At 42.7% G+C, this 144,179-nt stretch overlaps 4 protein-coding genes, 1 long non-coding RNA gene and 1 pseudogene across 9 annotated transcripts; 3 read left to right on the top strand and 3 right to left on the bottom strand.

The window, feature by feature from the left end:
- The first annotated feature begins 36,855 nt into the window (after positions 1 to 36,855).
- On the top strand, positions 36,856 to 38,397 carry LOC149985527 (uncharacterized; annotated as a pseudogene).
- Positions 38,398 to 68,308: 29,911 nt separating this feature from the next.
- Positions 68,309 to 69,474, bottom strand: LOC110524042 (uncharacterized). Its single transcript, XR_005051905.2, has 3 exons — positions 69,390 to 69,474; positions 69,249 to 69,320; positions 68,309 to 68,718 (listed from the first exon to the last, which is right to left on the bottom strand). It is a non-coding gene; the product is annotated as an uncharacterized LOC110524042 (long non-coding RNA).
- Positions 69,475 to 76,563: 7,089 nt separating this feature from the next.
- Positions 76,564 to 82,208, bottom strand: LOC149985526 (uncharacterized). Its single transcript, XM_090233066.1, has one exon. It carries the CDS (start codon positions 78,773 to 78,775, stop codon positions 77,252 to 77,254), a length of 1,524 nt encoding a protein of 507 aa, XP_090089192.1. The 5' UTR covers positions 78,776 to 82,208; the 3' UTR covers positions 76,564 to 77,251.
- Positions 82,209 to 87,960: 5,752 nt separating this feature from the next.
- On the top strand, positions 87,961 to 92,167 carry LOC149985525 (uncharacterized). The gene has a single exon (XM_090233050.1). The coding sequence runs from the start codon at positions 89,985 to 89,987 to the stop codon at positions 91,500 to 91,502; it is 1,518 nt and encodes a 505-aa protein (XP_090089176.1). The 5' UTR covers positions 87,961 to 89,984; the 3' UTR covers positions 91,503 to 92,167.
- Positions 92,168 to 93,589: 1,422 nt separating this feature from the next.
- Positions 93,590 to 116,372, top strand: LOC110524028 (AMP deaminase 3). 4 transcript variants are annotated; one of them, XM_036978815.2, is made up of 15 exons: positions 93,590 to 93,944; positions 102,425 to 102,650; positions 102,866 to 103,058; positions 103,255 to 103,420; positions 103,646 to 103,865; positions 103,955 to 104,084; positions 104,235 to 104,429; positions 104,753 to 104,884; positions 104,975 to 105,138; positions 107,243 to 107,369; positions 109,170 to 109,333; positions 111,500 to 111,620; positions 114,365 to 114,538; positions 114,791 to 114,901; positions 115,181 to 116,372. In XM_036978815.2, exons 2-15 carry the CDS (start codon positions 102,430 to 102,432, stop codon positions 115,355 to 115,357), a joined length of 2,295 nt encoding a protein of 764 aa, XP_036834710.1. In that variant the 5' UTR covers positions 93,590 to 93,944; positions 102,425 to 102,429; the 3' UTR covers positions 115,358 to 116,372. The 4 variants fall into 4 exon arrangements, with proteins under 4 accessions (XP_036834710.1, XP_036834699.1, XP_021458998.1 ...); XM_036978804.2 differs by having other exon boundaries at positions 93,591 to 93,944; positions 102,428 to 102,650; XM_021603323.3 differs by having other exon boundaries at positions 93,775 to 95,686.
- Positions 116,373 to 119,833: 3,461 nt separating this feature from the next.
- LOC110524021 (RING finger protein 141) lies at positions 119,834 to 136,180 on the bottom strand. Of its 2 annotated transcripts, none has more exons than XM_021603310.3 (6): positions 135,709 to 136,180; positions 129,315 to 129,489; positions 128,757 to 128,865; positions 128,392 to 128,570; positions 128,153 to 128,260; positions 119,834 to 123,579 (listed from the first exon to the last, which is right to left on the bottom strand). In XM_021603310.3, the coding sequence occupies exons 2-6, from the start codon at positions 129,449 to 129,451 to the stop codon at positions 123,429 to 123,431; spliced, it is 684 nt and encodes a 227-aa protein (XP_021458985.1). In that variant the 5' UTR covers positions 129,452 to 129,489; positions 135,709 to 136,180; the 3' UTR covers positions 119,834 to 123,428. The 2 variants fall into 2 exon arrangements, with proteins under 2 accessions (XP_021458985.1, XP_090089188.1); XM_090233062.1 differs by having other exon boundaries at positions 133,501 to 135,831.
- Between the last annotated feature and the right edge of the window lie 7,999 nt (positions 136,181 to 144,179).

Below are 144,179 nucleotides of genomic sequence, written 5' to 3'. Positions count from 1 at the left end.
ACTATCTGGTCTTCGTGGAGTTTATCGACCAGTACATCAATTTTGCTGAGGTGTTCAGAAAGTGTCTCTTGGATTTTTGTTATACCCTCGTCCATCTCTATTCTGAACCATGCTGGTGCTTCTTCCGAGCTAGCATCTGCCGAATCCGAAGAAGGGCTGTCAGAGAGGGGCATTTTTCCATGCCTCGTCTGAGGCTTTGACATATTGGGCATATTTTAATTTGACGATACAATAGATGTTTTAACTTCCAACTCACTATTGACGAAAAGGTAAACCATGTCAAATGCCTTAAAAAGGTTTGAAAGTTTGAGGACGCTACGCAGACACGTCTTGTTAGAGCTTAGCCATTTCCGGAAGTCTCAATTGTCATACTTGAGTAAAAGTAAAGTTACCTTTAGTAGAAAATTATTCAAATAAAAGTGAAAGTCAGCCAATAAGATACTACCTGAATAAAAGTCTAAAAGTATTTGGTTTTAAATATAGTGGAAGTGATTAGCGAGTACACCAGATTAGAGGCAGTAGGGATGACCAGGGATGTTCTCTTGAAGTGTGGGAATTGGACCATTTTCTGTCCTGCTAAGCATTCAACATGTAATGAGTACTTTTGGGTGTCAGGGAAATGTATGGAGTAAAAAGTACATTATATTCTTTAGGAATGTTGTTAAGTAAGTGTAAAATATGTCAAAAACATAAATAATAAAGTACAGATACAGTACTTTAAAGTATTTTTACTTAAATACTTTATATCAAAATAAAGAAAGTCGCACACTCCATATAAAACCTCCCATATGTGTGTTATTTACAGTGGTGTAAAGTACTTAAGCAGATTAAAAAACATGAGCTGGCGCACACCCAGAAAAATGTGTTTTTGTGGGGAAATAAACGATAAACTATCAAAATAAAGAAAGTCGCTCACTCCGTATATAAACTCCCAGTAATTTATTGGGTATTTGCCCACGTTTCTGCATCACTGTGCCTTCTGCAGGGAAAGTTTCTAAAACCATCCTATGGAAGAGATACATAGATGATGTATTTGTGCTCTGGGAAGGAAGTCAGCAGGAACTAAATTAATTCCAAACTCTACTAAACGAGAGCTCTGAATACCTTAAAATCACCATGCAGACTGATGAGAGAAAAATACACTACCTGGACTTATGGATCATCAAATAGAATGATGCAGTACACACAGACTTATATACAAAGCCCACAGACCGCAATGCCTTGCTATGTGTGAATAGTATGCACCCCCTTCCCCTCAAGAATGGTCAACCAGTTATGCAGGATTAAACAAATCTGTGGCCACCAGACAGATTTTGACAACAATGCTAAAAAAAAAAGACAGATCAATTCAAAATGAGAAGCTACAAGGACAAAACTCTTGATGCTGCAATGATGAAAATATCTCATAAACCAAGAGAGGAATTACTTAACTCAACCTAAGAAGAAAAACAACGCAACCATCTTTTGCACTAAATACACCAAGGGTTCAGAGAAAATGAAAGCAATCCTGAAAAAGGACTGGCATATTCTGCAATCAGACAAAAATAATAATTGCACACCTCTTCAAGGAATCCCCGCTGGTGGTCTATAAGCGTGGTCACAATATTGGAGATAGCTTGGTGAGATCTGACATGCCCCCTGAGCTCACTCAGACACTCTTGACACCTATCCCAAATGGGAACTACAAATGTGGATCATGCGCACAGTGCAATAGCATTATAAAAACATCCTTCTTCAGACACCCACATACAGGTCGAAACATCCCTGTTAGGGGTAATCATCTCATGCAAGACCCCGGGAGTAATCTATCTCATCATCTGTTCATGTGGAAAAGCCGACAAAGGGAGCCTTACAGGATATCCTCTCTAAAAACATTGACCCCTAGTGGTCTGAATATTGACTTTGATCTCAGGCCCTTCTTATGAACAATTCCTTCTTTTATGAACAAGTCTTATAAATGTATATAATCTTTCTACAGCTTATTAGTGTACACCTAATATGTTCCCCCTGTTGATGATGCTCATTATGGATTAAGGTTGAACCAAAAGATTACATGTAACAAATATGAAATGAAATACGAAACAATTAAATATGTGAAATTGAATTAAACAATAATGTATGTGGATGCTAATATGATGTACTATATTCAATGATGTTTCTATACGATAACAATAGCCTAATATATTTAATATGCCATAAACAATTGTTTTTTTAAAATCATTAATTAAATCTAATTAACTTAATCATTATGGCACTAATTGCACTATTTGTCTACATAACCTGGTTCAAGTTTTCATGACCCATTACCCTGAAGAAGGCACAGTGATGCTAAAACATTGGTAAATACCCAATACATTACTGGGAGTTTATATATGGAGTGTGCAACTTTCTTTATTTTGATAAAAAAAAGTATTTAAGTAAAAATACTTTAAAGTACTGTATCTGTACTTTATTATTTATGTTTTTGACATATTTTACTTTTACTTAACATTTCTAAAGAATATGATGTACTTTTTACTCCATATATTTTCCCTGACACCCAAAAGTACTCATTACATTTTGAATGCTTAGCAGGACCGAAAATGGTCCAATTCCCACACTTATCAAGAGAACATCCCTGGTCATCCCTACTGCCTCTGATCTGGCGGACTCACTAATCACTAAACACAAATTCTTTGTTTTTAAATGATGTCTGGGTGTGACTCTGGCTATCTGATTTGCTTAATTTAAGGAATTTTAAATTCATACTTTAACTTTTGATACTTAAGTATATTTTAGCAACTACATTTACTTTTGATACTGAAGTATGTTTAAAACCAAATACTTTTAGACTTTTACTCAGGTAGTATTTTATTGGCTGACTTACACTTTTATTTGAGTCATTTTCTACAAAGGTAACTACTTTTACTCAAGTATGACAATTGAGTACTTTTTCCATCACTGGTTATTTACATTTTAGTCATTTAGCATACGGTCACACTGGTCACCCGTGGGAATCGCACCCACAACCCTGGCGACTAAACCACACTGCTTCATCAAATAGCAAAACCAAATTACTTGGTTTGAAGTTGAGAATACATTAAAAGTACATGGTCCAAGTAATCAATGTCGTTCGAGAATCTACTTAGACAACATCAATTGTGAATATCTAAACAGATCCGCCACAACCTACAGTAGGCATGCTGTCTTGAACATGCACGCTTTATATGATGAACATTACATACGAATAAATGTATAGTTACAGTAGCCTCAAAATGTGGCCATGGATCTGTTACTTATTTTAAGGTTGAATAAATACTGTTACATTAGTGGTTAAGATGGCTATTTACTGTATTACAAAATTAATATTGAATTGTGTTTAGTTGACAACGCTTCCAAATTTCAACATTTAAAGGATATATTTACTGCTTGGATAGTTCAATCTAAGACACTGGCTTAATTCCATTCTTTCACTTTCATTTTTGGTTGAGTTGGAGACGTGAAGCCAACATATAATTTATGAACTTGTTTTGTCGACAAATTAACAGGCTATTTATTGTATTTCAAAAGTGAAATTGAAATGTGTTTGGTCGACAACATCAATTTAGGCATCAGGCATGTCACTTCCCCCATTGGCTGACAGTGCTAATACCGAATGGGACCAACATATTGCGGGATTAGCGTTGACTCAAAACGAATGCACAACAAGAAAACACACACAACTACTACTATTATAGTATAGAAGTTAAAATACCTGTAGCTATGTTCCTACTTGGACATAATCAAACACATTGACACCACAGTGATTCTCATTCTAAGAGGATGCTATAATAAATAGATAATTGCGATTTTCAGATTTATTTGAGTACTGGGAATTTATTTGTTGTGCATATATGCTGATGAATTGAATATGAAACTAAAATCGTGAATTTTGGTGTCTGTGTGGCGTCAGCTGCGAACGTTCCACACAGGTGTTCAATGAGCGATCAAGTTCTACTAAACTCACTAGGCCTACTCTCATTTTAATTAATTCAAAACCACTACTGTAAAGAAAATAAAAGCCAATAAACTGAATAATTACTGTCAAAGTATTGTTTTTATTCAATTGTTGAATTAGGCCTATTGTATTTAATTGGACATTTCATGCCTATTCAAGTGGTTTTAACAAACTTTTATGGACGGCTGCTATGTCATAATGTACATGATGTCATAATGAAGCTTTCTTTTGTTAAAATACGACATTTCATAGACAGGTCACTGATGCTCTTCCATATCTGAGGTAGGACCTATAATTTAATGAAATAATCTCAAATACACTACTTTTATCTTATGACAACATCATTTGATCAATAACTGTAAGAAAAACGGTTATGTTTTGTGATTTGTGACAAAAAAATAATAATTTTAAACTAGGTATTGTGGTCTTGTGTTTCTGTTTTCAAGAATATATTGTTGAAACTGTATAGTCAAATCCTATGTGTGCAAATTATCTGGAAATCCAAATTGAAGGTAGGTCTTAGTCTGTGAATCTTTCATTTTTATGAATTTGTGAACATTTTGGCAGGAATTGGAATGTCCTTTGAAAGTGGAAAAACACTAGTTTATAATTACAACTTTGATCAAATTCTATTGTAATATATGTAATTTATTCTATATTCGTATTCTCAAACATGTTGTTTGCTCTTCCACTGTGACTCTCACAGCAATGAAAGACAGAGGGAAGTCCAGGACTAGGACACAAGAGACCAGTCAGAACAGTTCTGAGAACAGCCTGACAGACATCCTCAGTGTCCAGTGTGCCAGTGATATTGTCCTACAGCCAATGCCGCCAGGGAGAAAGAATAGCCGATCCCACTTCCACAACATGGATGTGATTAAAGAGAGGGCTGACATGGGAAGGCTTCCAATGGCCACTTCACCCATCAGGCTCCCAATGCTCACTGTGACCTCTCTCAATGCCCAAAGTAACAAAAACACCCTCAAGGTGCCTCGCACGCCTCGTCTGCAGCTGGAGAGACAGATGGGTAGCAAGCGTCTGGGTCCGGTTAAAAATAAAACCAGAGGGAGCACATTTACCTCCAGCCACAAGAAGGAGCCAGATGTTAAATCCAGCAGACCACAGACATCAGGAAGCATCCCTAGGAGCCCCAAAATATGCTCCACTGCAGCCAAGGCAGTAGCTCCTTTATCTGAGACTCCATGCAGCCAGTCTGAGGTCAGGATCCAGGCCAATCCTCTCCAGAGGTCTAACATCCACGACCAAAGGCCCCGCTCTCCTCCTGCTCAGGCCAGACGGTCTCTGTCCGACGGCAGCCTCTTGCAGCCGCTATGTTTTCCTGTGGATGTCCTCCAGCCGGAGGTCCAGGCCAGCAGAAGCCTGGCTCGACCCAAGACCGGGATAGCTAAGATAACAAGACATACTGATGGCAGCACTCTGAGGTTCCCTAACCAGACCTTAGATCTTATAAACTCCACGGATGGGAGGGAGAGCACCAATTCCTTCCATGTGCTGCCAACCATTGCAGTGTCAGCCTCCCCTGCCCAGATGGCCATCCCATTGCCTACCCCAATGGTCAGCTATGTACCTGACCTTCTGGTGCCTACTCCATCTGCTTCACCTTTTCCTTCCAGCCGAGTGCCTGCCCCACCTGCCTCCCCAGTGCCAGCCCGGCCTGCCAACGCCAGATCACGGCGTGTGTCGAAGAGGATCCAGCTCTTACAGATCCGGTCTGCTATGCTGGACCAGCAGCTACCAGAACAACTGGGTGACAAACAAATCATATTACCCTCTGAGCCCCTGTCCTTCAGTAGCACTGAGAGGTTGTTCCTCTGTGGTCCACCTTTAGTCTACCACCCAGCCAACGTAGGCAGAGATGATGGCTGTCACGCCCTTTCCAGACCTACGCACAGCCACACAGGTCGCACCGACCACTCCCCATTATTGACCAGTAGGAGAGCCGTGCAGGCGGGTGAGAAGTGCCCCGTTGAAATCCTCTTGACCCCCTTGGTCCCACTGGCAGAACAGCCTCCTATCAAGCAGGGGCACATGCCCGCCTCCTGTGCCAAGACCGAGCGGGAATGGGAGAATAGCAAACGAGGGCGCAGGAAGAGAGTGAAGCCCATTCACTGGGACGTTAACTTTAAGTCTGGGCCTTTCTTCCCAGTGTGTGTCTCTCCATCACTGCCCTCGATCTTGGAGGTGGATGAAGAGTCTCTTTCTGAAGAGATGGAGTAAAGACAGTTTTAAGGGGTCGCACACACACACACACTCACTCACACACGTACACATATCCTCATTTTATTTTTTTGACCTTTATTTAAATTGTGAAGTTAGTTAAGAACAAATTCTTATTTACAATGACAACCTACCCCGGCCAAACCCTGACGACACTGGGCCAATTGTGAACCGCCCTATGGGACCAGTGCCTTATACCGCTGCGCCAATCAGGAGCCCTATTGAGACCTCATGGTCTTCCATGGACCAGAGAGGATCAACCAGCATCATCCCAGCATCTGCCCTGCCTGTCATCCTAGTACCTCCACTTCCCTTTCAACCCCAAACCACAAAGGGCAGGTGACAGAAATGATCCAGCGCCCACCGATCCAGGCTGTTCTGCATGAGCAGCAGCAGCTACTGTCGGAAGTACTGTTGGAACAGACTTTTCCTATGAGACCCAACAGGAGCCACAAGCTGTCAAAGTACTTTCATCTCTGGGGTGTGGAGCTTCTCGAACAGTGTTCTCTTCCTGAAGATGGACTGCTTCAACCCCTTAGGAGTATCCAGAGTATCTAGTACGCTGGTGTGATGATAGAATATGTCCCTCAGCATCAACTAGAGATTAATATTAATCAACTTGTTATTCTAGTTGGGCAAATGTTAATTTATTCCAAAGAATTCTGTTTCTATAAAGTTTTATTGCAGTTGAAAATGATCTGTGGTGTGTGTTGTTGGTTTCTTGTGAGCTATGAAGTATACCCTTTTAGTAGAATGTTTATTTCTTCATTGGATTTGTTGATTTGTTGACCATAGAGAAGAGGTAAGTGCTGAGCGGACTAATATAAATGAAGTTCCGATTCAAATTTTTATTAATCCGAAGGTGGCACATCTGACTCACAATTTAATGTCATAATTCTTCACGTTTTCAATGTATAGCAACACTGACAAATTCTAAGGTGGAACTATTTGTACTACAGCATTTGAAATGAGGATATATCCAAACACAGTGGTTATGAATTGCGAGAATGCTGAACAACATTTTCTGACCAATAGGCTTGTTTGTCGTAATATTTGGCCAAAGGTTTCTTTGCTTGAGTCAAGAGGCCCTGTCTCAACTTGCACATGTAAGGGAAGCAGACAGCTGCAGATTTAATATAACTGCTGGGTTACACGATAACCAGGTCTCTCTTGACAAAATAACCCACTTTTGCAAGAAAGACCTGATAGTGCCACATAACACAATGCTTATATAATTCTTCCTTTTAAAATTAGCCCTTTAACTGGAATAGATGTAGTGTTGCCTTACATTTTCTGAAATGTGAATGACATTTGCTTAGCCTTCAAACTGTGCTTTGTTTAAAATACCGTTGGTTGGACTGCGATGCAGTGACTATATCGTTTTTCTTTTGATCTGAAGCCTGACACTGTACGACACGTCGTGTCTCATCCTCCGTCATTTGAATAAAACTTCCTCGGCATGATTTTATTCTCACATTACCCATGGTTTTTTCCAACCCTCACAAACAAATGTTGATCCCCATGAAATGACACGTGATATTCTACAGGGGGGCACTAAAGGTCTGTAAGAAAGGAGGTTGAACACTTTGTACCTTGACACCATCTGAATTTACACACAGCCTCAACTATTTAAATGACAGAAAATGTCATATCTGCTCTCACACCGTACATTAATAGATGATGATCCCTGGGGTTTTTCACAGTCCATCATAATAAGTACTTTTTGGCAACTTATGTGTTGTTGTCTAAGGATCATTCCGAAAAGCATTCTCTCCACCAAAGCCCAAAGTTTACTAGCATTATAAAGATATCCATCAAGTTTAAGAGGTGTTACCACATTTTTGTAGATATGTATCTGCGGGCCAGTGCAAAGACTCACATTGCATTGTAAGATTAGTCATGCATCGTACCCAGTTCCTCTCTAGAAACATGCATGAGAAGCTATGACTAAGCAGAGCAGTATGGCTGTATCAATTGTTCTAGAACTGGTTCAAGAAAGAAGGTTAGGTTAGTTAGGCTACATGTGATCGTGCGTCACCATAACTGAAACATGGCCTTTCTTTCACTGTTTCACGTCATGGTGCAAGTATTTCCATGAACTGGGAAACATTTGCATACATTTCAATTTCTCTGGCCGGCAGTGAAGGGGTTAGTCAGCTGTGTGCTCTCAGTATACGCTCACTAGCAGAATCTGTCTGCCACAGCTGCTGCGACCAGCTTCAAACCAAACCATGTACGCACACATACACACACAGATCTAGGAGGAGTTGACCTCCACAGAATGTGAACATTAGCCACTAATATCTGACATCAGTATAGTTTATAAAAGTGTTTCTGTTTGTCTGTCTTTCAGTTTCTGTTTAGACTACATCAAAGATAGAGAAGCTGTGCAGCCACACCATGTTCAATCATGTTACCTAATTAGCTAGCTAGCTAGCTGACAATCTGGTTGACCTGTAGCATATAGACATTTGTTGGCACAGAAAGAAAGGGGATTTAAAAATGATTGATTGAAATTCCCCCCGCCACATTCTGACTGGGTTAATAACTTAATATTAAGTTAATATGGACCCATTGTCTTAGACTTGAAATCTTGGACCGGGATTCAAACACAGGGACTTGTGACGACTCGACTCAAACATTGACGACTTTGACTCAATTCAGAGTTAGCTATGGCTAACTGTGTTGTGAATTGACTCGGACTTATGCTTTAGTGACTCGACTACAACACTGCTGCCATAACATGGCTACTACTACTGCTACAACTAACAATTCTAGCAAGGGGTACCCCAGCTTGGATACACTTTTCTTCAGCTCCCTCTAAAGCATTAAGCAGACATTTTTATTATATCTCCCAACTCATAACTCCCTGTTGGGGTGAGTCTATATACAAATACGCAGCAAGAAGATAACAGCTAACACAGGAAGCTGAAATCCTGGGGTCCGTCTTATGTTCCCTCAGTTCTACCCCATTTTGAACAGATGCTTTCATCCATGACCAGGCCATGTTTTGGCAGTTTTGCTGCACGACATTCTCCAATCCGACAAAAAAATAGGCCTATAGTGTACAGTGTCGGCCTATAATGTCATTTTATAACTAGGCCTACCATAAGATAGCCTACCATTTCTAAAACATGCAGTTGCGTTGGATTTATTAACCTAGTCCTGATTCCTGACAAAAGCTTATAGGGACTTGTCCTTTAAGGTATGAACATCAGTTATCCATCAGCTACCCAAGTTTATTACAAGTTTTCTTGAGGCTTTTTGCAAAGAGATCAATAGTGATCGAACGGCCTACGTCTTCACAGCAGTACAAAGCTGAAATCACTTATTATCAGTACATTTTATTCCACCTTGTGAAACCAGGGGTCTAGTGGAGGGTAAATGTGAATAGGATTTAAAAAAGGCCTGTTATGAGAGAGAAAGAGAGATGGTGAGAGTAGCTGAGTGCCTATAGTAAGAGATGGCTGTTAATATCACTAGGCTGTTTGGTCTGTGTGCAGGTAGTGAACTTGATTGCTGAGAGGTTAGGTTGCAAGTAAGAATCTTAACCTGCCATAAACTGCTTTTGTGTCAGCAAGTCTACAGACCATTCAAGTAACTACACTGAACACCTCACTGATACTGACGGTGTGAGCTACAAACCCAAATTGTCTACGGAAATGTAGGTGACTGTCACGGTTTTCGTCCTCTTCTTCTTCTGAGGAGTAGGAAGGATCGGACCAATACGCAGCGTGGTAAGTGTTCGTCATATTTTTTATAAAAACTGAACCCTACACAGATTGAAACCGAAATAGTTCTGTGTGGAAAAAACTGAAAACAATCACCCACAACCAAAATGGGGAAAACAGGCTACCTAAGTATGATTCTCAATCAGAGACAACGATCGATCAACAGCTGCCTCTGATTGAGAACCATACCAGGCCAAACACAGAAATACAACATAGAAAAAAGAACATAGACTACCCACCCCAACTCACGCCCTGACCAAACTAACACAAAGACATAATAAAGGAACTAAGGTCTGAATTTGACAGTGACAGTAATAATATTGCACACATATTCAGAAATCTTCAAGTTTTTATACTACTGCTATATTGCACCGTTACCAACATTATATTTTTTTTTAAATCCATTAATTTCCCTGTAATCTGCTGAGATTGTGATAGTTTTCAGGTTTTGAAGGGAGTTTTGACTGGATTTACTAGAAATGTGAAATTGACCTGGCAAGCATGTCTCTGCCTGAGCATGATCACAACAAAAGTAGCTGTGCAGCACGTTTTTGAAGGAAGAGGAGGATGGTTGCAGACGTTCGCATTTATGCAAGAAGGTAAGTTATTAACTGAACTGTTAACCAATATGTTAACTAAAATTGTATGTGGTGTATTGGCAAGCAATGCATGTTCCCATTGTCTTTATTTGTAATTAATGTTAGCTCATGTATGTCTTTCGGTGGAATACAACATGCATTGACATTGTCCGAAAGCCGCATTGTATCAGATATACTTCATCATGAGATTGAAATTGGTAGGCTCATCCAAACAATTCATTAATATGCAATTGTTACTTTGCATGTTTTTACCTTATATTTATTTACTGCTTGCTAATGATTAGCGTGCTAGCTAGCGGTTAGCGTGCTAGCTAACGGTTAGCGTGCTAGTTTAGCATAATTGGTCAAAATGTCTTTGATTCAGAATACATGTTTGTGGTTAACCCAATGTTACATGATTTGGAAAATAATATTGCCAATGTAACTTGAATTGGTTTACAAGCTAGCCAGAAAAGCCAGTTCCTTTTCATCTGTTTTGTCAAGTCATAAGCATGCATGTGTGCTGAAATATTTAAATAAATCCCCTCATTTAATTATTTTATTTAAGTTTGGGCAGTTTTTTTTATCACACTTTCTTACCCAAAGAGAAATAGGTTGCTAGTTATTTTGGCTTTGCAGTAAAAGAGTAAAACACCACAACAGGAATTATGATTGTGTAAAGTGTCAAATTTGGTAGGACTGCCAATTCACATGCCTTCCTTTAGCCATATCACTCTTACTGTTACTGGTTTAGACCATCCATAAAAGCAGATGTGCTTTAGTTGCATCCAGGAACTTGCATAATGTGCTTATACTTGCTTTTTTTACCTTGAAAGTCGTCTTAAAAAAGGAAATTGTAATAGATGTTTGTAGGACCTCATTCAGTCAATGATAACAGTCATTGGTGTCCCCCAGCCCATCCCCTTTGTTGTGTGCCAAGCAATCTTGTCATTCTTTTAGAAACTTGTCTTTCTTTACGAAGGCACTGCAGAGTCTAAGAAGACATATGGAAACTCTAAAAGAAACATAATTCAACGTGTAGGCCAGATTTGAAAAGCAAATAATAAATCCCGAAGCTCAGGTTTGTCAGTTGTTTAGAATGAGGATACTGGGGATTGTGTAATCATATTCAATTGCCTAAGTGGCACATGACTAATTTAATATTATTGTATCCTTAGATGTCAGACACCGAGGCTGCCAGTACCGTATACATAAGTTAGTGTCATTCAACACCAGCACATACTGTAAGTTCTTGTGAATCTGCTTTGTAAATCAAAGACAGGCAAGTCTGCACTTTCATCCCATATTCATTGTATTATAACAAAATGTAAAGTAGAGGAGCACAGAGCCATAACTAATCAAAATGTCAAAATACTTTGTGTTATCTCTCCAGTTATCTAAGATGCTTTTTTCTGCAATACAGTTGACCAAAGCTATGCTTGGATACAAGACTGATGACTCAATAACTATTATTGACAAATGTGAAGATGTTATGTCCCAGGGTCATCAGAGGAAGGCAATTTCTATGAAGAAAATCTGACCGGTATGCCTATACCTTACATACACATGGACCTATTCTTATCTGATACAGTGCCTTGGGAAAGTATTCGGCCCCCTTGAACTTTGCGACCTTTTGCCACATTTCAGGCTTCAAACATAAAAATATAAAACTGTATTTTTTTGTGAAGAATCAACAACAAGTGGGACACAATCATTAAGTGGAATGACATTTATTGGATATTTCAAACTTTTTAACAAATCAAAAACTGAAAAATTGGGCGTGCAAAATTATTCAGCCCCTTTAAGTTAATACTTTGTAGCGCCACCTTTTGCTGCGATTACAGCTGTAAGTCGCTTGGGGTATGTCTCTATCAGTTTTGCACATCGAGAGACTGAATTTTTTTCCCATTCCTCCTTGCAAAACAGCTCGAGCTCAGTGAGGTTGGATGGAGAGCATTTGTGAACAGCAGTTTTCAGTTCTTTCAACAGATTCTCGATTGGATTCAGGTCTGGACTTTGACTTGGCCATTCTAACACCTGGATATGTTTATTTTTGAACCATTCCATTGTAGATTTTGCTTTATGTTTTGGATCATTGTCTTGTTGGAAGACAAATCTCCGTCCCAGTCTCAGGTCTTTTGCAGACTCCATCAGGTTCTTCCAGAATGGTCCTGTATTTGGCTCCATCCATCTTCCCATCAATTTTAACCATCTTCCCTGTCCCTGCTGAAGAAAAGCAGGCCCAAACCATGATGCTGCCACCACCATGTTTGACAGTGGGGATGGTGTGTTCAGGGTGAATAGCTGTGTTGCTTTTACGCCAAACATAACGTCTTGCATTGTTGCCAAAAAGTTCAATTTTGGTTTCATCTGACCAGAGCACCTTCTTCCACATGTTTGGTGTGTCTCCCAGGTGGCTTGTGGCAAACTTTAAACAATACTTTTTATGGATATCTTTAAGAAATGGCTTTCTTCTTGCCACTCATAGATCACTGCACCTGTACATAGCCCTCCTGTAATCAGTCCATCCAACTACCTCATCCCCATACTGTTATCTATTTTATTTATTTTGCTCCTTTGCACCCCAGTATCTCTACTTGTACACTCATCTTCTGCACATCTATCACTCCACTGTTTAATTGCTATATTGTAACTATTTCGCCACTATGGCCTATTTATTGCCTTACCTCCGTTATCCTTCCTCATTTGCACACATTATATAGACGTTTTCTATTGTATTATTGACTGTATGTTTGTTTATTCCATGTGTAACTCTGTGTTGTTGTTGTTTGTGTTGCACTGCTTGGCTTTATCTTGGCCAGGTCGCAGTTGTAATTGAGAACTTGTTCTCAGCTAGCCCACCTTGTTAAATAAAGGTGAAATAAAAAATAAAAAAATACACACAAGTGTAAAGGAATGAATATGTACATGTAAGTATATGGATGAGGGAGATACAGAACATGGTATAGAGTACAGTATATACATATGAGATGAGTAATGTAGGGTATGTAAACAGTTTAGAAAGTAGCATTGTTAAAAGTGACATTTATTAAAACATTTAATTATTAAAGTGCCTAGAGATTTTGAGTCAGTATGTAAGCAGCAGCCACTCAATGTTAGTGATTGCTGTTTAACAGTCTGATGGCCTTGAGATAGAAGCTGTTTTTTCAGTCTCTCGGTCCCAGCTTTGATGCACCTGTACTGACCTCACCTTCTGGATGATAGCCTGGGTGAACAGGCAGTGGCTCGCTCGGGTGGTTGTTGTCCTTGAGGATATTTTTGGCCTTCCTGTGACATCGGATGGTGTAGTTGTCCTGGAGGGCAGGTAGTTTGCCCCCGGTGATGCGTTGTGCAGACCTCACTACCCTCTGAAGAGCCTTATGGTTGTGGGCGGAGAAGTTGCCGTACCAGGCGATACCAGGCGGTGATACAGCCCGACAGGATGCTCTCGATTGTGCATCTGTAAAGGTTTGTGAGTGTTTTTGGTGACGAGACAAATTTCTTCAGCCTCCTGAGGTTGAAGAGGCGCTGTTGCGCCTTCTTCACCATACTGTGTGTGGGTGGACCATTTCAGTTTGTGTACGCCGAGGAACTTAAAACTTTCCACCTTCTCCACTACTGTCCCATTGAAGTGGATAGGGGGGTGCTCCCTCTGTTGGTTCCTGAATTCCACGATCATCTCCTTTGTTTAGTTGACGTTGAGTGTGAGGTTATTTTCCTGACACCACACTCCGAGGGCCCTCACCTCCTCCCTGTAGGCTGTGTTGTCATTGTTGGTAATCAAGCCTACCACTGTAGTGTCGTCTGCAAACTTGATGATTGAGTTGGAGGCGTGCATGGCCACGCAGTCATGGGTGAACAGGGAGCACAGGAGAGGGCTGAGAATGCACCCTTGTGGGACCGCAGTGTTGAGGATCAGCGGGATGGAGATGTTGTTTTCTACCCTCACCACCTGGAGGTGGCCCGTCAGAAAGTCCAGGATCCAGTTGCACAGGGCGGGGTCAAGACCCAGGGTCTCGAGCTAAATGACAAGTTTGGAGGGTACTATGGTGTTAAATGCTGAGCTGTAATCGATGAACATGATTCTTACATAGGTATTCCTCTTGCCCAGATGGGTTAGGGCAGTGTGATTGCGATTGCGTCGTCTGTGGACCTATTGGGGCGGTAAGCAAATTGGAGTGGGTCTAGGGTGGAGGTGATATGATCCTTGACTCGTCTCTCAAAGCATTTCATGATGACGGAAGTGAGTACTACGGGGCGATAGTCGTTTAGCTCAGTTACATTAGCTTTCTTGGGAACAGGAACAATGTTGGCACTCTTGAAGCATGTGGGTACAGCAGACTGGGATAGGGATTGATTGAATATGTCCGTAAACACACCAGCCAGCTGGTCTGCGCATGCTCTGAGGACACGGCTAGGGATGGCGTCTGGGCCGTCAGCCTTGCGAGTTTTAAGACATTTAAATGCTTTACTCACGTTGGCTGCGGTGAAAAAGAGCCCGCAGGTTTTGGTAGTGGGCCGTGTCAGTGGCACTGTATTGTCCTCAAAGCGAGCAAAGAAGTTGTTTAGTTTGTCTGGGACTTCAGTGTCCACGACGGGGCTGGTTTTCGTTTTATAATCCGTGATTAGCTACACTGTTTGTATTCGGTCATGTTTCCGGTTGCCTTGCCATGATTAAAATCAGTGGTTCGCGTTTTCAGTTTTGTGCGAATGCTGCCATCAATCCATGGTTTCTGGTTGGGGAAGGTTTTAATAGTCACCGTGGGTGACTATTAGTCACCGTGGGCAACTTGCACTTGCTAACTCGCTCACCGAATCAGCGTATACATCAATGTGGTTGTCTAAGGCTATCTGGAACATATCCCAGTCCACGTGATCGTAGCAAACTTGAAGTGTGGAATCAGATTGGTCGGACCAGCATTGAACAGACCTGAGCACGGACGTTTCCTGTTTTAGTTTCTGTCTATAGGCTGGGAGCAAGAAAATCGAGTCGTGGTCAGATTTGTGACTCTTTAATCATAAGACATACACCCCCGCCCTTCTTCTTACCAGAGAGATGTTTGTTTCTGTCGGCGCGATGTGTGAAGAAACCGGGTGGCTGTACCGAGTCTGATAACGTATCCCGAGTGAGCCATGTTTCCGTGAAACAGAGAATGTTACAATCTCTGATGTCTCTCTGGAAGGCAACCCTTGCTCGAATTTCGTCTACCTTGTGGTCAAGAGACATTGGCGAGTAGTATATTCGGAAGCGGTGAGCGATGTGCCCGTCTACGGAGCCTGACCAGAAGACCGCTCCGTCTTCCCCTTCTGGGACGCCATTGTTTTTGGTCGCCTTCTGGAATCCGATCCATTGTCCTGGGTGGTGGTCCAAACAGAGGATCCACTTTGGGAAAGCCATATTCCTGGTCGTAATGTTGGTAAGTTGACGTTGCTCTTATATCCAATAGTTCTTCCCGGCTGTATGTAATTAGACTTCAGATTTCCTGGGGAACAGTGTAAGAAATAGACATTAAAAAACAAAATACTGCCTCCCGGGTGGCGCAGTGGTTAAGGGCCCTGTACTGCAGCGCCAGCTGTGCCACCAGAGACTCTGGGTTCGCGCCCAGGCTCTGTCGTAACCGGCCGCAACGGGGAGGTCCGTGGGGAGACGCACAGTTGGCCTAGCGTCGTTCGGGTTAGGGAGGGTTTGGCCGGTAGGGAAATCCTTGTCTCAACGCGCAAAAGCGACTCCTGTGGCGGTCCGGGCGCAGTGCACGCTAACCAAGGTTGCCAGGTGCACCGTGTTTCCTCCGACACATTGGTGCAGCTGGCTTCCGGGTTGGATGAGCGCTGTGTTAAGAAGCAGTGTGGCTTGGTTGGGTTGTGTATCGGAGGACGCATGACTTTCAACCTTCGTCTCTCCCGAGCCCGTAGGGAGTTGTAACGATGAGAAGAGATACTACGAAATTGGGGAGGAAAAGGGGTAAAATTCCCCCCCACCCCCCCCCCAAAAAAAACCAAAATACTGCATAGTTTCCTAAGAACGCGAAGCGAGGCGACCATCTCTGTCAGTTAGTGTATTTCCAACCATGCCAGCACAGAACGGTTCCGTTTGGATTGTGCAGTGGTGTGAAAAAGGTTAGGATCCACCCTGATGGAGTCTGCCTTCATTTCAGCATGGTATTGCGCGTTCCCCTCTCACTACATGGCTGTATCTGTAGGGTTTGTGTGGCTGTAGCCGTCCCTCTCATACCATATTCAATAGGCTTGAATGGCACAGCTGTTATAAACCTGCATTTTGAGTTGCTCCAACAGTTATCGCTTATGGATTGGTTCATAGGTTGGATTGGGTGAAACTGAAATGATTCCCACTGATGTTTTCCAGGAGAGATGGTGGCGATTCGGGCCAATGACCAAGGGAAAGCTGGGACAAAAGAGAGGTTCACACGGTAAACATTTTTACTACTGTCTTCAGTCAGTGCATTTTCAAAAATGCTGACTAATTTGTTGTGCATTTATTTAACTTGCTGCAATTTGATTTTGTTTTTATTGTCTTTTACAAACTATTTTGTCTGAAGAAATGGATGCTGCGGCCACTGATTGCGAATCAGAGAATGACTGAGAAAGAGGAGTCCTCTGAAGAATCCTATGAAGAAAATCTGATCGGTATGCCTATACCTTACATACACATGGACCTATTCTTAATTACAATGTCCTTTTCAACATGTTTTCCAGGAGAGATGTCAGCGATTCGGGCCAAACAACCAATGACCAAGGGAAGACTGGGACAAAAGAGAGGCTCACACGGTAAGCATGTTTCCTACTGCCTTCAGGCAGTGCATTTTCACTCTGTAGTGTCAACTTATGGCCGTACTGTGCTGGTCCAGATCAATCCTGTCTTTATCAGTTAGTGTATTTCCAATCATGCCAGCACAGAACGGTTCGGTTTGGATTGGACACAAGTCAAGACGTTAGATCTGGAACTAGTGTGTCAGGATAGATGATAACACAGAAGGATTACCACGCTTTACATTGTTTTTCTTGAGGGAGGGAACTTGATTTAATAGGTATTGCTTTTATTAGAAGGTTTACGTTGCAAACAGATTGTTGGGCTTAGATTCCATACAGATTGAGTCTGCTTTTTTCAGCATTGCACATTCTCCTCTCACATCCTTATCTATGTAGTTATTTAGTTGGGATTATTAGTTTAATTTCAACACAGTCTCTGCAGATACAGCTGTAACCTTGTAGAGTTAATACAGAGAGATGTTCAAGTACTGTATTGTAGTCAACCTTTATTTAATGTAGTCATTCATAATGCCATCTCTTTACAAAGGTGACAAAGGAACAAAAAGGTATTGGTCGACAATAGAGGTGGATGCAGTTGAAGATTCCTTGATGAACTTTATCCGAATGGGGGAAAATGCCTGGATAACAAGACTGTGAGAAATGCATTGCTGCTTCTCCCCAAGCGCTTTTAAACAGGGACTGGAGAGCAGTACAGTTCTATAGACACAACAGAATAGTTGCAGATCAGATAAAATAAGTGTATGAGATGCTTCTGGCTATCTCATAGGCAGATGACAAATGTCCTCTATCTCACTGTTCAGGGAAGTTTTTCCTGGTGGATGGTTCACTTTTGGAGTGACTAAGGTCTCAAGAATACAAAGCCTGCTGACTTGAAATGTTACAGAAAAATTAAGAAAAGTCTAAACTATTAATCTGTTACTTGGATATATTGAATCCATTACTAAAATGGTTGTTCCAGTTTAAATACTTTAATGAAGAACTACACTACAGCCGTTGAGTTGCCATCCGTGTTGCTTCCTTTAGGTACAACTTAGGCAGTTGGATAGCTTATATAGACTTCATAGGAGGCATTCTCTCAATGGCTGATGGCAATGCATTGCAATGCATTGAGTGGCTGCTGCCAACATACAGACTCAATCTCTAGCCACTTTAATAATGAATAATTCGATGTAATAAATGTATCACTAGTCACTTAAACAATGCCACTTTATATAATGTTTACATACCCTACATTACTCATCTCATATGTATATACTGTACTCTATACCGTCTACTGCATCTTGCCTATGCCGTTCGGCCATCGCTCATCCTTATATTTATATGTACGTATTCTTAAATATTCCTTTACACATTTGTGTATAAGGTAGTTGTCGTGAAATTGTTAGATTACTTGTTAGATATTTCTGCACAGTTGGAACTAGAATCGTACAAGCATTTCGCTACACTCGCATAAACATCTGCTAACCATGTGTATGAGACTGATTTGATTTGCAATGTATGGTCTCAAGTAGTTGTTAAAATTTCAAGTTAACTTTTTTCAAGGAGTCAGCAACTTTACGTGATTTCCTCATAATTGATTTTTTTTCTAACTCATGAGTGTAATTTCTGTGCTTCTATGATGTCTGGAAAGCATGGTCCTCAAAAGGTATGTATTTGTGAGGAATCCTAAATTGGTTACAAATACAAGACTGTGTGTGTGTGTGTGTGGGGGGGGGGGGGTTAGGTTTGAAGCTTCTGTAACCTGCTCTGTTGTTGGCCTCTGGAAACACCTCTGGTTGTCAGTCCTCTCTGTGATAGAATAGTCACCTTAACGCAGCATCTGTGGCAGACGTATTCTGCTAGTGAGCGTAAACTAAGAGCACACAGCTGATCAACCCCTTTAGTGCCGGCCAGGGAAATTGAAATGTATGCAAATGTTTCCTAGTTTATGGAAAATACTGAAAGAAAGAAGGCTGTGTTTCAGTTATGGTGACGCACAATCACATGTAGCCTAACTTACCTAACCTTCCTGAGAGTATGATGGAAAGTGTTCATATGTTACCCAACATCCTTCTATGCTTTGTCTCTATCTCTCGCTCTTCTTTCTTGAACAATTGATTAAGACATACTTCTCTGCTGAGTCATAGCTTTCTCATGCATGTTTCTGGAGAGAGACTGGGTACGATGCATGACTGATCTTACAGTGCAATGTGAGTCTTTGCGCTGGCCCCCATATAAATCTCTACAAAAATGTGGTAACACCTCTTAAACTTGAGTGATATCTTTATAATGCTAGTAGGCTTTGGTGGAGAGAATGCGTTTCGGAATGAACCTTAGACAACAATACATACGTTGCCAAAAAGTATTTATTATGATGGACTGTGAAAAACCAAAGGGATCATCATCTATTAATGTACTGTGTGAGAGCAGATATTACATTTTCTGTCATTTAAATAGTTGAGGCTGTGTGTAAGTTTAGATGGTGTTCAAGGTCCAAAGTCTTCAACCTCCTTTCGTTACAGACCTTTAGTGCCCCCCTGTGGAATATCACGTGTATCACATGGGGATCAACATTTGTTTTTGAGGGTTGAAAAAAAAAAACATGGATAATGTTAGAATAAAATCATGCTGAGGAAGCTTTATTCAAATGACCGAGGATGAGACACAAAGTGTCGTACAGTGTCAGGCTTCAGATCAAAAGAAAAACGATACAGTCACTGCCTTGCAGTCCAATCAACAGTATTTTAAACGAAGCACAGTTTGAAGGCTAAGTAAATGTTATCTATTCCAGATAAAGGGGTAATTTTTATTCGTATTAAAGGAATAATTTATATAAGCGTCGTCTTATGTGGCACTATCCAGGTATTTTTCTTTTGGCAAAAGAGACCTGGTTATCGCAGCAGTTATATTTCATCTGCAGCTGTCTGCTTCCCTTACATGTGCAAGTTGAGACAGGGCCTCTTGACTCAAGCGAAGAGAACTTTGGCCAAATATTACGACAAACAAGCCTACTGGTCAGAAAATGATGTTCAGCATTCTCGCATTTCATAAACACTGTGTTTGGATAGATCCTCATTTCCAATGCTGTAGTACAAATAGTTCCACCTTAGAATTTGTCAGTGTTGCTATACATTGAAAACGTGAAGAATTATGACACTAAGGTGTGAGTCAGATGTGCCACCTTCGGATTAATACAAATTTGAATCACTTCACTTATATTAGTCTGGTCAGCACTTACCTCTTCTCTTTGGTCAACAAATCAACCAATCCAATGAAGAAATAAACATTCTACTAAAAGGGTATACTTCATAGCTCACAAGAAACCAACAACACACACCACAGATCATTTTCAACTGCAATAAAACTTTATAGACACATAATTCTTTGGAACATGGTGATGATAAATTAACATTTGCCTTATTAGAATAACAAGTGGATTAATATTAATCTCTAGTTGATACTGAGGGACATATTCCACCATCACACCAGCGTACTAGATACTGGATACTCCTAAGGGGTTGAAGCAGTCCATCTTCAGGAAGAGAACACTGTTCGAGAAGCTCCACACCCCAGGGATGAAAGTACTTTGACAGCTTGTGGCTCCTGTTGGGTCTCATAGGAAAAGTCTGTTCCAACAGTACTTCCGACAGTAGCTGCTGCTGCTCATGCAGAACAGCCTGGATCGGTGGGCGCTGGATAATTTCTGTCACTTGCCCTTTGTGGTTTGGGGTTGAAAGGGCAGTGGAGGTACTAGGATGGCAGGCAGGTCAGATGTTAGCTGATCCTCTCTGGTCCATGGGAGGCCATGAGGTCTCAATAGGGCTCCTGATTGGCGCAGCGGTATAAGGCACTGGTCCCATAGGGCGGCTCACAATTGGCCCAGTGTCATCCGGGTTAGGGTTTAGCCGGGGTAGGTCGTCATTGTAAATAAGAATTTGTTCTTAACTAACTTCACAATTTAAAAAAAGGTAAAAAATAAATAAAATTAAGGTGTGCGTGTGTGTGCGACCCCTTACAACTGGCTTTGCTCCATCTCTTCAGACAGACTCTTCATCCACCTCCAAGATCGAGGGCAGTGATGGAGAGACACACACTGGGAAGAAAGGCCCAGACTTAAAGTTAACGTCCCAGTGAATGGGCCCCACTCTCTTCCTGCTTCCTCGTTGGCTATTCTCCCATTCCCGCTCGGCCTTGGCACGGGAGGCGGGCATGTGCCCCCGCTTGATAGGAGGCTGTTCTGCCAGTGGGACCAAGGGGTTCAAGAGGGTATCAAAGGGGCACTTCTCACCCACCTGCACGACTCTCCTACTGGTCAATAAAGGGGAGTGGTTGGTGCGACCTGTGTGGCTGGGCGAAGTTCTGGTCAGGGGGTGACAGCCATCATCTCCGCAGACTAAAGGTGGACCACAGAGGAACAATCTCTCAGTGCTACTGAAGGACAGGGGCTCAGAGGGTAATATGATTTGTTTGTCACCCAGTTGTTCTGGTCGCTGCTGTTCCAGCATAGCAGACCGGATCTGTAATAGCTGGATCTTCTTCGACACATGCCGTGATCTGGCGTTGGCAGGCCGGGCTGGCACTGGGGAGGCAGGTGGGGCAGGCACTCGGCTGGAAGGAACCGGAGATGCAGATGGAGTAGTCACCAGAAGGTCAGGCACATGGCTGACCATTGGGGTAGGCAATGGGATGGCCATCAGGGGAGGTGAGGCTGACACTGCAATGGTTGGCAGCACAGGGAAAGAATTGGTGCTCTCCCTCCTACCCATGGAGTTTATAAGCTCTAAGGTCTGGTTAGGGAACCTCAGAGTGCTGCCATCTGTATGTCTTGTTATCCTAGCTATCCCGGTCTTGGGTCGAGCCAGGCTTCTGCTGGCCTGGACCTCCGGCTGGAGGATATCCACAGGAGAACATGGCGGCTGCAAGAGGCTGCCGTCGGACAGAGACCGTCTGGCCTGAGCAGGAGGAGAGCGGGGCCTTTGGTCCTGGATGTTAGACCTCTTGAGAGGATTGGCCTGGATCCTCACCTCAGACTGGCTGCATGGAGTCCCAGATAAAGGAGCTACTGCCTTGGCTGCAGTGTAGCATAAATTGGGCCTCCTAGGGATGCTTCCTGGTGTCTGTGGTCTGCTGGATTTAACCTCTGGCTCCTTCTTGTGGCTGGAGGTAAATGTGCTCCCTCCGGTTTTGGTTTTAACCGGACCCAGACGCTTGCTACCCATCTGTCCCTCCATCTGCAGACGAGGCATGCGAGGCACCTTGAGGATGTTTTTGTTACTTTGGGCATTGAGAGAGGTCACAGTGAGCATTGGGAGCCTGATGGGTGGAGTGGCTAATGGAAGCCTTCCCATGTCAGCCCTCTCTTTAGTCACATCCATGTTGTGGAAGTGGGATCGGCTATTCTTTCTCCCTGGTGGCATTGGCTGTAGGACAATATCACTGGCACACCGGACACTGAGGATGTCTGTCAGGCTGTTCTCAGAACTGTTCTGACTGGTCTCTTGTGTCCTAGTCATGGACTTCCCTCTGTCTTTCATGGCTGTGAGAGTCACAGTGGAAGAGCAAACAACATGTTTGAGAATAAGAATATAGACTAAATTACATATATTACAATAGAATTTGATCAGTTGTTTTTATGAACTAGTGTTTTTCCACTTTCAAAGGACATTCCTGACAAAATGTTAAAAAATTCATAAAAATGAAAGATTCACAGACTAAGGCCTACCTTCAATTTGGACTTCCAGATAATTTGCTCACGTAGGATTTGACTATACAGTTTCAACAATATATTCTTGAAACCAGAAACACAAGACCACAATACCTAGTTTAAAAAAATATTTTTTTTGTCACAAATCACAAAACATAAGTTTTTCTTACAGTTATTGATCAAATACAGTTCTCATAAGATAAAAGTAGTGTATTTGAGATTATTTAATTAAATTATAGGTCCTATCTCAGTTCAGGAAGAGCATCAATGACCTGTCTATGGAATGTATTTTAACAAAAGAATGCTTCATTATGCCATCATGTACATTATGACATAGTAGCCGTCCACATCATAAAAGTTTGTCAAAACCACTTGAATAGGAATGAAATGTCAAATTAAATACAATATGCCTAATTCAACAATTGAATAAAAATAGTCGTTTGACAGTAATTATTCAGTTTATTGGCTTTTATTTTCATTACAGTAGAGTGGTTTTGAATGTATTAAAATTAGAGTAGGCCTAGTGAGTTTAGTTGAACTCGATCGCTCATTGAACATCTGTGTGGAATGTTCGCAGCTGACGCCACACAGACGCCTTTGAAAAACATTCACGATTTTAGTTTCATATTCAACAAATAAATTCCCAGTACTCAAATAAATCTGACTATCGCAATTATTTATTTATTAGAGCATCCTCTTAGAACGAGAATCACTGTGCTGTCAATGTTTTTGATTATGTCCAAGTAGGAACATATCTACAGGTATTTTGACTTCTATACTATAATAGTAGTAGTTGTGTGTGTTTTCCTGTCGTGCATTCGTTTTGAGTCAACGCTAAACCCACAATATTTTGGCTCCATTTGGTATTAGCACCGTCAATAGGGGAAGTGACATGTCTGATGCCTAAATTGATGTTGTCGACCAAAACACATTTCAATTTCACTTTTGAAATACAATAAATAGCCTGTTAATTTGTCGACAAAACAAGTTAATAAATTATATGTTGGCTTCACGTCTCCAACTCAACCAAAAATGAAAGTTAAAGAATGGAATTAAGCCAGTGTCTTAGATTTGAAGTATCCAAGCCGTAAATATATCATTTAATTGTTGATATTTGGTTGCTTTGTCAACTAAACACAATTCAATTTTACTTTTGTAATATAGTAAATAGCCTAAAGTTAAGGCCCTATTACAAACTAATGTAACAGTATTTATTCAACCTTAAAATAAGTAACAGATCCATGGCCACATTTTGAGGTTACTATAACTATACATGTATTCATATGTAAAGTTAATCACATAAAATGTGCATGTTCAAGATAGCATGCATACTGTAGGTTGTGGAGATATTCACAATGGCTGTAGTCAATGTAGAATCTCGAACGGCACTGATCACTTGCACCATGTCATCTCAACTTCAAACCAAGTAATTTGGTTCTGCTATTTGATGAAGCAGTGTGGTTTAGTCACCAGGGTTGTGGGTGCGATTCCCACGGTTGACCAGTGTGACCGTATGCTCAATGACTAAAATGTAAATAACCAGTGGTGGAAAAAGTACTCAATTGACATACTTTTTTTTTTACAATACATTTATTGGCATTTCTTCTTTTTTTAAACAATTTTAACATTCATCAGAATATGATACAGATAATGCCCCGTTATTCCTTCCACCTAAACAAAACACCATGCTACATGGGAGCACATCGTGCAAAACCCTTCCCTCCCCAACACAGGAACACCCCCCTCCCTCCCCTCTACCGGTATTAACTTCACTGATTAACAACAAAAAAAGAAACAGAATGACCTTCACATTCCATGCTAGAAAATAAATGATTCAACACAAAAACAAATAATAATAATAGATTCATGAAGAAAGTAGTAATGAGGCAGCTAAGGTGACGTCTCTAGAAACTACTGAAAGTCCCCCCAGACATCAGTAAATTCAAAGGGTTTATTACATCAATTGTATTTTATTCTTTCAGATGGAATATAGGAAGATAGTTCTTTTAGCCACATCTGCTTGCTTGGCGGAGTGTCACTTTTCCATATAATAGCTGTGCCAATTTAATGAATGTGGTTTTTGCTACAAATATAATACATTTGTACAGTAATCTAATCAGACCTACATACTTAGGTCCAATATTCATCCTCTGTAAAACTTCAAACAGATAGTTCCATTCTATGCGGTCAAAAGCTTTTTCCGGTCATTCTCTACATAATGCATAATATTAAATAATCTTCTGATATTATCAGGAGATGAGCTGTCACGAGTCCGACCGAGGGTGTTTCCCTTTCCCGGGCAGGTGGCGCTCGGCGGTCGTCGTCACCGGCCTATTAGCTGCCACTGATTGTTTTTCCTTCCCCTCCTTGTATGTTGAGTGGTAGCACCTGTGAATGTGTAATTAGTTTGTCTTTATTAGACAGCCGGCCCGCCTGGTTGTTGTGCGGGATTATTTCATTGTAAACCTTCGGCTCTGTGGTATAGGCACGTTGTGTCCCATTTGTACATTTTGATTCCCTGTGTTTTGGGAACGTAACGTTTTTGTGAGCACCCTGTGGTGCATTGGTGCGATTAAAGGACGCGCAGCATTGAACTCTCTGTCTCCTGCATTTGACTCCACACCCACGACACCCGGAGCATTACAGAATCCCGCACCTATCAAATTGATGGAGTCAGCAGGAGCAGCAGCCAACCCTCTCCCATCGATGGAGGAACGGGTTCTCCACCACACCACCGTCCTTCATCGGATCGGATCCGCGATGGATCAAGTGATGGAGAGAATGGACAGATGGGAGAGGAGTGGGCTCCTCTCTCCACCTTCGGCACCCACGGTTCCGGACTCCCCATCTCCCGACTCCAGCACCCTCCGTCTGACGCTACCGAGGGCTTATGATGGAGCGGCGGCGGGTTGCCAGGGGTTTCTGCTCCAGCTGGAGCTATACCTGGCCACCGTCAGACCCACTCCCTCAGGAGAAGAGAGGGTGAGTGTCCTCATCTCCTGCCTCACGGGTCGTGCCCTGGAATGGGCGAACGCGGTCTGGAATGGTCCAGACTCAGCGCGGGAGCACTACCCAGAGTTTTCCCGTCGCTTCCGCGCCGTGTTTGATCACCCTCTAGACGGCCGAGCGGCGGGAGAACGACTATTTCACCTCAGGCAGGAGAGGAGGAGCGCCCAGGATTACGCGCTGGAGTTCCGGACCTTGGCAGCCGGATCTGGGTGGAACGACAGGGCTCTCATGGACCACTACAGGTGTAGTCTCCGAGAGGATGTCCGCCGGGAGTTAGCGTGTCGGGACACCACTCTGTCACTGGATCAGCTGATTGACATGTCCATTCGACTGGATAATCTGCTGGCTGCCCGCGGGCGTTCAGAGAGGGTCCTGTGCGTTCCACCACCCAGCCCCTCCGCTCCCATTCCGATGGAGTTGGGAGGGGCTGCGCCGAGGGGTACCGGAGGAGGAGGCCTTCCCTGCACCAACTGTGGTCGGAGAGGACACACGTCTTATCGGTGCTGGGGGGGGTCCGTCTGGGAGTAGAGATGGCAGGCGGAACGCTTCTCGGTCACCCCAGGTGAGTCAGCATCAAACTCACCCAGAACCCCCTGTTGGCCACATGTTTGTCTTAACTTTTTTCCTTCGCTTTTTTCCCTCTTCCCAGCATAGGGCGCTCGTCGATTCAGGCGCAGCTGGGAACTTTATGGATCGCGGACTCGCCCTTAAGTTAGGGGTTCCGCTGGTGCCGATAGATTCTCCTTTCCCCGTGCACTCCCTAGATAGCCGGCCATTAGGGTCAGGGATGGTCAGGGAGACCACGGTCCCACTGGACATGGTGACGCAGGGGAATCATAGGGAGCGTATCAGTTTCTTTATTATTGACTCGCCTGCGTTTCCAGTGGTGCTGGGGACTCCCTGGCTGGCCCGGCACAATCCTAAAATTTCGTGGAAACAGGGGGTTCTCCAGGGGTGGTCAGAGGAGTGTTCTGGAAGGTGTTTGGGAGTTTCCATCGGTGCCACGTCGGTGGAGAGTCCAGACCAGGGTTCCACGGTGTGCATTCCCCCCGAGTATGCCGATTTGGCAATCGCTTTCAGTAAAGTGAAAGCGACTAAATTACCACCTTATCGACCGGGAAGGGATTGTACGATAGATCTCCAGGTAGACGCTGCGCTTCCCAAGAGTCACGTGTACCCGCTGTCCCAGGAGGAGACGTTGGCAATGGAGACATATGTCACGGAGGCGCTGGGACAGGGGTACATTCGGTCCTCCATTTCACCCGTCTCCTCAAGTTTCTTTTTTGTGAGGAAAAAGGAGGGAGGCTTGCGTCCGTGTATCGATTATAGAGGTCTAAACGCCATCACAGTGGGGTATAGTTACCCTCTACCTCTCATCGCTACGGCGGTGGAATCGTTCCACGGAGCGCAGTTCTTCACAAAACTGGATCTCAGGAGCGCGTATAGTTTGGTGCGTATTCGGAAGGGAGACGAGTGGAAAACCGCATTTAGTACTACATCAGGCCACTATGAGTACCTCGTCATGCCGTATGGGTTAAAGAATGCTCCAGCCGTTTTCCAATCCTTTGTAGACGAGATTCTCAGGGACCTGTGTGGGCAGGGAGTGGTGGCTTATATCGATGACATTCTGATCTACTCGGCCACTCACACCGCGCATGTGTCTCTGGTGCGCAAGGTGCTTGGTAGACTGCTGGAGCATGACCTATACGTCAAGGCTGAGAAATGCGTGTTCTCTAAACGAGCCGTCTCTTTTCTGGGATATCGCATTTCCACCTCGGGGGTAGTGATGGAGGGTGACCGCATTAGGGCCGTGCGTAATTGGCCGACTCCGACCACGGTAAAGGAGGTGCAGCGTTTTCTGGGTTTTGCCAACTACTACCGGAGGTTTATCCGGGGTTTTGGCCAGGTAGCGGCTCCCATCACCTCACTGCTGAAGGGGGGCCCGGTGCGTTTGCAGTGGTCAGCAGAGGCGGACGGAGCATTCAACAAGTTGAAGGCGCTGTTTACTGATGTGCCCGTGTTGGCGCATCCGGACCCCTCTCTAGCATTCATAGTGGAGGTGGACGCGTCCGAGGCTGGGGTGGGTGCCGTGCTATCACAGCGCTCGGGTACGCCACCAAAACTCCGACCCTGCGCTTTCTTCTCAAGGAAGCTCAGCCCAGCGGAGCGTAACTATGATGTGGGGGACCGGGAGTTGCTAGCGGTGGTTAGAGCTCTGAAGGTGTGGAGACACTGGCTTGAGGGGGCTAAACACCCCTTTCTCATCTGGACCGACCACCAGAATCTGGAGTATATTCGGGCAGCTAGGAGACTTAACCCACGTCAGGCAAGGTGGGCCATGTTCTTCACCCGGTTCCGATTTACTTTGTCTTATAGACCGGGCTCCCAGAACGTGAAGGCTGACGCACTGTCCCGCCTTCATGACACGGAGGATGGGTCCACCGAACCTACTCCCATCCTTCCCGCATCGAAGCTGGTAGCCCCAGTGGTATGGGAGGTGGACTCGGACATCGAGCGGGCGTTACGGGCTGAACCCGCGCCTTCTCAGTGTCCAGCGGGGCGAAGGTACGTGCCGCTTGGTGTTCGGGACAAACTGATTCGGTGGGCTCACGTTCTACCCTCCTCGGGTCACCCTGGGGTGACGAGGACAGTGGGGAGCCTTCAGGGGAGGTATTGGTGGCCTACGTTGGCTAAGGACGTTAAGGGTTATGTCTCCTCCTGTTCAGTGTGCGCTCAGAGTAAGGCTCCTAGGCACCTTCCTAGAGGGAAGCTACAACCCCTCCCTGTTCCACAGCGGCCATGGTCACATCTGTCCATAGATTTCCTAACCGATCTCCCGCCGTCTCAGGGGAACACCACGGTTCTGGTGATTGTGGATCGGTTCTCTAAGTCCTGCCGTCTCCTCCCGTTGCCCGGTATCCCTACAGCCCTACAGACTGCGGAGGCGTTATTCACCCATGTCTTCCGGCACTACGGGGTGCCGGAGGACATCGTTTCTGATCGGGGCCCCCAATTCACGTCCCGGGTATGGAGAGCGTTCATGGAACGTTTGGGGGTCTCTGTCAGCCTGACCTCCGGTTATCACCCCGAGAGTAATGGGCAGGTGGAGAGAGTGAACCAGGAGGTGGGTAGGTTTCTGCGGTCGTATTGCCAGGATCGGCCAGGGGAGTGGGCACGATACATTCCCTGGGCTGAAATGGCTCAGAACTCACTACGCCACTCCTCTACTAACGTGTCCCCTTTTCAGTGTGTGTTGGGGTACCAGCCGGTCCTGGCACCATGGCATCCGAGCCAGACCGAGGCTCCTGCGGTGGAGGAATGGGTACAGCGCTCCAAGGAGACCTGGAGGGCCGTCCAGGAATCTCTACGACAAGCGAGTGGACGGCAGAAGAGGAGTGCTGACCGCCACCGCAGTGAGGCCCCCGTGTTTGTACCGGGGGACAGGGTCTGGCTCTCGACCCGAAACCTACCTCTCCGCTTGCCCTGCCGGAAGCTGGGTCCGCAGTGTGTAGGGCCCTTTAAAGTCCTGAGGAGGATAAACGAGGTGTGTTATCGATTACAACTCCCTTCCTATTATCGTATTAACCCCTCGTTTCATGTGTCTCTCCTCAGGCCGGTGGTAGCTGGTCCCCTGCAGGACAGTGAGGTACCGGAGGTCCCTCCCCCCCCGCTGGACATCGAGGGGTCCCCGGCGTACACGATCCGGGCCATTCTGGACTCAAGACGCCGGGTGAGGGGCCTGCAGTACCTCGTGGACTGGGAGGGGTACGGTCCGGAGGAGAGGTGCTGGGTACCGGTGGGGGACATCTTGGATCCCTCCATGTTGAGGGATTTCCATCGCCTCCATCCGGATCGCCCTGCGCCTCGTCCTCCGGGGCGACCTCGAGGCCGGTGTCGGCGCGCTGCGGGAGCCACGCGTCAGGGGGGGGGTACTGTCACGAGTCCGACCGAGGGTGTTTCCCTTTCCCGGGCAGGTGGCGCTCGGCGGTCGTCGTCACCGGCCTATTAGCTGCCACTGATTGTTTTTCCTTCCCCTCCTTGTATGTTGAGTGGTAGCACCTGTGAATGTGTAATTAGTTTGTCTTTATTAGACAGCCGGCCCGCCTGGTTGTTGTGCGGGATTATTTCATTGTAAACCTTCGGCTCTGTGGTATAGGCACGTTGTGTCCCATTTGTACATTTTGATTCCCTGTGTTTTGGGAACGTAACGTTTTTGTGAGCACCCTGTGGTGCATTGGTGCGATTAAAGGACGCGCAGCATTGAACTCTCTGTCTCCTGCATTTGACTCCACACCCACGACACCCGGAGCATTACATGAGCGGTTTCTTACAAAGCCTGTTTGGTCCATATCAACCAAGTCCGGTAGAACCTTATCCAGTCTAAGAGCAATGAGTTTCACAAGAATCTTATATGAAGTGTTCAATAGAGATAGATATTGGTCTATACGACCCACAAAGCATAGGATCTTTCCCAGGTTTTAACAAAACTGTGATCTGTGTCTGGGAGCTTTTCTGTCTCTTCGGCATAATTAAACATACTGCAAAGAGGCTCAATTAGTTTGGGTAAAAAGGATCGATAGAATTCAATAGGGAATCCGTCTAACCCTGGTGATTTTCCCCCAGCAGTGTTGAAAATGGATTCCCTAAATGGATTCCCTAATCTCTTTCTCCAAGTGCTCTCTATCCTCATCATTAAAGTTTGTAAATTGAGTTTGTTCAAAAACTCATGCATTGTGGCAGGGGCATCCCCTTCAGACTTGTACAATGTTTCATAAAACTCCCTGAAGACTGGATAAATTTCCTCAGGACTGTGAACAACTGTGTTACTGGGTAGCTTAATAGAGCTAATAACTCTACTAGCATCCTCTCGTCTTATCTGCCAAGGAAGCAACTTTCCTGCTTTATCTCCATGTTCGTAGTGGTTTTGTTTTGTTCTCCTGAGAGCATTTTCCACTTCATGGGTCGTCAGGGTGTTATATTCCAATCGCTTTGAGTCTAATTTTTGTAGAGTTGAGTCGTCAAATGTTACACTATGTTCATTTTCCAGATCTGTAATTTCATTCTCCAACGAATCTACTTGAGCCTTATACATTTTACGAGCATCTGAACTAAAGGATATGATTTGCCCCCTCAGATATGCAAGGAGAGCTTCTCATAAAATTAGGGAGGAGGCAGAGTTGTTAAAAATTATGTCTATATGAGTGTTCAGAAATTACAAATGTGGGACTTTTTAGTAAATATGTGCCAAACCTCCATCTTCTTGAGGGTGGCTGTGCTCTACTGACTGGTTCTGAAGCCAGCAGGGCAGAATGATCTGATATACATCTTGGTAAGTACTTACACCCAGTAGTTAAACTTCCCCTGGCTGCAGGAATAAGAAATAAGTCTCTTCTAGAGTAACTGTTATGGACAGGGGAGTAAAATGAATATTCTTTAACCTTTTGGTTGTGAAATGTCCATAAGTCTACGAGTCCAAAGTGTTTCATTTCTGCTTTTAACATTTTAGCTTTGTGTCTCCTGAAGAGCTATATCAACCTTATGCTGCTTTAGATCATTCAGAATGCGTTTGCGCTTGACTGGGCATTTAGTACCCCTAATGTTAAGTGTCATAAAAGTATAGTTATTAGGTGCAGACATCTTTAAAGAAAATAAGAAATATGGAAAAGGAAAAACAAAATTGTATTGAGTGTATACAACTTGTAACAACTAAAATTATGAAAGTTTAAAGTAGCAAACATCTCGTCAGCTAATACCCTGACCCTACCACAAACCTACCCAACCCCCTCCCCAACTAGGGAGTGAAAGAACCCATATCCTTAGATGCTAGTCTTTAAACTAGATGTACCTGCTATGCATAGCATCGCTCTAATTAGGTTCATTCTAAATTATATGTATATGGAAGTAGAAGTACATTGACTGTTCCTTGTAGCATAAAAATATTGTTAGTCAAGTAACAAAATACAATTTGATTACAACAATAATGACCGGATTATTTCGCCCCACTTGAGCATGTCTCAACAACAACAACAAAAACCTTGTGTGCGTTCATAGTCACCAACAGAGCGTACACACACACCCAAATGTCAACCAATCGGCATTCCCCAATGTGCCCTGAGACCTGTGCCGCGAGGCAACAAAAGCGATGACCACAAACGCACCCCAGCAGGTCAGGAAAAAGACATCAAGCTGTGATGTATAAATGAAAACCTTTAACAGACGATAACAATCATCTCTCATAAAATAGGGACAAGTACTTAAACAATCACCATCCTCCTGAGTTCACTGTCCCCCCAAAAATATTATATATATATATATATATATATGTATACAAACACAAACACACACACACACGTACACAAGTGTAAAGCTTTCAGCTAGTTGGCAAATAGGCAGCCAGCGAGTAGCTTATCCCGGTCTCGGTATCAGTAACGCTAGCATATATCTCTCACAATAAACAAGCCAGCAAACGTAATAGTAGCTAATATTCCCTGAAGTAATATAAACATAGTTAGGCTTGAAACACAGTCAAAAGCCACATAACTATTTAACCAAACCCGACTGGACCTCTCTGCATAAAACAAAAGTATACAGAGAAAATGTAACTACCTGGCATAGTGTGGACATATAGTAGCTATAGCTACACCCATGTAAACTTAGCGAGCTGGCTAAGTAGCACAGCCAACATTAGCTATGATCTAACTTTACCTCGCTAGTCATTATCACGCTAGCCATCTAGCCAGCCATTCAGCCAGTTGATCATACGAGTAATTTTGTTGTTTCATCATGTGCTAACAGTTCACTATCCACTGTTTCCAAGTTCAAAAGACAGTTCCTCGGGATGTAGTAGACGTGAACAAGTCAGGAAGTTCTTTCCTCATGTATGTTTCAGCCATCTTCACAGAGTCAAATGTGCGCTCACCATTCTTGGTTTCGATCCACAAAGTCGCTGGGTAGCTCAGGTCGTATGCCAAGCCAGCCTGACGTAGAAGTCTCTTCAGTGGGGAGAAAGCCATCCTCCTCTTGTGTAGTGTGGGAGAAAGATCCGGAAAGATCATGATTCTGGCATCTCCATACTTGAGCTCTCCCTTTGCTCGGTTAGCAGACAGGATGCGAACAGTGTTCGTTCTGGTGTAGAAATGTAATGACAAATGCCCTGGGTGCAACCTGGCCAGGCAGCAGCCTCCGTAGGGTGCGATGGACCCTCTCGATCTCCAGTGGGTGCACGGGAGGGGGTAGATCCAGAATTTTGGGAATCCATTCTTGTAGAAAGCAGATTGCGTCTCTTCCCTCCACGGCCTCTGGGGAACCTTGAAGTCTCAAATTTGAGCGCTTTTGGAAATCTTCATAATAATCAAATTTCTCCTCGAGTTTAGAGTCTTCTAACTTCTTGTATTTTTGGTCCACTTCCTCGTGGACGTCCAGGATGGCAGCCTGGTGGTCAGCATGGGCTTTTTCTAACTTTGTCACTCGTCCCTTTGTGACTATCTGTTCTTCGTGGAGTTTATCGACCAGTACATCAATTTTGCTGAGGTGTTCAGGAAGTGTCTCTTGGATTTTTGTTATACCCTCGTCCATCTATCTCCATTCTGAACCATGCTGGTGCTTCTTCCGAGCTAGCATCTGCTGAATCCGAAGAAGGGCTGTCAGAGAGGGGCATTTTTACATGCCTCGTCTGAGGCTTTGACATATTGGGCATCTTTTGCTTTGGCGATACAATAGATGTTTTAACTTCCAACTCACTATTGACGAACAGGTAAACCATGTCAAATGCCTTAAACAGGTTCGAAAGTTTGAGGACGCTACGCAGACACGTCTTGTTAGAGCTTAGCCATTTCCGGAAGTCTCAATTGTCATACTTGAGTAAAAGTAAAGTTACCTTAGTAGAAAATGATTCAAATAAAAGTGAAAGTCAGCCAATAAGATACTACCTGAGTAGTCAAAGTATCAAAATTAAAAGTATGAATTTCAAAGTCCTTAAATTAAGCAAATCAGATAGCCAGGGTCACACTCAGACATCATTTAAAAACAAAGAATTTGTGTTTAGTGATTAGTGAGTCCGCCAGATCAGAGGCAGTAGGGATGACCAGGGATGTTCTCTTGATAAGTGTGGGAATTTGACCATTTTCTGTCCTGCTAAGCATTCACAATGTAATGAGTACTTTTGGGGGTCAGGGAAAATTTATTGAGTAAAAAGTACATCATATTCTTTAGGAATGTTGTTAAGTAAATGTAAAATATGTCAAAAACATACATTTATTTAACTAGGCAAGTCAGTTAAGAACAAACTCCTATTTTCAATGATGGTCTAGGAGCAGTGGGTTAACTGCCTGTTCAGGGGCAGAATGACAGATTTGTACCTTGTCAGCTCAGGGATTTGAACTTGCAACCTTTCGGTGACAAGTCCACCACTCTAACCACTAGGCTACCCTGCTGCCCCATAACTAATAATGTGCAGATACAGTACTTTAAAATATTTTTACTTAAATACTTTATATCAAAATAAAGAAAGTCGCACACTCCATATATAAACTCCCATATGTGTGTTATTTTCAGTGGTGTAAAGAACTTAAGCAGATTAAAAAATATGAGCTGGCGCACACCCAGAAAAATGTGTTTGTGTGGGGAAATAAATTATAAACTGTCAAAATAAAGTCGCTCACTCCGTATATAAGCTCCCAGTAATTTATTGGGTATTTGCCCACGTTTCTGCATCACTGTGTCTTCTGCAGGGAAAGTTTCTAAAACCATCCTATAGAAGAGATACATAGATGATGTATTTGTGCTCTGGGAAGGAAGTCAGCAGGAACTAAATGAATTCCAAACTCTACTAAACAGGAGCTCTGAATACCTCAAATTCACCATGCAGACTGATGAGAGAAAAATAAACTACCTGGACTTATAGATCATCAAAGAGAATGACATTACACACAGACTTATACACAAAGCCCACAGACTGTAATATCTTGCTATGTGTGAATAGTATGCATCCCCTTCCCCTCAAGAATGGTCAACTATACAGTCAGTTATGCAGGATTAAACAAATCTGTGGCCACCAGACAGATTTTGAAAACAATGCTAAAAAAAATGACAGATCAATTCAAAATGAGAAGCTACAAGGACAAAACTCTTGATGCTGCAATGATGAAAATATCTCATAAACCAAGAGAGGAATTACTTAAAACTCAACCAAAGAAGAAAAACAACGCAACCATCTTTTGCACTAAATACACCAAGGGTTCGGAGAAAATGAAAGCAATCCTGAAAAAGGACTGGCATATTCTGCAATCAGACAAAAATAATAATTGCACACCTCTTCACGGAATCCCCGCTGGTGGTCTATAAGCGTGGTCACAATATTGGAGATAGCTTGGTGAGATCTGACATGCCCCCTGAGCTCACTCAGACACTCTTGACACCTATCCCAAATGGGAACTACAAATGTGGATCATGCGCACAGTGCAATAGCATTATAAAAACATCCTTCTTCAGACACCCACATACAGGTCGAAACATCCCTGTTAGGGGTAATCATCTCATGCAAGACCCCGGGAGTAATCTATCTCATCATCTGTTCGTGTGGAAAAGCCGACAAAGGGAGCCTTACAGGATATCCTCTCTAAAAACATTGACCCCTAGTGGTCTGAATATTGACATTGATCTCAGGCCCTTCTTATGATCAATTCTTTCTTTTATGAACAAGTCTTATAAATTGATGTAATCTTTCTACAGCTTATTAGTGTACACCTAATATGTTCCCCCTGTTGATGATGCTCATTATAGATTAAGGTTGAACCAAAAGATTACATGTAACAAATATGAAATGAAATACAAAACACTGTTGTTTTGTGGGTGATTGTTTCCGTGTCTGTTCGCCACACGGTGGTACTGTTTCGGTTTTGTTCACGTTTATTGTTTTGGTTTGTTCACGTTTATTGTTTTGTATTCATTGAGTGTTCAGTTTGTTTTATTAAACGATATGGACACTTAGCACGCTGCGCGTTGGTCCTCTGATCCTTCTCGCTTCTCCTCCTCAGAAGAGGAGGAGGAAAACCTTTACAATGAAACTAAAATCGTGAATGTTTTTCAAAGGTGTCTGTGTGGCGTCAGCTGCGAACGTTCCACACAGATGTTCAATGAGCGATCGAGTTCAACTAAACTCACTAGGCCTACTCTCATTTTAATAAATTCAAAACCACTACTGTAATGAAAATAAAAGCCAATAAACTGAATAATTACTGTCAACGTATTGTTTTTATTCAATTGTTGAATTAGGCCTATTGTATTTAATTCGACATTTCATTCCTATTCAAGTGGTTTTGACAAACTTTTATGATGTGGACGGCTGCTATATCATAATGTACATGATGTCATAATGAAGCTTTCTTTTGTTAAAATTTGACATTCCATAGACAGGTCATTGATGCTCTTCCATATCTGAGGTAGGACCTATAATTTAATGAAATAATCTCCAATACACTACTTTTATTTTATGATAACTTCATTTGATCAATAACTAACAAACTGTTTTGTGATTTGTGACAAAAATATTTATTTAAACTAGGTATTGTGGTCTTGTTTCTGTTTTCAAGAATATATTGTTGAAACTGTATAGTCAAATCCTACGTGTGCAAATTATCAGGAAGTCCAAATTGAAGGTAGGCCTTAGTCTGTGAATCTTTCATTTTTAAGAATTCGTGAACATTTTGGCAGGAATTGGAATGTCCTTTGAAAGTGGAGAAACACTAGCTTATAATAACAACTTTGATCAAATTCTATTGTAATATATGTAATTTATTCTATATTCTTATTCTCAAACATGTTGTTTGCTCCTCCACTGTGACTCTCACAGCCATGAAAGACAGAGGGAAGTCCAGGACTAGGACACAAGAGACCAGTCAGAACAGTTCTGAGAACAGCCTGACAGACTTCCTCAGTGTCCGGTGTGCCAGTGATATTGTCCTACAGCCAATGCCACCAGGGAGAAAGAATAGCCGATCCCACTTCCACAACATGGATGTGACTAAAGAGAGGGCTGACATGGGAAGGCTTCCAATGGCCACTTCACCCATCAGCCTCCCAATGCTCACTGTGACCTCTCTCAATGCCCAAAGGAACAACAACACCCTCAAGGTGCCTCGCATGCCTCGTCTGCAGCTGGAGGGACAGATGGGTAGCAAGCGTCTGGGTCCGGTTAAATCCAAAACCGGAGGGAGCACATTTACCTCCAGCCACAAGAAGGAGCCAGAGGTTAAATCCAGCAGACCACAGACATCAGGAAGCATCCCTAGGATGCCCAATTTATGCTCCACTGCAGCCAAGGCAGTAGCTCCTTTATCTTGGACTCCATGCAGACAGTCTTAGGTCAGGATCCAGGCCAATCCTCTCAAGAGGTCTAACATCCAGGAACAAAGGCCCTGCTCTCCTCCTGGTCAGGCCAGACGGTCTCTGTCCGACGGCAGCCTCTTGCAACCGCCATGTTCTCCTGTGGATGTCCTCCAGCCGGAGAAACAGGCAAGCAGAAGCCTGGCTCGACCCAAGACCGGGATAGCTAGGATAACAAGAAATACTGATGGCAGCACTCTGAGGTTCCCTAACCAGACTTTAGAGCTTATAAACTCCATGGGTAGGATGGAGAGCACCAATTCTTTCCCTGTGCTGCCAACAATTGCAGTGTCAGCCTCACCTGCCCAGATGGCCATCCCATTGCCTACCCCAATGGTCAGCTATGTACCTAACCTTCTGGTGCCTACTCCATCTGCTTCTCCGGTTCCTTCCAGCCGAGTGCCTGCCCCACCTGCCTCCCCAGTGCCAGCCCGGCCTGCCAACACCAGATCACGGAGTGTGTCGAAGAGGATCCAGCTCTTACAGATCCGGTCTGCTATGCTGGACCAGCAGCTACCAGAACAAGTGGGTGACAAACAAATCATATTACCCTCTGAGCCCCTGTCATTCATTAGCACTGAGAGGTTGTTCCTCTGTGGTCCACCTTTAGTCTGCCACCCAGCTAACGTAGGCGGAGATGATGGCTGTCACCCCCTGCCCAGACCTACGCCCAGCCACACAGGTCACACCGAACAGTCCCCCTTATTGACCAGTAGGAGAGCTGTGCAGGCGGGTGAGAAGTGCCCCTTTGAAATCCCCTTGACCCCCTTGGTCCCACTGGCAGAACAGCCTCCTATCAAGCGGGGGCACATGCCCGCCTCCCGTGCCAAGGCCAAGCGTGAATGGGAGAATAGCCAACGAGGGCGCAGGAAGAGAGTGAAGCCCATTCACTGGGACGTTAACTTTAAGTCTGGGCCTTTCTTCCCAGTGTGTGTCTCTCCATCACTGTCCTCGATCTTGGAGGTGGATGAAGAGTCTCTTTCTGAAGAGATGGAGCAAAGCCAGTTGTAAGGGGTCGCACACACACACACACACACACACACACACACACACACACACACACACACACACACACACACACACACACACACACACACACACACACACACACACACACACAAACATATCTTTATTTTTTTTTACCTTTATTTAAATTGTGTAGTTAGTTAAGAACACATTCTTCTTTACAATGACGACCTACCCCGGCCAAACCCTAACCCGGACGACACTGGGCCAATTGTGAGCCACCCTATGGGACCAGTGCCTTATACCGCTGCGCCAATCAGGAGCCCTATTGAGACCTCATGGCCTCCCATCGCCAGAGAGGATCAGCCAGCATCATCCCAGCGTCTGCCCTGCCTGCCATCCTAGTACCTCCACTGCCCTATCAACCCCGAACCACAAAGGGCAGGTGACAGAAATGAACCAGCGCCCACCGATCCAGGTAGTTGTGCATGAGCAGCAGCAGCTACTGTCGGAAGTACTGTTGGAACAGACTTTTCCTATGAGACCCAACAGGAGCCACACGCTGTCAAAGTACTTTCATCCCTGGGGTGTGGAGCTTCTCGAACAGTGTTCTCTTCCTGAAGATGGACTGCTTCAACCCCTTAGGAGTATCCAGAGTATCTAGTACGCTGGAGTGATGATATAATATGTCCCTCAGTATCAACTAGAGATTAATATTAATCCACTTGTTATTCTAGTTAGGCAAATGTTAATTTATCATCACCATGTTCCAAATAATTCTGTTTCTATAAAGTTTTATTGCAGTTGAAAATGATCTGTGGTGTGTGTTGTTGGTTTCTTGTGAGCTATGAAGTATACCCTTTTAGTAGAATGTTTATTTCTTCATTGGATTGGTTGATTTGTTGACCAAAGAGAAGAGGTAAGTGCTGACCGGACTAATAGAAGTGAAGTTCCGATTCAAATTTGTATTATTCCGAAGGAGGTACATCTGACTCACACCTTAGTGTCATAATTCTTCACGTTTTCAATGTATAGCAACACTGACAAATTCTAAGGTGTAACTATTTGTACTACAGCATTGGAAATGAGGATCTATCCAAACACAGTGTTTATGAAGTGCGAGAATGCTGAAGAACATTTTCTGACCAATAGGCTTGTTTGTCGTAATATTTGGCCAAAGGTTTCTTCGCTTGAGTCGAGACCCTGTCTCAACTTGCACATGTAAGGGAAGCAGACAGCTGCAGATTTAATATAACTGCTGGGTTACACAGTAACCAGGTCTCTCTTGCCAAAAGAACCCACTTATGCAAGAAAGACCTGGATAGTGCCACATAACACAATGCTTATATAAATCTTCCATTTATACAAATAAAAATAATAATAATAAATAATAATAAATAATAATAATAAAAATCACATTGTGAAATGTGAATGACATTTGCTTAGCCTTCAAACTGTGCTTAGTTTAAAATACCGTTGGTTGGACTGCGAGGCAGTGACTGTATCGTTTTTCTTTTGATCTGAAGCCTGACACTGTACGACACTTTGTGTCTCATCCTACATCATTTGAATAAAGCTTCCTCAGCATGATTTTATTCTAACATTACCCATGTTGTTTTTGCAACCATCACAAACAAATGTTGATCCCCATATAACGACAGGTGATATTCCTCAAGGGGGCACTAAAGGTCTGTAACGAAAGGAGGTTGAACAATTTGTACCTTGAACACCATCTAAACTTACACACAGCCTCAACTATTTAAATGACAGAAAATGTCATATCTGCTCTCACACAGTACATTGGGTTTTTCACAGTCCATCATAATAAATACTTTTTGGCAACTTATGTATTGTTGTCTAAGGTTAATTCCGAAACGCATTCTCTCCACCAAAGCCCAAAGCTTACTAGCATTATAAAGATATCCATCAAGTTTAAGAGGTGTCACCACATTTTTGTAGAGATGTATATGGGGGGCAGTGCAAAGACTCATATTGCAGTGTAAGATCAGTCATGCATCGTACCCAGTTTCTCTCTAGAAACATGATGAGAAGCTATGACTTAGCAGAGCAGTATGGCTGTATCAATTGTTCTAGAACTGGTTCAAGAAAGAAGGTTAGGTTAGTTAGGCTACATGTGATCGTGCGTCACCATAACTGAAACATGGCCTTCTTTCTTTCACGGTTTCACGTCATGGTGCAAGTATTTGCATAAACTGGGAAACATTTGCATACATTTCAATTTCTCTGGCCGGCAGTGAAGGGGTTAATCAGCTGTGTGCTCTCAGTATACGCTCACTAGCAGAACAACAGCTAACACAGGGAGCTGAAATCCTGGGGTCCGCCTTATGTTCCCTCAGTTCTACCCCATTTTGAACAGATGCTTTCATCCATGACCAGGCCATGTTTTGGCAGTTTTGCTGCACTAGGCAAGACAATTGCAGACATACTCCAATCCGGCAAAAATAGGCCTATAGTGTACAGTGTCGGCCTATAATGTCATTTTATAACTAGGCCTAACATAAGATAGCCTACCATTTCTAAAACAACAAACAATGCAGTTGCGTTGGATTTATTAACCTAGTCCTGATTCCTGACAAAAGCTTATAGGGACTTGTCCTTTAAGATATGAACATCAGTTATCCATCAGCTACCCAAGTTTATTAGAAGTTTTCTTGAGGCTTTTTGCAAAGAGATAAATGCTGATGTAACGGCCTACGTCTTCACAGCAGTACAAAGCTGAAATCACTTATTATCAGTACATTTTATTCCACCTTGTGAAACCAGGGGTCTAGTGGAGGGTAAATGTGAATAACATTTTAAAAAAGGCCTGTTATGAGAGAGAAAGAGAGATGGTGAGAGTAGCTGAGTGCCTATAGTAAGAGATGGCTGTTAATATCACTAGGCTGATTGGTCTGTGTACAGGTAGTGAACCTGATTGCTGAGAGGTTAGGTTGCTAGTTAGAATCTTAATCTGCCATAAACTACTTTTGTGTCAGCAAGTCTACAGACCATTTAAGTAGCTACACTGAACACCTCACTGATACTGACTGTGTATCTACAAACCCAAATTGTCTAAGGAAATGTAGGTGACTGTCACAGTTTTCTTCCTCCTCTTCTGAGAAGGAGTAGGAAGGATCGGACCAATACGCAGCGTGGTAAGTGTTCGTCATATTTGAATCAAAACTGAACACTACACAAACTGAAAACGAAACAGTTCTGTGTGGAAAACACAGACATAGAAAACAATCCCCCACAACCAAATGGGGAAAACAGACTACCTAAGTATGATTCTCAATCAGAGACAACGATCGACAGCTGCCTCTGATTGAGAACCATACCAGGCCAAACACAGAAATACAACATAGAAGAAAGAACATAGATTACCCACCCCAACTCACGCCCTGACCAAACTAACACAAAGACATAATAATGGAACTAAGGTCAGAATGTGACAGTACCCCCCCCCCCCCCAAAGGTGTGGACCCCGGCCGTAAAACCTGAACCTATAGGGGAGGGTCTGGGTGGGCGCCTCTGGCGCGGGACGTGGACCCCACTCCACCATAGTCTTGGTCTACTTAAGCGGCGCCTTTGGAGCGGTGACCCTCGCCGCCGACCTCGGACTTGGGACCCTTGCAGCGGGCCCCGAATAGATGGGAGACTCTGGCAGCGCCGGAGTGAAGGGCGGCTCCGGCAGCTCCTGACTGACGGGCAGCTCCGGCAGCTCCTGACTGACGGGCAGCTCCGGCAGCTCCTGACTGACGGGCGGCTCAGGCAGCTCCTGACTGACGGGCGGCTCCGGCAGCTCCTGACTGACGGGCGGCTCCAGCAGCTCAGGACAGGCGGGCGGATCCGGCAGCTCAGGACAGACGGGCGGCTCCGGCAGCTCAGGAGAGACGGGCGGCTCCGGCAGCTCAGGACAGACGGGCGACTCTGGCAGCTCAGGACAGACGGGCGACTCTGGAAGCACCGAGCCTGCACAACCTGTCCTGGCTGGATACTCCTCGTAGCCCAGCAAGAGCGGTGGGTTGGAACAGACCGCACTGGGCTGTGCTGGCGAACCGGGGACACCGTGCGTAGGGCTGGTGCCATATAACCCGGGCCGAGGAGACGCACTGATTGAGAACCATACCAGGCCAAACACATAAATACATAATAGAAAAGAGAACATAGACTACCCACCCCAACTCACGCCCTGACCACACTAACACAAAGACATAATAAAGGAACTAAGGTCAGAACTTGACAGTGAGTAATAATATTGCACACATATTCAGAAATCTTCAAGTTTTTATACTACTTCTATATTGCATGATATATATATTTTTTTCATCCATTCATTTCCCTGTAATCTGCTGAGATTGTGATAGTTTTCAGGCTTTGAAGGGAGTTTTCACTGGATTTACTAGAAATGTGAAATTGACCTGGCAAGCCTGTCTCTGCCTGAGCATGATCACAACAAAAGTAGCTGTGCAGCACGTTTTTTAAGGAAGAGGAGGATGGTTGCAGACGTTCGCATTCATGCAAGAAGGTAAGCTATTAACTAAACTGTTAACCAATATGTTAACTAAAATGGTATGTGGTGTATTGGCAAGCAATGCATGTTCCCATTGTCTTTATTTGTAATTAATGTTAGCTCATGTATGTCTTTCGGTGGAATCCAACATGCATTGACAATGTCCGAAAGCCGCATTGTATCAGATATACTTCATCATGAGATTGAAATTGGTAGGCTCATCCAAACAATTCATTAATGTACAATTGTTACTTTGCATGTTTTTACCTTATACTTATTTACTGCTTGCTAATGATTAGCGTGCTAACTAGCGGTTAGCGTGCTAGCTAACGGTTAGCGTGCTAGTTTAGCTTAATTGGTCAAAATGTCTTTGATTCAGAATATATGATTGTGGTTAACCCAATGTTACATGCATTGAACAATAATATTGCCAATGTAACTTGAATTGGTTTACAAGCTAGCTAGAAAAGCCAGTTCCTTTACATCTGTTTTGTCAAGTCATAAGCATGCATGTGTGCTGAAATATTTAAATAAATCCCCTCATTTAATTATTTTATTGAAGTTTTGGCAGTTTTTTTTAGCACCCTTTCTTACCCAAAGAGAAATAAGTTGCTAGTTACTTTGGCTTTGCACTCAAAAGAGTGAAACACCACAACAGGAATTATGATTGTGGAAAGTGTAAAATTAGGTAGGACTGCCAATTCACATGCCTTCCTTTAGCCATATCACTCATACTGTTTCTTGTTTAGTTCATCCATAAAAGCAGATGCGCTTTAGTTGCATCCAGGAACTTGTATAATGTGCTTATGTTATGCTTATACTTGCTTTTTTACCTTGAAAGTCGTCTTAAAAAAGGAAATTGTAATATATGTTTGTAGGACCTCTATCAGTCAATGATAACAGTTATTGGTGTCCCCCAGCTCATCCCCTTTGTTGTGTGCCGAGCAATCTTGTCATTCTTTTAAGTGTCAACCATTCTTTTAGAAACTTGTCTTCCTTTACTCAGGCACTGCAGAGTCTAAGAAGACGCATGGAAACTCTATAAGAAACATAATTCAATTTGTAGGCCAGATTTGAAAAGGAAATAATAAATCCTGAAGCTCAGGTTTGTCAGTTGTTTAGAATTAGGATACTGGGGATTGTTGAATCATATTCCATTGCCTAAGTGGCACATGACTAATTTAATATTATTGTATCCTTAGATGTCAGACACCGAGGCTGCCAGTACCGTATACATAAGTTAGTGTCATTCAACACCAGCACATACTGTAAGTTCTTGTGAATCTGCTTTGTAAGTCAAAGACAGGCAAGTCTGCACTTTCATCCCAAATGATTTGTATTATAACAAAATGTAAAGTAGAGGAGCACAGATCCATAACTAATCAAAATGTCCAAATACTTTGTGTTATCTCTCTAGTTATCTAAGATGCTTTTTTCTGCAATACAGTTGGATACAAGACTGATGACTCAATAACTAGTATTGACAACAGTGAAGATGTTATGTCCCAGGGCCATCAGGTTCATCAGAGGAAGGCAATTTCTCTGAAAAAAATCTGACCGGTATGCCTATACCTTACATACACATGGACCTATTCTTATCTGATATGTCAGTGCATTTTCACTCTGTAGTCAAATAAAATGTTATTGGTCACATGCACATGGTTAGCAGATGTTTATACGAGTGTAGCGAAATGCTTGTGTTTCTATTTCTGATTTTGCAGTAATATCTTACAAGTAATCTAACAATTTCACAACAACTACCTTATCTCTTCAACTGATCGCTGCTCACACCTGCCCGCCAGCCCAGCATCACTACTCTGGATGGTTCTGACTTAGCATATGTGGACAACTACAAATACCTAGCTGTCTGGTTAGACTGTAAACTCTCCTTCCAGACTCACATTAAGCATCTCCAATCCAAAATGAAATCTAGAATCAGCTTCCTATTTCGCAGCAAAGCATCCATCACTCATGCTGCCAAACGTACTCATGCTGCCAAATGATCCTTGACTTCGGCGATGTCATTTACAAAATAGCCTCCAACACTCTACTCAGCAAATTGGATGCAGTCTATCACAGTGCCATCTGTTTTGTCACCAAAGCCCCATATACTACCCACCATTGCGACCTGTATGCTCTCGAAGGCTGGCCCTCGCTTCATATTCGTCGCCAAACCCACTGGCTCCAGGTCATCTATAAGTCTTTGCTAGATAAAGCCCCGCCTTATCTCAGCTCACTGGTCACCATAGCAGCACCCACCCGTAGCACGCACTCCAGCAGGTATATTTCACTGGTCACCCCCTTAGCCAATTCCTCCTTCGGCCACCTTTCCTTCCAGTTCTCTGCTGCCAATGACTGGAACGAACTGCAAAAATCACTGAAGCTGGGGACTCATATCTCCCTCACTAGCTTTAAGCACCAGCTGTCCGAGCAGCTCATAGATCACTGCACCTGTACATAGCCCTCCTGTAATCAGCCCATCCAACTACCTCATCCCCATACTGTTATCTATTTTATTTATTTTGCTCCTTTGCACCCCAGTATCTCTACTTGTACACTCATCTTCTGCACATCTATCACTCCAGTGTTTAATTGCTATATTGTAATTATTTCGCCACTATGGCCTATTTATTGCCGTACCTCCGTTATCCTACCTCATTTGCACACATTATATAGACGTTTTCTATTGTATTATTGACTGCATGTTTGTTTATTCCATGTGTAACTCTGTGTTGTTGTTTGTGTTGCACTGCTTTGCTTTATCTTGGCCAGGTCGCAGTTGTAATTGAGAACATTTTCACTCTGTAGTGTCAACTTATGGCCGTACTGTGCTGGTCCAGATCAATCCTGTCTTTATCAGTTAGTGTATTTCCAACCATGCCAGCACAGAACGGTTCGGTTTGGATTGGACACAAGTCAGCCTACCTGGTTAAATAAAGGTGAAATAAAAAAATAAAAAAGGAATGAATAAGAATATGTACATGTAAGTATATGGATGAGGGAGATACAGTAGATGGTATAGAGTACAGTATATACATATGCGATGAGTAATGTAGGGTATGTAAACAGTTTAGTAAGTGGCATTGTTAAAAGTGACTAGTGATACATTTATTACATCCAATTTTTTATTATTAAAGTGGCTAGAGATTTGAGTCAGTATGTAAGCAGCAGCCACTCAATGTTAGTGATGGCTGTTTAACAGTCTGATGGCCTTGAGATAGAAGCTTTTTTTTCAGTCGTTTAGCTCAGTTACATTAGCTTTCTTGGGAACAGGAACAATGGTGGCACTCTTGGAGCATGTGGGTACAGCAGACTTGGATAGGGATTGATTGAATATGTCCGTAAACACACCAGCCAGCTGGTCTGCGCATGCTCTGAGGACACGGCTAGGGATGCTGTCTGGACCGGCAGCCTTGCGAGGGTTAACTAGTTTGAATGTTTTACTCACGTTGGCTGCGGTGAAAAAGAGCCCGCAGGTTTTGGTTTGGTCAGTGTATTGTCCTCAAAGCGAGCAAAGAAGTTGTTTGAGTTTGTCTGGGAGCAAGACGTCAGTGTCCACGACGGTGCTGGTTTTCTTTTTATAATCCGTGATTGACTGTAGACCCTGCCACATACAGTGGGGAGAACAAGTATTTGATACACTGCCGATTTTATAAAATGCAAATTAATTACTTAAAAATCATACAATGTGATTTTCTGGATTTTTGTTTTAGATTCCGTCTCTCACAGTTGAAGTGTACCTATGATAAAAAATTATGGACCTCTACATGCTTTGTAAGTAGGAAAACCTGCAAAATCGGCAGTGTATCAAATACTTGTTCTCCCCACTGTAGGTCTCATGTCTGAGCCGTTGAATTGCGACTCTACTTTGTCTCTATACTGATGCTTAGCTTGTTTGATTGCCTTGCGGAGGGAGTAGCTACACTGTTTGTATTCGGTCATGTTTCCGGTTGCCTTGCCATGATTAAAAGCAGTGGTTCGCGTTTTCAGTTTTGTGCGAATGTTGCCATCAATCCACGGTTTCTGGTTGGGAAAGGTTTTAATAGTCACCGTGGGCAACTTGCACTTGCTAATAAACTCGCTCACCGAATCAGCGTATACATCAATGTTGTTGTCTAAGGCTATCCGGAACATATCCCAGTCCACGTGATCGAAGCAATCTTGAAGTGTGGAATCAGATTGGTCGGACCAGCATTGAACAGACCTGAGCACGGGCGTTTCCTGTTTTAGTTTCTGTCTATAGGCTGGGAGCAACAAAATCGAGTCGTGGTCAGATTTGCGACTCGTTAATCATAAGACATACACCCCCGCCCTTCTTCTTTCCAGAGAGATGTTTGTTTCTGTCAGCGCGATGCGTGAAGAAACCGGGTGGCAGTACCGAGTCTGATAACGTATCCCGAGTGAGCCATGTTTCCGTGAAACAGAGAATGTTACAATCTGATGTCTCTCTGGAATGCAACCCTTGCTTGAATTTCGTCTACCTTGTGGTCAAGAGACTGGACATTGTCGAGTAGTATACTCGAGAGCGGTGAGCGATGTGCCCGTCTACGGAGCCTGACCAAAAGACCGCTCCGCCTTCCTCTTCTGGGGCGCCATTGTTTTTGGTCGCCTTCAGGAATCCGATCCATTGTCCTGGGTGGTGGTCCAAACAGAGGATCCACTTTGGGAAAGCCATATTCCTGGTCGTAATGTTGGTATGTTGACGTTGCTCTTATATCCAATAGTTCTTCCCGGCTGTATGTAATAAGACTTACGATTTCCTGGGGAACAGTGTTAGAAATAATACATAAAAAAATAAAATTCTGCATAGTTTCCTAAGAACGCGAATCGAGGCGACCATCTCTGTCAGTTAGTGTATTTCCAACCATGCCAGCACAGAACGGTTCGGTTTGGACACAAGTCAAGACGTTAGATCTGGAACTAGTGTGTCAGGATAGATGATAACACAGAAGGATTACCACGCTTTACATTGTTTCTCTTGAGGGAGGGAACTTGATTTAATAGGGATTGCTTTTATTAGAAGGTTTACATTGCAAACATATTGTTGGGCTTAGATTCCATACAGATTGAGTCTGCTTTGATGTCAGCATTGCACATTCTCCTCTCACATCCTTATCTATGTAGTTATTTAGTTGGGATTATTAGTTTAATTTCAACACAGTCTCTGCAGATACAGCTGTAACCTTGTAGAGTTAATACAGAGAGATGTTCAAGTACTGTATTGTAGTCAACCTTTATTTAATGTAGTCATTCATAATGCCATCTCTATACAAAGGTGACAAAGGAACAAAAAGGTATTGGTCGACAATAGAGGTGGATGCAGTTGAAGATTCCTTGATGAACTTTATCCGAATGGGGAAAAATGCCTGGAAAACAAGACTGTGAGAAATGCATTGCTGCTTCTCCCCAAGCGCTTTTAAACAGGGACTGGAGAGCAGTACAGTTCTATAGACACAACAGAATAGTTGCAGATCAGAGAAAATAAGTGTATGAGATGCTTCTGGCTATCTCTTAGGCAGATGACAAATGTCGTCTATCTCACTGTTCAGGGGAAGTTTTTCCTGGTGGATGGTTCACGAGGTGAGATCTTGCATGGAGCCCCAGATCGAGGGTGATTGACCGTCATCTTGAACTTCTTCCATTTTCTTTTAATTGCGCCAACATTTGTTGCCTTATCACCAAGCTGATTTCATATTGTCCTGTAGCCTATCCCAGCCTTGTGCAGGTCTACAATTTTATCCCTGATGTCCTTACACAGCTCTCTAGTCTTGGCCATTGTGGAGAGGTTGGAGTCTGTTTGATTGAGTGTGTGGATAGGTGTCTTTTATACAGGTAACGAGTTCAAACAGGTGCAGTTAATACAGGTAATGAGTGGAGAACAGGAGGGCTTCTTAAAGAAAAACTAACAGGTCTGTGAGAGCCGGAATTCTTACTGGATATATTGAATCCATTACTAAAATGGTTGTTCCAGTTTAAATACTTTAATGAAGAACTACACTACAGCCGTTGAGTTGCCTTCCGTGTTGCTTCATTCTGGCATTCTACATGGATATTTTCAGTCATAAAATAGAAATAATGTGTCAAATATAGAGATTTTAAAATGGTTAATTATTTTACGCTTCCATTAGGTACAACTTAGGCAGTTGGATAGCTTTTATAGATTTCATAGGAGACATTCTCTCGATGGCTGATGGCAATGCATTGAGTGGCTGCTGCCAACATACAGACTCAATCTCTAGCCACTTTAATAATGAATTATTCGATGTAATAAATGTATCACTAGTCATTTAAACTGTGCCACTTTATATAATGTTTACATACCCTACATTTCTGTCATTTAAATAGTTGAGGCTGTGTGTTAGTTTAGATGGTGTTCAAGGTACAAAGTGTTCAACCTCCTTTCTTACAGAACTTTAGTGCCCCCCTGTGGAATATCACGTGTCGTTACATGGGGATCAACATTTGTTTTTGAGGGTTGAAAAAAACAAACATGGATAATGTTAGAATAAAATCATGCTGAGGAAGTTTTATTCAAAAGACGAAGGATGAGACACGACGTGTCGTACAGTGTCAGGCTTCAGATCAAAAGAAAAACAATACAGTCTCTTCCTCGCAGTCCAACCAACGGTATTTTAAACGAAGCACAGTTGGAAGGCTAAGCAAATGTCATTCATATTTCACAAATGTAAGGCAACACTACATATATTCCAGATAAAGGGGTGGTTTTTATTCGTATAAAAGGAATAATTTATATAAGTGTTTCTTATGTGGCACTATCCAGGTCTTTCTTGCAAAAGTGGGTTATTTTGGCAAGAGAGACCTGGTTACCGCAGAACCCAGCAGTTATATTTCATCTGCAGCTGTCTGCTTCCTTACATGTGCAAGTTGAGACAGGGCCTCTTCGCGTCAGATGTACCTCCTTCGGAATAATACAAATTTGAATCGGAACTTCACTTATATTATTATTCCGATCAGCACTTACCTCTTCTCTTTGGTCAACAAATCAACCAATCCAATGAAGAAATAAACATTCTACTAAAAGGGTATACTTCATAGCTCACAAGAAACCAACAACACACACCACAGATCATTTTCAACTGCAATAAAACTTTATAGAAACAGAATTCTTTGGAACATGGTGATGATAAATTAACATTTGCCTAACTAGAATAACAAGTGGATTAATATTAATCTCTATTTCATACTGAGGGACATATTCTATCATCACATCAGCGTACTAGATACTCTGGATACTCCTAAGGGGTTGAAGCAGTCCATCTTCAGGAAGAGGCTCACAATTGGCCCAGTGTCGTCCGGTTTAGGGTTTGGCCGGGGTAGGTCGTCATTGTAAATAAGAATTTGTTCTTAACTAACTTCACAATTTAAATAAAGGTACAAAATAAATTAAATTAAGACGTGTGTGTGCGACCCCTTACAACTGGCTTTGCTCCATCTCTTCAGAAAGAGACTCTTCATCCACCTCCAAGATCGAGGGCAGTGATGGAGAGACACACACTGGGAAGAAAGGCCCAGACTTAAAGTTAACGTCCCAGTGAATGGGCTTCACTCTCTTCCTACGCCCTCGTTGTCTATTCTCCCGCTCGGCCTTGGCACGGGAGGCGGGCATGTGCCCCCGCTTGATAGGAGGCTGTTCTGCCAGTGGGACCAAGGGGGTCAAGAGGGTATCAAAGGGGCACTTCTCATCCGCCTGCACGGCTCTCCCACTGGTCAGTAAAGGGGAGTGGTCGGTGCGACCTGTGTGGCTGGGTGTATGTCTGGTCAGGGGGTGACAGCCATCTCCGCAGACTAAAGGATGACCACAGAGGAACATCCTCTCAGTGCTACTGAAGGACAGGGGCTCAGAGGGTAATATGATTTGTTTGTCACCCAGTTGTTCTGGAAGCTGCTGGTCCAGCATAGCAGACTGGATCTGTAATAGCTGGATCTTCTTCGACACACGCCGTGATCTGGTGTTGGCAGGCCGGGCTGGCACTGGGGAGGCAGGTGGGGCAGGCACTCGGCTGGAAGGAACCGGAGATGCAGATGGAGTAGGCACCAGAAGGTCAGGTACATAGCTGACCATTGGGGTAGGCAATGGGATGGCCATCAGGGGAGGTGAGGCTGACACTGCAATGGTTGGCAGCACAGGGAAAGAATTGGTGCTCTCCCTCCTACCCATGTAGTTTATAATCTCTAAGGTCTGGTTAGGGAACCTCAGAGTGCTGCCATCAGTATGTCTTGTTATCCTAGCTATCCCGGTCTTGGGTCGAGCCAGGCTTCTGCTGGCCTGGACCTCCGGCTGGAGGACATCCACAGGAGAACATGGCGGTTGCAAGAGGCTTCCGTCGGGCAGAGACCGTCTGGCCTGAGCAGGAGGAGAGCGGGGCCTTTGGTCCTGGATGTTAGACCTCTTGAGAGGATTGGCCTGGATCCTGACCTCAGACTGGCTGCATGGAGTCCCAGATAAAGGAGCTACTGCCTTGGCTGCAGTGGAGCATAAATTGGGTCTCCTAGGGATGCTTCCTGGTATCTGTGGTCTGCTGGATTTAACCTCTGGCTCCTTCTTGTGGCTGGAGATCAATGTGCTCCCTCCGGTTTTGGTTTTAACCGGACCCAGAGGCTTGCTACCCATCTGTCCCTCCAGCTGCAGACGAGGCATGCGAGGCACCTTGAGGGTGTTTTTGTTCCTTTGGGCATTGAGAGAGGTCACAGTGAGCATTGGGAGCCTGATGGGTGGAGTGGCCAATGGAAGCCTTCCCATGTCAGCCCTCTCTTTAATCACATCCATGTTGTGGAAGTGGGATCGGCTATTCTTTCTCCCTGGTGGCATTGGCTGTAGGACAATATCACTGGCACACCGGACACTGAGGATGTCTGTCAGGCTGTTCTCAGAACTGTTCTGACTGGTCTCTTGTGTCCTAGTCATGGACTTCCCTCTGTCTTTCATGGCTGTGAGAGTCACAGTGGAAGAGCAAACAATATGTTTGAGAATAAGAATATAGAATAAATTACATATATTACAATAGAATTTGATCAAAGTTGTTTTTATAAACTAGTGTTTTTCCACTTTCAAAGGACATTCCAATTCCTGCCAAAATGTTCACAAATTCATAAAAATGAAAGATTCACAGACTAAGGCCTACCTTCAATTTGGACTTCCAGATAATTTGCTCACGTAGGATTTGACTGTACAGTTTCAAGAATATATTAAGACCACAATACCTAGTTTAAATAAATACTTTTTTTTGTCACAAATCACAAAACATAACCGTTTTTCTTACAGTTATTGATCAAATAAAGTTCTCATAAGATAAAAGTAGTGTATTTGAGATTATTTCATTAAATTATAGGTCCTACCTCAGTTCAGGAATAGCATCAATGACCTGTCTATGGTATGTCTTCATTTAACAAAAGAATGCTTCATTATGACATCATGTACATTATGACATAGTAGCCGTCCACATAATAAAAGTTTGTCAAAACCACTTGAATGGGCATGAAATGTAAAATTAAATAAAATAGACCTAATTCAACATTTGAATAAGATAGTACTTTGACAGTAAATATTCAGTTTATTGGCTTTTATTTTCATTACAGTAGTGGATTTGAATGTATTAAAATGAGAGTAGACATAGTGAGTTTCCTAGAACTCAAACGCTCATTGAACATCTGTGTGGAACGTTCGCAGCTGACGCCACGGACGCCTTTGAAAAACATTCACGATTTTAAGTTTCATATTCAACTTATCAGCAATAATGCACGGCAAATAAATTCCCAGTACTCAAATAAACCTGACAATCGCAATTGTTTATTTATTAGAGCATCCTCTTAGAATGAGAATCACTGTGGTGTCAATGTTTTTGATTATGTCCAAGTAGGAACATAGCTACTGGTATTTTGACTTCTATACTATAATAGTAGTAGTTGTGTGTGTTTTCTTGTTGTGCATTCGTTTTGAGTCAAAGCTAAACCCACAATTTTTTGGTCCCATTCAGTATTAGCACCATCAGCCAATAGGGGAAGTGACATGCCTGAAGCCTAAATTGATGTTGTCAACTAAACACAATTCAATATTACTTTTGTAATACAGGTAATAGCCTAAAGTTAAGGCTCTCTTACAAACTAATGTAACAGTATTTATTCAACCTTAACATAAGTAACAGATTCATGGCCACATTTTGAGGTTACTGTAACTATACATGTATTCATATGTAAAGTTAATCATATAAAATGTAGAGATAGCATGCATACTATACTGTAGGTTGTGGAGATCTGTGGAGATATTCACAATTGCTGTAGTCAATGTAGAATCTCGAACGGCACTGATCACTTGCACCATGTCATCTCAACTTCAAACCAGGTCATTTGGTTCTGCTGTTTGATGAAGCAGTGTGGTTTAGTCGCCAGGGTTGTGGGTGCGATTCCCACGGGTGACCAGTGTGACCGTATGCGAAATGACTAAAATGTAAATAACCAGTGGTGGAAAAAGTACTCAATTGTCATACTTTTTTTTTTACAATATGTTTATTGGCTTTCTTTTTTTGTTACAATTTAACAATCATCAGAATATGATACAGATAATGCCCCGTTATTCCCTTCCCTCCCCAACACAGGAACTCCCCCCTCCCTCCCCTCTACCGGTATTAACTTCACTGATTAACAACAAAAAAAGAAACAGAATGACCTTCACATTCCATGCTAGAAAATAAATGATTCAACACAAAAACAAATAATAATAATAGATTCATGAAGAAAGTAGTAATGAGGCAGCTAAGGTGACGTCTCTAGAAACTACTGAAAGTCCCCCCAGACATCAGTAAATTCAAAGGGTTTATTACGTCAATTGTATTTTATTTTTTCAGATGGAATATAGAAAGATAGTTCTTTTAGCCACATCTGCTTGCTTGGCGGAGTGTCACTCTTCCATATAATAGCTCTGCCAATTTAATGAATCTGGTTTTGCTAATCTAATCAGACCTACATACTTAGGTCCAATATTCTTCCTCTGTAAAACTTCAAACAGATAGTTCCATTCTATGCGGTCAAAAGCTTATTCCGGTCATTCTCTACATAATGCATAATATTAAATAATCTTCTGATATTATCAGGAGATGAGCGGTTTCTTACAAAGCCTGTTTGGTCCATATCAACCAAGTCAGGTAGAACCTTATTCAGTCTAAGAGCAATGAGTTTCACAAGAATCTTATATGAAGTGTTCAATAGAGATAGATATTGGTCTATACGACCCACAAAGCATAGGATCTTTCCCAGGTTTTAACAAAACTGTGATCTGTGTCTGGGAGCTTTTCTGTCTCTTCGACATAATTAAACATACTGTAAAGAGGCTCAATTAGTTTGGGTAAAAAGGATCGATAGAATTCAATAGGGAATCCGTCTAACCCTGGTGATTGTCCCCCAGCAGTGTTGAAAATGGATTCCCTAATTTCCTCTGATGTAATCTCTTTCTCCATGTGCTCTCTATCCTCATCATTAAAGTTTGTAAATTGAGTTTGTTCAAAAACTCATGACTTGTACAATGTTTCATAAAACTCCCTGAAGACTGGATACATTTCCTCAGGACTGTGAACAACTGTGTTAATGGGTAGCTTAATAGAGCTAATAACTCTACTAGCATCCTCTCGTCTTATCTGCCAAGGAAGCAACTTTCCTGCTTTATGTCCATGTTCGTAGTGGTTTTGTTTTGTGCTCCTGAGAGCATTTTCCACTTCATGGGTCGTCAGGGTGTTATATTCCAATCGCTTTGAGTCTAATTTTTGTAGAGTTGAGTCGTCAAATGTTACAGTATGTTCATTTTCCAGATCTGTAATTTCATTCTCCAACGAATCTACTTGAGCCTTATACATCTGACAAGCATCTGAACTAAAGGATATGATTTGCCCCCTCAGATATGCAAGGAGAGCTTCTCATAAAATTAGGGAAGAGGCAGAGTTGTTATTGGTGCTAAAAAATAAGTATATATATGAGTGTTCAGAAATGTTACAAATGTGGGACTATTTAGTAAATATGTACCAAACCTCCATCTTCTTGAGGGTGGCTGTGCTCTACTGACGGGTACTGAAGCCAGCAGGGCAGAATGATCTGATATACATCATGGTAAGTACTTACACCCAGTAATTAAACTTCCCCTGGCTGCAGGAATAAGAAATAAGTCTCTTCTAGAGTAATTGTTATGGACAGGGGAGTAAAATGAGTATTCTTTAACCCTTTGGTTGTGAAATCTCCATAAGTCTACGAGTCCAAAGTGTTTAATTTCTGCTTTTAACATTTTAGCTTCCTGTGTGAGGTTGATACTATTAGAGGAAGATCTATCACTGGAAGGGTCCAGTACCAAGTTAAAATCCCCTGCCATTATTATCTCTGATGATGGGCATATTAACTTTAAAAAGATGTCTTTGTAAAATGTAGGATCATCATGGTTAGGACCATTCACAATCACAATGGTAGTGGGCTCAATATTAATGAAACCTTGAATGATCACAAACCTTCCCCCTTTGTCTTTATTCTGAGATTGTATCTGAAAGGGGCAATGCTTATTAATGAGTATGGCCACCCCTCTTGCCCGAGAGGTGAAAGATGAATAGTACACTTGGCCCACCCATTCTCTTCAGTTTATCATGCTCAGAGTCAGTCAGGTGTGTCTCCTGAAGAAGAGCTATATCAACCTTATGTTGCTTTAGATAATACAGAATGCGTTTGCGCTTGACTGGGCATTTAGTACCCCTAATGTTAAGTGTCATAAAAGTATAGTTATTAGGTGCAGACATCTTTAAAGAAAATAAGAAATAGGGAAAAGGAAAGAAACAAAATTGCATTGAGTGTATACAACTTGAAAATTTAAAGTAGTAAACATCTCGTGAGCTAATACTCTGACCCTACCACAAACCTACCCAACCCCTTCCCCAACTGAGGGAGTGAAAGTACCCATATCCTTAGATGCTAGTCTTTAAACTAGATGTACCTACTATGCATAGCATCGCTCTAATTAGGTTAATTCTAAATTATATGTATATGGAATTGGAACAACATTGACTGTTCCTTGTAGCATAAACATATTGTTAGTCAAGTAACAAAATACAATTTGATTACAACAATAATGACCGGATTATTTAGCCCAACTTGAGCATGTCTCAACAACAACAACAAAAACCTTGTATGCGTTCATTGTCACCACCAGAGCCTACAAGCACACCCAAATGTCAACCAATCGGCATTCCCCAATGCGCCCTGAGACCTGTGCTGCGAGGCGACAAAAGCGATGACCACAAATGCACCCCAGCAGGTCAGGAAAAAAGACATCAAGCTGTGATGTATAAATGAAAACCTTTAACAGACGATAACAATCATCTCTCATAAAATAGGGACAAGTACTTAAACAATCACCATCCTCCTGAGTTCACTGTCCCCCCAAAAATATTATATATATATATACACACACACACACACACGTATGCACATACACAAGTGTAAAGCTTTCAGCTAGTTGGCAAATAGGCAGCCAGCGAGTAGCTTATCCCGGTCTCGGTATCAGTAACGCTAGCATATATCTCTCACAATAAACAAGCCAGCAAACGTAATAGTAGCTAAAATTCCCTGAAGTAATATAAACATAGTTAGGCTTGAAACACAGTCAAAAGCCACATAACTATTTAACCAAACCCGACTGGACCTCTCTGCATAAAACAAAAGTATACAGAGAAAATGTAACTACCTGGCATAGTGTGGACGTATAGGAGCTATAGCTACACCCTTGTAAACTTAGCGAGCTGGCTAAGTAGCACAGCCAACATTAGCTATGATCTAACTTTACCTCGCTAGTCATTATCACGCTAGCCATCTAGCCAGCCAGCCAGCCAGCCAGCCAGTTGATCATACGAGTAATTTTGTTGTTTCATCATGTGCTAACAGTTCACTATCCACTGTTTCCAAGTTCAAAAGACAGTTCCTCGGGATGTAGTAGACGTGAACAAGTCAGGAAGTTCTTTCCTCATGTATGTTTCAGCCATCTTCACAGAGTCAAATGTGCGCTCACCATTCTTGGTTTCGATCCACAAAGTCGCTGGGTAGCTCAGGTCGTATGCCAAGCCAGCCTGACGTAGAAGTCTCTTCAGTGGGGAGAAAGCCATCCTCCTCTTGTGTAGTGTGGGAGAAAGATCCGGAAAGATCATGATTCTGGCATCTCCATACTTGAGCTCTCCCTTTGCTCGGGCAGCAGAGAGGATGCGAACCTTGTTCTGGTAGTGTAGAAATGTAATGACAAATGCCCTGGGTGCGACCTGGCCAGGCAGCCGCCTCCGTAGGGTGCGATGGGCCCTCTCGATCTCCAGTGGGTGCGCGGGAGGGGGTAGATCCAGAATTTGGGGAATCCATTCCTGTAGAAAGCAGATCGCGTCTCTTCCCTCCACGGCCTCTGGGAAACCTTGAAGTCTCAAATTCTCACTTCTTGTATTTTAGGTCCACTTCCTCGCGGACGTCCAGGATGGCAGCCTGGTGGTCAGCATGGGCTTTTTCTAACTTTGTCACTCGTCCCTTTGTGACTATCTGGTCTTCGTGGAGTTTATCGACCAGTACATCAATTTTGCTGAGGTGTTCAGAAAGTGTCTCTTGGATTTTTGTTATACCCTTGTCCATCTATCTCCATTCTGAACCATGCTTGTGCTTCTTCCGAGCTAGCATCTGCCGAATCCGAAGAGGCTTTGACATATTGGGCATATTTTAATTTGACGATACAATAGATGTTTTAACTTCCAACTCACTATTGACGAAAAGGTAAACCATGTCAAATGCCTTAAAAAGGTTTGAAAGTTTGAGGACGCTACGCAGACACGTCTTGTTAGAGCTTAGCCATTTCCGGAAGTCTCAATTGTCATACTTGAGTAAAAGTAAAGTTACCTTAGTAGAAAATGATTCAAATAAAAGTGAAAGTCAGCCAATAAGATACTACCTGAGTAAAAGTCTAAAAGTATTTGGTTTTAAATATAGTGGAAGTGATTAGCGAGTACACCAGATTAGAGGCAGTAGGGATGACCAGGGATGTTCTCTTGATAAGTGTGGGAATTGGACCATTTTCTGTCCTGCTAAGCATTCAACATGTAATAAGTACTTTTGGGTGTCAGGGAAATGTATGGAGTAAAAAGTACATCATATTCTTTAGAAATGTTAAGTAAAAGTAAAATATGTCAATAACATAAATAGTAAAGTACAGATACAGTACTTTAAAGTATTTTTACTTAAATACTTTATATCAAAATAAAGAAAGTCGCACACTCCATATATAAACTCCCATATGTGTGTTATATACAGTGGTGTAAAGTACTTAAGCAGATTAAAAAACATGAGCTGGCGCACACCCAGAAAAATGTGTTTGTGTGGGGAAATAAACGATAAACTATCAAAATAAAGAAAGTCGCTCACGCCGTATATAAACTCCCAGTAATTTATTGGGTATTTGCCCACGTTTCTGCATCACTGTGCCTTCTGCAGGGAAAGTTTCTAAAACCATCCTATGGAAGAGATACATAGATGATGTATTTGTGCTCTGGGAAGGAAGTCAGCAGGAACTAATTGAATTCCAAACTCTACTAAACGAGAGCTCTGAATACCTCAAAATCCCCATGCAGACTGATGAGAGAAAAATACACTACCTGGACTTATGGATCATCAAATTTAATGATGCAGTACACACAGACTTATATACAAAGCCCACAGACCGCAATGCCTTGCTATGTGTGAATAGTATGCACCCCCTTCCCCTCAAGAATGGTCAACCAGTTATGCAGGATTAAACAAATCTGTGGCCACCAGACAGATTTTGACAGCAATGCTAAAAAAAAATGACAGATCAATTCAAAATGAGAAGCTACAAGGACAAAACTCTTGATGCTGCAATGATGAAAATATCTCAAAAACCAAGAGAGGAATTACTTAAAACTCAACCAAAGAAGAAAAACAACGCAACCATCTTTTGCACTAAATACACCAAGGGTTCGGAGAAAATGAAAGCAATCCTGAAAAAGGACTGGCATATTCTGCAATCAGACAAAAAAAATAATTGCACACCTCTTCAAGGAATCCCCGCTGGTGGTCTATAAGCGTGGTCACAATATTGGAGATAGCTTGGTGAGATCTGACATGCCCCCTGAGCTCACTCAGACACTCTTGACACCTATCCCAAATGGGAACTACAAATGTGGATCATGCGCACAGTGCAATAGCATTATAAAAACATCCTTCTTCAGACACCCACATACAGGTCGAAACATCCCTGTTAGGGGTAATCATCTCATGCAAGACCCCGGGAGTAATCTATCTCATCATCTGTTCGTGTGGAAAAGCCGACAAAGGGAGCCTTACAGGATATCCTCTCTAAAAACATTGACCCCTAGTGGTCTGAATATTGACTTTGATCTCAGGCCCTTCTTATGATCAATTCCTTCTTTTATGAACAAGTCTTATAAATTGAAATAATCTTTCTACAGCTTATTAGTGTACACCTAATATGTTCCCCCTGTTGATGATGCTCATTATAGATTAAGGTTGAACCAAAAGTTTACATGTAACAAATATGAAATGAAATACGAAACAATTAAATATGTGAAATTGAATTAAACAATAATGTATGTGGATGCTAATATGATGTACTATATTCAATGATGTTTCTATACGATAACAATAGCCTAATATATTTAATATGCCATCAACGATTGTTTTTTAAAAACATTTTCACTAATTAATTCTAATTAACTTAATCATTATGGCACAAATTGCAATGTTTGTCTACATAACCTGGTTCAAGTTTTCATGACCCATTACCCTGAAGAAGGCACAGTGATGCTAAAACATTGGTAAATACCCAATACATTACTGGGAGTTTATAGATGGAGGGTGCAACTTTCTTTATTTTGATATAAAGTATTTAAGTAAAAATACTTTAAAGTACTGTATCTGTACTTTATTATTTATGTTTTTGACATATTTTACTTTTACTTAACATTTCTAAAGAATATGATGTACTTTTTACTCCATATATTTTCCCTGACACCTAAAAGTACTCATTACATTTTGAATGCTTAGCAGGACCGAAAATGGTCCAATTCCCACACTTATCAAGAGAACATCCCTGGTCATCCCTACTGCCTCTGATCTGGCGGACTCACAAATCACTAAACACAAATTCTTTGTTTTTAAATGATGTCTGGGTGTGACTCTGGCTATCTGATTTGCTTAATTTAAGGAATTTTAAATTCATACTTTTACTTTTGATACTGAAGTATATTTAAAACCAAATACTTATAGACTTTTACTCAGGTAGTATTTTATTGGCTGACTTTCACTTTTATTTGAGTCATTTTCTACTAAGGTAACTTTACTTTTACTCAAGTATGACAATTGAGTTATTTTTCCATCACTGGTTATTTACATTTGAGTCATTTAGCATACGGTCACACTGGTCACCCGTGGGAATCGCACCCACAACCCTGGCGACTAAACCACACTGTGCTTCATCAAATAGCAGAACCAAATAACCTGTTTTGAAGTGGAAAATATATTAAAAGTACATGGTGCAAGTCATCAATGTCGTTCGAGATTCTACTTAGACAACATCAATTGTGAATATCTCCACAGATCTGCCACAACCTACAGTAGGCATGCTGTCTTGAACATGCACGCTTTATATGATGAACATTACATACGAATACATGTATAGTTACAGTAGCCTCAAAATGTGGCCATGGATCTGTTACTTATTTTAAGGTTGAATAAATACTGTTAGACTAGTTTATAAAATAGCTATTTACTGTATTACAAAAGTAATATTGACTTGTGTTTAGTTGACAACGCTTCCAAATTTCAACATTTTAAAATATATATTTACTGCTTGGATAGTTCAATCTAAGACACTGGCTTAATTCCATTCTTTCACTTTCATTTTTGGTTGAGTTGGAGACGTGAAGCCAACATATAATTTATGAACTTGTTTTGTCGACAAATTAACAGGCTATTTATTGTATTTCAAAAGTGAAATTAAAATGTGTTTGGTCGACAACATCAATTTAGGCATCAGGCATGTCACTTCCCCCATTGGCTGACGGTGCTAATACCGAATGGGACCAAAATATTGTGGGATTAGCGTTGACTCAAAACAATTGCACGACAAGAAAACACACACAACTGCTACTATTTTAGTATAGAAGTTAAAATACCTGTAGCTATGTTCCTACTTGGACATAATCAAACACATTGACACCACAGTGATTCTCATTCTAAGAGGATGCTATAATAAATAGATCATTGGAATTGTCAGATTTATTTGAGTACTGGGAATGTATTTGCCGTGCATTATTGCTGATAAATTGAATATGAAACTAAAATCGTGAATGTTTTTCAAAGGCGTCTGTGTGGCGTCAGCTGCAAACATTCCACACAGATGTTCAATGAGCGATCGAGTTCTACTAAACTCGCTAGGCCTACTCTCATTTTAATTAATTCAAAACCACTACTGTAATGAAAACAAAAGCCAATAAACTGAATAATTACTGTCAAAGTATTGTTTTTATTCAATTGTTGAATTAGGCCTATTGTATTTAATTGGACATTTCATGCCTATTCAAGTGGTTTTAACAAACTTTTATGGACGGCTGCTATGTCATAATGTACATGATGTCACAATGAGCATTATTTTGTTAAAATATGACATTTCATAGACAGGTCATTGATGCTCTTCCATATCTGTGGTAGAACCTATAATTTAATGAAAAAATCTCATACACTACTTTTATCTTATGACAACTTTATTTGATCAATAACTGTAAGAAAAACTTATGTTTTGTGATTTGTGACAAAAAAAAAAAATTAAACTAGGTATTGTGGTCTTGTGTTTCTGTTTTCAAGAATATATTGTTGAAACTGTATAGTCAAATCCTACGTGTGCAAATTATCTGGAAGTCCAAATTGAAGGTAGGCCTTAGCCTGTGAATCTTTCATTTTTATGAATTTGTGAACATTTTGGCAGGAATTGGAATGTCCTCATCCTCAGTGTCCGGTGTGCCAGTGATTTTGTCCTACAGCCAATGCCGCCGGTCCCACTTCCACAACATGGATGTGATTAAAGAGAGGGCTGACATGGGAAGGCTTCCAATGGCCACTCCACCCACCAGGCTCCCAATGCTCCACCACTTCCGGCGCCGACAGAGATGGCTGCCTCGCTTCGCGTTCCTAGGAAACTATGCAGTGTTTTGTTTTTTTACGTGATATTTCGTACATTAGTACCCCAGGTCATCTTAGGTTTCATTACATACAGTCGAGAAGAACTACTGAATATAAGATCAGCGTCAACTCACCATCAGTACGACCAAGAATATGTTTTTCGCAATGCGGATCCTGTGTTCTGCCTTTCACCCAGGACAACGGAGTGGATCCCATGCAGCGACCCAAAAAAACGACTCAGAAAAAGAGGGAAACGAGGCGGTCTTCTGGTCAGACTCCGGAGACGGGCACATCGTGCACCACTCCCTAGCATCCTTCTCGCCAATGTCCAGTCTTTTGACAACAAGGTTGATGAAATCCGAGCAAGGGTAGCATTCCAGAGGGACATCAGAGACTAACGTTCTTTGCTTCACGGAAACATGGCTCACTGGAGAGACGCTATCGGGGGCGGTGCAGCCAGCGGGTTTCTCCACGCATCGCGCCGACAGAAACAAACATCTTTCTGGTAAGAAGAGTGGCGGGGGCGTATGCCTTATGACTAACGAGACATGGTGTGATGAAAGAAACATACAGGAACTCAAATCCTTCTGTTCACCTGATTTAGAATTCCTCACAATCAAATGTAGACCGCATTATCTACCAAGAGAATTCTCTTCGATTATAATCACAGCCGTATATATCCCCCCCCCAAGCAGACACATCGATGGCTCTGAACGAACTTTATTTGACTCTTTGCAAACTGGAATCCATTTATCCGGAGGCTGCATTCATTGTTGCTGGGGATTTTAACAAGGCTAATCTGAAAACAAGACTCCCAAAATTTTATCAGCATATCGATTGCGCAACCAGGGGTGGAAAAACCTTGGATCATTGTTACTCTAACTTCCGCGACGCATATAAGGCCCTGCCCCGCCCTCCTTTCGGAAAAGCTGACCACGACTCCATTTTGTTGATCCCTGCCTACAGACAGAAACTAAAACAAGAGGCTCCCACGCTGAGGTCTGTCCAACGCTGGTCCGACCAAGCTGACTCCACACTCCAAGACTGCTTCCATCACGTGGACTGGGCAATGTTTCGTATTGCGTCAGATAACAATATTGACGAATACGCTGATTCGGTGTGCGAGTTCATTAGAACGTGCGTTGAAGATGTCGTTCCCATAGCAACGATTAAAACATTCCCTAACCAGAAACCGTGGATTGATGGCAGCATTCGCGTGAAACTGAAAGCGCGAACCACTGCTTTTAATCAGGGCAAGGTGGCTGGTAACATGACCGAATACAAACAGTGCAGCTATTCCCTCCGCAAGGCTATCAAACAAGCTAAGCGTCAGTACAGAGACAAAGTAGAATCTCAATTCAACGGCTCAGACACAAGAGGCATGTGGCAGGGTCTACAGTCAATCACGGACTACAAGAAGAAATCCAGCCCAGTCACAGACCAGGATGTCCTGCTCCCAGGCAGACTAAATAACTTTTTTGCCCGCTTTGAGGACAATACAGTGCCACTGACACGGCCTGCAACGAAAACATGCGGACTCTCCTTCACTGCAGCCGAGGTGAGTAAGACATTTAAACGTGTTAACCCTCGCAAGGCTGCAGGCCCAGACAGCATCCCCAGCCGCGCCCTCAGAGCATGCGCAGACCAGCTGGCCAGTGTGTTTACGGACATATTCAATCAATCCCTATACCAGTCTGCTGTTCCCACATGCTTCAAGAGGGCCACCATTGTTCCTGTTCCCAAGAAAGCTAAGGTAACTGAGCTAAACGACTACCGCCCCGTAGCACTCACTTCCGTCATCATGAAGTGCTTTGAGAGACTAGTCAAGGACCATATCACCTCCACCCTACCCGACACCCTAGACCCACTCCAATTTGCTTACCGCCCAAATAGGTCCACAGACGATGCAATCTCAACCACACTGCACACTGCCCTAACCCATCTGGACAAGAGGAATACCTATGTGAGAATGCTGTTCATCGACTACAGCTCGGCATTCAACACCATAGTACCCTCCAAGCTCGTCATCAAGCTCGAGACCCTGGGTCTCGACCCCGCCCTGTGCAACTGGGTACTGGACTTCCTGACGGGCCGCCCCCAGGTGGTGAGGGTAGGCAACAAAATCTCCACCCCGCTGATCCTCAACACTGGGGCCCCACAAGGGTGCGTTCTGAGCCCTCTCCTGTACTCCCTGTTCACCCACGACTGCGTGGCCACGCACGCCTCCAACTCAATCATCAAGTTTGCAGACGACACAACAGTGGTAGGCTTGATTACCAACAACGACGAGACGGCCTACAGGGAGGAGGTGAGGGCCCTCGGAGTGTGGTGTCAGGAAAATAACCTCACACTCAACGTCAACAAAACTAAGGAGATGATTGTGGACTTCAGGAAACAGCAGAGGGAACACCCCCCTATCCACATCGATGGAACAGTAGTGGAGAGGGTAGCAAGTGTTAAGTTCCTCGGCATACACATCACAGACAAACTGAATTGGTCCACTCACACAGACAGCATCGTGAAGAAGGCGCAGCAGCGCCTCTTCAACCTCAGGAGGCTGAAGAAATTTGGTTTGTCACCAAAAGCACTCACAAACTTCTACAGATGCACAATCGAGAGCATCCTGGCGGGCTGTATCACCGACTGGTACGGCAACTGCTCCGCCCACAACCGTAAGGCTCTCCAGAGGGTAGTGAGGTCTGCACAACGCATCACCGGGGGCAAACTACCAGCCCTCCAGGACACCTACACCACCCGATGTTACAGGAAGGCCATAAAGATCATCAAGGACATCAACCACCCGAGCCACTGCCTGTTCACCCCGCTATCATCCAGAAGGCGAGGTCAGTACAGGTGCATCAAAGCTGGGACCGAGAGACTGAAAAACAGCTTCTATCTCAAGGCCATCAGACTGTTAAACAGCCACCACTAACATTGAGTGGCTGCTGCCAACACACTGACACTGACACAACTCCAGCCACTTTAATAATGGGAATTGATGGGAAATGATGTAAATATATCACTAGCCACTTTAAACAATGCTACCTTATATAGTGTTACTTACCCTACATTATTCATCTCATATGCATACGTATATACTGTACTCTATATCATTGACTGAATCCTTATGTAATACATGTATCACTAGCCACTTTAACTATGCCACTTTGTTTACATACTTACCTCATGTATATACTGTACTCGATACCATCTACTGTATCCTGCCTATGCTGCTCTGTACCATCACTCATTCATATATCCTTATGTACATATTCTTTATCCCCTTACACTGTGTATAAGACAGTAGTTTTGGAATTGTTAGTTAGATTACTTGTTGGTTATTACTGCATTGTCGGAACTAGAAGCACAAGCATTTCGCTACACTCGCATTAACATCTGCTAACCATGTGTATGTGACAAATAACATTTGATTTGATTTGATGCTCACTGTGACCTCTCTCACTGTCCAAAGGAACAAAAACACCCTCAAGGTGCCTCGCATGCCTCGTCTGCAGCTGGAGGGACAGATGGGTAGCAAGCGTCTGGGTCCTGTTAAAACCAAAACCAGAGTGAGCACATTTACCTCCAGCCACAAGAAGGAGCCAGATGTTAAATCGAGCAGACCACAGACATCAGGAAGCATCCCTAGGAGCCCCAAAATATGCTCCACTGCAACCAAGGCAGTAGCTTCTTTATCTGGGACTCCATGCAGCCAGTCTGAGGTCAGGATCCAGGCCAATCCTCTCCAGAGGTCTAACATCCAGGACCAAAGGCCCCGCTCTCCTCCTGCTCAGGCCAGACGGTCTCTGTCCGACGGCAGCCTCTTGCAGCCGCCATGTTCTCCTGTGGATGTCCTCCAGCCGGAGGTCCAGGCCAGCAGAAGCCTGGCTCGACCCAAGACCGGGATAGCTAGGATAACAAGACATACTGATGGCAGCACCCTGAGGTTCCCTAACCAGACCTTAGATCTTATAAACTCCATGGATGGGAGGGGGAGCACCAATTCCTTCCATGTGCTGCCAACCATTGCAGTGTCAGCCTCTCCTGCCCAGATGGCCATCCCAATGCCTACCCCAATGGTCAGCTATGTACCTGACCTTCTGGTGCCTGCTCCATCTGCTTCTCCGGTTCCTTCCAGCCGAGTGCCTGCCCCACCTGCCAACGCCAGATCACGGAGTGTGTCGAAGAGGATCCAGCTCTTATAGATCCGGTCTGCTATGCTGGACCAGCAGCTACCAGAACAACTGGGTGACAAACAAATCATATTACCCTCTGAGCCCCTGTCCTTCAGTAGCACTGAGAGGATGTTCCTCTGTGGTCCACCTTTAGTCTGTGGAGATGATGGCTGTCACCCCCTGACCAGACCTACGCCCAGCCACACAGGTCGCACCGACCACTCCCCTTTACTGACCAGTAGGACAGCCGTGCAGGCGGGCGAAAAGTGCCCCTTTGATACCCTCTTGACCCCTTTGGTCCCACTGGCAGAACAGCCTCCTATCAAGCGGGGGCACATGCCCGCCTCCCGTGCCAAGGCCGAGCGGGAGAATAGACAACGAGGGCGCAGGAAGAGAGTGAAGCCCATTCACTGGGACGTTAACTTTAAGTCTGGGCCTTTCTTCCCAGTGTGTGTCTCTCCATCACTGCCCTCGATCTTGGAGGTGGATGAAGTCTCTTTCTGAAGAGATGGAGTAAAGACAGTTGTAAGGGGTCGCACACACACATCTTAATTTAATTAATTTTTTACCTTTATTTAAATTGTGAAGATAGTTAAGAACAAATTCTTATTTACAATGACAACCTACCCCGGCCAAACCCTAAACCGGACGACACTGGGACAATTGTGAGCCTCTTCCTGAAGATGGACTGCTTCAACCCCTTAGGAGTATCCAGAGTATCTAGTACGCTGATGTGATGATAGAATATGTCCCTCAGCATCAACTAGAGATTAATATTAATCCACTTGTTATTCTAGTTAGGCAAATGTTAATTTATCATCACCATGTTCCAAAGAATTCTGTTTGTATAAAGTTTTATTGCAGTTGAAAATGATCTGTGGTGTGTGTTGTTGGTTTCTTGTGAGCTATGAAGTATACCCTTTTAGTAGAATGTTTATTTCTTCATTGGATTGGTTGATTTGTTGACCAAGGAGAAGAGGTAAGTGCTGACCGGACTAATATAAGTGAAGTTCCGATTCAAATTTGTATTAATCTGAAGGAGGCACATCTGACGCGAAAAGGCCGTGTCTCAACTTGCACATGTAAAGGAAGCAGACAGCTGCAGATGAAATATAACTGCTGGGTTCAGCGGTAACCAGGTCTCTCTTGCCAAAATAACCCACTTTTGCAAGAAAGACCTGGATAGTGCCACATAACGCAACGCTTATATAAATTATTCCTTTTATACGAATAAAAACCAACCCTTTATCTGGAATAGATGTAGTGTTGCCTTACATTTGTGAAATATGAATGACATTTGCTTAGCCTTCCAACTGTGCTTCGTTTAAAATACTGTTGTTTGGACTGCGAGGCAGTGACTGTATCGTTTTTCTTTTGATCTGAAGCCTGACACTGTACGACACGTCGTGTCTCATCCTTCGTCATTTGAATAAAACTTCCTCAGCATGATTTTATTCTAACATTATCCATGTTGTTTTGTTGCAACCCTCAAAAACAAATGTTGATCCCCATGTAACGACACGTGATATTCCACAGGGGGGCACTAAAGGTCTGTAACGAAAGGAGGTTGAACACTTTGTACCTTGAACACCATCTAAACTAACACACAGCCTCAACTATTTAAATGACAGAAATGTAGGGTATCTAACATTATATAAAGTGGCATTGTTTAAGTGACTAGTGATACATTTATTACATCAAAATATTCATTATTAAAGTGGCTAGAGATTGAGTCTCTATGTTGGCAGCAGCCACTCAATGCATTGCAATGCATTGCCATCAGCCATCGAGAGAATGCCTCCTATGAAATCTATAAAAGCTATCAAACTGCCTAAATTGTACCTAATGGAAGCGTAAAATAATTAACCATTTTAAATTCAATATTATTTCTATTTTATGACTGAAAATATCCATGTAGAATGCCAGAATGATGCAACACGGAAGGCAACTCAACGGCTGTAGTGTAGTTCTTCATTAAAGTATTTAAACTGGAACAACCATTTTAGTAATGGATTCAATATATCCAACTAACAGATTAACAGCTTAGAATTTTATTAATTTTTCTGTAACATTCAAAGTCAGCAGGCTTTGTATTCTTGAGACCTTAGTCACTCCAAAAGTGAACCATCCACCAGGAAAAACTTCCCCTGAACAGTGAGATAGAGGACATTCGTCATCTGCCTATGAGCTTAAGTCAAGTAAGTCCCATTAAATCCTCAGAAGTACACCAAGAGAGCCAGAAGCATCTCATACACTTATTTTCTCTGATCTGCAACTATTCTGTTGTGTACATAGAACTGTACTGCTCTCCAGTCCCTGTTTACTAGCGCTTGGGGAGAAGCAGCAATGAATGCGTTTTCCAGGCATTTTTCCCCATTCGGATAAAGTTCATCAAGGAATCTTCAACTGCATCCACCTCTATTGTTGACCAATACCTTTTTGTTCCTTTGTCACCTTTGTAAAGAGATGGCATTATGAATGACTACATTAAGTAAAGGTTGACTACAATACAGTACTTGAACATCTCTCTGTATTAACTCTACAAGGTTACAGCTGTATCTGCAGAGAGTGTTGAAATTAAACTAACAATCGCAGCTAAATAACTACATAGATAAGGATGTGAGAGGAGAATGTGCAATGCTGACATCAAGGCAGACTCAATCTGTATGGAATCTAAGCCCAACAATCTGTTTGCAATGTAAACCTTCTAATAAAAGCAATACCTATTAAATCAAGTTCCCTCCCTCAAGAGAAACAATGTAAAGTGTGGTAATCCTTCTGTGTTATCATCTATCCTGACACACTAGTTCCAGATCTAACGTCTTGACTTGTGTCCAATCCAAACTGAACCGTTCTGTGCTGGCATGGTTGGAAATACACTAACTGATAAAGACAGGATTGATCTGGACCAGCACAGTATGGCCCATAAGTTGACACTACAGAGTGAAAATGCACTGCCTGAAGGCAGTAGGAAACATGCTTACCGTGTGAGCCTCTCTTTTGTCCCAGTCTTCCCTTGGTTATTGGTTGTTTGGCCCGAATCGCTGACATTTCTCCTGGAAAACATGTTGAAAAGGACATTGTAATTAAGAATAGGTCCATGTGTATGTAAGGTATAGGCATACCGGTCAAATTTTCTTCATAGGATTCTTCAGATGACTCCTCTTTCTCAGAGTCATTCAATGATGCGCAATCAGTGGCCGCAGCATCCATTTCTTCAGACATAATAGTTTGTAAAAGACAAAAACAAAATCAAATTGCAGCAAGTTAAATCAATGCACAACAAATTAGAGTCAGCATTTTTTGCCAGAGTGAAAATGCACTGACTGAAGACAGTAGTAAACATGTTTACCGTGTGAACCTCTCTTTTGTCCCAGCTTTCCCTTGGTCATTGGCCCGAATCGCTGACATCTCTCCTGGAAAACATCAGTGGGAATCATGTCAGTTTCACCCAATCCAACCTATGAACCAATCCATAAGCGATAACTGTTGGAGCAACTAAAAATGCAGGTTTATAACAGCTGTGCCATTCAAGCCTATTGAATATGGTATGAGAGGGACGGCTACAGCCACACAAACCCTACAGATACAGCCATGTAGTGAGAGGGGAACGCGCAATACCATGCTGAAATGAAGGCAGACTCCATCAGGGTGGATCCTAACCTTTTTCACACCACTGTACAATCCAAACGGAACCGTTCTGTGCTGGCATGGTTGGAAATACACTAACTGACAGAGATGGTCGCCTCGATTCGCGTTCTTAGGAAACTATGCAGTATTTTGGTTTTTTTATGTATTATTTCTAACACTGTTCCCCAGGAAATCTTAAGTCTTATTACATACAGCCGGGAAGAACTATTGGATATAAGAGCAACGTCAACATACCAACATTACGACCAGGAATATGGCTTTCCCAAAGTGGATCCTCTGTTTGGACCACCACCCAGGACAATGGATCGGATTCCTGAAGGCGACCAAACACAATGGCGCCCCAGAAGGGGAAGGCGGAGCGGTCTTTTGGTCAGGCTCCGTAGACGGGCACATCGCTCACCGCTCTCGAGTATACTACTCGACAATGTCCAGTCTCTTGACCACAAGGTAGACGAAATTCAAGCAAGGGTTGTCTTCCAGAGAGACATCAGAGATTGTAACATTCTCATTGTAACATTCTCTGTTTCACGGAAACATGGCTCACTTGGGATACGTTATCAGACTCGGTACTGCCACCCGGTTTCTTTACGCATCACGCTGACAGAAACAAACATCTCTCTGGAAAGAAGAAGGGCGGGGGTGTATGTCTTATGATTAACGAGTCGCAAATCTGACCACGACTCGATTTTGTTGCTCCCAGCCTATAGACAGAAACTAAAACAAAACGCCCGTGCTCAGGTCTGTTCAATGCTGGTCCGACCAATCTGATTCCACACTTCAAGATTGCATTGTTTGGAGGAAGAAGAAGGATGAGTACAACCCCAAGAACACCATCCCAACCGTGAAGCATGGAGGTGGAAACATCATTCTTTGGGGATGCTTTTCTGCAAAGGGGACAGGACGACTGCACCGTATTGAGGGGAGGATGGATGGGGCCATGTATCACGAGATCTTGGCCAACAACCTCCTTCCCTCAGTAAGAGCATTGAAGATGGGTCGGGGCTGGGTCTTCCAACATGACAACGACCCGAAACACACAGCCAGGGCAACTAAGGAGTGGCTCCGTAAGAAGCATCTTAAGGTCCTGGAGTGGCCTAGCCAGTCTCCAGACCCGAACTCAATAGAACATCTTTGGAGGGAGCTGAAAGTCCGTATTGAAAGTCCGCGACAGCCCCGAAACCTGAAGGACCTGGAGAAGTTCTGTATGGAGGAGTGGGCCAAAATCCCTGCTGCAGTGTGTGCAAACCTGGTCAAGAACTACAGGAAACGTATGATCTCTGTAATTGCAAACAAAGGTTTCTGTACCAAATATTAAGTTCTGCTTTTCTGATGTATCAAATACTTATGTCATGCAATAAAATGCAAATGAATGACTTAAAAATCATACAATGTGATTTTCTGTATTTTTGTTTTAGATTCCGTCTCTCACAGTTGAAGTGTACCTATGATAAAAATGTACAGACCTCTACATGCTTTGTAAGTAGGAAAACCTGCAAAATCAGCAGTGTATCAAATACTTGTTCTCCCCACTGTATGTGGCAGGGTCTACAGTCAATCATGGATTATAAAAAGAAAACCAGCACCGTCGTGGACACTGACGTCTTGCTCCCAGACAAACTAAACAACTTCTTTGCTCGCTTTGAGGACAATACACTGACCAAACCAAAACCTGCGGGCTCTTTTTCACCGCAGCCAACGTGAGTAAAATATTTAAACTAGTTAACCCTCGCAAGGCTGCCGGTCCAGACGGCATCCCTAGCCGTGTCCTCAGAGCATGCGCAAACCAGCTGGCTGGTGTGTTTACGGACATATTCAATCAATCCCTATCCAAGTCTGCTGTACCCACATGCTCCAAGAGTGCCACCATTGTTCCTGTTCCCAAGAAAGCTAATGTAACTGAGCTAAACGACTGAAAAAAAAAGCTTCTATCTCAAGGCCATCAGACTGTTAAACAGCCATCACTAACATTGAGTGGCTGCTGCTTACATACTGACTCAAATCTCTAGCCACTTTAATAATAAAAAATTGGATGTAATAAATGTATCACTAGTCACTTTTAACAATGCCACTTACTAAACTGTTTACATACCCTACATTCCTCATCTCATGTGTATGTACTGTACTCTATAACATCTACTGTATCTCCCTCATCCATATACTTACATGTACATATTCTTATTCATTCCTTTACACTTGTGTGTATTTTTTTATTTTTTATTTCACCTTTATTTAACCAGGTAGGCTAGCTGAGAACAAGTTCTCAATTACAACTGTGACATGGCCAAGATAAAGCAAAGCAGTGCAACACAAACAACAACACAGAGTTACACATGGAATAAACAAACATGCAGTCAATAATACAATAGAAAACGTCTATATAATGTGTGCAAATGAGGTAAGATAACGGAGGTACGGCAATAAATAGGCCATAGTCGCGAAATAATTACAATATAGCAATTAAACAGTGGAGTGATAGATGTGCAGAAGATGAGTGGACAAGTAGAGATACTGGGGTGCAAAGGAGCAAAATAAATAAAATAGATAACAGTATGGGGATGAGGTAGTTGGATGGGCTGATTACAGGAGGGCTATGTACAGGTGCAGTGATCTATGAGCTGCTCGGACAGCTGGTGCTTAAAGCTAGTGAGGGAGATATGCATTTCGCTACACTCGTATAAACATCTGCTAACCATGTGCATGTGACCAATAACATTTTATTTGACTACAGAGTGAAACTGCACTGACATATCAGATAAGAATAGGTCCATGTGTATGTAAGGTATAGATAGGCATACCGGTCAGATTTTTTTCAGAGAAATTGCCTTCCTCTGATGAACCTGATGGCCCTGGGACATAACATCTTCAAGGTTGTCAATACTAGTTATTGAGTCATCAGTCTTGTATCCAACTGTATTGCAGAAAAAAGCATCTTAGATAACTAGAGAGATAACACAAAGTATTTTGACATTTTGATTAGTTATGGCTCTGTGCTCCTCTACTTTACATTTTGTTATAATACAAAGAATTTGGGATGAAAGTGCAGACTTGCCTGTCTTTGATTTACAAAGCAGATTCACAAGAACTTACAGTATGTGCTGGTGTTGAATGACACTAACTTATGTATACGGTACTGGCAGCCTCGGTGTCTGACATCTAAGGATACAATAATATTAAATTAGTCATGTGCCACTTAGGCAATGGAATATGATTCAACAATCCCCAGTATCCTAATTCTAAACAACTGACAAACCTCAGGATTTATTATTTCCTTTTCAAATCTGGCCTACACGTTGAATTATGTTTCTTATAGAGTTTCCATGCGTCTTCTTAGACTCTGCAGTGCCTGCGTAAAGGAAGACAAGTTGGGCTGGGGGACACCAATAACTGTTATCATTGACTGATAGAGGTCTTACAAACATATATTACAATTTCCTTTTTTAAGACCACTTTCAAGGTAAAAAAAAGCAAGTATAAGCATAACATAAGCACATTATACAAGTTCCTGGATGCAACTAAAGCGCATCTGCTTTTATGGATTAACTAAACAAGAAACAGTATGAGTGATATGGCTAAAGGAAGGCATGTGAATTGGCAGTCCTACCAAATGTTACACTTTCCACAATCATAATTCCTGTTGTTGTGTTTCACTCTTTTAAGTGCAAAGCCAAAATAACTAGCAACTTATTCCTCTTTGGGTAAGAAAGGGTGCTAAAAAAACTGCCAAAACTTAAATAAAATAATTACATGAGGGGATTTATTTAAATATTTCGGCACACATGCATGCTTATGACTTATGACAAAACAGATGAAAAGGAACTGGCTTTTCTAGCTAGCTTGTAAACCAATTCAAGTTACAATGGCAATATTATTGTGCAATGCATGTAACATTGGGTTAACCACAATCATGTATTCTGAATCAAAGACATTTTGACCAATTATGCTAAACTAGCACGCTAACCGTTAGCTAGCACGCTAACCGCTAGTTAGCACGCTAATCATTAGCAAGCAGTAAATAAGTATAAGGTAAAAACATGCAAAGTAATAATTGCACATTAATGAATTGTTTGGATGAGCCTACCAATTTCAATCTCTTGATGTAGTATATCTGATACAATGCGGCTTTCTGACATTGTCAATGCATGTTGGATTCCACCGAAAGACATAGACATGAGACATGAGCTAACATTAATTACAAATAAAGACAATGGGTACATGCATTGCTTGCCAATACACCACATACCATTTTAGTTAACATATTGGTTAACAGTTTAGTTTATAACTTACCTTCTTGCATGAATGCGAACGTCTGCAACCATCCTCCTCTTCCTTAAAAAACGTGCTGCACAGCTACTTTTGTTGTGATCATGCTCAGGCAAAGACAGGTTTGCCAGGTCAATTTCACATTTCTAGTAAATCCAGTGAAAACTCCCTCCAAAACCTGAAAACTATCACAATCTCAGCAGATTACAGGGAAATGAATGGATTTTTTTTTAAAGATCATGCAATATAGAAGTAGTATAAAAACTTGAAGTGTTAGTTGTAGCAGTAGTAGTAGCCATGTCATGGCAGCAGTGTTGTAGTCGAGTCACTAAAGCATAAGTCTGAGTCAATTCACAACACCCTGTGGCTAACTCTGAATTGAGTCAAAGTCGTCAATGTTTGAGTCGAGTCACAAGTCCCTGTGTTTGAATCCCGGTCCAAGATTTCAAGTCTAAGACAATGGGTCCATATTAACTTAATATTAAGTTGTTAACCCAGTCAGAATGTGGCAGGGGGAATTTCAATCAATCATTTTTAAATCCCCTTTCTTTCTGCGTCAACAAATGTTTATATGCTACAGGTCAAACAGATTGTCAGCTAGCTAGCTAGCTAATTAGGTAACATGATTGAACATGGTGTGGCTGCACAGCTTCTCTATCTTTGATGTAGTCTAAACAGAAACTGAAAGACAGAGACAAACAGATACACTTTTATAAACTATACTGATGTCAGATATTAGTGGCTAATGTGGAGGTCAACTGCTCCAAGATCTGTGTGTGTGCGTACGTGGTTTGGTTTGAAGCTTCTCTAACCAGCTCTGTGTTGTTGTCCTCTGGAAACACCTCTGGTTTTCAGCGCTGTGATAGAAGATAAGCGCAGAAGCTGTGGCAGACAGATTCTGCTAGTGAGCGTATACTGAGAGCACACAGCTGATTAACCCCTTCACTGCCGGCCAGAGAAATTGAAATGTATGCAAATGTTTCCCAGTTTATGCAAATACTTGCACCATGACGTGAAACCGTGAAAGAAAGAAGGCCATGTTTCAGTTATGGTGAAGCACGATCACATGTAGCCTAACTAACCTAACCTTCTTTCTTGAACCAGTTCTAGAACAATTGATGCAGCCATACTGCTCTGCTAAGTCATAGCTTCTCATCATGTTTCTAGAGAGAAACTGGGTACGATGCATGACTGATCTTACACTGCAATATGAGTCTTTGCACTGCCCCCCATATACATCTCTACAAAAATGTGGTGACACCTCTTAAACTTGATGGATATCTTTATAATGCTAGTAAGCTTTGGGCTTTGGTGGAGAGAATGCGTTTCGGAATGAACCTTAGACAACAATACATAAGTTGCCAAAAATAATTTATTATGATGGACTGTGAAAAACCCAATGTACTGTGTGAGAGCAGATATGACATTTTCTGTCATTTAAATAGTTGAGGCTGTGTGTAAGTTTAGATGGTGTTCAAGGTACAAATTGTTCAACCTCCTTTCGTTACAGACCTTTAGTGCCCCCCTGTGGAATATCACGTGTCGTTACATGGGGATCAACATTTGTTTGTGAGGGTTGCAAAAACAACATGGGTAATGTTAGAATAAAATCATGCTGAGGAAGCTTTATTCAAATGATGTAGGATGAGACACGACGTGTCGTACAGTGTCAGGCTTCAGATCAAAAGAAAAACGATACAGTCTCTGCCTCGCAGTCCAACCAACGGTATATTAAACTAAGCACAGTTTGAAGGCTAAGCAAATGTCATTCACATTTCACAAATGTAAGGCAACACTACATCTATTCCAGATAAAGGGGTCATTTTTATTTGTATAAATGGAAGATTTATATAAGCATTGTGTAATGTGGCACTATCCAGGTCTTTCTTGCATAAGTGGGTTATTTTGGCAAGAGAGACCTGGTTACTGTGTAACCCAGCAGTTATATTAAATCTGCAGCTGTCTGCTTCCCTTACATGTGCAAGTTGAGACAGGGCCTCTTAACTCAAGCGAAGAAACCTTTGGCCAAATATTACGACAAACAAGCCTATTGGTCAGAAAATGTTGTTCAGCATTCTCGCATTTCATAAACACTGTGTTTGGATAGATCCTCATTTCCAATGCTGTAGTACAAATAGTTCCACCTTAGAATTTGTCAGTGTTGCTATACATTGAAAACGTGAAGAATTATGACACTAAGGTGTGAGTCAGATGTGCCACCTTCGGAATAATACAAATTTGAATCGGAACTTCACTTCTATTAGTCCGGTCAGCACTTACCTCTTCTCTATGGTCAACAAATCAACCAATCCAATGAAGAAATAAACATTCTACTAAAAGGGTATACTTCATAGCTCACAAGAAACCAACAACACACACCACAGATCATTTTCAACTGCAATAAAACTTTATAGAAACAGAATTCTTTGGAACATGGTGATGATAAATTAACATTTGCCTAACTAGAATAACAAGTGGATTAATATTAATCTCTAGTTGATACTGAGGGACATATTCTATCATCACACCAGCGTACTAGATACTCTGGATACTCCTAAGGGGTTGAAGCAGTCCATCTTCAGGAAGAGAACACTGTTCGAGAAGCTCCACACCCCAGGGATGAAAGTACTTTGACAGCTTGTGGCTCCTGTTGGGTCTCATAGGAAAAGTCTGTTTCAACAGTACTTCCGACAGTAGCTGCTGCTGCTCATGCACAACAGCCTGGTACGGTGGGCGCTGGTTCATTTCTGTCACCTGCCCTTTGTGGTTCGGGGTTGAAAGGGCAGTGGAGGTACTAGGATGGCAGGCAGGGCAGACGCTGGGATGATGCTGGCTGATCCTCTCTGGCCATGGGAGGCCATGAGGTCTCAATAGGGCTCCTGATTGGCGCAGCGGTATAAGGCACTGGTCCCATAGGGTGGCTCACAATTGGCAATCGGGTTAGGGTTTGGCCGGGGTAGGTCGTCATTGTAAAGAAGAATTTGTTCTTAACTAACTACACAATTTAAATAAAGGTAAAAAAATTAAATAAAATAAAGATATGTTTGTGTGTGTGTGTGTGTGTGTGTGCGACCCCTTACAACTGTCTTTGCTCCATCTCTTCAGAAAGAGACTCTTCATCCACCTCCAAGATCGAGGGCAGCGATGGAGAGACACACACTGGGAAGAAAGGCCTAGACTTAAAGTTAACGTCCCAGTGAATGGGCTTCACTCTCTTCCTGCGCCCTCGTTGGCTATTCTCCCATTCACGCTTGGCCTTGGCACGGAAGGCGGGTATGTGCCCCCGCTTGATAGGAGGCTGTTCTGCCAGTGGGACCAAGGGGGTCAAGGGGATTTCAAAGGGGCACTTCTCACCCGCCTGCACGGCTCTCCTACTGGTCAATAAGGGGGAGTGGTCGGTGCGACCTGTGTGGCTGGGCATATGTCTGGGCAGGGGGTGACAGCCATCATCTCCACAGACTAAAGGTGGACCACAGAGGAACAACCTCTCAGTGCTACTGAAGGACAGGGGCTCAGAGGGTAATATGATTTGTTTGTCACCCACTTGTTCTGGTAGCTGCTGGTCCAGCATAGCAGACCGGATCTGTAAGAGCTGGATCCTCTTCGACACACTCCGTGATCTGGCGTTGGCAGGCCGGGCTGGCACTGGGGAGGCAGGTGGGGCAGGCACTCGGCTGGAAGGAACCGGAGAAGCAGATGGAGCAGGCACCAGAAGGTCAGGTACATAGCTGACCATTTGGGTAGGCAATGGGATGGCCATCTGGGCAGGTGAGGCTGACACTGCAATTGTTGGCAGCACAGGGAAATAATTGGTGCTCTCCCTCCTACCCATGGAGTTTATAAGCTCTAAGGTCTGGTTAGGGAACCTCAGAGTGCTGCCATCAGTATTTCTTGTTATCCTAGCTATCCCGGTCTTGGGTCGAGCCAGGCTTCTGCTGGCCTGGACCTCTGGCTGGAGGACATCCACAGGAGAACATGGCGGCTGCAAGAGGCTGCCGTCGGACAGAGACCGTCTGGCCTGAGCAGGAGGAGAGCAGGGCCTTTGTTCCTGAATGTTAGACCTCTTGAGAGGATTGGCCTGGATCCTGACTTTAGACTGGCTGCATGAAGTCCCAGATAAAGGAGCCACTGCCTTGGCTGCAGTGGAGCATAAATTGGGCGTCCTAGGGATGCTTCCTGGTATCTGTGGTCTGCTGGATTTAACCTCTGGCTCCTTCTTGTGGCTGGAGGTAAATGTGCTCCCTCCGGTTTTGGATTTAACCGGACCCAGACGCTTGCTACCCATCTGTCCCTCCAGCTGCAGACGAGGCATGCGAGGCACCTTGAGGGTGTTTTTGTTCCTTTGGGCATTGAGAGAGGTCACAGTGAGCATTGGGAGCCTGATGGGTGGAGTGGCCATTGGAAGCCTTCCCATGTCAGCCCTCTCTTTAGTCACACCCATGTTGTGGAAGTGGGATCGGCTATTCTTTCTCCCTGGTGGCATTGGCTGTAGGACAATATCACTGGCACACCGGACACTGAGGATGTCTGTCAGGCTGTTCTCAGAACTGTTCTGACTGGTCTCTTGTGTCCTAGTCCTGGACTTCCCCCTGTTTTTCATGGCTGTGAGAGTCACAGTGGAGGAGCAAACAACATGTTTGAGAATAAGAATATAGAATAAATTACATATATTACAATAGAATTTGATCAAAGTTGTTATTATAAGCTAGTGTTTTTCCACTTTCAAAGGACATTCCAATTCCTGCCAAAATGTTCACAAATTCTTAAAAATGAAAGATTCACAGACTAAGGCCTACCTTCAATTTGGACTTCCAGATAATTTGCACACGTATGATTTGACTATACAGTTTCAACAATATATTCTTGAAAACAGAAACAAGACCACAATACCTAGTTTAAAGAAATATTTTTGTCACAAATCACAAAACATACGTTTTTCTTAGTTATTGATCAAATAAAGTTGTCATAAGATAAAAGTAGTGTATTTGAGATGATTTCATTAAATTATAGGTCCTACCTCAGATATGGAAGAGCATCAATGACCCGTCTATGGAATGTCAAATTTTAACAAAAGAAAGCTTCATTATGACATCATGTACATTATGATATAGCAGCCTCCACATCATAAAAGTTTGTCAAAACCACTTGAATAGGCATGAAATGTTCAGTTAAATACAATAGGCCTAATTCAACAATTGAATAAAAACAATACTTTGACAGTAATTATGCAGTTTATTGGCTTTTATTTTCATTACAGTAGTGGTTTTGAATGTATTAAAATGAGAGTAGGCCTAGTGAGTTTAGTAGAACTCGATCGCTCATTGAACATCTGTGTGGAACGTTCGCAGCTGACGCCACACAGATGTTTTTGAAAAACATTCACGATTTTAGTTTCATTGTAAAGGTTTTCCTCCTCCTCTTCTGAGGATGAGTAGCGAGAAGGATCGGAGGACCAACGCGCAGCGTGCTAAGTGTCCATATCGTTTAATAAAACAAACTGAACACTCAATGAATACAAAACAATAAACGTGAACAAAACCGAAACAGTACCGTGTGGCGAACAAACACAGACACGGAAACCATCACCCACAAAACAACAGTGAAATCCAGGCTACCTAAGTATGATTCTCAATCAGAGACAACTATCGACACCTGCCTCTGATTGAGAACCATACTAGGCCGAACACAGAAAACCAACCTAGAAACACAAAACATAGAATTCCCACCCAACTCACGTCCTGACCAACTAAAACAAACAAATAACACAAGAACTAGGGTCAGAACGTGACATTCATATTCAATTTATGAGCATATATGCACGACAAATAAATTCCCAGTACTCAAATAAATCTGAAAATCGCAATTATCTATTTATTATAGCATCCTCTTAGAACGAGAATCCCTGTGGTGTCAGTGTTTTTGATTATGTCCAAGTAGGAACATAGCTACAGGTATTTTGACTTCTACACTAAAATAGTAGCAGTTGTGTGTGTTTTCTTGTCGTGCATTCGTTTTGAGTCAACGCTAATCCCACAATATTTTGGTCCCATTCGGTATTAGCACTGTCAGCCAATGGGGGAAGTGACATGTCTGATGCCTAAATTGCTGTTGTCGACCAAACACATTTCAAATTCACTTTTAATGTATTCTCAACTTCAAACCAAGTAATTTGGTTTTGCTATTTTATGAAGCACAGTGTGGTTTAGTCGCCAGGGTTGTGGGTGCGATTCCCACGGGTGACCAGTGTGACCGTATGCTAAATGACCAAAATGTAAATAACCAGTGATGGAAAACGTACTCAATTGCCATACTTGAGTAAAAGTAAAGTTACCTTAGTAGAAAATGACAAAAAAAAAGTGAAAGTCAGCCAATAAAAAACTACCTGAGTTAAAGTCTAAAAGTATTTGGTTTTAAATATACTTCAGTATCAAAAGTAAATGTAGTTGCTAAAATATACTTAAGTATCAAAAGTAAATGTAGTTGCTAAAATATACTTAAGTATCAAAAGTAAAAGTATGAATTTTAAATTCCTTAAATTAAGCAAATCAGATAGCCAGAGTCACACTCAGACATCATTTAAAAACAAGGAATTTGTGTTTAGTGATTAGTGAGTCCGCCAGATCAGAGGCAGTAGGGATGACCAGGGATGTCCTCTTGATAAGTGTGGGAATTGGACCATTTTCGGTCCTGCTAAGCATTCAAAATGTAATGCGTACTTTTGGGTGTCAGGGAAAATATATGGAGTAAAAAGTACATCATATTCTTTAGAAATGTTAAGTAAAAGTAAAATATGTCAAAAACATAAATAATAAAGTACAGATATAGTACTTTAAAGTATTTTTACTTAAATACTTTATATCAAAATAAAGAAAGTCGCACACTCCATATATAAACTCCCAGTAATGTATTGGGTATTTACCAATGTTTCAGCATCACTGTGCCTTCTTCAGGGTAATGTCATGAATACTTGAAACAGGTTATGTAGACAAACAGTGCAATTAGTGCATCCAATGACAATAGTGAGGGGTGTGTCATAATGATTAAGTTCATTAGAATTAATTAGTGAAACTGTTAAAAAAAATAGTTTATGGCATATTAAATATATTAGGCTATTGTTATCATATAGAAACATCATTTAATATAGTACATCATATTAGCATCCACATACATTATTGTTTAATTTAATTTCACATATTTAATTGTTTTGTATTTCATTTCATATTTGTTACATGTAAACTTTTGGTTCAACCTTAATCTATAATGAGCATCATCAACAGGGGGAACATATTAGGTGTACACTAATAAGCTGTAGAAAGATCATATACATTTATAAGACTTGTTCATAAAAGAAAGAATTGATCATAAGAAGGGCCTGAGATCAATGTCAATATTCAGACCACTAGGGGTCAATGTTTTTAGAGAGGATATCCTGTAAGGCTCCCTTTGTCGGCTTTTCCACACGAACAGATGAGTGTATTTAGTGCAAAAGATGGTTGCGTTGTTTTTCTTCTTAGGTTGAGTTTTAAGTAATTCCTCTCTTGGTTTATGAGATATTTACATCATTGCCTCATCAAGAGTTTTGTCCTTGTAGCCTCTCATTTTCAATTTCGGTAATTTATTTTAGCATTGCTGTCAAAATCTGTCTGGTGGCCACAGATTTGTTTAATCCTGCATAACTGACTGTATGGTTGACCATTCTTGAGGGGAAGGGGATGCATACTATTCACACATAGCAAGATATTACAGTCTGTGGGCTTTGTGTATAAGTCTGTGTGTAATGTCATTCTCTTTGATGATCTATAAGTCCAGGTAGTGTATTTTTCTCTCATCAGTCTGCATGGTGAATTTTAGGTATTCAGAGCTCTTGTTTAGTAGAGTTTGGAGTTAATTTAGTTCCTGCTGACTTCCTTCCCAGAGCACAAATACATCATCTATGTATCTCTTCCATAGGATGGTTTTAGAAACTTTCCCTGCAGAAGACACAGTGATGCAGAAACGTTGGCAAATACCCAATAAATTACTGGGAGTTTATATACGGAGTGAGCGACTTTCTTTATTTTGATAGTTTATCGTTTATTTCCCCACACGAACACATTTTTCTGGGTGTGCACCAGCTCATGTTTTTTAATCTGCTTAAGTACTTTACACCACTGTAAATAACACACATATGGGAGGTTTTATATGGAGTGTGCAACTTTCTTTATTTTGATATAAAGTATTTAAAGTACTGTATCTGTACTTTATTAGTTATGGGGCAGCAGGGTAGCCTAGTGGTTAGAGTGGTGGACTTGTAACCAAAATGTTGCAAGTTCAAATCCCTGAGCTGACAAGGTACAAATCTGTCATTCTGCCCCTGAACAGGCACTGCTCCTAGGCCATCATTGAAAATAGTTTGTTCTTAACTGACTTGCCTAGTTAAATAAATGTATGTTTTTGACATATGCTAAGCATTCACATTTACTTAACAACATTCCTAAAGAATATGATGTACTTTTTACTCAATACATTTTCCCTGACCCCCAAAAGTACTCATTACATTTTGAATGCTTAGCAGGACAGAAAATGGTCAAATTCCAACACTTATCAAGAGAACATCCCTGGTCATCCCTACTGCCTCTGATCTGGCGGACTCACTAATCACTTAACACAAATTATTTGTTTTTAAATGATGTCTGAGTGTGACCCTGGCTATCTGATTTGCTTAATTTAAGGACTTTTAAATTCATACTTTTACTTTTGATACTTAAGTATATTTAAAACCAAATACTTTTAGACTTTTACTCAGGTAGTATCTTATTGGCTGACTTTCACTTTTATTTGAATCAAGGTAACTTTACTTTTACTCAAGTATGACAATTGAGACTTCCGGAAATGGCTAAGCTCTAACAAGACGTGTCTGCGTAGCGTCCTCAAACTTTTGAACCTTTTTAAGGCATTTGACATGGTTTACCTGATCGTCAATAGTGAGTTGGAAGTTAAAACATCTATTGTATCGCCAAAGCAAAAGATGCCCAATATGTCAAAATGCCCCTCTCTGACAGCCCTTCTTCGGATTCGGCAAAAGCTAGCTCGGAAGAAGCAACAGCATGGTTCAGAATGGAGATGGACGAGGGTATAACAAAAATCCAAGAGACACTTTCTGAACACCTCAGCAAAATTGATGTACTGGTCGATAAACTCCACGAAGACCAGATAGTCACAAAGGGACGAGTGACAAACTTAGAAAAAGCCCATGCTGACCACCAGGCTGCCATCCTGGACGTCCATGAGGAAGTGGACCAAAAATACAAGAAGTTAGAAGACGCGATCTCTAAACTCGAGGAGAAATTGTATTATTATGAAGATTTCCAAAGGAGCTCAAATTTGAGACTTCAAGGTTTCCCAGAGGCCGTGGAGGGAATAGACACAATCTGCTTTCTACAGGAATGGATTCCCAAAATTCGGGATCTACCCCCTCCCGTGCACCCACTGGAGATCGAGAGGGCCCATCGCACCCTACGGAGGCAGCTGCCTGGCCAGGTTGCACCCAGGGCATTTGTCATTACATTTCTACACCAGAACACTGTTCGCATCCTGTCTGCTGCCCGAGCAAAGAGAGAGCTCAAGTATGGAGATGCCAGAATCATGATCTTTCCGGATCTTTCTCCCACACTACACAAGAGGAGGATGGCTTTCTCCCTACTGAAGAGACTTCTACGTCAGGCTGGCTTGGCATACGACCTGAGCTACCCAGCGACTTTGTGGATCGAAACCAAGAATGGTGAGCGCACATTTGACTCTGTGAAGATGGCTGAAACATACATGAGGAAAGAACTTCCTGACTTGTTCACGTCTACTACATCCCGAGGAACTGTCTTTTGAACTTGGAAACAGTGGATAGTGAACTGTTAGCACATCATTCATAATTTTAGTTGTTACAAGTTGTATATACTCAATGCAATTTTGTTTTTCCTTTTCCATATTTCTTATTTTCTTTAAAGATGTCTGCACCTAATAACTATACTTTTATGACACTTAACATTAGGGGTACTAAATGCCCAGTCAAGCGCAAACGCATTCTGAATGATCTAAAGCAGCATAAGGTTGATATAGCTCTTCTTCAGGAGACACACCTGACTGACTCTGAGCATGATAAACTGAAGAGAATGGGTGGGCCAAGTGTACTATTCATCTTTCACCTCTCGGGCAAGAGGGGTGGCCATACTCATTAATAAGCATTGCCCCTTTCAGATACAATCTCAGAATAAAGACAAAGGGGGAAGGTTTGTGATCATTCAAGGTTTCATTAATACTGAGCCCATTACCATTGTGATTGTGTATGGTCCTAACCATGATGATCCTACATTTTACAAAGACATCTTTTTAAAGTTAATATGCCCATCATCAGAGATAATAATGGCAGGGGATTTTAACTTGGTACTGGACCCTTCCAGTGATAGATCTTCCTCTAATAGTATCAACCTCACACAGGAAGCTAAAATGTTAAAAACAAATGAAACACTTTGGACTCGTAGACTTATGGAGATTTCACAACCAAAAGGTTAAAGAATACTCATTTTACTCCCCTGTCCATAACAGTTACTCTAGAAGAGACTTATTTCTTATTCCTGCAGCCAGGGGAAGTTTAACTACTGGGTGTAAGTACTTACCAAGATGTATATCAGATCATTCTGCCCTGCTGGCTTCAGTACCCGTCAGTAGAGCACAGCCACCCTCAAGAAGATGGAGGTTTGGTACATATTTACTAAATAGTCCCACATTTGTAACATTTCTGAACACTCATATAGACTTTTTTTTTAGCACCAATAACAACTCTGCCTCTTCCCTAATTTTATGAGAAGCTCTCCTTGCATATCTGAGGGGGCAAATCATATCCTTTAGTTCAGATGCTTGTCAGATGTTTAAAGGCTCAAGTAGATTCGTTGGAGAATGAAATTACAGATCTGGAAAATGAACATAGTGTAACATTTGACGACTCAACTCTACAAAAATTAGATTCAAAGCGATTGGAATATAACACCCTGACGACCCATGAAGTGGAAAATGCTCTCAGGAGAACAAAACAAAACCACTACGAACATGGAGATAAAGCAGGAAAGTTGCTTCCTTGCCAGATAAGACGAGAGGATACTAGTAGAGTTATCAGCTCTATTAAGCTACCCAGTAACACAGTTGTTCACAGTCCTGAGGAAATTTATCCAGTCTTCAGGGAGTTTTATGAAAAATTGTACAAGTCTGAAGGGGATGCCCCTGCCACAATGCATGAGTTTTTGAACAAACTCAATTTACAAACTTTAATGATGAGGATAGAGAGCACATGGAGAAAGAGATTACATCAGAGGAAATTAGGGAATCAATTTTCAACACTGCTGGGGGAAAATCACCAGGGTTAGACGGATTCCCTATTGAATTCTATCGATCCTTTTTACCCAAACTAATTGAGCCTCTTTGCAGTAAGTTTAATTATGCCATAGAGACAGAAAAGCTCCCAGACACTGATCACAGTTTTGTTAAAACCTGGGAAAGATCCTATGCTTTGTGGGTCGTATAGACCAATATCTATCTCTATTGAACACTTCATATAAGATTCTTGTGAAACTCATTGCTCTTAGACTGGATAAGGTTCTACCTGACTTGGTTGATATGGACCAAACAGGCTTTGTAAGAAACCGCTCATCTCCTGATAATATCAGAAGATTATTTAATATTATGCATTATGTGTAGAGAATGACCAAGAATCTGTAGTGGCGGCTTCATTAGATGCGGAACAAGCTTTTGACCGCATAGAATGGAACTACCTGTTAGAAGTTTTACAGAGGATGAATATTGGACCTAAGTATGTAGGTCTGGTTAGATTACTGTACAAATGTCCGGTAGCTCAGATCCTGACTAATGGAAACATTTCCTCACAGTTCTCCCTATCATGTGGCATAAGACAGGGTTGTCCCACTAGTCTGCTCCTATTTTCTTTGGCTATAGAGCCACTGGCAGAAGCTTTTAGATCTCATCCATCCATGGTGTTTGTATAGGTGCGCGTGAACATCTGGTCTCGCTATATGCCGATGACATTTTGCTTTACCTCACTAAACAAGAAATTTCACTCCAAACATTAGTTGACATCCTGAAAGAATATGGAACCTTTTCAGGATATAAAAAAAAAATTGCAGAATATAATTATGCCTTTTAACAGGGCAGCTATGCAGAACCCAATCTTAGACCAAACTTTTTCTTGGAAACCACAGAAAATAACATATCTTGGATTGCAAATTCCTTCTGAAACTATTAAGACATATTAACTGAACTATACTCCACTTCTCAAAAAAGTTGGGGAAGAATTGGATAGATGGCGGGATTTACCAATTTCTCTTATTGTGCGGGTCAATTGTGTAAAGATGAATATATTACCAAAATTCTTGTACCTTTTTCAAACTTTGCCCTTTCCTTTTCCCAAAGTATTTTTCTAACAACTTAATAGGAAGATTTCTTCATTTCTGTGGAAAGGGAAACCCTCCAGAGTGAAACACAACTTTATGCAAACCATACTCAGAAGGAGGACTCACTCTACCTGACTTCCAGTTGTATTACTGGGCATCTCAGTTAAACTGTGTGGATATGGCAAGATACAACAACAAGTTCACCCTCTGGGAGACAGACAGAGGAGGAGTGTCTGACCCCTGCTACATTGGCATCTATACCTTATATTAGCCCACCTAAAGCTTTGCTAGGTCTCATAAACAACCCTTTCATTAAAAACACTTTAAATATATGGATTGAAGTCTGTAAACAAACAGAAGAGCTTAGATCTATATATGAACAAACACCTTTCTATAATAACCACATCTTACCCAAAGCCCTGAGAGATGGTATTACATTTTCTTGGTTCAACAAAGGAATTAAAACATTTGGTAATCTCTATGGAGAAGGTGAACAACTATCCTTTCAACAACTGGCATCTCATTTTAAGTTACCTCAAACTATTTTCTTCAAGTACCTACAGGTTAGGCATTATATTTACCACTCAGCAGGGAGGTAGGATTCAGCCCATGTGTAAACCTAAAACTGATAAACTGTGGCTGGAGAGGAAAGGGGTAAAAGGTTTCATTTCCTACATGTACTCGAGGCTTCAAGCTCTGTCGGGGAATGATGAACCTCTGAAAGCTTGCATGAAGTGGCATGATGACCTTGGTCTCATATTTGAGGATGAGAAATGGGGAAAGCTCTTTTTAGATGCTCAGCGTCTTTCATTTAACACAAGGCACAAGTTGATGCAATTCCATTTTTTACATAGGGTCTACTTTACACCAGAGAGACTGTACAAGATCACTTCTAAATATTTAACATTTTGCCCAAGGTGTAAAACGGGAGTGTGCACAGTTATGTATATGTTGTTGTCCTGCACTGAACTAAGCAATTATTGGAAAGACATTATTCAGATCTTATCACAGGTCACTAACATGACGGTACCACTAGATCCTTCCCTTATTCTTCTTGGAGATGATTCTGTTCTACCAGTTAATATTTGTAGCAAAACCAGATTCATTCAATTGGCAGTCATTGCAGCCAATAAATGCACAGCTATTATATGGAAGAGTGACACTCCGCCAAGCAAGCAGATGTGGATAAAATAACTATCTTCCTATATTCCATCTGATAGAATAACATACAATTGACGTAATAAACCCTTTGAATTTACTGATGTCTGGGGGGACTTTCAGTAGTTTCTAGAGACGTCACCTTAGCTGCCTCATTACTACTTTCTTCATGAATCTATTATTATTATTTGTTTTTGTGTTGAATCATTTATTTTCTAGCATGGAATGTGAAGGTCATTCTGTTTCTTTTTTTGTTGTTAATCAGTGAAGTTAATACCGGTAGAGGGGAGGGAGGGGGGTGTTCCTGTGTTGGGGAGGGAAGGATTTTGCACGATGTGCTCCCATGTAGCATGGTGTTTTGTTTAGGTGGAAGGAATAACGGGGCATTATCTGTATCATATTCTGATGATTGTTAAATTGTAAAAGAAAAAATAAAAGAAATGGCAATAAATATATTGTAAAAAAAAAGTATGTCAATTGAGTACTTTTCCACCAATAAGTATTTACATTTTAGTCATTTAGCATACGGTCACACTGGTCACCCGTGGGAATCGCACCCACAACCCTGGCGACTAAACCACACTGTGCTTCATCAAATAGCAGAACCAAATGACCTGGTTTGAAGTTGAGATGACATGGTGCAAGTGATCAGTGCCGTTCGAGATTCTACATTGACTACAGCCATTGTGAATATCTCCACAACCTACAGTATGCATGCTGTCTTGAGCATGCACATTTTATATGATTAACTTTACATATGAATACATGTATAGTTACAGTAACCTCAAAATGTGGCCATGGATCTGTTACTTATGTTAAGGTTGAATAAATACTGTTACATTAGTTTGTAAGAGAGCCTTAACTTTAGGCTATTACCTGTATTACAAAAGTAATATTGAATTGTGTTTAGTTGACAAAGCAACCAAATATCAACATTTAAAGGATATATTTACTGCTTGGATAGTTCAATCTAAGACACTGGCTTAATTCCATTCTTTCACTTTCATTTTTGGTTGAGTTGGAGACCTGAAGCCAACATATAATTTATGAACCTGTTTTGTCGACAAATTAACAGGCTATTTATTGTATTTCAAAAGTGAAATTGAAATGTGTTTGGTCGACAACATCAATTTAGGCATCAGGCATGTCACTTCCCCTATTGACGGTGCTAATACCAAATGGAGCCAAAATATTGTGGGTTTAGCGTTGACTCAAAACGAATGCACGACAGGAAAACACACACAACTACTACTATTATAGTATAGACGTCAAAATACCTGTAGCTATGTTCCTACTTGGACATAATCAAAAACATTGACAGCACAGTTATTCTCGTTCTAAGAGGATGCTCTAATAAATAAATAATTGCGATAGTCAGATTTATTTGAGTACTGGGAATTTATTTGTCGTGCATATATGCTGATAAGTTGAATATTAAACTAAAATCGTGAATGTTTTTCAAAGGCGTCTGTGTGGCGTCAGCTGCGAACATTCCACACAGATGTTCAATGAGCGATCGAGTTCTACTAAACTCACTAGGCCTACTCTCATTTTAATACATTCAAAACCACTACTGTAATGAAAATAAAAGCCAATAAACTGAATAATTACTGTCAAACGACTATTTTTATTAAATTGTTGAATTAGGCATATTGTACTTAATTTGACATTTCATGCCTATTCAAGTGGATTTGACAAATGTTTATTATGTGGACGGCTACTATGTCATAATGTACATGATGTCATAATGAAGCATTCTTTTGTTAAAATAAGAAATTCCATAGACAGGTCATTGATGCTCTTCCTGAACTAAGGTAGGACCTAATAATCTCAAATACACTACTTTTATCTTATGAGAACTTTATTTGATCAATAACTGTAAGAAAAACGGTTATGTTTTGTGATTTGTGACAAAAAAAGCATTTCTTTAAACTAGGTATTGTGGTCTTGTGTTTCTGTTTTCAAGAATATATTGTTGAAACTGTATAGTCAAATCCTACGTGTGCAAGTCCAAATTGAAGGTAGGCCTTAGTCTGTGAATCTTTCATTTTTATTAATTTGTGAACATTTTGGCAGGAATTGGAATGTCCTTTGAAAGTGGAAAAACACTAGTTTATAATAACAACTTTGATCAAATTCTATTGTAATATATGTAATTTATTCTATATTCTTATTCTCAAACATGTTGTTTGCTCTTCCACTGTGACTCTCACAGCCATGAAAGACAGAGGGAAGTCCATGACTAGGACACAAGAGACCAGTCAGAACAGTTCTGAGAACAGCCTGACAGACATCCTCAGTGTCCGGTGTGCCAGTGATATTGTCCTACAGCCAATGCCACCAGGGAGAAAGAATAGCCGATCCCACTTCCACAACATGGATGTGACTAAAGAGAGGGCTGACATGGGAAGGCTTCCATTGGCCACTTCACCCATCAGCCTCCCAATGCTCACTGTGACCTCTCTTAATGCCCAAAGTAACAAAAACACCCTCAAGGTGCCTCGCATGCCTCGTCTGCAGATGGAGGGACAGATGGGTAGCAAGCGTCTGGGTCCGGTTAAAACCAAAACCAGAGGGAGCACATTTACCTCCAGCCACAAGAAGGAGCCAGAGGTTAAATCCAGCAGACCACAGACACCAGGAAGCATCCCTAGGAGGCCCAATTTATGCTACACTGCAGCCAAGGCAGTAGCTCCTTTATCTGGGACTCCATGCAGCCAGTCTGAGGTGAAGATCCAGGCCAATCCTCTCAAGAGGTCTAACATCCAGGACCAAAGGCCCCGCTCTCCTCCTGCTCAGGCCAGACGGTCTCTGTCCGACGGCAGCCTCTTGCAGCCGCCATGTTCTCCTGTGGATATCCTCCAGCCGGAGGTCCAGGCCAGCAGAAGCCTGGCTCGACCCAAGACCGGGATAGCTAGGATAACAAGACATACTGATGGCAGCACTCTGAGGTTCCCTAACCAGACCTTAGAGCTTATAAACTCCATGGGTAGGAGGGAGAGCACCAATTCTTTCCCTGTGCTGCCAACCATTGCAGTGTCAGCCTCACCTCCCCTGATGGCCATCCCATTGCCTACCCCAATGGTCAGCCATGTGCCTGACCTTCTGGTGCCTACTCCATCTGCATCTCCGGTTCCTTCCAGCCGAGTGCCTGCCCCACCTGCCTCCCCAGTGCCAGCCCGGCCTGCCAACGCCAGATCACGGCGTGTGTCGAAGAAGATCCAGCTATTACAGATCCGGTCTGCTATGCTGGACCAGCAGCTACCAGAACAAGTGGGTGACAGACAAATCATATTACCCTCTGAGCCCCTGTCCTTCAGTAGCACTGAGAGGTTGTTCCTCTGTGGTCCACCTTTAGTCTGCGGAGATGATGGCTGTCACCCCCTGACCAGAACTTCGCCCAGCCACACAGGTCGCACCGACCACTCCCCTTTATTGACCAGTAGGAGAGTCGTGCAGGCGGGTGAGAAGTGCCCCTTTGATACCCTCTTGACCCCCTTGGTCCCACTGGCAGAACAGCCTCCTATCAAGCGGGGGCACATGCCCGCCTCCTGTGCCAAGGCCGAGCGGGAGAATAGACAACGAGGGCGCAGGAAGAGAGTGAAGCCCATTCACTGGGACGTTAACTTTAAGTCTGGGCCTTTCTTCCCAGTGTGTGTCTCTCCATCACTGCCCTCGATCTTGGAGGTGGATGAAGAGTCTCTTTCTGAAGAGATGCAGCAAAGCCAGTTGTAAGGGGTCGCACACGCACACACACCTTCATTTTATTTATTTTTTACCTTTTTTTAAATTGTGAAGTTAGTTAATAACAAATTCTTATTTACAATGACGACCTACCCCGGCCAAACCCTGACCCGGACAACACTGGGCCAATTGTGAGCCACCCTATGGGACCAGTGCCTTATACCGCTGCGCCAATCAGGAGCCCTATTGATACCTCATGGCCTCCCATGGACCAGAGAGGATCAGCCAGCATCTGCCCTGCCTGCCATCCTAGTTCCTCCACTGCCCTTTCAACCCCAAACCACAAAGGGCAGGTGACAGAAATGATCCAGCGCCCACCGATCCAGGCTGCATGAGCAGCAGCAGCTACTGTCGGAAGTACTGTTGGAACAGACTTTTCCTATGAGACCCAACAGGAGCCACAAGCTGTCAAAGTACTTTCATCCCTGGGTGTGGAGCTTCTCGAACAGTGTACTCTTCCTGAAGATGGACTGCTTCAACCCCTTAGGAGTATCCAGAGTATCTAGTATGCTGGTGTGATGATAGAATATGTCCCTCAGTATCAACTAGAGATGAATATTAATCCACTTGTTATTCTGTTAGGCAAATGTTAATTTATCATCACCATGTTCCAAAGAATTCTGTTTCTATAAAGTTTTATTGCAGTTGAAAATGATGTGTGGTGTGTGTTGTTGGTTTCTTGTGAGCTATGAAGTATACCCTTTTAGTAGAATGTTTATTTCTTCATTGGATTGGTTGATTTGTTGACCAAGGAGAAGAGGTAAGTGCTGACCGGACTAATAGAAGTGAAGTTCCAATTCAAATTTGTATTAATCCGAAGGAGGCACATCTGACTCACACCTTAGTGTCATAATTCTTCACGTTATCAATATATAGCAACACTGACAAATTCTCAGGTGGAACTATTTGTACTACAGCATTGGAAATGAGGGTCTATCCCAACACAGTGTTTATGAAATGCGAGAATGCTGAACAACATTTTCTGACCAATAGGCTTGTTTGTTGTAATATTTGGCCAAAGATTTCTTCGCTTGAGTGAAGAGGCCCTGTCTCAACTTGCACATGTAAGGGAAGCAGACAGCTGCAGATGAAATATAACTGCTGGGTTAGAGAAGCAGGTTAGAGAAGCTTCAAACCTAACCACGCACGCACGCACACACACACACACACACACACACACACACTGTATGCTAATTAATATTTAGATGCATTTGCAGGCACATACAGTATGAAAGAGAAAGAGCACTGTCTGAATGCCGAGGTGAGAACGCAGCCCGGGGCATTCCATTGTTCTCTACCAGCATTTAAGAGTTAAGTACTGTTCAAGGTATGAGCATGTGCACTGGCATTCAGCAGGGTCAGTGCAATAACCCAAAACACAAATTTACACTGACAGAGTTCATACACTAATTGTGTGCAGCGCTGTAAGCATGTGTCTTATTTAATCTTATTTAATGATATTACTACATGTTAAAGAGCATGAGTGTCTTATTTCATCTTATTCAATGATGTTACTACATGTTAAAGAGCATTAGTGTCTTATTTAATCTTATTCAATGATATTACTACATGTTAAATAGCATGAGAGTGTGGAGACCAATGCCAGGTTGGAAGTGCTACTACTACTACATCTAAATGTAGCTTTTTTTCATCACTAGGCGAGCAATTATTATAGAGCCTGGCCTCTGTACCAACACTCCATATGGAAGTGCATGAAGTATGTAGGTACACTTCCCCTGAAGCTGAATTTCTGTGAGTGATAAGGGAGCTGGTTGTCTTATCTTTCATTCCTTCCTAAATGTAGGCCTCGTTGGCACAATGCTGGCACCCTGGGAGCTGATTTGCTCAAAACCGCAGAGCTCACTCAGACACTAAGCCTAAATAAATCCATGCGAATCCCATGTTCCTATGTGTGTTTCTATGCGTCACTGTCAAAAAGTGTGATTTCTTCTCGTACGAGTAAAGAACTGGATTGCCGTATTACCAGTGTACTGAATATATTGCAAAATGTCACAGTCCTTCATATAATACAATTCCAATGCCATCATTAGTCAAGCACTAATCTGGAGAGCGGCTGTGGTTGTGTGTGGCTCTGAGTGGGAGTGAGAGATGAGGAAGTGGTGGTTTTGGGACTGGGACAGGATAGGATAGGACCTTTACACACACAAGTTTCTGTGGGATGGGCAGGTACAGCAGCAACGCTTTCCGAGGCGGAGTCAGGTTTCCTCCAATTGTTTCCAATGCGAATAAAGGATCGGCCGGAGAGACGCAGCTCAGCCTTTCAATAGATAAGTAAGTGGAAGTAGTCTGCTGAGAGCACCACACACTCACTCCACTCGTCTGATTCTGGAGCATCAGGAGACAACACAGAACAAATAAACAAGGCACCAAGACAATATATCTACCACCTTCTCAGCTTTGTTACACTTTGGGGTAAGTAGCAGGCCTGTGTCTCTACGTACTTTTTTTTGGGGGGGGGGGGTTTGCACGTTTTCATTGGAGACAAACGACATTTGTTTTACTGCCCTCGAACTGTGTTTATAATCTGACGTGTTCCTGACACTTTCCATTCCCTGTCACTGGACCAGTGATTGTGATCATTGCACCGCACAAGTAGCTGCAGGCATTTCTCACCCTGGTGTGTCAGCATACTACTATTGGATTACATTATGTTTGTTGTTTCTGTAAATGCTTAGGGGCCACATGTGACTGTTGACACCCAGCGTATAGTAAGGGTAAAGGAGGCCACTCCCTTCAAAACGGATTCAGTACTCTATGTACTCTACAGTACTCTATGTACTCTACAGTACTCTATGCCTGGTATCCTATGTCAAGGTCAATCAAAGCATGGGATTGGGAATGTGTGCATTTTACTACAACATTGTGTCCTTCACTGTGTTTCATTCAGTGTGACGCAATGTTTCAGGGACAGAGTGTTCCATAAATTACCATAAGCTCTAGTGTGTACAGCACGTTCTAATCTATCAGGTACTTGTATTCTTGGTCCTGTTATGGATTATGGAAACCTGGTAAAGCTCAGTTGTCTGTTCGCCACAGTGCAGGGTGTGGTTGCTATGCTCCTGGCAGGCTGCAATGGCTCAGTTCCAGGCCTGGCTTTAAGTAGAGCCAGCTGGTGCAGACAAGCATTTTTTTTTTTTTTACCTTTGCTGTTTAGCAGAGCGTCTTGCTTGCCTCCCTCAAAGACATGACTAGAAAATCAAAGGCAAAGGGGTTGCCTCCTGCCAGTAATGATCTATTCAAGCAAGAATGAAGTACTCTGCTCTCTTGTTCTCCTTACAACTGTTACAGTGTATGGTGGGTGGAGGGGGGATCAGGAGGACATTAGGTTCCCCCGTCACCCTATCTCTCAGTGAGTGCTGAGTCACTGCCTCGCTGAGAGCCCGTTGTGACATACACGACTTGGATTAGCGGGTCGGGTCGCCATGACGCTCCCAGCCTCCTAAAATAGAGAGGGAAAGGATACTCAAGACACAGAAACAACCAGCTGCTGCCTCATACAGAGACCAGGGCTGATAAACAACTGAGCGAATCCTGAGAAAGACACACAGAAAGAGATAAAGCAACCGTATCACACCGAAGAGACAGAGAGGCTGTCAAAACAGAGACAGAGAGACACCACAGGGAGTCCCTCCTGTGTCACAGTAGTGATCAACAGAGTGATACAAAGAGATTCACAAGAGAGACTGAGAGAGTCACCACAGGGAGCCCCTCCTGCGTCACAGTAGTGATCAACAGAGTGATACAAAGAGATTCACAAGAGAGACAGAGAGTCACCACAGGGAGCCCCTCCTGCGTCACAGTAGTGATCAACAGAGTGATACAAAGAGATTCACAAAAGAGACAGAGAGTCGCCACAGGGAGTCCCTCCTGTGTCACAGCAGTGATCAACAGAGTGATACAAAGAGATTCACAAGAGAGACAGAGTCGCCACAGGGAGTCCCTCCTGCGTCACAGCAGTGATCAACAGAGTGATACAGAAAGATTCACAAGAGAGACTGAGAGAGTCACCACAGGGAGCCCCTCCTGCGTCACAGTAGTGATCAACAGAGTGATACAAAGAGATTCACAAGAGAGACAGAGAGAGTCACTACTGGGGAATACAGACTCATCACTCAGAGCCAAAGAGCCAGGCATGGCCCGGATCACTGCAGAAGGTAAGAGTGAGAGAAAAAGCTAGCTACTGACCATCCCGTTGTGTTGTGATGATGACAATGGGCGTGGTGTGAATGGCAGGGGTCATTGAATTTCTATGGCTTGGGGCACTCTGAGGGTCAGGATCTACTGGATAGAGCACTTCCTGTGTGTAAGAAAATACTGTGAGGAAGCACAGCAAGTTGACAATAGACAAATGCTGAAAAAGGGGCATTTTCAGAGGAAATGACAATAAGTTAGGATGAGTCGCCAGTTTGATGATGTCATGTGTTTGGATTGTGTGTGATGGTGTATAGAGGCACTGACCTTCCACACGGTCACAAAGTCAACAACTAAATCCCTCAGTAAATTACTCAGTTTATTGTCCCCATATACACTGTTGTTGACTGTGTTGTATGTATATGCGTCAGGCTGCCATAGACAGCGTATGGGTCGGGTGAGGTTCCATGATCACCGACGCCACTGACTTTGACTCTAAGGAGGAGGTCAGAAACTTAGCAGTGTGGTGCAGGTCAATCAGACCCCATTGACTTCTTTTCACATTTTGTTACGTTACAGCTTATTCTAAAATATATATATATATTTTTAAATCCCCTCATCAATCTACACACAATACCCCATAATGACAATGCAAAAACAGGTTTATAGAATTTTTTGTAAATGTATAAACAAACAAAAAACAGAAATAGCTTATTTAAACAAGCATTCAGATCCTTTGCTATGAGATTCGAAATTGAGCTCAGGTGCATCCTGTTTCCATTGATCATCCTTGAGATGTTTCTACAAGAACACAGTGGCCTCCATCATTCCTAAATGGAAGAATTTTGGAACCACCAAGACTCGGCCACCCAGCCAAACTCAGCCAAGCTGAGCAATCAGGGAAGAAGGGCCTTGGTCAGGGAGGTGACCAAGAACCAGATGGTCACTCTGACAGAGCTCCAGGGTTCCTCTGTGGAGATGGGAGAACACATCTCTGTAGCACCCCACCAATCAGGCCTTTATGGTAGAGTGGCCAGACGGAAGCTACTACTTAGTAAAAGACACAAGACAGACAGCTTGGAGTTTGCCAAAAGGCACCTAAAGGAAACAAGAATCTCTGATCTGATGAAACCAAGTTTGAACTCTTTGGCCTGAATGCCAAAAGTCTTGTCTGGAGAAAACCTAGCACCATCCCTACTGTGAAGCAAGGTGGTGGCAGCATCATGCTGTGGGGATTTGTTTCAGCGGCAGGGACTGGGAGACTAGTCAGGAACGAGGGAAATATGAACGGAGCAAAGTACAGAGAGATCCTTTACGAAAACCTGCTCCAGAGTGCTCAAGACCTCAGAATGGGGCGAAGGTTCACCTTCCAACCGGACAATGACCCTAAGCACACAGCCAAGATAACGCAGGAGTGGCTTCGGGACAAGTCTCTGAATGTCCATGAGTGGCCCAGCCAGAGCCCGGACTTGATCCCGATCAAACATCTCCGGAGAGACCTGAAAATAGCTATGCAGCGATGCTCCCCATCCTACCTGACAGAGCTTGAGAGGATCTGCAGAGTAGAATGGGAGAAACTCCCCAAATACAGGTGTGCCAAGCTTGTAGAGATACCCAAGAAGACTCGAGACTGTAATCACCGCCAAAGGTGCTTCAACAAAGTACTGAGTAAAGGGTCTGAATACTTATGTAAATGTGAGTTTTCTGTTTTTTTATTTGTAAGAAATGTGCAAACATTTCTAGAAACCTGTTTTTGCTTTGTCATTATGGTGTATTGTGTGTAGATTGATGAGGGGAAAAACAATTGAATACATTGTATAATAAGGCTGTAATGTAACAAAATGTGGAATAAGTCAAGGGGTCTGAATACTTTCCAAATGCACCGTATCTACCTCAAGTATCTCTGCACATTGATCTGGTACTTGTACTCAGCATCGTTGGGAAAGGTTCGTAAACAAGTATTTCACTGTAAAGTCTCCACACGTTGTATTCAGTGCATGAGGTAAATAACATTTAATGTGATGAGACGGCCCAGCTGTTGATGAGACTGCCCAGCTGTTGGAACAGTAGGCATGTGTTGGGAAGACTCGTCAGAAATGTGGCCTTCCTAGAGACGCTGGATGAGGAACAGGCTGGAAATGTTCCAACCAGTGGGGAAATGTTCCAAAGCATTGTGGGCCTATTTTAGGGCACTGGAGTTGTTGAAAGAACTTAGATGGCTTGAGTTCCATGTCAACATTTGGTGAAAGAGAGTCAACAGCGAAGCACTCATTTGATAGAGTGGCTTGTTGCTCTACACTGTATCCGTGACGTCTGACTGGTGAACTGGCCAACTGACCCACTCAGTCACAGATGCTACCCTAATAGTGGCACTAGTATTAATAGTCACACGTGGAGACATGGTCAATAAAATAAGAACACAGCAAACATCATAGACTGGATAGTTGGATAGCAACCAAAGGTCTGTGTCCCACCAAAATGGCGGAGCTACGTGAATCAGCAGAATCAGTTGGTTGCAAATGGAAGCCCGGTAATTGTAAGGCTTGAGGGCTACACAAATAAACATTGCAGAAAGGTCCTGGGAACCAAGAGTAATATAGTCTGCAAATAACTGAATACTAAAACAACAAACACTCTGGGTTGTCTTAGCCTTTTACAGTAGAAATGGACCTCAAGATTGTTAACCCCTCCTTATCTCTGTCCGCTTGGTCTGACTGGGAATATTCTGTCTCATTTCATGTGAATAGAGTTGGTTTTCTGCTACAACACTGGAACAGACAATGGAACTGAAAGACGTGAACGAAACCATGCTTGTTGCATAACAGTGGTTTTGTGAAACTGCCAGGCAGAAACAAACACCACAGTAACCATATCTACCCTGAACCAAGCCTATGGGCAATTCTGTAGAACAAGAAAGGAATCATTTATCATCATTTCAACTTTTTTGGGGGGGAGGAGGGGGAAGGCAGTCGCCTAATATGGTCACTCATTTTAAAAACTCATTATTATTTTTTTTGCATCCTGTGCAGCAACAATATTGACATGATCAGCCATGAGCTCATACTATCCCATGAACGGATAGTTGATTGATATGCGTACTCAACACATTATCAAGGCCATTTTGTCTGCATCACAGTCGAAAATGCTTTACCAACAAAATGCACAGAGTCACTGAGACCGACAATTGGAGACAGAGAGGCTGGGTGGGTGAACGGTTTTCCTTTTCATGCTCAGTGACTGAGCTCTGATCCAGGAGGTCAACAGTGATGCCGTCTCTGTAACGTGCCCTTTTTGGTGAACACTTTTGTTTACTGTAACATGATTACGACTCTGACAGCAAATGAAGGCACATAGAGGACAAGGACACTCAAGGACATGTGTACTGCAGTGATTTAGGCCGAGGTGTTGCAAACACGTGTTCCCATTACACCGGGCTCTCAGATTCAGCGTGTTGTGCTTGTATTTACTGCCTCTGCCAAGATAATGTTTTATTTTCCCTAACAGCAGTAGTATTTCGTCAGAGATGATATAATAATCATACCAACAGTCTTCATTCAAGTCATTTACAGAACCAGTCAAAAGTTTGAACACCTACTCATTCAAGGGTTTTTCTTTATTTTTTACTTTTGTAGAATAATAGTGAAGACATCAAAACTATGAAACAACACAAACGGAATCATGTTGTAAGCAAAAAAGTGTTAAACAAATCAAAATAGATTTTATATTCTTCAAAGTAGCCACCCTTTGCCTCGATGACAGCTTTGCACACTCTTGGCGTTCTCTCAGCCAGCTTCATTCACCTGGAATGCATTTCCAACAGTGTTGAAGGAGTTCCCACATATGCTGAGCTGTTGTTGGCTGCTTTTCCTTCACTCTTCGGTCCAACTCATCCCAAACCATCTCAATTGGGTTGAGGTGGAGGCCAGGTCATCTTATGCAGCACACCATCACTCTCCTTGGTCAAATAGCCCCTACGCAGCCTGGAGGTGTGTAGGGTCATTGTCCTGTTGAAAAACAAACGGTAGTCCCACTAAGCGCAAACCAGATGGGATGGAGTGTCACTGCAGAATGCTGTGGTAGCCATGCTGGTTCAGTGTGCCTTGAATTCTAAATAAATCACAGACAGTGTCACCAGCAAAGCCCCCCCACATCATCACACCTCCCCCTCCATCTTTCAAGGTGGGAACCACACATGTGGAGATAATCCGTTCACATACTCTGCGTCTCACAAAAACATAGCGCTTGGAAGAAAACATCTCAAATTTGGACTCATCAGACCAAAGGACATATTTAAACTGGTCTAATGTCCATTTCTTGGCCCAAGCAAGTCTCTTCTTATTGGTGTCCTTTACAGTGCCTTGCGAAAATATTCGGCCCCCTTGAACTTTGCGACCTTTTGCCACATTTCAGGCTTCAAACATAAAGATATAAAACTGTATTTTTTTGTGAAGAATTAACAACAAGTGGGACACAATCATGAAGTGGAACGACATTTATTGGATATTTCAAACTTTTTTAACAAATCAAAAACTGAAAAATTGGGCGTGCAAAATTATTCAGCCCCTTTACTTTCAGTGCAGCAAACTCTCTCCAGAAGTTCAGTGAGGATCTCTGAATGATCCAATGTTGACCTAAATGACTAATGATGATAAATACAATCCACCTGTGTGTAATCAAGTCTCCGTATAAATGCACCTGCACTGTGATAGTCTCAGAGGTCCGTTAAAAGCGCAGAGAGCATCATGAAGAACAAGGAACACACCAGGCAGGTCCGAGATACTGTTGTGAAGAAGTTTAAAGCCGGATTTGGATACAAAAAGATTTCCCAATCTTTAAACATCCCAAGGAGCACTGTGCAAGCGATAATATTGAAATGGAAGGAGTATCAGACCACTACAAATCTACCAAGACCTGGCCGTCCCTCTAAACTTTCAGCTCATACAAGGAGAAGACTGATCAGAGATGCAGCCAAGAGGCCCATGATCACTCTGGATGAACTGCAGAGATCTACAGCTGAGGTGGGAGACTCTGTCCATAGGACAACAGTCGTATATTGCACAAATCTGGCCGTTATGGAAGAGTGGCAAGAAGAAAGCCATTTCTTAAAGATATCCATAAAAAGTGTTGTTTAAAGTTTGCCACAAGCCACCTGGGAGACACACCAAACATGTGGAAGAAGGTGCTCTGGTCAGATGAAACCAAAATTTAACTTTTTGGCAACAATGCAAAACGTTATGTTTGGCGTAAAAGCAACACAGCTGAACACACCATCCCCACTGTCAAACATGGTGGTGGCAGCATCATGGTTTGGGCCTGCTTTTCTTCAGCAGGGACAGGGAAGATGGTTAAAATTGATGGGAAGATGGATGGAGCCAAATACAGGACCATTCTGGAAGAAAACCTGATGGAGTCTGCAAAAGACCTGAGACTGGGACGGAGATTTGTCTTCCAACAAGACAATGATCCAAAACATAAAGCAAAATCTACAATGGAATGGTTCAAAAATAAACATATCCAGGTGTTAGAATGGCCAAGTCAAAGTCCAGACCTGAATCCAATCGAGAATCTGTGGAAAGAACTGAAAACTGCTGTTCACAAATGCTCTCCATCCAACCTCACTGAGCTTGAGCTGTTTTGCAAGGAGGAATGGGAAAATATTTCAGTCTCTCGATGTGCAAAACTGATAGAGACATACCCCAAGCGACTTACAGCTGTAATCGCAGCAAAAGGTGGCGCTACAAAGTATTAACTTAAGGGGGCTGAATAATTTTGCACGCCCAATTTTTCAGTTTTTGATTTGTTAAAAAAGTTTGAAATATCCAATAAATGTCGTTCCACTTCATGATTGTGTCCCACTTGTTGTTGATTCTTCACAAAAAATACAGTTTTATATCTTTATGTTTGAAGCCTGAAATGTGGCAAAAGGTCGCAAAGTTCAAGGGGGCCGAATACTTTCGCAAGGCACTGTAGTAGTGGTTTCTTTGCATCAATTCGACAATGAAGGCCTGATTCACGCAATCTCCTCTGAACAGTTGATGTTGAGACGTGTCTGTTACTTGAACTCTGTGAAGCATTTATTTGGGCTGCAATTTCTGAGTTGCAGTTAACTCTAATGAACTTATAACTCTGGGTCTTCCTTTCCCGTGGCAGTCCTCATCATCATAGCGCTTGCTGGTGTTTGCGACTGCAGTTGAAGATACTTTCAAAGCTCTTGACATTTTCAGGATTGCCTGACCGTCACGTCTTAAAGTAGTGATGGACTGTCGTTTCTCTTTGCATATTTGAGCTGTTCTTCCCATAATATGGACTTGGTCTTTTACCAAATAAGGTTATATTTTGTATACCACCCCTACCTTGTCACAATACAACTGATTGACTCAAATGCATTAAGAAGGAAAATAAATTCCACCAATTAACAAGGCACACCTGTTCATTGAAATGCATTCCAGGTGACTACCTCATGAATCTGGTTGAGATAATACCAAAGAGTGTGCAAAGCTGTCATCAATGCAAAGGGTGGCTACTTTGAAGAATCTGTTTAACACTTTTTTGGACACTACATGATTCCATATGTGTTATTTCATAGTTTTGATGTCTTCACTATTATTCTACATGTAGAAAATAGTAAAAAAAATAAAGAAACAACTCTGGAATGAGTAGGTGTGTCCAAACTTTTGACTGGTACTGTATAAATCATTTTATAACTCAAATCCTAAGGACAATTACACCATGTGTTTTAAACCCGTGTTCCTCTGTTTCAGTAGAGATGCCGCGTCAGTTCCCCAAGATCTCGCTGAGCGAGGTGGATGAGTCGGTGCGTCTGCTGGCAGAGAAGGTGTACGCCTCGGTGCTGAAGGAGGAGGACACCAAGGATGCCCTGTCCATGTACACCGTGCCTGAGGACTGCCCCATCGGCCTGCACCAGGACCGGGAGATGGAGATGCTCAAGGAGATCGCCGAGCAGTACTCTGAGGAAAGCACCAAGAGGTCAGAGGGCACATATAAACTAATGGGTCTAATAGGTCAGGGACTTTGGGAGTCAATTTCAAAGTATTTCAAGTCACTGAAATGAACTGAACTTCAAATGTAGACACTTTCAGTGAGGATTATTTTCCCAAAGTGACTTGAATGACATTGATTTTAAATGGAGACTAGGGTCCGGAATGTCCACTTATCACCTTGTATGATGTTGATCTCTCCAGGAAGAAGAGCTTTAAGATGAAGCGTTCCCAGTTGGTATCTCAGCAGTTCCCCAGTTCCCTCAACATCAATCCAGAGTGGGCTATGTCTGTAGTCACTCCTCTGCTCTTCCCTGGCGCACCTGTCTGCCCCAGTATCCCAGAGAACTCCCCAGAGTTCCAGAGGGTCACCATCAGCGGAGATTATTGTGCAGGGGTAAGCGTCATCATAACATAATATATTTATATAATCTCCTTGAGTCACATCACAAATCATGTCATATCCTTCATGCAATGACCCCCAAAAAATTACACCAAGGCAAGAGCTAGCTTGGAAACAATACTTCTAGGAGTTGCCATTTCTAATGACAGTGTATTGCCTATAATGGCCTGTCAACACGCATTCTTCCCAGATAACAGTGGAGGACTATGAGCAGGCAGCCAAGACACTGATGAAGGCCCTGTTCATCAGGGAGAAGTACTCCAGGCTGGCCTACCATCGCTTCCCCAGGACCACCGCCCAGTTCCTTCGCAGTGCTGAGAACCAGAAGTGGAACGTGGAGGATGAGATCTTGCCAGGTAGAGAATCACATGTACACATCCAGCATCAACCACATACAGTACCAGCTTTGGGGCTAAGAGTCTTAGAAACAGCTTTTCCTTGATTATTTCTGAGCTCAAGCTTTTGAAAAGTAACTCCACTTCGAGACACTCGTTCTCAGCCTCTTCTTCTGTCATTTCCTTTCACCTATCATCTCTCTCCTCTCTTCCCTCTGGTCACTTATTTGATCCTGTCCTCTGCAGATATGTGCCCCTGCCCTCGTGAGGGGGAGGACCCGTACACTACGGAGGGCATCCCTGACGACCTGAACTACTCTCTACAGATGAAGGACGGCATAGTGTACGTGTACGACGATGCAGAGGCCCTGAAGCAGCAGCAGCCCCACAGCCTGCCCTACCCCGACTTGGAGACCTTCGCCATTGACCTGAGTCATGTCCTCGCCATGATCGTAGACGGGCCCACGTGAGCACCCCACCACCTCACACTGTTGCCCAATTCCCAATGACCCCCTCTATTATGGTGTTTCTCATATCATCTCATTGTCATTCCAGGAAAACCTACTGCTACAGACGACTGAACTTCGTGGCCTCCAAGTTCTATCTGCACGAGATGCTGAATGAGATGGCTGAGCTGAAGGAGCTGAAAGGTGTGCCTCACAGAGACTTCTATAACGTCAGGAAGGTTGGTGACGCATATAGTTTAAGATGGAATGCAAATACAAGGGTTGAAACTCCCATGATTACATGGTCATAAATGACATCTCACTGACTCAAGCTGAGCTTTAGAACAAGCTGACAAAATATGTCGGCTTATGCCTCCTCGCGAATACAGGTAGACACTCACATCCACGCAGCCGCTTGCATGAACCAGAAGCACCTGCTGAAGTTCATCCAGACCACCTACAAGACCGAGGCAGACCGCGTGGTGCTGGAGAAGGGGGGGCAGATGATCACCTTGAAACAGGTGTTTGACACCCTGGCCATGGACCCCTATGACCTCACTGTGGACTCCCTGGACGTACACGCTGTAAGAATGTTCCAGAAACTCTTAGACACTCCAATGCTTGAAATAATATTGTTGGATAGTATTTAGGTTATTACAGTTTACATCAAGATTTTTAACGGATTTAATAACCTATTCTGCATGACGATTAAACTGCTCATAAGCAGTTCCTAACACCATTATAATGCATATATGAATACTCAGAAGTATGTCTTTAAACAATTGCAGTTCTGCTGTAGGTTCCATGCAACTTGCCAATAGTGTGTTTGAGGATCAATGATAGTGGTGCTAAACTGCTGTTGTTGACAAAAAAACCTGTCATGCATGATAAACGTGTACTCTCTTAGGGAAGGCAAACATTCCACCGCTTTGACAAGTTCAACTCCAAGTACAACCCTGTAGGAGCAAGCGAACTCCGAGAGATTTACCTGAAAACAGACAACTACATCAAAGGGGAATACTTTGCACGCATCATCAAGGTATAGCGCCAACTTAAGATCAAGATCACAATTCCACTATCATGGGAATCTCTAACATACTGCAATTGCTTTTCTCTTCCTCTATAACAGGAAGTGGCTCATGAGCTGGAGGAGAGTAAGTACCAGCACGCAGAGCCCCGTATGTCCATCTACGGCCGCTCCCCTGATGAGTGGGAGAGCCTGGCCTCATGGTTCATCCAGCACAAGGTTCACTCCCCCAACATGCGCTGGATCATCCAAGTGCCCAGGATCTAGTAAGTGCCACAGGGAGAAGGGAAGATAAGGGAATATTGCTCTCAATGCTGATCTCCAGGTTAGTGGTACTACAATGCTTCAACCACAATGGTCTTTGTAAAACTGCACTAGTTGTAAGTGTTCCATGGCAATGAAGATTAAAAAAATTCAAAAGTAAAATAAAAGAAACTCAAAAAAAAGAAACATCCTATTTTCAGCAAACTTAACATGTGTATATATGTGTATGAACATAAGATTCAACAACTGAGACATAAACTGAAAAAGTCACAGACTAATAGAAATGTAATAATGTGTCCCTGAACAAAGGGGGGTCAAAATCAAAAGTAACAGTCAGTATCTGGTGTGGCCACCAGCTGCATTAATTACTGCAGTGCATCTCCTCCTCATGGACTGCACCAGATTTGCCAGTTCTTGCTGTGAAATGTTACCCCACTCTTCCACCAAGGCACCTGCAAGTTCCCAGACATGTCTGGGGGGAATGGCCCTAGCCCTCATCCTCTGATCCAACAGGTTCCAGGCATGCGCAATGGGATTGAGATCCGGGCTCTTCGCTGGCCTTGGCAGAACACTGGCATTCCTGTCTTGCAGAACATCAGGCACAGAACGAGTAGTATTGCTGTGCGTGATTTCCTGCAAGACAGGAATGTCAGTGTTCATGCTGGAGAGTCATGTCAGGATGAGCCTGCAGGAAGAGAACCACATAAGGGAGGAGGATGTCTTCCCTGTAATGCACAGCTTTGAGATTGCCTGCAATGACAACAAGCTCAATCCGATGATGCTGTGACACACCGCCCCAGACCATGACAAACCTCCACTTCCAAATCGATCCCGCTCCAGAGTACAGGCCTCTGTGTAATGCTCATTCCTTCAACGATAAACGCGTATCTGACCATCACCCCTGGTGAAACAAAACTGCGACCTGTCAGTGAAGAGCACTTTTTGCCAGTCCTGTCTGGTCGAGCGACAGTGGGTTTGTGCCCATAGGCGACATCGTTGCCGGTGATGTCTGGTGAGGACCTGCCTTACAACAAGCCTACAAGCCCTCAGTCCAGCCTCTTTCAGCCTATTGCGGATAGTCTGAGCACTGATGGAGGGATTGTGCTTTCCTGGTGTAACTCGGGCAGTTGTTGTTGCCGTCCTGTACCTGTCCCGCAGGTGTGATGTTCGGATATACCGATCCTGTGCAGGTGTTGTTACACATGGTCTGCCACTGCGAGGATGATCAGCTGTCCTTCCTGTCTCCCTGTAGCGCTGTCTTAGGCGTCTCACAGTACGGACATTGCCATTTATTGCCCTGGCCACATCTGCAGTCCTCATGCCTCCTTGCAGCATGCCTAAGGCACATTCACACAAATGATCAGGGACCCTTGGCATCTTTCTTTTGGTGTTTTTCAGAGTCGGTAGAAAGGCCTCTTTAGTGTCCTACGTTTTGATAACTGTGACCTGAATTGCCTACCGTCTGTAAGCTGTTAGTGTCTTAACGACCGTTCCACAGATGCATGTTCATTAATTGTCGATGGTTCATTGAACAAGCACGGGAAACAGTGTTTAAACCCTTTACAATGAAGATATGTGGGGTTTTACTAATTATCTTTGAAAGACAGGGTCCTGAAAAAGGGATGTGTCTTTTTTCGCTGAGTTTAGGACGTTACATTGTCAACCAAGGTTATGGTCCCTTTTACTGGTTGTTATTTAACTTAGAAGCAATTGATTCCCAGAGCCTAAAAGGCTGTCCCCATAGGAGAACCCTTTGAAGAACCAATTTTGGTTCCATGTAGAACCCATTTGGTTCCAGGTAGAACCTTTTTGGGTTCCTTGTAAAAACCCTTTCCACAGAGGGTTCTACATCGAACCAAAAAGGGTGCTCTTATGAGGACAGCCGAAAAACCATTTTGGAACCATTTTCTTCTATGAGTGTATAAGTCACACAAAGGATAGTAGGAATGGTGCTGCTACTTTAACAAAGAAAGGCTGTTGTCAGCATTATTATTTATCAACAAATAATTGAACTGAATCCACCATCAATCAGTCTTACAGTGATCAAGCAAATTACATCGGTCTATCTAAAGATACGTTTCACAAATGTAACATTTTGTCTTGCAGTGACATTTTCAGGTCGAAGAAGATAATACAGAACTTCGCCAAGCTGCTGGAGAATATTTTCCTCCCCCTGTTCGAGGCTACAGTCAATCCACAAAAGAACAAGGAGATACACGTTTTCTTGAAATACGTGAGTATTTACAAAACACAGTGTAGTAGCTCAACTTTATCAGACTGATTTCCAAGTCAGAAATGGTGAAATAACTACACACACACACACACACACACACAGTTGAAGTCGGAAGTTTACATACACCTTAGCCAAATACATTTAAACTCAGGTTTTCACAATTCCTGACATTTAATCCTAGTAAAAATTCCCTGTCTTAGGTCAGTTAGGATCACCACTTTATTTTAAGAATGTGAAATGTCAGAATAATAGTAGAGAATGATTTATTTCAGCTTTTATTTCTTCCATCACATTCCCAGTGGGTCAGTAGTGTACATACACTCAATTAGTATTTGGTAGCATTGCCTTTAAATTGTTTAACCTGGGTCAAACATTTTGGGTAGCCTTCAACAAGCTTCCCACAATAAGTTGGGTGAATTTTGGCCCATTCCTCCTGACAGAACTGGTGTAACTTAGTCAGGTTTGTAGGCCTCCTTACTCACAAACGCTTTTTCAGTACTGCCCACACATTTTCTATAGGATTGAGGTCAGGGCTTTGTGATGGCCACTCCAATACCTTGACTTTGCTGTCCTTAAGCCATTACCACAACTTTGGAAGTATGCTTGGGGTCATTGGCCATTTGAAAGACCCATTTGCGACCAAGCTTTAGCTTCCTGACTGATGTTGCTTCAGTATATCCACATAATTTTCCTCCTCATGATGCCATCTATTTTGTGAAGTGCACCAGTCCCTCCTGCAGCAAAGCACCCCCACAACATGATGCTGCTACCCCCGTGCTTCACGGTTTGGATGGTGTTCTTCGGCTTGCAAGCCTCCCGCTTCTTCCTCCAAACATAACGATGGTCATTATGGCCAAACAGTTCTATTTTTGTTTCATCAGATAAAAAGGACATTTCTCTCAAAACGTGCGATCTTTGTCCCCATGTGCAGTTGCAAACCATAGTCTGGCTTTTATATGGCGGTTTTGGAGCAGTGGCTTCTTCCTTGCAGAGTGGCATTTCAGGTTATGTCGATATAGGACTCACTTTACTGTGACAAAAGATACTTTTGTGCCTGTTTCCTCCAGCATCTTCACAAGGTCATTTGCTGTTGTTCTGGGATTGATTTGTACTTTTCACACCAAAGTACGTTCATCTCTCAGAGACAGAACACATCTCCTTCCTGAGTGGTATGACGGCTGAGTGGTCCCATGGTGTTTATACTTGCGTACTATTGTATGTACAGACGAACGTGGTACCTTCAGGCATTTGGAAATTGCTGAACCAGACTTGTGGAGGTCTACAATTTTTTTTCTGAGGTCTTGGCTGATTTCTTTTGATTTTCCCATGATGTCAAGCAAAGAGGCACTGAGTTGTAAGGTAGGCCTTGATATACATCCACAGGTACACCTCCAATTGACTCAAATGATGTCAATTAGCCTATCAGAAGCTTCAAAAGCCATGACATCATTTTCTGGAATTTTCCAAGCTGTTTAAAGGCACTCCAACCTTAATGTATGTAAACTTCCGACTTCAACTGTATATACATACACACACATACACACACACACACACATATATATATATATATATATATATATATTCCTCCTAATAATAAAATGTTGGTATTGGATTGCATTCATACAGTAGTACTTCGGGTCTCAAAGCATTTTACATTGTATGAGAGTAATTCACGACTTCTACCACCACCATCGTGTAGCACACTCCGGTGTCAAGCATCATGTGTAGCAGCAATTTAGTGCCAAAATGGTTACAGTGCTTCAGCTATGGCACCTGCTCAGGTCACCTCCTGTCCTGTAGGTGACCGGGTTCGACAGCGTGGATGATGAGTCCAAGCACAGTGACCACATGTTCTCCTACAAGAGCCCCAAACCCGAGGAGTGGACCTCAGGCGAAAACCCCCCCTACAGTTATTACCTCTTCCACATGTACGCCAACATCATGGTCCTCAACAACCTGAGGAAGTAAGTCACTGCTCATGACCAGGGTGTCAGGAAAACATGTACTGTACTAATGTTATTCCTATGTGTAGCCTACTGCTATGATTAAAGGTAGACTCGCAATATACAATACATACAGTGGCAAGAAAAAGTATGTTAACCTTTTGGAATTATCTGGATTTCTGCATAAATTGGTCATACAATTTGATCTGATCTTCATCTAAGTCACAACAATAGACAAACACAGTGTGCTTAAAGTAATAATACACAAATTATTTTATTTTTCTTGTCTATATTTAATAGATAATTTAAACATTCACAGTGTAGGTTGGAAAAAGTATGTGAACCCCTAGGCTAAGGGCTTCTCCAAAAGCTAATTGGGGTCAGGAATCAATTAACCTGGAGTCCAATCAATGAGACAGGATTGGAGACGTTGGTTCAAAATTTGAGTTTGCTATTCACAAGAAGCATTGCCTGATGTGAACCATGCCTCGAACAAAAGAGATCTCAGAAGACCTAAGATTAAGAATTGTTGACTTGTATGAAGTTGAAACGGGTTACAAAAGTATCTCTAAAAGCCTTGATGTTCATCAGTCCACGGTAAGACAAATTGTCAATAAATGGACAAAGTTCAGCACTGTTGCTGCTCTCCCTAGGAGTGGCCGTCCTGCAAAGATGACTGCAAGAACACAGCGCAGAATGCTTAATGAGATTAATATCAGGAATCAAGCTAAGACCCATATGCAGACTGTCGAAGTAACAATGTCTATTGTAGCAAAGGCAGGTCAAGGCAGGTCAAGGCAGGTAGGGGTCGAAGATCCACGGTAAGGCAAATGCACAGGATGGCAGGTGGACTCAGGGTCAGGGACAGGCAGAGTTCAGTAATCCAGAGGTGGAGCAACGGTACAGGACGGCAGCCCGGCTCAGGGTCAGGCAGAGAGGTCAGGTGGGTGGGTACAGGGTCAGGACATGCAAAGGTCAAAAAACCAGGAGGACGAGGAAAGAGAGGCTGGGAAACATAGGCGCTGACAGGAAAAACGCTGGATAGCTTGAAATAACAAGACGAACTGGCAACAAACAGTCAGAGAACACAGATATAAATACACAGGGGATAATTGGGAAGAACAGTGACATCTGAAGGGGGGTGGAGACAAGCACAAGAACAGGTGAAACAGATCAGGGCGTGACAGTTAAGAAGAATCCTAGTTTCAGCTAAGGACTTTCAGAAATCTCAGGAACATGCTAACATCTCTGTTGACGAGTCTATGATACGTAAAACACTAAACAAGAATTGTGGTCACGGGAGGACACCACAAAAGGACACTTCTGTCCAAAAAAAACAACATTGCTGCACGTCTGAAGTTCGCAAAAGAGCACCTGGATGTTCCATAGCGCTACTGGCAAAATATTCTGTAGACAAATTAAACCAAAGTTGAGTTGTTTGGAAGGAACACACAACACTATGTGTGGAGAAAAAAAGGCACAGTACATCAACATCAAAACCTCATCCCAACTATAAAGTATGGTGAAGGGAGCATCATGGTTAGGGTCTGCTTTTCTGCCTCAGGGCCTGGACAGCTTGCAATCATTGATGGAAATATTAATCCCCAAGTCAATCAAGACATTTTGCAGGAGAATGTAAGGCTATCTGTCCGCCAATTGAAGCTCAACAGAAGTTGGGAGATGCAACAGGACAGCGACCCAAAACACAGTGGTAAATCAACAACAGAATGACTTCAACAGAAGAAAATACGCCTTCTGGAGTGGCCCAGTCAGAGTCCTGACCTCAGCCCGATTGAGATGCTGTGGTATGACCTCAAGAGAGCGGTTCACACCAGACATCCCAAGAATATTGCTGCACTGAAACAGTTTTGGAAATAGGAATGTGCAGGTCTGATCCGCAAGGGATCATACTTTTCCACCCTCCATTGTGAATGTTTACACAGTGTGTCCAATAAAGACATGAAAATGTATAATTGTTTGTGTTATTCGTTTAAGCAGACTGTGTTTGTCTATTGTTGTGACTTAGATGAAGATCAGGTCAAATGTTTTGACCAATTTGTGCAGAAATACAGGTCATTCCAAAGGGTTCACATACTTTTTCTTGCCACTGTACTTTATTTGTCCAACTGTTACAGACATTTGTCTCCTTCTTCTTTATGTAATGCGTCATTCTTTGTTTTCCCTCAGGGAACGAGGCCTCAACACCTTCCAGTTCCGGCCCCACTGTGGCGAGGCCGGCTCTATCACCCACCTGGTCTCTGCCTTCCTCACGGCCGACAACATCTCCCACGGTCTCAACCTGAAGAAGGTCCGAAACCTCAACTGACCCCTAATCATTACCTATGACATGCCCAAGGTTGGGTAGTAAAGAATTACATGTAACAGGAATTATAATATTTTAAAGCTGTGCTGAGCCACACAGCTCATAAATCACCTTTCAATGGGAATGGAAGCTTTTCCCTTCTGTCTAATCTACACGACCAAAAGTATGTGGACACCTGCTCGTCGAATATCTCATTCCAAACTCATGGGCATTAATATGGAGTTGGACCCCCTTCGCTGCGATAACACCCTCCACTGTTCTGGGAAGGCTTTCCACTAGATGTTGGAACTTTGCTGCAGGGACTTGCTTCCATTCGTCCACAAGAGCGTTAGTGAGGTCGAGCACTGATTTTGGGTGATTAGGCCTGGCTCGCAGTCGGCGTTCCAATTCACCCCAAAGGTGTCCGATGGGGTTGAGGTCAAGGCTCTGTACAGGCCAGTCAAATTCTTCCACGGCGATCTTGACAAACCACTTCTGTATGGACTTCACTTTGTGCACGGGGTCATTGTCATGCTGAAACAGGAAAGAGCCTTCCTCAAACTGTTGCCACAAAGTTGGAAGCAAAGAATCGTCTAAATGTCACTGTATGCTGTATCGTTAAGATTTCCTTTCACTGGAACTAAGGGGCCTAGCCCGAACAATGAAAAACAGCCCCAGACCATTATTCCTCCTCCACCAAACTTTACAGTTGGCACTATGCATTGGGGTAGGTGGCGTTCTCCTGGCATCCGCCAAACCCAGATTAGTCTGTGGGACTGTCAGATGGTAAAGTGTGATTCATCACTCCAGAGAACTAATTTCCACTGCTCCGGAATCCAATGGCGGCGAGCTTTACACCACTCCAGCCGACGCTTGGCATTGTGCATGGTAATCTGGGCTTGTGTTCGGCTGCTCGGCCATGGAAACCCATTTCACGAAGCTCCCGGCATACAGTTTTTTGTTGTTTTTTTTCATTTTAAATTTAACCCCTTTTTCTCCCCAATTTCGTGGTATCCAATTGCTTTTAGTAGCTACTATCTTGTCTCATCGCTACAACTCCTGTACGGGCTCCGGAGAGACGAAGGTTGAAAGTCAGGCGTCCTCCGATACACAACCCAACCAAGCCGCACTGCTTCTTAACACAGCGCGCATCAAAACCGGAAGTCAGCCGCACCAATGTGTCGGAGGAAACACCATGCACCTGGCAACCTTGGTTAGCGCGCACTGCGCCCGGACCGCCACAGGAGTCGCTGGTGCGCGATGAGACAAGGACATCCCTACCGGCCAAGACCTCCCTAACCCAGACGACGCTAGGCCAATTGTGCGTCGCCCCACGGACCTCCCCGTCGCGGCCGGTTACAACAGAGCCTGGGCGCGAACCCAGAGTCTCTGATGGCACAGCTGGCGCTGCAGTACAGCGCCCTTAACCACTGCGCCACCCGGGAGGCCGCCCGGCATACAGTTATTGTGCTGACCTTGCTTCCAGGGGCAGTTTGGAACTCAGTATTGAGTGTTGCAACTGAAGACAGATGATTTTACGAGTACACACATCAGCTGTCTGATTCTGAGAGCTTGTGTGGCATACCACTTCGTGGCTGAGCCGTTGTTGCTCCTAGACATTTCCACTTCAAAATAACAGCACTTACAGTTGACCGGGGCAGCTCTAGCAGTGCAGAAATTTGACAAAATGACTTGTTGGAAAGGTGGCATCCTATGACGGTGCCAAGTTGAATGTCACGGAGCTCTTCAGTACGGCCATTCTACTGCCATGGTTTGTCTATGGAGATTGCATGGCTGTGTGCTCAATTTTATACACCTGTCAGCAACGGGTGTGGCTGAAATAGCCGAATCCACAAATTTGAAGGGGTGTCCACACACTTTTGTGTATATATAGTGTATTTGAAATCTCAAACTGCTAAATTTCCTCTCCTTGGTTGCTTTCCACAGAAACCTTTTTTTGGGTAAAAAAAAAAAAAAAAAAAAAAAAGTCAAGAGCGCCCACTTACTGAGAACTGAATCACTCCACATTTCATCAGCTTCTTTGTGTCAAAAGGACACTTTTCATTTGCACAACTTAGCTCCACCATGTTCACTTCACAAGCACCGTGCTGACATACATGACAAATCAGCAGCTTATTTTAGCTAAGTGGAAACGAATACAGTAAAAACCACCTGTCTACCTTTGTAAACAGATCTTAGTGTTTTTGCTAACTTTGAATAGACTACATTGAGTATTTGACAAAATTGATTATCTAACTCATGAAATAATCGGATTGAACTTGGACATGTTACATCTATTGAAGTCTTTATCACACTGTTATGTTAAGGGTGGATCAGACAATAAAGACCTAGAATTGCACTATCAAAGAATGAAGATTGGGAAAGCTTCCCTGGAACTTGGTGTTACATTTTGTGTGTATACCAATCATGAGAAACAGCAGTAGAATATACAATGGCACAGTTTGGAACATTTTCTAAGGTTGCAAATGGTACAATTTAAACATGGCAATCTGTGAAAAATGTAGAAAGTTGTGGAAGACCATAAGAACCTCTTTGTCTCCCTCCTCCCATGATCCCAGGTCCCCATACAGCTGTCCCTCCCATCCCATCCCAACCATCCTTTCCCCAGATCCCACCTGAGTCCCCTCCTAGCTGTCACACCCGCCCAAACAACCCCACCCTTCCCCCTACCCATGGCTCAAAGCCAAGACAAAGGGAGTGTTGACATCTTTCCATCTCTCCCGCCTCAGAGTCCTGTGCTGCAGTACCTGTACTACCTGGCCCAGGTCCCCATCGCCATGTCTCCTCTAAGCAACAACAGCCTGTTCCTGGAGTACTCCAAGAACCCTCTCAAGGAGTTCCTCCAGAAGGGCCTGTGTGTGTCCCTGTCCACCGACGACCCCATGCAGTTCCACTACACCAAGGTCAGAGCCACTGGGCACTTCTGTAGATATGAAATGATTGGATTGGTGTAAGCAATGTGGCAGAAATGACAACTAGCCTACCAGAAGGCAAGACGAACCTCATCGTCGTAATAATTGTATCTACACAACCCAGCTGCACACCTACCAGAGAGTAATCATTGTAAAATCAATGTTTGACGGTTAGTCTTCTGTGCGTGAAATAAAGTAGCGTGTTAGCAAAGAAGCCCCCTGTCTGTTTGTCCTATGCTGCAGGAGGCCTTGATGGAGGAATATGCCATCGCGGCCCAGCTGTGGAAGCTAAGCACCTGTGACACATGTGAAATCGCCAGGAACAGTGTGCTGCAGAGTGGTCTGTCTCATCAGGTACAGTAAATCAATACCTGGTAAATAGAACTGCTGGGTAAATTTGTAGCGTTGCGGCAAACACTGAGTAGTGCCTGCTGACAGTGACAGATGCTTTCACCCTCTATAAGCTCATGCCGACAGCTTAGGAGAACTCACCGGGGCGTCACCTCACAAGTGATTTCAGTAGCCATCCCCGACCACCTCCTCATGGAACTCCTGAGTGTGTCCCAGTGCTGTGTCACCGAAGTGACACGCATTTAGTGACACGTATCCTGTATCCCCCTTTTCTCCTGCCAGGAAAAGAAGCACTTCCTGGGGGCCAACTACCTGCAGGACGGGCCCGACGGGAATGACATTAGACGGACCAATGTGGCTCAGATCCGCATGGCCTACCGCCACGAGACCCTGTGCAATGAGCTCAGCTTCCTGGTGGAGGCTGTGAAGACCGAGGCCGGCGGCACACAGGTCGAGTGACCACAGCACAGAGAGACCCTTTTCACACTACCGAGCCAGGCGGAGCTGTACTGCGCTTGCCTGGTTACACATTTACCACACAGTAGCTGCTGGGACAGTGTTGGAAAGGTCAATGTTAAAAGTATCTGTGGCAGCACAGTATGGTTTGGGTCGTGACAGTAGTGTTGAAAAGGGTTACCTCTGGTCTCTCTTCACTTCATCTCTAGACCACAGCCAAATCCTGTACTGCTACCGCGCTACGGTAATACTGAGAGAATAAGACACCGAGCTAAATGAATGAGACTGTACAGTGTAAGCCGCACCAAATCAAGCCAAGCCAGCAGCACCGCACTAGGCAAATCAACATTACCCTATTGATTCTTGTTTTCTTTGGTCTGCATGCCTTTTTCCCATATGGTGTTTGATAAAGTAGAACTTCATCCCTACCACAAAAACCCTGTTTGTAGTTGAACATAGGATCCAGAGGGACACTGCTTATGCACTACCATAGTTCTCGTGTCCTGTTCAAGAAATACTACCAACTGTGCCAACACAGGAGCTCTCAACGCCCGATTAAAAGCCAAATCCGAGAGCACACCGGTCGTGGTGTCATTGTGGCCTTTCTATTTGAAATACAGTACATAGTGGTAGGAGGGATATTATTACGTCAGGTAAAAAAGACATGTAAAGGATAGCCATACATTTTGATGCATTGTTTGAGTTTTGTATCTCTGTTGTAACTGTGTCTGAGGGTGATGGTGTTTTTTTTATTATACAAGTTTGTGAAGAGAGGTTTGCTACGGAGCCCCTTCCACCATTTTGAATGCTCCTCCGAGGTGCTCATTATATCACTGCTGTAGAGATGGTCCACAAAAATCACTTCAAAAAAGGTTAACTAGTATCATGTGCCGAATATTACAAATTTGGGAGACTTTCACCCTCTCAATGCAGCATAAAATGTCACTCAACTGTATTGTACATGATGCGATAGAGGAAATGTATGTTTTTATATGACAATAAAGAGTTACTTACAATATTTCACACAAACAGAATCAAACTGTTACACATGCACCTGAAACACAGTTGGTCAAATATGAGACTGGCAATCACAAGAAGTTGTCAACACTCTTAATATAATAGAAGACAAAATACATATGTGCAAAACGTGAACTTCTTTATTAGCCAATGGTATTGGTTTATTTAAGTAAAAATACTGTAAAGTACTACTTAAGTCCTTTTTGGGGGGTATCTGTACTTTACTATAGATATTTTTGACTATTTTTACTCCACTACATTCCTAAAGAAAATAATGTACTTTTCACTCATTCATTTTCCCTGACCTCCAAAAGTTACATTTTGGTCCAATTCACACACTTAAGAGAACATCCCTGGTCATCCCTACTGCCTCTGATCTGGCGGGCTCACTAAACACAAATGCTTCATGTGAATTATGTCTGAGTGTGTTGGAGTGTGCCCCTGGCAATAGGTACATAAAAAATAAAAATAATTGTGCAGTCTGGCTTGCTTAATATAAGGAATATAAACATGGTCTCTTTTTTGTTTTCTTGAGTAAGGCAGCTCCAAAATGCAGGTGTTTCAGCCTAGCTAAATGCTTTCTGTGGTGTACGGAGCGTTGCGCTGTGATTGGCTCAGTGGGGAGAGCTAGAAAATTCAAGCCCCTTGGGTGTTGCCATATAGTTACATTAGAAGTGCCCATCCAAGAAGTCTCAAGGTCATTGGCCACAGATAATATTACATGAAATCACATATCTACAGTAGCTTTGATTGGACTGATCATGTCAACATCATACTTTCAAAATCTTAGCTAGCAGTCAACATCATGAATCAAGTCGACAATCTACTGGCAAATCCTTTTTAATCCTTGTCATATGAAGAGAAATTATAGATAAAACGTATCGGTACTCAACGGTCATTGGACATAAAAACATTACACAACAAGTTGGAAATCACAAATTCAGTGAATTCAGTGAATGGAAGGAATCAGTGGCTAACTCCAAGCATTGCAAAGCAATCACTAGCCTGCTATTCAGTGGAGTGGCTGTGTGGTCCCAAGTCTGGGTTTAAGGGTCTCTTCTCCAAGCTTTAAATTAAAAACATCCAACATTGGCCATGCTGTCAAATAAAGATTATTTGACCCACGCTCAAAACAACTTAACTCTGAACTGGGAATTCTGACAACTGGGAACTCGGGGGGGAAACTAGCTCCGACTGGGAAAATACGTTTTGAATGCTCATCCATCTCGGGAATTGTAAGTCGGGAACTCAGGCCTCTTTCTAGAGCTACTTGTGGCTTGTGAAATCACTGATGTCATCATGATTCAACCTCCCCCCAGAGTTCTCAGTTGTCTTGATAGCACCATAAATCCAGAGAATGCCAGACTTTGATTACAAAATTTGCCCACGAAGGTCCGCCGCGCTACCATCCTGTTCAAGTAAGCACAACAAGGCGAGTCCAAATATGTATTGTATGCTGCTGCATAATGATGTAATATGCCATTTCTCCTTCGCCAAGATAACCCATCCACCTGACAGGTGTGGCATATCAAGAAGCTGATTAAACTGCATGCTCATTACTCAAGTGCTGGGGACAGTAAAACATTTAATAAAAAGGAAAAGCAGCCAACAAGTACTCAGCATACGTTAGAACTCCTTCAAGACTGCTAGAAAAGCATTCCAGATTAAGCTGGTTAAGAGAGTATGTAATTTCATAGTTTTGATGCCTTCACTACTGTACCTACAATGTAGAAAATTGTAAAAATTTAAGAAAAACCCTGGAATGAGTAGGTGTCCAAACTTTTGACTGTATATGACCATGAAACAGAGTTTATGCCTTTATAGATAATGGACATTAAAGCTTTAAAAAAAGCCAACATTAAAACGTATGTTTTCTATATTAAAAAAACTGTTTGACAACCATGTGTGTAAGCTTTCAAATTATATCAAACTCAACCGTTTATCTTTTTCAGTGATGAAGACAGATGTCTCATGGTAGGGTGGGGTATGCAAAATGGGTCAACTTTGAGCACCTTTATCTCCTTAATATTTTGGCCTTCAGGTCCAAAAGGTCACTTTCTGACCTCTTCTTCCATGGGTGAACATGTATGGAAGGTGTTGTTCAAATCAAAAGGGGTGCAGTCAGAAAGTGATCAAAATCATATGGAACAACCCTTTACTCAAAAAATGCACTAATAATCACAGTAAACTACAAACATATTCAAAAGTGCAATTGGTCAACATTACGAACACTAAATAATTTGGTCAGATTTGATTTACATATTTTCTGTGGACTAATTTTTAAACATTAATTAAAATGTTGTTCAAGTACACTGTTACAATTCATATAGGGAAATCAGTCAAAGTCAATACATTAATTGGGCCCTCTATGAGTTTCACATGACTGGGAATACAGATATGCATCTGTTGGTCACAGATACCTTCATAAAAAAGTAGGGGTGTGGATCAGAAAACCAGTCAGTATCAGGTGTGACCACCATTTGACTCATGCAGCGCAACACATCTCCTTCACATAAACTTGATCAGGCTGTTGCTTGTGGAATGTTGTTCCACTCCTTTTCAATGGCTGCATATTGGCGGGAACTGGAATTGGCTGTACCCTTACAGTTTTAGACAGTAGCCAATAGGCCATTGTGGTTTTGAGCATTTGCAAAGTTAGATTTGTTTTGGTTGGTTGCATTGAAAAGTCGTTTATGTTGATTCGATCCCAGAAAAAACGCTGTGTAAATGAATGGGGCGAACTCAATGAAGTTCAATCGTTTGCGTCTCTGTGCAGCATGATTTCTTTTGCGCGGCAGTCCTGAAGGAAAGGCGAGGTCGCAGTACATTGGTGACATGTCTGGTGAGTATGCAGGCAATGGAGGAACTGGGACATTTTCAGCTTCCAGGAATTGTGCACATATCCTTGCGACATGGGGCTGTGCATAATCATGCTGAAACATTGGGTGATGGCGGCAGACAATGGGCTTTGAGATCTCATCTCGGTATCTGTGCATTTAAATTGCAATCGATAAAATGCAATTGTGTTCGTTGTCCATAGCTTATGCCGGCACTTTCGCAAACCCACAGTTTCATCAGCTGTCCTGGTGGCTGGTCTCAGACAATCCTGCAGGTGAAGTAGCCGGACGTGGAGGTCCTGGGCGTGGTTACAGGTGATCTGTGGTTGTACTGCCATAGTATCAAAAAGGACTGAGGCAGTTTATGGTAGAGAATTGAACATTAAATTCTCTGGCGGACATTCCTGGAGTCAGCATGCAAATTGCATGCACCCTCAAAACTTGAGACAAATTGCACATTTTAGAGTAGATGTGTCCCCAGCACAAGGTGCACCTGTGTACAGATCATGGTTTAATCAGCTTCTTGATATTTCTCACCTGTCAGGTGGATGGATTTTCTTGGCAAAGGAGAAATGCTCATTAAAGGGATGTAAACAAATGTGTGCACAAAATAAGAGAATGAAGCTTTTTGTGCATATGGACAATTTCTGGGATCTTTTATTTAAACTGATGAAACATGGGACCAACGCTTCACATGTTGCGTTTCAATTTTTTGTTCAGTATAGTACCAGCCAGTCATGAGTGAAGTACATACAGCTCAAAATCTTCAGTTCCCAAATGGGAATAACACATTCCAAATACATTATGTAGTACTATTTTAACATTCACTCAGCCTCACACGTAATAAAAAGTTAAATATTTAAAACATCCAATGCACTGGCCTTGCTTAAGTACTCATGATATAGAAATTATTTTGATAAACAATGACATTTTGTCTTACTGATTCATATTTAAACTAAAAGCTACATTTTTGGGGAGATAGTTAGATGAGGTGCTAACATTGAGGAGAAAATATAAAGATTATCGTGGCTGAAGCATCCATGAGATTATTGTACTTAAATTTTCACATTTCATCACATAGCAAACCATTCACAGAGTGTTATAGGATTTCAAAATAAAAAAAAATGTACAGAAGTTGTGATTAGTGATTTATGGACATTTCCACAGCAGTTCGAGGTGCCTATAAAAACATCTACTACTATTCAAAGTGCAATTATAAGAGTAGGTATAACGAAACAATGTGCTTGGTTTATATATTATTGTGGAGAGATTGTGTACACACACACACCCACCCCCCCAGTCAGTAGTTGACACACCTACTCATTCCAGGGTTTTTCACACTCTTGGCATTCTCTCAATCAGCTTCATGAGGTAGTCACCTGGAATGCAAGTTCATTTGTGGAATTTCGTTCCTTATTAATGTGTTTGAGCCAAATCGGTTGTGTTGTGACAAGGTAGGGGTGGTATACAGAAGATCGCCCTATTTGGTAAAATACCAAGTCCATGTTATGGCAAGAACAGATCAAATAAGCAAAGAGAAAAGGACAGTCCATCATTACTTTAATTAAGCCATGAAGGTCAGTCAATCCGGAAAATGTAAAGAACTTGGAACGTCTCTTCAAGTGCAGTCGCAAAAACCATCACTCACTATGATGAAACTGTCTCTCATGAGGACCGCCACAGGGAATGAAGACAGAGTTACCTCTGCTGCAGAGGATAAGTTCATTAGCGTTAACTGCACCTCAGAAATTGCAGCCCAAATAAATACTTCACAGAGTAACAGACACATCAACATTTCAGAGGAGACTGTGTGAATCAGGCCTTTATGTTCGAATTGCTGCAAAGAAACCACTGCTAAAGGACACCAATATGAAGAAGAGACTTGCTTGGACCAAGAAACACAAGCAATGGAAATGAGACCAGTGGAAATCTGTAAACAGATGATCTCCACATGTGTGGTTCCCACCGTGAAGGATGGAGAAGGTGGTGTGATGGTGCTTTGCTGGTGACACAGATTGATTTTGAAATTCAAGGAACACTTAATCTGCATGGCTACCACAGCATTCTGCGGCGATACGCCCTCCCATCTGGTTTACGCTTAGTGGGACTATCATTTGTTTTTCAACAGGACAATGACCCAACACACCTCCAGGTTGTCTAAGAGCTATTTGACCAAGAAGGAGAGTGATGGAATGCTGCATCAGATGACCTGGCCTCCACCCAATTGAGATGGTTTGGGATGAGTTGGACCGCAGAGTGAAGGAAAAGCGGCCAACAAGTGCTCAGCATATGTGGGAACTCCAAGACTGTTGGAAAAGCATTCCAGGTGAAGCTGGTTGAGAGAACACCAAGAGTGTGCAAAGCTTTCATCAAGGCAAAGGGTGGCAACTTTGAAGAATCTATTTTGATTTCTTTTTTGGTTACTACATGAATCCATGTGTTGTCATAGTTGAATGTAAAAAAATAGTAAAAACAAAGGAAAACCCTTGAATGAGTATGTGTGTCCAAACTTGACTGGTACTGTATATACAGTGCCTTCAGAAAGTACTCAGACATTTCACATTTTGTTAGGTTACAGCTTTATTCTAAAACTGATTAAATTGTCCCGTGTGCCTTTCCAAATCATAACCCATAAACGACAAAGCAAAAACAGTTGACATTTTTGCTAATTCCTAAAAATAATGAAATGTCACATTAAATAAGTTGTCAGATCCTTTACTCAGTACTTTGTTGAAGCACCTTTGGCAGCAATTACATCCCTGAGTCTTATTGGGTATGAAGCTACAAGCTAGGCACACCTGTATTTGGGGAGAGTCTCCCATTCTTCTCTGCAGATTCTCTCAAGCTCTTTCAGGTTGGATGGGGAGCATTGCTGCACAGCCATTTCCAGCTCTCGCCAGAGATGTCCAACTGGGTTCAAGTCCGGGCTCTGGCTGGGCCACTTAAGGACATTGGGACTCCGGCATTGTCTTGCTGTACGTTTAGGGTCATTGTCCTGTTGGAAGGTGAACCTTCTCTCCAGTCTGAGGTCCTGAGCAGGTTTTCATATGGATCTTTACATTTTGCTCCATTCGTCTTTCCCTCGATCCGGTCTAGTTTCCCAGTCCCTGCTGCTGAAAAACATCCCCACAGCATGATGCTGCCACCAGAATAAGGATGGTGCCAGCTTTCCTCCAGCCGTGACGATTGGCATTCAGGCCGAAGAGTTCAATCTTGGTTTCATCAGACCAGAGAATCTTGCTTTTCATGGTCTGGAGTCTTTCAGGTGTCATTTGACAAACACCAAGTGGGCTGTCATGTGACTGAGTAGTGGCTTCGTCTGGCCACTCTACCATAAAGGCCTGATTGGTGGAGTGCTGCAGAGATGATTGTTCTTCTGGAAGGTTCTCCCATCTCCACAGAGGAACTCTAGTGCACTGTCAGTGACCCGAGTTCTTGGTCACCTCCCTGACCAAGGCCATTCTCCCCCGATTGCTCAGTTTGGCCAGCTCTAGGAGTTTCTGGTTCAAAACTTCTTCCCTTTAAGAATGATGGGGGCCAATGTGTTGTTGGGGACCTTCAATACTGCATAAATGTCTTGGTACCCTTCCCCAGATCTGTGCCTCAACACAATCCTGTCTCGGAGCTTTACAGACAATTCCTTCAACCTCATGGCTTGGTTTTTGCTCTGACATGCATAGACAGATGTGTGCCTTTCCAAATCATGTCCAATCAATTGAATCTATCACAGGTTGGACTCCAATCAAGTTGTAGAAACATTAAGGATGATCAATGGAAACAAGATGCACCTGAGCTCAATTTCGAGTCTTATACTTGTGTAAATGTGAAATTTCAGTTAAATTATAGGCACCTCAAATTTCTAAACCTGTTTTCATTAGAGTTTTGTGTGCAGATCGGTGAGGATATATATATATATATATATATATAAAATCAATTTTAGAATAAGGCTGTAACGTAACAAAAATGTGGGAAAAGTCAAGGGGGCTGAATACCTTTTGAAGGCACTGTATATACACACACACAAGTTTAAGAGCAATCATGTAAAAGTAATCTTGAAATATGGAAAAGAAAGAGCAAAAAGAAATAATCACAACCGGCAAATTCCTATAAAGCAACCCACCTTCTCTACATACCCCCAAAACCTGCCGAAAAACTCCAGACCCTTCCCCGAACTATTCTTGATGTCAGTGGTTAATCAAAGTGTCTTAGTGTTGAGTAGCTTAAGGTATGTGCGGATGGCCTGCCTCGTCAGCCAGGTTGAGGATATAGCCAGCTACGTCGTCCTCTGTAGGGGCATCAGGCATCACCCACGACTCATTGGCAGCGGTCACTTGCAAGCGGCATATCGGACAATTCCTGCTCTGCCCACTCCTATGAAAACAAACCAAATAATTGGGTACATTTACATGGACACTGATTAATGTAGTTTGATTAAAACCTCTGTATGCTTTGCAAGAACAATTTCCCTAATAATCCTGTTTTAAAATGGACATCAGGCCTAAATTAGGCTACCTGAAGGGACTTTAGTGAATCCCAAAAATAACCTATCAAAATAAAATGTGCTATCAAGTCTAGCATTTTATTAAAACAATAAAATACAAAGACAATACAAAGGGCCGCTCCTATCAGTGGGTCCTCTGGGCAGTGGATGCGCTTAACCACCACCCGATTGCCCCTGGCCCAAAGGGATTTTCCAAGGGTGGGAAGAACCAAGCCCCACCCGATTGCCCAGGCGGGCATGGAAGTGAGCGTACCCATAACCACCAGACCAGCGCACACACCACCCACAGCGTGAAACCAAAAAAACATACATAACTAAACACAAAACATACAATCACAGCCCCACACTCACCCCTGATTGAAGGATCTCAAACCTTTATAAAAATGTGCAAGTGTGTATGTATCTATTCCAACCTTCAAACAGCCACAGATCAACCCATCTCTCCCGGTAAATCATTATTGTACCATTTCCTCTGGCAATACATACCGCCAATCTACCATGGTGTCTCACTAGGGACTTGAACCTCCCCATCTGCAACATTTCTACCGAAAATGCTCCAAAATCAAGCCACAGATGGAGAGAACCAAAAGAGATGCTCTATTGAGTCGGTTTCCTTGTGGCAGCCTGCACCGGTCTGACTGTTCAATGCCCCATATACTGAGCATTCTTTTGTAGTGAGATATTTGATATAACAGCTTAAATCTAAGTTTTGTATATCAGTTCATAAAACCAATGTCATGGTATTGGGACTTTGAAAATTTGTTCCCAATTATCTTGAATTTTATGAAGCATAGTTGTCAAACCTCTTGACCGTAAGTGAAAATTATACAGTTTACAATTTATATTGGTCAATTTATGCCATTGATACTGTACTTTTTAATTGGTGGCAGACAAACTAATTAATTCCTTTCTCTTTCAAGTAATTGCTTCTTCCATTTGTGGCAGAGCTGTGATAAGTTGGTTATTTAAGCAATAAGGCTCGAGGGGGTGTGGTATATGGCCAATATACCACGGCTAGGGCTGTTCTTATGCAAGACGCAACGTGGAGTGCCTGTATACAGCCCTTAGCGGTGGTTTATTGGCCATATACCCTAAACCCCCAAGGTGCCATAATGCCATTATAAACTGGTTACCAACTTAGAGCAGTAAAAATATATGTTGTCATACCCATGGTATAAGGTCTGATATACCACGGCTGTCTGCCAAATCAGCATTCAGGGCTCGACCCACCCAGTTTATAATTTTTTTATGCCATGGCATTGCTGAATACTTGTTTCTGATTGGCTTGAAGGGCATTTTAGAGCGTGCATTATTTCCCTATAAACACAGTATATTTGCACAGTAGAATTCAATGGCTATAATAATGGCTGTTGATTGTCTTGAATGACCATTCCTATTCAATTCCTGAAACAATACATTTAATAAAATTGTTGTATAAATATCCTAAAGCAAAATGATACATTATCTGATTAAATTGCTTTAGAAAGGGGCACAAGACAGTAATGTCCCCTCTCCCCTCCTGTTTGCACTGGCAATTGAACAGCTTGCAGAAAGAACTAGACAGGACTCAAATGTAACAGGTATCAGTCATTTAAACGAAACTTATTTGCCGATGATCTCCTGATATACCTGACCAATATTGAAAACTCAATTCCACCTGTGCTTAAAATATTTTCAGAAGACTCAAATCTCAGGTTATAACATTAACGTGTAAAAATATGAAATAATGGAAATAGGACAAAGAAAAAGGATTGCTGTGAATTGAGTTTAAGAGGACCACAAACAAAACAAAAAAAGATTTAGGATGCGTAATAAGTGACAAATATATACAGTGGGGCAAAAAAGTATTTAGTCAGCCAGCAATTGTGCAAGTTCTCCCACTTAAAAAGATGAGAGGCCTGTAATTTTCATCATAGGTACACTTCAACTATGACAGACAAAATGAGAAATGGTGAGATTGAGTGAAAACCTTCCATCAGCAAAGGCATTGAAGATGAAACGTGGCTGGGTCTTTCAGCATGACAATGATCCCAAACACACTGCCCGGGCAATGTGATTTTTGGATTTTTTTTCTCTCATTTCATCTGTCATAGTTGAAGTGTACCTATGATGAAAATTACAGGCCTCTCTCATCTATTTAAGTGGGAGAACTTGCACAATTGGTGGCTGACTAAATTATTTTTTGCCTCACTGTAAAAAATAACTTTATTCCATTAATCATTAATAAGAAAGCAGATTTAATTACATGGAATAATCTTCCCATAAATCTTACAGGTATAATAAACTTCTTTAGAATGGCATAGCTGCCAAAGTTGTGTGTATATATTTTTGGTAATACCAATTACCCCACCGAAAATGAACTAAATTACATTTAACTTAATCCAGTAAAAACAAAATGTTTAGAATTTATTATACAAGAGACCAAATTCACAAATTCTACAGCACAACGTCAGTCATGTCTCAAGTGTACAACTATTATTATGACTCCATCTATGCTTTCTGGGAATGGTATAAAGTTTAGAAGTTGTGGGCGGAGCCAGAAAGTTGTCAGAAGTATTAAAATATAAAAACGTACTTTTAATCCACCTGTCTGCATATTTCAAGATGTAGTGTGATACCCAATGGGCTGGACAATTCTTTTCTCATCATTCATTTTGAAAAAAACAAATACTAAAAACTAGGAAGTCAATTAATCTGCCATAATTAACACAATCTAATGATTAACTATTTAAATAGCATGGGCTACTGAGACCAAGTGGCAAACAATAATGCAGGCACTAGGGATGGGAGTGTGAGCATGCGGGTCTGGGCAGATGAGATGTAGTCATTGTTTGTATGATTATAAGTTATCATTCGGATGTATAAAAGTTTGTTTTTGTTTTTTTTTAAAAGGAAAATAAAATATAATTAAAAAAATATTTCAATGGCTATAGTTCATTCTTACATGTTCTAGGTTTGAGCTGCTTTTGAAAGCAAAAGCAGGAATTGAAAACATTGGCATTGTTGAATTAGATTTTATAATAGCAAGCTAGGACTAGTGGTTTGATTAGCTAAACTAGCACATCTGTTCGGTTACCAAGGCAACTACGGTCACTATCTGGTAAACTTGCTAGCTACTTCAGTGGATGTTGAACACATTTCTACCGGCAAATTAACACATTTCTAGCGGTAAATGTTTTAAATTATAGCCATTGGGATAACCAACTTGGTGCTCTATGCTTTCTCTGGCAAATAATGCAGAGAACACACCTTCCACGTCGTTCATTATTTTCCAAAGAACGCATAGCCCCTCATTGTGTAGTTATCTCCATTCACCTTGATTAATTGCTTGCGTGACAATTTTACCATCGTTGTTTACAAATGTCATGATACATTCTCTCCAAGAAAATTGGTTTATATATATATATATATATATCTCATCTCTTCTGGAGGATGGAATTGTAGCCAACTCTGTACCACTTTATTTAAGAAGGAGAGTTAAGAGCAAAGAGACTCATTTTAAATATTTGATGTGCTTCTCTTAGTAGCCTACTGGAAAACCAGTTTGGATTTAGATACAGTTTCAGTATAATGGAAGCTTTTTTAGTGATAAAGTTTTTTTAATTGAGAAATAATACCAAAATTAAATGACAACACCCCCCCCCCCATCCCAATCCGAAGACCTAAGGGATCAAATTAAATAAACATACATGAAAAAAAATGACAGAAACTAAAGCGACACAAAGTGTTTCAGCGGCAAGAAGGCATTGGTTCACAGACGGGGTTGGAACAGAAATTACTTTCCAATTGTTTCATTCTGAGCAGAAGCAGAATTTCTCGTTCCGTTCCACTGTTCAGACCAGCAAAAATAAAGTAGAAAAGCTACCAGGTTCATTAAGAGGGAACAATATACAGGAAGCGTCATTCAAAAGGTTCATATGAAACAGCTGACGAGGAGTCACATAGGCCCTGTGTAAAAATTACAATGGATGTTGGTGATCAGGATTCAGAGAAGAGTGTTGAATATTAGACTGCACACGAGCTAAAACATTTATCCTGGAAGATATCTTATCCACAAAGTATCAAGAGGAAGAGGTTTATAAGAAATGTACACTAGAACCAATTAACCTTTTGTTTTGCTCCTTAAACTCAAAATCTTATGCATAGGATGTAGCATCAAATCTGACTGCCATGGTACCCAAGTTCAGACAGAAGGTTTGTATATGAAAACTATTTATAATATTCACAATTAGGTTTTACAAGCTCACTTCACTCGCACATAAGACTCCTGCAAGCACATGCGCAGACACAGCTGGCACTCCGATTAAGGTGTTTACATGTCCTAACTATCTGATCAAATTGCAGAGAAACATAGGCGTTATAATCGAACATGCTCAATGACAACAGACCTTGTGATAACTGATTATCAGTGGGACCACTGTGGAAAGTGTCGGTGTCTCTTACCACTTGTCAATGCACTTTTGACAGAAGCTGTGAGCACAGGGCAGAATGAGATCAGATTTACCATCCATGCAGATGCAGCACTCCTCCTCATCAGTTAACTGCTTCACCCTGTAGGGGAATACACACAATGGCAGCCAGTCACAGACTTGCCTCCAGTTCCAGACTTCCTCACATTAAGGAACAAGACTTGGAAGGATGACAATGCAAGACTTCCCACAGACGCACACTGAACTACTAACCTGCCCATCCACATGCTGGCCTGGCAGGAGTCCCCTGACGAGAGGGTTCCAGACGGGAGGCTGGCGCCCTCTGCTGACAGCACCTCCACTGCCTGACTGGTGATGTCATGGTACAGCTGGATGAACTGATACAAGTTCATGATGCGAGACGCCTCCACCATCCCATTCTCTTTGTTGATCTGCCAGAGCACAGTGCAACAACACAAACATGTTTCAGTCTCAAAAACACACATGCCATGAACACAAATGTGCTGACAACACACAGTAACACACACATTACTGGTTGAAAAACACATTTCCCATAAACTTTTTTTTTTAAATAGTGAGAGTGGAAACTGATTCACAATGATCAGCCTTGGTCTCACCTTGGTACAAACTATCCTCACAGCCACTTTCCACAGAGCAGAGGTGTCCGAGCCAGTCTGGACTTCAAAGATCAGGTGTTTTTGCTGTCCAGCTGCTAGCTTAGCCGTCCTGTCCAGTTGACAGTCATGGAGAAACATTGTTACTCAACAAATGATCCAATGACAACTTAACACTGTCCCCTAACCCTCCTCAGTTTCTATCACTCACTGCCTGTGAAAGCCACATTCATACCAGCAAGGCCTACTGATTGGGGAAGGACTAGGTTCAATCCTAACAAGGAGAGAGTGCTCTAAGCTCTTGATTAAGGTTCATAACCTGAATTATGTCAGTTAATAAGTAGCGTTATAAGTGGATAATGTTCAAGAAGTGCCAGCGGAGGAGCTGAATGTTACTTGGGGGAATTAGTTCCCCATCTGTAAATGAACTGGGAAATATTGTTATTCTCTTTGTAGAGTTGGATATTATTATCATCATCATCATCTATTTGTTTAATGACTAAGTACAAAGCACAGAGCAAACAAGGACTACATTGACAGTCACGACATGGCCGGCCTTACACGTCATTGAGCTCTGCCACCCTGGCCAGGAACTCCTCGTAGTTGAGATAGCCGCTATCGCGTACCAGCCCAGCATGCTTCACCAGCTTCTCAGGTAGACGGGTCATCACCGCCTGGCCTGAGATCTGCTGGCCCATCCCAACCGCGCTCAAAGAACAGCACTATGCAGGGTGGCCTGACCGAGGGAAACAAAAGCAAAGTCACCAAGTAATTTACCTAAGGTCTTTAGAGCAACGATTCCCAAACTGTTTTGGCCTACGACCCCATTTTGATATTAAAAAAAAGTTAATGACCCCACCCTGTTAAAAAAAAAAATGTGATGTAATCAACCGCCAATGTTTACTTTTTAATTAAAAATAATAATAATAATAATAATAATAATAATAATAATAAGGGCTGTGACAGTCTATTACAAATCAGTCTGAAATACTAGCAAAAGTACTGTCAATCTGAAGAAAGTATGGTTTGACGTGACAGAAATTGTTAAATTCATCAGGTAATCATTTTGTATGATCTTCTGTGTATAAAAGATCACCATTGATTATGTTATTCCCCCTAGTCTGATTTAGTGCCTGGTCATGTCCAGTCTGTTCTAATGAGGCTTGTGGGCATTGTAGAGGGAAACAGAAAGTCTTATCTTTCTGTGATGGGGTCATAATCTTTTGTAACTTAAACTGTTCAAAAGATAGCGCCACATTTTTAGGAAGAAAACAGAAACCACTGTTTATTACAACCACACCTAGTTTCTCTCACAACTCCATTTTCAAATCAAGCAACCCCACATGGGGTCACATCCCCTAGTTTGGGAAGCGCTGCTTAAGAGGGAACTCAGTGAAGGACTGTTATCCCAGCTTTGTAGCCTACTCTGAGTGTTTTCAGACTTCTACCAGCAAAAGGGTATTATTTAGATAACAAATAATCTCCCCCCCCCCCCCCTTTCGTGATTACGATCTTGCCTCATCCCGGCAACTCCCCACAGGCTCAGGAGAGGTGAAGGTCAATTCACGCGTCCTCCAAAACGCTTCTTAACACCCGCTTCCTTAACCTGGAAGCCAGCTGCACCCAGCTGCACCAATGTGTCGGAGGAAACACGACCGAAGTCAGCCTGCAGGCGCCCGACACACCACAAGGAGCCACTAGAGCGCGATGAGCCAAGTAAAGCCCCCCTGGCCAAACCCTCCCCTAACCCGGACGACTCTGGGCCAATTGCGCGCCGCACCTATGGGACTCCCGGTCACAGCTGGTAATGACACAGCCTCGGATCGAACCCCAGGCTGTAGTGACGTCGCACTACTGCGACGCAGCGCCACTCGGGAGGCCCATTTGTGAACATTTGTAATGGGTTGGACCCAAATAAATTGAGGCAGGTAGTGTTTCACAAAATAGCCAAATATACCTGGCTAGCTAGGATTTAGCCCTTCATCGTCACTCTCAGTTCCATTACATTACACATAAGAGTAATTGGACCGACGCTCAGTCTGAACATTAACAGCGCTTGCGTTACAGGTTTGGAAGCATAAGGACCTTATCTTTCATATCAGTGAGAAATAATAAATACAACTAAAAAAGGTTGAATTCATACACACCTGTCTAGGGTTACAGCGCTTGTTTACGGAAAATAGACGGATTGGCTGCGTTGGCCTAGGTCTACTACACACCTTGACAGATCCTCAGCATACAACGCCTTCTGAGCTCCTCTGACCCTGGCAAGCTTAACCTCTCTCTCACATTGGGCAGATTCATCCTTTGCATGAACAAGGAGAGGCAACCGCAGATAATTCATCCTCACTCTCGTCAGGTTACATTTTTGCGCTGACAGCAGAGTGCGGTTTGTACTTGGCGCCATTCTTCCTCAACACACATATTCCCTCTGCTCTCGGCTCTTTTCCCTCAATGTCCATAACCGCGTCTATCCATTCAACACGCTCTTACCATGCCTTCATCCGTTATATTCAGGGACGGCTCAACCGCATAGAAAAGCCGTAGAAAAGCACACCCCCACCAGATGAAATTTGGATCCCAGGGCGGGGTCAAAGTTACATTTTTTTTTTTTTTTACTCACAAAAAAATAAAAAATTGCTAGCTGTAGCTGTCTGCAAAAGTGAACTTCACTAAGTTTTGGTCGTGGTGCACTGAATAATTATAGCTAGTTGGGCAAGCTTTGATCAGCATGGATATCCGAAAATGACTGGGCACTGCCAAGAGCAAAAACAATTGAGGACCATCATGTAGAGACAGATGCCGAGCTCACCAAGCAACTTGCTAGCCGGGCCACTGAGGTTGACGAGCCTATCAGCAAAATGTAATATCCACCCATCTCCCATCACTGCCTGCTGACCAACAAGATCGAGAAGAGCCAGGGCCTAGCGCCAGCAGCACGAGGGTAACATCACAACAAGCACCTGCACCGCCGTTACCCCAGTCACTAGCACCTGACGACCTCAGTGATGAGGAACCAGCACAGGTTTGTCTTGACACTTTCCCCGAGTCGCATTTTCAGTGGGAGAAAGCAGTCATTTGTAGCACCTGTTTCAAGGTCTGCATTTGGTTGTGGCGCACGCTATGCCGTCTGAGGCGATATAGGAAGTTTCAATGTGTGTAGCTGCCTGAGCAATTTATTCAGGAAAGCCACAGTGGCTGCACAGTACACTGGGGGAAAAACTGAGAAAAAAACTAAACAAATGTATTGATCAGAGGGGAACTGGCCACCTCGCCACGGTGTCAGTCACTATGAAACTCTGACATCGAATCTACTAAACGCAAATTGGCACAGATGTGACACTTGAGGTCACAGGCTTATTGAAAGCACTGGCAGATCCAAGCTTTACATTTATAAAACTCAAAATCCTGGCGCTTCTCGACCCACCCAACAAGTTACTGCAGTCTGAAGATGCTGATCTGCACCCGGGTATCAAACTTGTCCGCAGTACCTATGGGTGCGTTGAAAAACTTTGAGGTGATACCGAATTCGAAAAGCTTGCGAGGCATGAGAACACCAGCTCCAAGCAAATGACAAGAGTTTATTGTGGCGCGCACATTCTTGCAAAGCAAAAATTGCAGACACAGCCAGCAAACAAATGGACCACACTCGGTGTTATTCAAAGACACGGCGGGGCCTTTGTCAGCAATGCCGACTGTGCGGTTGGCACTGAAACATGGATTAACATTTGGGGCATCGACAGCAATGTGCAAAGATTCCTTCTCCACCCTAAAGAACATATTGAGGAAACACAGACGCAGCATATTACATCAACGAAAAGCCCAGCTTGTTCAGCTGGCATTGGCCTGACAAGTAAACGAAGGGGAATGGAATAAGAAACTTTGAGGTTCAACACATCATCGAGGAGGCTGCAACTCTTCTAAATGGTAAGTTACAACCTTTATGGCCCTGGCCACTGTGCCAGAATTATTCCTTAAATTGGTTTCTTTGGCAGATTTTTAAAAAAATAATGTAGTGTTACTTCAGTCCTTTTTTACCCCAATTAATGTTATGTTTATCGGTGATTCTTAATGTTATAGCTTGCTTTTGTGGGTCTAATTGCTATTGATCGATATACAGCTTTGCGTTATTTTATGGGTATATGGACAATGACCAATGTAGCCTACTGGTTGTGCTCTGAGGTGAGCCCTGACGCAGTTCTCAGATTGTCCTGGCTGTCCACTTCAGTGGGGCTGAAATTGGTAGTGCACCCTTTCAAATAAAATCAAATGTTATTGGTCACATACACATGGTTAGCAGATGTAATGCGAGTGTAGCAAAATGCTTGTGCTTCTAGTTCCGACCATGCAGTAATATCTAACAAGTAATCTAACAATTTCACAACAACTACCTTTTACACACAAGTGTAAAGGAATGAATAAGAATATGTACATATAAATTTATCATATGGATGAGCGATGGCTGAACGGCATAGGCAAGATGCAGTAGATGGTATAGAGTACAGTATATACATATGAGATGAGTAATGTAGGGTATGTAAACATTATATAAAGTGGCATTGTTTAACATGACTAGTGACACATTTATTACATCCAATTTTTAATTATTAAAGTGGCTACGGATTTGAGTCAGTATGTAGCCAGCAGCCACTCAATGTTAGTGGTAGCTGTTTAATAGTCTGATGGCCTTGAGATAGAAGCAGTTTTTTCAGTCTCTCGGTCCCAGCTTTGATGTACCTGTACTGACCTTGCCTTCTGGATGATAGCGGGATGAACAGGCAGTGGCTCGGGGGGGGTTGTTGTCCTTGATGATCTTTTTGGCCTTCCTGTGACACCGAGTGGTGTAGTTGTCCTGGAGGGCAGGTAGTTTGCCCCCGGTGATGCGTTGTGCAGACCTCACTACCCTCTGGAGAGCCTTACGGTTGTGGGACAAGCAGTTGCCGATGTGTACGCCGAGGACCTTATTTTTCCACCTTCTCCACTACTGTCCCGTCGATATGGATGGGGGTGCTCCCTCTGCCGTTTCCTAAAGTCCACGATCATCTCCTTTGTTTTGTTGACGTTGAGTGTGAGGTCATCACGCGGTAGCCTTCTGTCCATGGAACTGAATCGATGTTACGGCATGTGCCGTTTTAATAAGTGCTCTTGGGCCACCAGTCCTCATGTGGATTTATTTAGGTTCTTAAGCAATTCAAGTTGTGCCCGCCCCCGATGGATTTAAAAAGCCCCCTCCGGCATGTCATCCTGGAGCCGAACCTGACTGTATTGCTTGAGGAGCATGCACTGATGACATTTCTCCAAAATCCAACTTCTTCCTTAGCCAGACTTGTAAATTGGGCTCTCAGGCCTCTCCATGCTTGCCAATACTGGTGCTCCTTCTCAGTGCTCCTCTCATGTGGAATGTATTTTCTAACCAACTATTTACATTGATACAACCGAAAGTTTAAATGTCACTTAATTCAGTCATCCTGAACTTGCTGCCGTAAGGAAAATGATATTTTCTTAAGCAAAGCGAGTTGTTGTAAATGCAAAAATGTATGTGAGTGGAGAGTGGACTATCTGTGCTAATTAGCTATATATGCATCTCCGAACACCTGTGTACACCACAAACGTGTTGTCACTGACAACGTTTACATTGTGCACAGTATTCCAGCTAGTAGCTCATATCCCACTTAAGGTCTTATTCGGTATAATCTAGTTTCATGCACCTTTCATATCCCGCTCATTAGTATCCCAGTATTCATGAATAAACAGAATATTCCTAATTTAAGATCATATGGGTTAAATTGAATAGTAATTTAAATATGGACACAGGATAAGTTATTTATTATTTCAGCATCTCTTGAGAAAATGTGAATGCCTGTATAATGTGTTATCTTTTACACTTATGGAACCAGACAGTATTTCAACAACATAAAATATGCACCCTAGACACACTGAAGTCTTATCAGAAACGTGTTTCGTTCTCTTTTCATTTCCTTAAAACCTTTCAAACTGATGATTAACATTTTGCACAGGACCAATCTTTCTGTATTCCGTTTTCTCCCAGTCCCTAAAACGAAACAGACAACTTTACAGGTGTTAACTAGATTACTAATGCATTCATTCTATAGATGTAAGACATTATTATGGTGAGCACTACTATATTTAGTATTCTGGGGCAACAAGTTATGACAAAAGAGTATCCAGAATAATAACGGGATATTGGTGTGCATGTAAACGTGGTCATTGAAAAATACTGTCGGCTGCAAAAGTGTACAGTAACGTGTGTATTTTGCATTTGTGAAATGAAAGTCAAGGGATTTATGTTTCTAGAATCGTACCGCCAATTGAGAATCAATTCACGTTTAGATTGCGTATTTGGCTGTTTATTTGTTTCCAGAGCCAATTGCCCTTCAAAACGTACATAATAAGGTCATTGGACTATCGACTGTGCCGAAAAAGCTACCCGGTAGAGTTAATATCCGCGGTTATAAACCCAGGGTCGTTAAGGTACTTAAGTTCATTGTGTGGCTAGTCAGGACTGTTCCCTATCACGGCATTGATATGATTATCCATCAAACGTTAGCTTACGCCAATGTCGAAGTTCCCAGAAGAATCGCATCAACAATTTGAACGCTAACCAACGTTACGAATACGATACGAGTGGTATCAGAAATGTTATGTAATCAACTCAGCAAGCTAGCCATCTAAGTTAGCTTGCCTTGACATGAAACACTAACTGTTAGTTAGTCACATGAAAGGCTTGCCTATAGTTGTTGCAATTTCTATTTGGCATTTTACTGCATCTGGCACATAGCTACATAAACTTATGACTAACTAGCTAACGAACGTCAGTGTATTTCTTAGGTTCAGATGCTAACGTTAGCCAACAGAGGAAAACACGCACTTTTTTTCAAAGCCCAAGCCCACATAAGATCATCGATCTACATTTGGTGATATAGGTTCAGCTTACCTGGTATTGCTACGTGTCAACATCGATTTTTTACGATCCACATGCAATCAGCAACGTTTAATTTGTTTGGGAGTTTATGTTGTGGTTTTTATAGCGCTAGTAGAGATGTCGCAGAATGATGACGAGAGAAAGTAGTGACCAGCAAACGTCGCAATGTCCTAACCTAACCATTTTAACTGTAAACTTCAATGGGGTAGGGTCGTCCCAAAGATTCAGGATAGCAAGAACGATTTTAACGCAGATCACTGCTGGCTATCAAACTAAGCCTAATGCTAACTCAATGAATTGATCAATTCAAATATGTATCAATGTTCTTAAATAAGGAAAGACAGAACTGGAAATTATGATCAAGGGGTGATAACATGGAAAAGGAAACATTTTAAGCAATGTTGTGTTTTGGAAGTAAACGCTAATTCAGGTAGGCTATTCTCGCATTATGTTGGCTAGACCCCGTTTGGCTCCTTGAGTTTGTGACAGGTTGGGGGCGCGTCAAGAGCCGCGCGCGAAATTATGATTAGTGATGTCACTGTTGCTTTGTTTACACAGCTACGCTAAAACCCAATTCCTTTTTTTTTTCTTCTCCACATCCAATCTTTCCACACTCAATTTTACATATGACCCACATCAGATTTGTGCATTTACACTGGGAAGATCGCAGTTGCACACTCCTCGCGTCATCGTCTCCTTCTTTGGTATCATGGCGTTCACACATTTGTTTTGTGCATGCCGCCACTTGCTCTGCGGTACTGTGTGCTCAATCACGTTACAGGTTTCTATACAAAACTAAAATAGGAAGGGGGGAAAGGAAAACAATTATAATTTGCACTATCAACTAACTACACCTATATACCACAATTTAATTTAAAAGAAAACACCCCATTCAACTACTTTTACCCTATTGGGCTGGGAGGATGTTAGTTCAAAGTTATATTTCTGTGGTACAGTTGATAACCATGGCACGCTTAAGCCGACCATACTGAAGCACAATTTATATCACTCTGTATTGGCCTAATAGTCACCATTGACCCATCATCCTCTACTCAAATTTCAATTTAAGGGCTTTATTGGCATGGGTGGGAAACATGCCAATAAACATATGTTTACATTGCCAAAGCAAGTGAAATAGATTTATCCATAAACACTTGGTGAAATAAACAAACAAATGTACAGTAATCATTACACTTTCAAAAGTTCCAAAATAATAATGACATTTCAAATGTCATACGGTGTTGTAATGATGTGCAAATAGTTTTATTGGCATGGGAAAATAAGGGAAAATAAATAAACGTAGATATTGGTTGCATTTACAATGGTATTTGTTCTTCATCTTGCTGCTGTGATGGCACACTGTGGTATTTCACACAATAGATATGGGAGTTTATCAAAATTGGATTTGTTTTCAAATTCTTTGTGGGTCTGTGTAATTTGAGGGAAATGTGTGTTTCTAATATGGTCATACATTTGGCAGGAGGTTAGGAAGTGCAGCTCAGTTTCCACCTCATTTTGTGGGCAGTGTGCACATAGCCTGTCTTCTCTTGAGAGCCAGGTCTATAGCAAGGCTTTGCTCACTGATTCTGTACATAGACAAATATTTCCTTAATTTTGCCTTAATTTTGGTCAGTCACAGTGGTCAGGTATGCTGCCACTGTGTACTCTCTGTTTAGGGCCAAATAGCATTCTAGTTTGCTCAGTCTTTTTGTAAATTCTTTCCAATGTGTCAAGAAATAATCTCTTTGTTTTCTCATGATTTGGTTGGGTCTAATTGTGTTGCTGTCATTGGGGCTCTGTGGGGTCTGTTTGTGTTTGTGAAGGACCAGCTTGCTTAGGGGGCTCTTCTCCAGGTTTATTTATCTGTAGGTGATGGCTTTGTTATGGTAGGTTTGGGAATTGCTTCCTTTTAGGTGATTGTAGAATTTAACAACTCTTTTCTGGATTTTGATAATTAGCGTGTATCTCAGATCGTTCACAGCTTTGTGGAAGTTACTTGTGGCGCTGATGTTTTGGCTGAGGTATGTAAAGTTTTTTATGTGCCTTTTCAATGCAAGCCTATAAGATATACAACAAAAAAATAGCTCTCAGATTGCAGTTCCTATGGCTTCCACTAGGTGTCAACAGTCTTTAGACAGGGTTTCAGCCTTGTTTCTTGAAAAACGAACAAGTAGTTGTAGTTTATCCAAGGTGTTCTCATCAGGAATGGTAGGCTTTTGGTGCGGGTGAATGAGGGAGCGCTCTTTGTTATTTTCCTTTCCTTTTGAACACTGTTCTTTCCATCTGAAATGTTATCGTTTATTTACATATTAGGGTACCTGAGGATTGATTAGAAACATTGTTTGACTTGTTTGGACGAAGTTTACCGGTAGCTTTTTGGATTCCTTTGTATGCATGTTGAAGGAGTGGATTACTGAAATCAATGGCACCAACTAAACTGACTTTTTGGATATAAAGAAGGACTTTATCGAACAAAACAAACATCATTGTGTAGCTGGGACCCTTGGGATTGCAAACAGAGGAAGATCTGTAAGGTATTTATTTTATCGATATTTGTGATTTTTGTGAAGCCGGTGCTGGTTGAAAAAGTATTTATGTGTGGTGCGCTGTCCTCAGAAAATCGCATGGTATGCTTTCACCGTGAAGCTTTTTTGAAATCTGACAACGTGGTTGGATTAACAAGAAGCGAAGCTTTTAAATGATGTAAGACACTTGTATGTTCATGAATGTTTAATATTACAATTTTGTAATTTGAATTTGGTGCGCTCCAACTTCACCTGATGTTGTCGATTTTGATCCCGCTAGCGGGAGCCGAGATCTTTAAAAAAGATAACAAAGTATTTGAGACTATAGCTAATGACGTTCTACTCAATATACTCATTAAACTAATTTCCTGTATCCCCTTCTCCCTCTCTCTTTCCCTCTGATACTGCCCACACTGTTGCAATACAGTACATGCTCCACGGTCTGTTTCCTGGCAATAATCACACTTTCCTATCACATTTAAGGTCTTATTCAACTGGCTGTGCCCCACCCTTAATCTTGTAAATATATAGTCTCCTCTCTTCTGTCCCCCCCCCCCCCCCGACTTTCCTCTGTACTTTAAGTAAATGCCTGCCCTTAGCATCTCTATTCCACTGCTCATGCCATCTCTGTCCATATCAGGCTTTTTGCCTCTGCCCTGCTAATTGAAACTACAACATCCCCAGTACATCAACTTCCTGGTTCCCCTCTACCCCAACATGGGCTGGGACCCAAGTAAATCTTATCTGTATACTGATCTCTCTAATCCTGCCATGGGTTTGTAGCACCCCATAAAGCAGATCTTGTCTGCTCGGTGAGCTGACGGACTGGAGACTTTTTTATTTGACCTTTATTTAACTAGGCAAGTCAGTTAAGAACAAATTCTTATTTTCAATGGCGGCTACCGGGGAACAGTGGGTAAAACATCTGTTGTTCTGCCCCTGGACAAGGCAGTTGTTCTGCCTTGTCCAGGGGCAGAACAACAGATGTTTTACCTCGTCAGCTCGGGGATTCGATCTTGCAACCTTTCGGTGACTAGTCCAACGCTCTAACCACTAGGCTGCCTGCTGCCCCACAGAGACTCATTAACACTGCGCATGAAACCAGAGCAAATAACTACTGCTTAACTTCCTCCACCCACTGCAACGCCAACAATATGGCCATCAGCTCCGCCGTATATACAGCCAGATTATCTAGATTATCTGTAATGTGTTTCCTAACTTCCAACCCACATTGCTGCACTACAAATGCTGACCCAGTACGTCCTGCCATTGGATCTTTTGAACCATCCGTGTAAATGGCCACAAAATCCGGATGCACAGTATCCAGACATCTCTTAAACAAATCCGATGGATCAATACCCTCCCTATCTTTCTGTTGTCTCTCCAACACTTCTAGATCAACTACTGGAGGCAGGATTAGCCATGATGGATTTACAGGAAAAGCTACCGTTGGACTAAACTCCCTTCCATACGTCCCCTCTCCTTCACCTGGGTAGTACCCACCCACGCAAAGCTTGTGTTCTGTCTTGGCTCATGTTCCCAGCATGCCTGTAAAATCCCTTTCGGAGGATGAGATACCCCATGTCCCTGTAGGTTGACCCAATAATGAATTGCCCGTTGCTGTCTCATAATATGCAATGGCATATCCCCCATCACCTGTAGTGCAGCCACTGGGGAGGTCTAAAACACCCCACTACATATTCCTTGCCCCTGTATGACATCTAGCCTTTCCAATGATGTCCGGACTGCCGAACCATATGCTATACTGCCATAGTCTATTCCATATGAGGTCCGGGCTGCCGAGCCATACGCTATACTGCCATAGTCTATTACATCTGAGGTCCGGGCTGCCGAACCATACGCTTTACTGCCATCGTCTATTACAGATCGCATCAATGCAACATACATGGTCCTCAATGAGGCACGGCCAGCCCCCCACTCCTTCCCCGTCAGACAGCGCATCACATTTAGCACCTTCTTACACTTTCCCACCACTTTCTCAATGTGTTCTGCCCAGGTCAGTGTAGTGTCAAAGTATACCCCAAGGAACCTGGAGGCCCGCACCCTCTCCAAGTTTCTCCTTTATAACCTCAAGCATACCTCATCTCCCACCTTCCTAAGGGTAAAGAACACTGTCTGAGTTTTTTGCATAGAACCTGATTCCCACATTAATGCCCACTGCTCTACCTCGTCAATTGCTCCCTGTACCTTCCTGACTATGTATGGCACATTTCTTCCCCTCTTCCATAAGGCCCCATCATCTGCAAATAACGACCTCCCAATATCCGTCCGTCCCTGAGAGTAAACATCATTGATCATGATTGAGAACAATAGAGGACCAATCCCGCTCCCCTGTGGAGTACTGTTATCCACCAGGTAGCTGCCAGATAGAGACTTCTCCAGCCTCACCTGGATTGACCTTTCAAACAGGAAGTCCTTTATCCAGTTGTACATTCTTCCTCCTACCCCCATAATATCAAGCTTGATTAACAACCCCTCCTTCCACATCATATCATACGCCTTCTCCACATAAAAAAAGACAGCTACAACAGTCTCCTTGTTCACCTGAGCCTTCCTGACCTCTGCTTCCAAGCAGAGCACTGTGTCCATAGTTCCCCTCCCTTCCGGAACCCACTCTGATGTGTCGATACTAGACCCCTGCTCTCCAGGAAGTAAGTTAGCCTCTCCGTAATCATATGTTCCATAATCTTACATACAGGTGATGTTAAAGCTATTGGCCGATAGCTTGTTGGCATCGTTGGGTCCTTCCCTGGCTTCCGGATTGGTAGTGGTACCACTACTAACTCCTTCCAACTGACTGGTAGTTTCCAATCCTCCTCCTACACTCTGTTGTACAACAACAATACCTTATCCAGTGCCTCATCACTAAGATAACAACAACAGAACATAGCTCACCTCATCTTTCCCATCTTTTACCTATTGCCTTTTTTACCTCTGCCATGGTAAATGGTGCATTCAACACATCATTTACATCCTCCCTCCTATCCAGCACTCTCGTTCCCTCCACCGTTGCCCCTCCTCTGACAAATTTTCCGAGCTATGTGCTTCTCCTCTTCTCCTCATCTGTTACTGCCACATCCTTACCACTCATCAACACGGGTTAATCCCACTCCCTTCTAACCTCACTCATCCTCTTAATCATCCCCTACACTTCTCCCACGGGTGTCACCCTACCAATGGTGTTACAGAACTGATTCCAACATGACCTCTTTGCCTGACGGATATTTCTTCTAACCAGGGCCTGGGCCTGCTTACACTGAATCAGATGTTGGAAGTTATGTGTCCTTTTCAGTGCTCTAAATGCCCTGTTCCTACTCCTCACCATTTCCCCACACTCCTCCGTCCACCATGGGACTGCTTTCCTCCTCCACCCTGAACTCTTAGGTATAGCCTCAGCAATTTCCATCCGGTTTGAGCCATGTATCCTGCATACAAATCACATCAGGCTTAGCTGGCATATCCACAATGAACTTCTTGAACTCCTGCCCATTAGCCAACAGGCTCCAAGCATTCCATTGTAGTACTACTACCATAACTAAGATCCAGTAATACATGACTCCACCCTCGGCTGATTGAGGTTGATCTCCAACCTCTTCCCAAATCAACCCTGTCATACTCAGCTCCTTACCTTCAGCTACCTTGATCCTGTATCTCTCTGGGCCTGGACCACCCTCACTGCCTCAGCATATGACACCCTTCTCTCCACTCTCACTTGTTGCACCTCCACTGCCAGCTTCATTGCATCACACCCCCTATATGCCACACTAGGGGGCACCCCCACAGCTGCAGCACTTTGGTTCTGCTATTAGATGAAGCACAGTGAACTCCTAATTATTTTGGCTTTAGTTCTGGATTAGCCCTCTGTACTGTCGACTCCAATTCACACTCCACATTTGATGGAATGTGAACTGACATAAATACCGTGGCTCAGTTTCAATCCGATTATGCGGTTAAATCAACTCAATGCTAACCCAAGCATCGGACGCTGGCGGGCCTCCTTTCTTCCACTCCTACTAACAAGTGACAGTGCCTCCCCAGAACACAGGGACCCACGCTACCTCGGCCTAGCCCCACGCTACACCCTTCACCCCGCATCAATGGGGCCCATTCAGTGAGGTGACGCACCCAATGCACTGAATCAACCTAAATATTGTTTTATGAGCAGCAAATAGGTGGCACCACATAAAGAAAGCTCCCATCTCGGAGTGCTGGAATTTCCACACTTAAAGCGGTTAACAAAACAGAACAAGTAGGAGAAGCTGTGACAATGGCACGTCTTGTGTCCCTTCACCGAGGAACAAAAACAGGGTAGGGAACAACAAGGAGGTAGTCTAAAAGAACTGCATTTTCAGGGTATTGCTCAACTTCAAATACATTTAGCAGCGATACGTTTCCCAGATTTGAGTGCACAATGGCCTCTCAGAATGGCAAAGCGTTAGGCCAGTTGATGAGGTATGTGTGTGGATGTCTGTGCTGCGGTGGGGAATCCGTGGTTATTTGGGACTGGGGTTACAGGAGAATCCTGAGAGTCATAGAGCTCATGAGAAACCATTTTGGAGTATCCCACGAAGTGTGTTTCATTCATGGCTTTTGAGTTGAGACCTTTTTGTTAAGTTTGCATTCGTTTCTTAAGTGAAATGTGTGTTGCTGAAGTTAGTATGAAGCTTTTACCAACTTGAAGTTTGAATATATACAGTTGGCATAACCTGGATGTGATAACAACTGGTATCTTTCTCTGAATACTTAGAGCCATCTCCCGTGTTCATGAGGAGAAGCTCATGACAGAACCGAATGCCTGTAAAGCAGTGATGAAATTGAAGCCGGAATCAGGCACATTGGGTGAAAGGGAGAGCCAGGTGGAGCCAAGCTCCAGCACCTTACAAGTCCAAAGAGGAGTAGGATAAAAAAAAAAGTAGGAAAGAAGTACACTAAACCAAGGTTAGGTTTAGGGTTTATAAGAATGGGTTAAGAACCTAGCCCTAACCCTAGCTTCATGTCAACATCCCAGTTCAACCCTAACCCTAATGTTCACCACAAACCTAACCCTAGCTTCAACCACAGCACTAACCCTAGCTTCATGTACACGTCTCGGTTCAACCCTGATCTCGGTTAACCCAGAACTAAAGTCTTGCGTAATTGGTCAGATGCTTGATTAAGTTCTGGGTCCATACCTGTTAAGAGAGAGAACGAGGATCGGAACCTTAATAAAGAGCTCCACCCTCTCTCTTTGCAAGTTATGGGCAAGTCTATGGGCCAAAGGTCCCCCTCTCCTGAAATTTGGTCCCCCTCTCTGAAATTGGTCTCCCCCTCTCCCCCTCTCTGAAATTTGAAAGATGCTAAAACCTGCGAAATCCTGATTTGTCCAAAGCACCAGAACTAATGCTACTCATTATCTCACGCATCCGGTGGTATCATGACATATCTACGGTACCATTTACAGTGCCTTCGGACAGTATTCAGACCCCTTGACTAAAAAAAAAAAATTCCCTTATCAATCTACACACATTACCCCATAATGACAAAGCAAATACAGGTATTTTTTTCGTTTTTTTCCCCTAATTTTTATATATATATATATATATAAACAACTGAAATATCACATTTACGTAAGTATTCAGGCCCTTTACTCAGCACTTTGTTGAAGCACATTTGGCAGCGATTACAGCCTCGAGTCTTCATGGGTATGACGCTACAAGCTTGGCACACCTGTATTTGGAGATCCTCTCAAGCTCTGTCAGGTTGGAAGGGAAGCGTTGCTGCACATCTATTTTCAGGTCTCTCCAAAGATGTTCAATCGGGTTTAAGTCCGGGCTCTGTCTGGGCCACTCATGGACATTCAGAGACTTGTCCAGAAGCCACTCATGCGTTGTCTTGGCTGTGTGCTTAGGGTCATTGTCCTGTTGGAAGGTGAACCTTCGCCCCAGTCTGCAGTCCTGC

The sequence above is a fragment of the Oncorhynchus mykiss genome, chromosome 1, assembly GCF_057628025.1.
Source record: "Oncorhynchus mykiss isolate SJ-2025 chromosome 1, ASM5762802v1, whole genome shotgun sequence".
NCBI classification, from domain to species: domain Eukaryota; kingdom Metazoa; phylum Chordata; class Actinopteri; order Salmoniformes; family Salmonidae; genus Oncorhynchus; species Oncorhynchus mykiss.
Note: the sequence above shows the minus strand (reverse complement) of the source record. Positions and strands in the feature narration are given on the sequence as shown.

Bases quoted from the DNA above. Each gene is read 5' to 3' on its own strand.
- LOC110524021 (XM_021603310.3), bottom strand. From the start codon at position 129,451: ATGGGCCAGCAGATCTCAGGCCAGGCGGTGATGACCCGTCTACCTGAG. The intron at 128,571-128,756 runs GTGAGACCAAGG...GTGCTCTGGCAG, and splicing joins TGAGGATAGTTTGTACCAAG to ATCAACAAAGAGAATGGGAT. The intron at 128,261-128,391 runs GTTAGTAGTTCA...ATTCCCCTACAG, and splicing joins GCCAGCATGTGGATGGGCAG to GGTGAAGCAGTTAACTGATG.
- LOC149985526 (XM_090233066.1), bottom strand. From the start codon at position 78,775: ATGAAAAACAGGGGGAAGTCCAGGACTAGGACACAAGAGACCAGTCAG.
- LOC110524028 (XM_021603323.3), top strand. From the start codon at position 95,665: ATGGCCCGGATCACTGCAGAAG. The intron at 104,430-104,752 runs GTAAGAATGTTC...GTACTCTCTTAG, and splicing joins ACTCCCTGGACGTACACGCT to GGAAGGCAAACATTCCACCG. The intron at 107,370-109,169 runs GTGAGTATTTAC...CCTGTCCTGTAG, and splicing joins TACACGTTTTCTTGAAATAC to GTGACCGGGTTCGACAGCGT.
- LOC149985525 (XM_090233050.1), top strand. From the start codon at position 89,985: ATGAAAGACAGAGGGAAGTCCATGACTAGGACACAAGAGACCAGTCAG.